The 144,179-nt window shown below is 36.5% G+C and overlaps 7 protein-coding genes and 1 long non-coding RNA gene across 18 annotated transcripts; 3 read left to right on the top strand and 5 right to left on the bottom strand.

Moving 5' to 3' along the window:
- The first annotated feature begins 4,527 nt into the window (after nucleotides 1-4,527).
- On the top strand, nucleotides 4,528-6,813 carry LOC114819765 (NAC domain-containing protein 1-like). Its single transcript, XM_029089385.2, has 3 exons — nucleotides 4,528-5,006; nucleotides 5,467-5,753; nucleotides 6,006-6,813. The coding sequence occupies exons 1-3, from the start codon at nucleotides 4,571-4,573 to the stop codon at nucleotides 6,534-6,536; spliced, it is 1,254 nt and encodes a 417-aa protein (XP_028945218.2). The 5' UTR covers nucleotides 4,528-4,570; the 3' UTR covers nucleotides 6,537-6,813.
- A 26,951-nt stretch (nucleotides 6,814-33,764) lies between these two features.
- LOC114819596 (probable carboxylesterase 18) lies at nucleotides 33,765-35,306 on the bottom strand. Its single transcript, XM_029088806.2, has one exon. The coding sequence runs from the start codon at nucleotides 35,225-35,227 to the stop codon at nucleotides 34,190-34,192; it is 1,038 nt and encodes a 345-aa protein (XP_028944639.1). The 5' UTR covers nucleotides 35,228-35,306; the 3' UTR covers nucleotides 33,765-34,189.
- A 12,745-nt stretch (nucleotides 35,307-48,051) lies between these two features.
- Nucleotides 48,052-55,819, top strand: LOC103430055 (isoeugenol synthase 1-like). Its single transcript, XM_029088807.2, has 5 exons — nucleotides 48,052-48,429; nucleotides 48,577-48,711; nucleotides 48,869-49,097; nucleotides 55,064-55,267; nucleotides 55,504-55,819. The coding sequence occupies exons 1-5, from the start codon at nucleotides 48,241-48,243 to the stop codon at nucleotides 55,695-55,697; spliced, it is 951 nt and encodes a 316-aa protein (XP_028944640.1). The 5' UTR covers nucleotides 48,052-48,240; the 3' UTR covers nucleotides 55,698-55,819.
- Nucleotides 55,820-67,632: 11,813 nt separating this feature from the next.
- LOC103448254 (probable carboxylesterase 18) lies at nucleotides 67,633-68,043 on the bottom strand. The gene has a single exon (XM_008387505.1). The coding sequence runs from the start codon at nucleotides 68,041-68,043 to the stop codon at nucleotides 67,633-67,635; it is 411 nt and encodes a 136-aa protein (XP_008385727.1).
- Nucleotides 68,044-68,662: 619 nt separating this feature from the next.
- LOC103413150 (uncharacterized) lies at nucleotides 68,663-71,432 on the bottom strand. 11 transcript variants are annotated; one of them, XR_011573113.1, is made up of 8 exons: nucleotides 71,207-71,432; nucleotides 71,052-71,140; nucleotides 70,816-70,959; nucleotides 70,540-70,690; nucleotides 70,255-70,353; nucleotides 69,664-69,720; nucleotides 69,131-69,321; nucleotides 68,663-69,046 (listed from the first exon to the last, which is right to left on the bottom strand). XR_011573113.1 is itself a non-coding variant. In XM_008351640.4 (7 exons), exons 2-6 carry the CDS (start codon nucleotides 71,120-71,122, stop codon nucleotides 69,148-69,150), a joined length of 522 nt encoding a protein of 173 aa, XP_008349862.2. In that variant the 5' UTR covers nucleotides 71,123-71,140; nucleotides 71,207-71,432; the 3' UTR covers nucleotides 68,663-69,046; nucleotides 69,131-69,147. The 11 variants fall into 11 exon arrangements, 6 of the variants coding, with proteins under 6 accessions (XP_008349862.2, XP_008349865.2, XP_008349864.2 ...); XR_011573112.1 differs by lacking the exon at nucleotides 71,207-71,432 and having other exon boundaries at nucleotides 71,052-71,191; XM_008351640.4 differs by lacking the exon at nucleotides 70,255-70,353 and having other exon boundaries at nucleotides 70,891-70,959.
- Nucleotides 71,433-98,904: 27,472 nt separating this feature from the next.
- LOC139189225 (uncharacterized) lies at nucleotides 98,905-101,313 on the bottom strand. The gene is made up of 3 exons (XM_070807741.1): nucleotides 101,135-101,313; nucleotides 99,311-99,411; nucleotides 98,905-99,229 (listed from the first exon to the last, which is right to left on the bottom strand). Exons 2-3 carry the CDS (start codon nucleotides 99,402-99,404, stop codon nucleotides 99,084-99,086), a joined length of 240 nt encoding a protein of 79 aa, XP_070663842.1. The 5' UTR covers nucleotides 99,405-99,411; nucleotides 101,135-101,313; the 3' UTR covers nucleotides 98,905-99,083.
- Nucleotides 101,314-112,784: 11,471 nt separating this feature from the next.
- On the top strand, nucleotides 112,785-117,260 carry LOC114819597 (uncharacterized). The gene is made up of 2 exons (XR_003766889.2): nucleotides 112,785-115,341; nucleotides 115,414-117,260. It is a non-coding gene; the product is annotated as an uncharacterized lncRNA (long non-coding RNA).
- A 754-nt stretch (nucleotides 117,261-118,014) lies between these two features.
- LOC103448251 (uncharacterized) lies at nucleotides 118,015-120,962 on the bottom strand. The gene is made up of 5 exons (XM_008387502.4): nucleotides 120,263-120,962; nucleotides 119,683-119,982; nucleotides 119,232-119,411; nucleotides 118,923-119,141; nucleotides 118,015-118,587 (listed from the first exon to the last, which is right to left on the bottom strand). Exons 1-5 carry the CDS (start codon nucleotides 120,737-120,739, stop codon nucleotides 118,183-118,185), a joined length of 1,581 nt encoding a protein of 526 aa, XP_008385724.2. The 5' UTR covers nucleotides 120,740-120,962; the 3' UTR covers nucleotides 118,015-118,182.
- Between the last annotated feature and the right edge of the window lie 23,217 nt (nucleotides 120,963-144,179).

The raw sequence follows: 144,179 nt of genomic DNA on the forward strand, positions 1-144,179 counted from the left end.
GGATCCTAGGTTCACTTCTAAGTTTTGGGTGGCATTTCATGAAGCTCTTGGTTCGAGATTGCATTATAGTACGGCGTATCATCCATAAACAGACGGGTAATCCAAGAGTACCATCCAGACATTAGAAGATATGTTAAAATCTTTAGTGCTACAGTTTGGAGACGTTTGGCATAAGCATTTAAATTTGATGGAGTTTTCCTACAATAACAGTTACCATTCTAGTATTGATATGTCACATTTCGAGGCACTTTATGGTAAATCACTCTTCTATGTTGGTCAGAAGTTGGTGAGAGGATGTTAGTGGGCCCAGAGATTGTTGATGAGACTACTCAGAATGTTCAGGTAATTAAAACTAACCTGAAAGTGGCACAGGATCGATAAAAGAGCCTTGCTGATAAACACACCACTGATAGGGTGTATAAAGTTGGAGATTGGGTATTTTTGAAGCTATCTCTGTAGAAAGGCTTTGTGCGGTTCGACAAGAAAGGTAAGTTAAGTCCTCGCTATATAGGACCGTACCGGATCATCGAACGAATCGGGTGAAGTTGCCTATAGACTTGAGTTACCTCTAGAATTATCATGGTGCATGATGTTTTTCATGTTTCTATGCTTCACCATTATGTCTCCGATCCATCACGCGTGATACCTCCTCAGCCACTAGAAATTAATCCAGACTTGACATATGATGAAGAAACAGTGACGATCTTAGATTGGAAGGATAAGGTTCCTAGGAATAAAATTGTGCACATGGTTAAAGTTTTGTGGAGAAACCATTTTGTAGAGAAGTCTACTTAGGAGACGGAAGATCGTATGCGACATTTATATCCACGTTTGTTTTATGGATATTGATATGTTGTATGCTAATGTACAGAAATTTCGGGGACGAAATTTATTAAGGGGGTAGGTTGTGATGACCTGTCTCGAATTAATATATATTTTATCCTCGAATGTGTGGAAATGACAATTATACACTCGAGTTGTAGTGACGTGGATGTACGTATATGGTTTTAAATTATTTTCCCGTTGACGTAATTAAAACATACTCGATGTCACGAGAGCGTCGACGCAAATTAGGATCAAATCGAGTTCGTAACGGAAATGTTACGAACAAATAGGTGTAGATGAATAAGTTTTGGTTTTGCTACTAAACCTACCAATTATTTTCTTCTCTTTTCCTACAACCTTGGACCAATTGTTAGGCCCTAATTCCATAGCCCAATCAAGGCCTTGTTTCTTTTATTTAGGCCCAATCTCGTAACACACACATACACTCACACGTGCAAACCTTCTGTTTCTCTCTTCTCTCTTCTTGATTCTTCTCCCTTGTCTGTACGATCCGAGCCTTTAACTCTTAAACACCATCCAAACTTCATCGATCGAGCTTGAGCTTTGCACCAACGTGTTCTTGGTGACTTCACGAACCCATCCGTACCATTGGATCAAAGAACGGATCACAGGAACCCGAGAACCTAGGAGTTCCAGAGTGGAGCTCTGTTGCTCCATCGTGATCGTGGTTATTTCACAGAGGTTTAAGGCTTAAGGGAGTCTTAAAACTACTCTTTAGAGACATGGGAACAAATTTTGGAAGGGTTTGGATGTCAGGATAGGCCAGTTCCTCGAGTTGCAGGTTGATTGGAATATTTAAGATATATTCTGACTATATTTCGTCAGTTTTAGGACCTTTGAGAGGTAAGATCATGTTCTACTCGTTCAGTTGATATAAAGTTTGTGAAATTTGGTTGAAAAATGAGGAAGATATTAAGGTTTAAATTTATTTCCAGAAACCGGCGACGCAGTGGCGACTGACGATGGAATTCGGCAACCCACTGGAGAAGAAAGGAGAATATTCAGTCAACTTTGACAGAATATACTAACGGCGTCAAGTATATTTAATGGAATATTCTATTATTTAATGGAATATTCTCTAACGGCGTTAAAGTTTCCATCCAATGTGTCTGCGCGTGGCCGGCGCATGGGTCATCGAAAAATTATTCTAAAAATATGGGGATGCTCGTGGTGTTGAGTAGGCCACAATGATATATTCAAACTCCCCAATTGAGTAATGTATGAGAAGTTATTATACGGTTTTTTATTATGTGCTTAAATTAACGTTAAATTAGTGGTTTCACATATAGGCAAGACGTTCCTGGAGGACGAGCGTAGCCAGGCAAGACTCGGGGGTTACGACCCAGCTACATACCAATGAGTGGGCTTTTGGTTATATATATACACACACACGTATATATGATTTACATTTTCCCAGAAATTGTTTTAAATGAAATTATGTTTTAAATGCCATGTCAATTGCATAACATTTTAGTATATGCATTAGTATAGATACACATATTATTACATGGTGTTGCGGACGCACAGGTAAGCTTCAGGTGAGTACATATTGATGATAGTGATTGCAGTGTGTATGATTATGCTGAGATACATTTAATGCTCATTATCCTGCACCCCGGTGTTAGTGCTCCGCCCTAGGCCAGGACCTAGTCTTCATGTGCTCGTTCACCTCCTGCACTACCCGCTCACTTTGGATCCAAGGCAGGTGCCAGCCTGTCGTACATACCACATTAGGTGGTTCCGACTCATAGGTGATTTGCTATACTTCGCGCAGCCTTCACATGATCGTAGCACTTGAGCGTATTTATTTACACCCAGTCTGTTGTACATACCACATAAGGTGGTTCCGCTCTTGTGCAGGAATTGGTTATGAGCTATAGATTCAGCCGTATAGGTCACGTTAGGTGACTCTGGCTGATATATCATTTTATTTTGGTTTACATCCCTTGGCTTACATATTTATCATTGAGATACTTGACATGGCACATACTTTGGTTTGATTACTTTCGAGCATGATTTCTATATACGTATGTATTATTATTTTCTGGAAAATTGTACGGGTTTTATGGTGAGGGGTTATTATTTTTGGAAAGAGAAATGATTTTTAAAAGCTTTTTTTTTGCCCACTCACGTTTTCTGTTTTGCGCCCCTCTAGGTTCTAATTAGAGGTTCGTGTTGGTGGCTCATGAGGACTCTACGGCAGTTCTGACAGGCATCCATCAATGTAGGGTTTTCTTTCATATCCTGTATAATTAGTATTTAGCCTGCTGGATTGCACCTTAGTACCTACGCTCTGATTATGTGTATCTACACTCTAACACTTCCACTTGTACTTATATACTAGTCTAGTGTAAGTTAGTTAGTTTGGTTTTTATTTACCCATATTTTCATATAACAGTCACTTCTACACTGCGCACATGGCTACGTCATCACCACGTGATAGCTAGCACGTCTCGATTTAGGTCGAGGTGTGTCCGTTTTTGGAGGAGCATACAACACTAGCAGGTGCTTTTTTTTTTTTCCTTTCAAAAAGCAGTGCAAGTGTTTTTTGTATACCACAAAAATATCTCTAACATTTTTTTTTTGGCCAAAAATTGGCCAAACCGCTTTTGATAATTTGAAAATGTAATTTTAAACACTAAAAAAATGTACAAGAGTGAGTAGTAATTACTTTATTTGTAAAGAAGAGATATCATGTGTACGTGTTATGAAAATACTAACTTTTGATCTCAACAACAATACTAGGATTAATAAAAAAAATTAGTACTATATTGAATACCAAGACTTGATTCTCAAAGGCTCAATTTATTTTTTTTAGTTGAAATTATAAAACGTTGATGCCATAATTTAATTTATTCTTTAATAATTAAATCATATGTTTGTTGATGCCATTCATAAAACACCCTTACCCAGAATGTTTACTTGGACTTTGAATCCAACTATGTTGGCTGATACCAAGAAGGTGACAAAGCCATAAAAAGTGGTGATGTGAAAAATACAAATAAATTTAAATCTAAAACTGACTAAATGCAAGTGTGCGCATGTGAGCGAGATTGAATCCATTTTATACGTGATGTCAAAACATAAGTAAAATATAGTAAAATGTGAATAAGAGTGCGCATGTGAATGAGATTGTATAAGTAAAGTATATTAAATGCAAGACTGCGCATCAAAGCATAAGTAAAGTATATTAAATGATTGCTTGAAAATATGTAAGAGTGCGCTTGTGAGCAGGATTGAACCCATTTTACCTATAAACGAAACCATTTATGTAAATATATAACGTACTAATGTAAATTTGCGTATTCGTATAAAGTACGGCTAATAAATGAACTATTTTAAAATTATCGGATTTCGAAAAAAGGAGGACGGATTCTGGTTCAAAATGTGGAAAAAAGGGCGATCTTGGATTCCTCCACACGCTGTATATTCTCCTGATAATTATCATCAAAATTCATTTTCGAAACTCGAAAGGATATTCTCCATTCACCAACCAATACTATTATACAGGTGATAATTATCATAAAAAAAAAAATTCAATTTCGAAAATATATCCTTTGACCAATCAGAGCTATAGCTAGGGTTTTATCTCAACATATCTAGTAAAAACAGGAGTTCGTTATTTAAATGTGTTCCAAAGTAGAACTCTTCCGCAAAAACACATTTTCTCAACGAGAGAAATTAAAAGAGAGAGAAGTAGTCAGTCATACTTACGTCTTTGTCAATGTCTTCTCCCTCAAAGAGTCCAAGTATGGAGCCTGTTGGGCAAAGTCATCCGCATCACAAGGCTTTTGTTGCTACTATTACTCAACAGGTGGCTTCTTATAGCCTTAGCCCTAAGAAGCGGTCACCTGCACAAGGTGATCAAGGTCAATTCACTCCGGCGAACGAGAGTGGTGCTTCTTTGACAGCCAACGTGTCCGCTGCCGCTGATGGTGCGGATCATGATCTTTCAGAAGACGAGGCAAACAGTTTCAATAACAACCTGAAAAAGGATCAAGATGAGTTTTTCAATTCCTTCCCACCTGGCTATAGGTTCAACCCATTTGATGGTGAACTTATTGTGCATTATCTCATGAAAAAGGTCTTGGATCAGCCCTTGCCGCCCAACCGGATCTTTGAAGTTAATCTATACCGCCACAATCCCGAAGTGCTTGCTGGTATTGTATATGTTCATAAATATATATGGTTCAATTATATTTTGAATTAATAATCTTTCAAATGGTGTACACATATAAGAGAGAGATTTTATGAACAAGTTTTGCTGGGGAAGCCAGATCGATGTTATTTAGTACTACTTTGTCATCCTTTACTTGTTTTAACAAAGGTTTGATATACGATTGCTATGCATTTAAACTTGAATGTTATAATTGATTACGGTCCTTATAGTACTACTTTAGTTAAAGTGTAATTACTTTCTTCATGTTAGTTTTGCTTAATTTGTTTCTTTTGTCATTCACTATTTGATTAACACATCAAAACTTTTCACTTTAATCTGAGATTAGATTAAACTTTAGTTTACTTAAAATTTTGTTTGCTATATTTATGTAATTGGTGAAACTTTTAGATTATCAGAATTGATTACCATATAATAAATCTGTACCGGTTTGTGTAAAACAGAAAAATATGAGAAATATGGGGAGAAAGAATGGTATTTTTTTACTCCAAGGGACCGGAAGTATCGCAATGGAAGTCGCCCAAAGAGGGCAGCTGGGGATGGATATTGGAAGGCGACTGGAGCTGACAAGGAAGTGAAGTCATCTGATGGAGCTGTTGTTGGATGGAGAAAGGCTCTGGTTTTCTATAGGGGCAAACCCCCAAAGGGTGACAAGACCAACTGGATCATGCACGAGTTTCGAGTCAAGGATTCTCCTGTTCGAAGCAGAAGGGGTGAGAATGACATGAGGGTACGTAAATTCTCATTTTTCTAATTTAATTGAGTTCACAATGTTTTGAATATATAAGCATCATACAATTTTGGACCTGCATTCCATATGTGTGTGTATATATATCTTCAAATGCATGTACGAAATATATAAGGGACTCGTATTAAAAGTTAGTATAATGAAAAAACATGGATTCCCTTGTACCCGGAAAAAAAAACAGTATCCTTATATAAGATTTTTGGTGCTTATAAAACTACATTTCATGTTTTGCAGTTGGATAATTGGGTACTCTGTAGAATTTACAAGAAAGACAAAAATGGCAAAAGATGTGATAGTCGAAATCATGCTGAAATAATTTCTCCATTTTCGCATAGAATGAATGACGAAATCATGGAGATTGAGATGAGGGGCGATATTGTTGATCCATTACCTGAGTATGATCCTGCACTGGAGTATGACCACAAATACTCAAATAAAGGATATTCCCATATGGCATCCCTGCCAAACATTTGCGGTGGGATCCCAGTTAACATGATTTGCAATAATCAAATTCAATCAGTTGATGCAGCCTCTATGAATGCTTGCTGCTATGCAAATATGGAGCACTCGCAACCACTATGTGTTAGACCTCCATCGATGTCTTCTGAGAGTGTTCTCGGGCCTTATAGATATATGGATCAATCAACTATACTTCCAGATGACATGATGTTCGACATGAAGGGGTTTGGACATAGCCCTTACAGTACAAATAATTATCCAGCGCAATTCTCATCTTTGGATCATGTTTTTCCTTATACGGAGTAACATCCTATCGTTGATCTATGGCACTTATCAACTTCTGTTGTTATTGTCTGCTTTTGCTATGAATTTTAGGGTTTAGGTCGGATTTAGCTAGTCAGTTAGTCTTTGGAATGAGTATATTATAAGTAGCTCTCAACCATCTAACGGAAGTATATTAAGGTTTATATATTATGCTACTTGGATTTATCTATGATGAAGGTACTTTATTTGTTTTTATATTACTATTTACCGCTTATTTGCTATGAATTATGAATTCCAAATGTAAAAACATTTTACAAAAGATGCCCAGCACAAAAGCGCAATACTATATGGGCAGAAATTATTCATAGGTGAATTTCACCATTGTGTATCATAGTAGTTGAAACATGAACGAAATTCACCTATGAATTTTCTGGCCATGTTCGGCACTTACACACCATCAAAGTTTAGCCTTCTTGACACCTCATGACAGCAGGGTTTATCCATCTTAGGTAAGATTTCTCCCTTCTAGGTATTTTGTCCCACTCAGTCTGTCTTTCTATGCCTCACAAGGCTTACAAAAATGTGCAGAGGAGACATCCCATATATGGCCGGTTTTTAGTTATTATTTTAGCTTCTGTTTGGTTGCTAAGGAAGCTCAGGTGTTTGGTTATTATTTCATTGTTTTGTTCTTTCAGCTTGTACTAGGCTCTATGGCCTAAAAAAGTTTAGGTATTTGGCTATTTTCTTTAAGCATCAGTGTCAGATTTAGGATTTGAATACTGGGGGGTCACAGTGTTAAAGGTCTAAATTTTTTAATAAAAATAGAACATGAAGCGTGCAAACAAATTTCAGTTATTCATTGAGACATTTCGTTGAACATATGGTGGACTTGTTGTCGTCAGGCAAACCATGGTATGCACCTGCCAACATATATCAACATATGTTGAAGCATATTGATGCGTGTATCCAGAGAATTTGTCAAGTGCTATCAGCGCAACCTGCCGAGTGCTGCTGAGATATGCCTAGCAGACATTAAATCAACACTTGGTGGGCACAAAAGAAACCCATACCAAACATTCGAAGGGTCTTCAGAAGACCTTCACATGTATATTTTTCAGACTCCAGGTGTACCTTGATCCCAATGTATATCTACCTGCATTTCATGTCTTCTAGCCTTCTACTTCTATTAGAGAGGTGGTAAAAATATAATATAAAAAATGTAGCAAGTTTATCATTACATAATTTTAACATATACTTGTGTTCGTAATATACATGACAAAAACTACCGTATGATGACAGATTGAGGCAATACAAGTAAGGTAAATCCATCCTAGCTATAGTTTATTTTCAAACTAGGAGTTCTATCCTTGCTCACTTGTATTAGAGAGATGATCATCAATGTGATCAACAATAATGATCGAAATAACTTATGTTATTCACTTATCTCATACTCATCCCACCCCACCCCACCCCACACTTCACTCCATCTGAATTGTGCGGAGAGGTCAATAAGCTTCACGTAGTATAAAAATAAGTTTGGTAAATTTTTTATTTGATAATGCTTGCATTCTCATTTGGGGATGCAAACATTTCTCCACTTGCAAATAACTTATTTTTACCGTATAAATTTCATAATCGTAACTATTTAGTCTCTCAATCTTCATTTGAAGATCAATTCTACAAAAAAAATCATTTGAATCTAACATGGTTTAGTCATCTAAATGCATCATAAAAATCAACGGTTCATTAGGAATATATTATTTGGTACCTACACTACAAGAAAAATGACATTTAATGACAAATTTTATGGCGTTTCAGAAAAAACATGTCATTAATGTATATAACACTGACGTGTTTAAAATCTGCATCATTAAATATATATACATATACATATACATATACATACATACATATATATATATATATATATATATAAAGGAATTTAATGACGTTCATAAGAGTATCTCCAATGCAAAGACTTGACGCAGTAGGCATCCACCATTTTTCTGCGAAGCATTGGAGTACATGAGGGAATTTCTCAAGAAGTATTCTGCTAATGACGTATACAGCCTTCCCAAAGAATGTCAAGAATCTATTGATTTGGCATTAACCAGTTGAGCCGCTAAGCAAATCATCCAAAAGGAATCTTATTCGGCCATGAAAGCCAGGTTCCAGTACATACGAGAGGCCAGGGTGTTGGGATTCAAGGTAGATCCATATGTTGACTTAGACCCCACAAAACTGCCTTTCTCTTTGGATGACTTGCAATATCTTCGAGGTTATTTTCAAGTATTCTCAACCGTCTCTTTGTTTGGCCTCACTACAGAGGAAACAACGTGAGTGGAACGTTTGCATACATATCTCGATGTTTGAAATGTTGGAATAACCTTAGTTATTAGCATGCATACTAGGTCACGATTTGAAATTAGATAAGAAAGACTTACCTAGTGCAGCCATGGTTACTGTTAACACACTCAAGAATTCTTCTAGTCACTCAAGACCTTATGTTCCAATGGTGATAGAACCCTAATTGCAGAACGTATTTCTCTGTGAGCAGGGAACTCTTGCACTTATAGGAGCAATGACAGCCAACTCCCATCTATCGTGGAGGGTTGGTTATTTTCCCATTGCTTCAAATCCCAATCGTGTAGAGGTGGTTGTGATTATTGCTTCCTTTCAAATGCATGATGAAAGTATACCCCTCATTATATGATGTAGCTTTCCACGTATCCAAACTCTTATTAATTTGTATTATCAACATATTATTTCTCCTTTATCTTTAACTAGTTGAGTCCACATAGGATTCTTACATTCTCCCACATGTTCTTTAACTAGTTATAGTCTGAAATAATGTCCATGACAAATTATTCCTTAGCGATCACCTTTGAGTTTATCGCAACTATCATCATATACACATCCATCAATATTCGTTTGAGACTTGAACCCTAGAAAGCAATGCATGTACTAATACTGCACGCACCCTAGAATCACAATCCTCAAAACCATATCATATGATGCAATTGATATATCTGTATATATACATTTCATACAAGTAATTTACTACTCATATCACAACCAAACCCTCCCCCCCCCCCCACATTTTAACCCAATATACCTTTATAATCCAAGTTTCAAGACTTCACTCTTAACCACTAGACATTAGCCTCTCAGATTCCTGCATAACAACTAAATCAATATGTTCTTTGGAACAATGATTAGTTATTTAATTGCATGTAACAAAATTAAACTAATATGACATTGTCAATTCTTAGCTTGCAGGAAAATTAACCAAAGTCTTGAAATAGAAGATGCAGCAAAACATGTAGTGGCTTCCTTTACTCCCACATTTCAGCAGAATCGAAATAGTCAAGAACTCCCATTTTCGACTTGCTATTTAAATATGACAAATAAAATGATGAATGCATCTTGTAACATGTATCTAATGCTACAATCATCTTCGGTCATTTATCAAACTTCAATGAGTTTGCCTAAATGCTTTCAATAAAGCCTCAATTCTGCCTTATGCAGATGAACTAGTTATTCACTAAATAATCATGACATGAAGTAGAAAATAAAGATGTACTTTATGTGTCTGCCAATATCTTCATCTTATGATCAATTTCCAACAAAATTGCTCAATGCGTCAAATGAAGCTGACCCTAGCTGTAAGTAATGCTAATAATCATACATACATGAGCACTCTCAAAATGCAACTAAATAAAGGCTTTAGTCTCACAAAATTGTTTCAAGAATCAAACACTCATGAATAAATATGAATGAAAAATCACAACAGTATCACAACTAATCTTTCATGCATAATATTTCTTTAACATTCATCTAAACATGTATGATGGATACACAAAACCATACCAAAGACAATCAAGTGGTACAAATCAATTAGACCATAGTCGGACCGATATTTAACATTAGTTCTTAATGCCCTCAAACTCTTTATAAAGACCAACATGTAACCCATCCAATGAAACCATATGCATGAGACAAGGGAAGATAGACAATGCACATATACATCATATCTACATTATATATATTCATGCAATGTAATCATGTTGTATATTAAAGATCGTGATTTAACTCAAAATCTTCAGCAACCAGTTTCAAAATATTATACATTTCATCAGAGAAGGAAAATTTAGCTTTAGTTCACTCTTTCAAGTTGATTGTGACAATACATGAACAACTCCCACAATCTTTTAGAGCTTAATATCTGTAGGAAAAGTAAATGAGCGTGAAGCCCAAAATTTCTTTTACTTATTCTCCCACATGGGCAAAACACTTATTAATTTATTATTTCACGAAAACTACGAATGATAGTTGTTTAAAATTTTAAACAACATAGATTAGAAGTCCAAAACTAAATTCCAGGAGTTAGTCCCAATTAGGATAGGATTTACCATAATTGGTTTTTCTTTTCTATACAAACAAACAAGAATTCTTGTGCAATTCAGAGTGCGGATGGGAGAAAGGAATCAACATCCTCATATAAAATACTTAAAAGAAATAGCCTTCAACTCTTTTCACAGGATAAGAAAAAACCATCGAATAAAAGCTATATAAGAAAAGAACGGTCAAACCAAAGGCAGATAGGTTTCAAGGAAACTAAGGGCTGGTTTGGTATTGCTGTACTTTGAAAAAAAAACTGTTGTGAGAATAAGCGGCTGTGCTGTGAGAATAAACGGCTGTGAAATAAATCAGCAGAGTGTTTGGTAAACTTTTTTGTAAAAGTGCTTTTGGAAAAAAAAAACAGTCTGATAGTGGGTCTTTTCATTAAAGGAGCACTGTAGCTCCGTGTGCTTTGAAAAAAAGCCAGTTTTCCAAAGCTACAAATAGCAACTTCAGCTTTTTCCTTTGATTTCAGCTTATTCTCACAGCAGCTTCCAAAATAAGCCCTTTTTTTTTTTTTTTTTTTTTTTTTCAGTTTACCAAACACCTAAAACCCTCACAGCTTTTTTTCATGGGTGCTTTTTTTTAAGCACCTCACTCCCAAACCACCCCTAAAACTAGTCATCAAGTTCCAATAACCGGAAAAAGCAACCAACACGGAGATAAATTTAACTTCTAGAGATGGGCAAAGGAAAATGCAGTTTATTGAAACAAATTATTCCAGCAAGTTCCGATTCACATACCAATTGAAAATTTTCAAACTAGTTTGACTAAGTATGAAAAGTAAGCACAACATCATCCAATAATTACTCGACCAAGAGTCCTGCCTATAAATATGGTTTCACACTTTGACCCGCCAATCTCTGTATTATTCAAGGCCAATACTAAAGTAAAAGTCAAGATTTGTTCTGCTAAAAACAATTATACTGCAGACACCCACTAGTACCCTATGTCATTGGACTAGAACATGAAGTTGTCTCATAATTTCATTAAATACCGTACGGTATATCACAGTTTGAACCATTTATTATGTCTTTGTTTGGAAAGATTAGTCTCATGTAATAAACTGTTGGTCACAATTTCATTTAAGAAACTCCTTGAACAAAATTTCCTAATAATTCCCATTTTGGTGAAAAATTATATAAACATTTGTTCAAGAATGATTTATCATTGTTATTGCTCCTACAAAAATTGTTAGTTTCACTAACCTTTGAGTTGAGTGATAGGAGCATATTTATGCGACTTAGTTGGCTTGTTCTTGTGCATTTATGTCGTGTTTCCTTAGTTATTTTAATGTTTAAAGTCATTTTCGTGTGTTTTTCAGATTTTATGGACAAAGTAGGCAAGAAGATGCATTTTGGAGCATTTTGGAGCAAAATGGAGCTTGGAATGCATGTCACATATTTGGGCCAAAGTGGATGGACGAATTTGAGAACTAAAGAGGCCGAGAATGTGAAGAATTATGGTCCAAAAGATGAAGAACTCAGCCCAAAAATTTGTCACCCCAACTTGCCTTCATTGCCATGCAAAACAACATAGAATTCCCTTTGGATTCCCATGCCATGCTTGATCACTCTTGTCCCCTACATAATTTCTGATTTCATGCTTCAATTCATTTAATTATTACACTTAATTTCTTGATACCTCTTGTTCCCTTCACCCACAAAATTTTATACAACTTTCACAACCATAACATGCACCAATTGATGCTCCATCATTCACATTTGGAATCCCATGCCTTGTGTACCACATGTTGCTGCACCTTTGACCCATTTATTGACACATTTTCACCTCCCTTTCCATCTCTATGCAATGTACACAATCATTCATGCCCCCTAGCTACAAGACCACTCCATTTTACCCTTCACACTTTGCATCATCACTTCATTTTCACCCTTGGACCATTGCACACCACATACACTCTTTGCCGTGCATTCTCCCTAGCCTAACCTGATTCTCTAAGGTTTTTGGGGCCCATATATACATGTTTACACCCCTTGGCAAAGGGTTCACACTCTCATATTCACCATTCATCACAGAAATTCGTCCATACTCACCCTAGATAGCAAAACACCCCAAAAACACCATTCTAGTGCCTAGAAAACATAACAGCCACTCCACCTTCTTCCACCCTCTTTGCCTAGCTCTCCACCACCCTCCAACCCTCCAACACTCCTCCACACTTACCCTAAACCTTTCCATACCATTCCCCATCCATTCTACATCATAAAACTACCCAAAAATCCGTCCACAAAGCAATCTGCCGCAAGCAAGCAAAGGAGAATTCTTGGATGCACTTGCTACCCAAGTTGGAGCATTTTAGGTGTTTTCTTTCCTTTAATTTTAATGTCTAATTTTATGTATCTTTGCTTTGTGAGTATAAGGAACTAAACCCCTCTTAGTTAGGGGGTGATTCGAAACCATGTTCATACTTGCAATATGATTTGATTACATCCAGTTGTGATTCATAAGTTGTGAATTCAATTTACTTATCCGATCGTATAAAAAATGATTTGTGTATGTTGGTTGAGAGTGCACGCTTAATTTTCATGCATGAATTTAACGCTAGAATATAAGGGAGTTCACCTAATCGTTATGAACTTATATTCACAAGTAGTGAAGGTTGCTAGTCACAATCACGTTAAGTAAATTCTTGGCATAAGTTTCATGCAAATCATAGTAACGAGTGCCTCGTCAATGCTTATGTTTTTCATAGAACTTAATGATTCTTGCTTGTATCTCTATTATGCAATTCATGTAGGGAACTTGTAGGGAATGTTTTGGGTTGTCGTATGCAATCATCCAATCCAATAACTTGTGGAAAAACTGAGGGTTAATTAGTGCAATTCACGATTAATTTGGGGCGTTGAGTATTCATAGCTTATCGAAAAGCAACTGGAAATCGTTTTGTATGCAAGTGTGACATGTGTGGAGAAGAACCTCCTAGCTAGCCTTCCATCCATAAGTTTCATTCAAATTCATTTTACAATCTGTTTTGATTCACTTAAATTTGTCTAAGAATTTGTTTACTTTGTTCTTGTCTTAATTTAATTATTTTCGTCCAAAATCAATCCCATCTTATTTCTTTGAGTCATATTAATTAGAACTTGTCTTAGATTATGTTTTTAAGTGTTTTAGTTCATTAGAAAACCAAAATTCGTCCAAGTTTGTGTTAAAGTCCCAAAACTGCCCAGATTGTGTGTTTAAGGTAGTTTTGAGTGTTTAGGGGCTGTTTTGAGTCTTTTGGTTTGTTTTAGTGTTTTAAAGTATAGTTTTGCATTCTTTGAGTCTAGTTAGTGTTTTAAACTTTGTTTTTACGTTTCCAAGTCAGTTTCCAAGTGATTTAGCAATCCCTCCTAATCCCCGGCCTAGAACGATCCCTACTTACATACTTTGCTACAATTGATAAAAAGAGGGTTTAATTTGTGTGCTTATATATTTTGCATCACTGAGTTATTTTTATCCTTATGCCTTTCAACCTGCGTCTGAGAAACTTTACACACATGAATAGTGATCAATATTCAAGACTACAAGTCCAGGATCAATTTAAGAAAACAACTTTATAAAGGGTACGATAATTCATTTAAGGAGACAACAGACTATCAATATCCGAAGAAATTCAAAGTTCATAAATGCATGTTCGTGTCACACCTTTGGGCAAGAAACACAAACTGCCATTTATTGTTTATGTATTCGTGTTTTCTTTCCCCACAACCAAAACTAATACTGAAAAGACAAAACCAAACTTTGAGGAAATCAGTTAGAAAAATTAAAACAAATTATGGCATAATTATCATACTTCAGCATTTATATCGAGCTTAGTAGAGTAAGCTTATAACCCAAGTAGGAGACCCTTTAGACATCACCCTGACTACATTCAGGGGACGAGTGCCTTCATATTAGTTGTGCCAATCCTGATTAAGGCCATCTAGATCATCGAGACTAGTTGATGCTTAGAACTTGAAAGGAGAAACCAAGCTATTTCTGGAACCTCGACTACAAATAATTGATAACTATCCTTACAGAGAACCATATGAAGTATTAATTGCCCCATGTATATAAAAATAGACTTTCCAAACCAATGGAACATAATGGCTTGCATTGTATAGCGGCATACCACCCAAACAATATTAGGAAGCTACCCGAGTCAGACCAGTGAAATCTTGCTCCTTGTGTCCATGTACCATGAAATTCAAATAAAGTAAGCATGTAAAGAGTTATCACAGGGGGCATTAAACTGATAAGAGAAACCCAATATTTCCCCTCACTCCAACTTATAAAGCTCAAGTGAAGTGGAAAGCGTGATGCTTACGGAAGGCTAAGTGAAACTAAAGTCCCAATCATCACATGTGATGGGACCTGCCTTCGCACCCAAAACACATACTATATTCTAAAAAACTGGACAATAGCCGGCCGCGATAAAACCCAATGAATAAAGAACAAAATACCCCTGAGAATAAAGAACAAAATGCCCCAAGATCAACTCTCAGATCATTGATATTGAAGGGATCAAAACAGCCAGTGCTCAATAGATTCTTCAAAGAAAGAAAAGGACACCCAATTCCATATACACTAGTATAAATCTTGAATGATTAGACTACTAAAGTAAATAGAAATCACCTAACCTATGTGATTAGTAAAGATTAAAAAAATGGGCAAAGCCAAAACTTGCTTGAATCTTGATTCGACCTAATCGAGCCAGTTATACCCAAAAGCACATACATTTCATTCCAGCTAAATATATAAACTTTGGTAATTGAAGAAGAAAACTAGAAAGCCTCACATTGCCTCAGGTGCATGCGTATGTTTGATGAAACCTTAATCTTTACCATGAACCTTAGATCACAATGATACAAATAGAGCTAGAAGACATACCTGACGAAGCCAAGCTAACATTGTCAGTGGTTGTAAATGCATGTTTATATCACACCTTTAAGCAAGAGATATAAACTGCCATTGTCCTTTGTTGTACAACCATCACTACAGGATCTTATCATGCAATTATATCATGTCTTTGGACAAGAATGTAGCCTAATCAATATGATGCTATACACTGATTAAAAACACCTAACAACTTATACATTCTCCTATTTGGAAAAGAATGTGAACATTTCATGGGTTTTTGAACCACAATGCATGTAAATAGGAAATTGGTTATTCCTTTTGAGTAAACCTTCATCTTTCTGAGCAACAAGCCATTGTACAATCCCAGCGGACCTTGCTCTCGCATGATCTCTCCCAATGTCAGGAATGATGGGTTGACCCAGAAGACAACGACTCGCCGTTCAGTTGGAGCATCGTCTTCGTTACGTCTACCAGAAATGTCGTCTCCGCCACCATGGCCAAGACCGAGGCCAGAAAGATCTTCCTAAGGCTTTGCGATCTTCGCTTGGTTTCATCGTCAACAAGAGTAAAAACCTTAGAAATTGAATCACTCCATGCATCCTTTCCCAGACCAAAATTTCCATAAAATCCCCAACTCGATCAACCAACACAAACACAGAGAAAAGAAATACATATTAGTGGAAGAGTTATAGTGCCCACGATAAAAAGAAATAAACTGCAGCAATCACCTTACAAATTTTATACATTCTTAAAGCATTAGGATTTCTTATTAATTCATCGGACCTAGGGTTTGCTAACTAGGCTCTGATACCAAATGTTGGAATAACCTTAGTTATTAGCATGTATACTAGGTCACGATTTGAAATTAGATAAGAAAGACTTACCTAGTGCAGCCATGGTTAATGTTAACACACTCAATAATTCTTCTACTCACTCAAGACCTTATGTTCCAATGGTGATAGAACCCTAATTGCAGAACGTATTTCTCTGTGAGCAGGGAACTCTTGCACTTATAGAAGCAATGACAGCCAACTCCCATCTATTGTGGAGGGTTGGTTATTTTCCCGTTGCTTCAAATCCCAATCGTGTAGAGGTGGTTATGATTATTGCTTCCTTTCAAATGCACAATGAAAGTATACCTCTCATTATATGATGTAGCTTTCCACGTATCCAAACTCTTATTAATTTGTATTATCAACATATTATTTCTCCTTTATCTTTAACTAGTTGAGTCCACTTAGGATTCTTACATGAAATGCCAAGATTGCTTTCCAACGACAACTTTATAAGGAAGCCCAAGCAGCAGCTGTCAAAACTAGCCAGAGGCTGATCGACAAGCAAGCCATTCTAGAGTCCGCCACTGACAATACCGGCAATATGCCTAAGGCCAGTTCTACATTTGTGTCTGGATTCCCAAACAATTCGGTCGTGCTAATAGTTACAGGGATTACGGTTGTCCCGGCCAATGATGGGGAGTCAGATGGAGACAAGGGGGCAGACACAATTTGGCTGATAAGGAAATTACCACAATGGGGCCTTCAGTCCTCGACAACATGGAAATCAACATGGTCCATGTTCTTTCCCCTGAGTTCTAACCAGCAGCACATCAGCCAAATTTCTTAGAAGGGGATGTGACAGTGGAAGAATAGACACAAGTTGACTAGCCATGAGGACAAACTTAAGGTTGCCCTAGTTGAACTCTTCTCGTGTAGCTCGGCCACCAACCTCTATCATCTAAAGTCTTCTTACATCACTACACATATCGAAGGTTGCCCGATTTCAAAGGTATTCGTCGATTGTGGGGCAACGATGAACATTATCCAGTATCAGTCATGAAGGCCCTTCGCCGCTCGAAAGACGAGCCCATTTGGTCTGGCATCACCATGATTAGCTTTGTAGGAGACAAGCCTCAAACCAAAGACGTTCTACCTTTAGAAGTCACAATTGTTGGCCGTCCTCACATGACATTATTTTTCGTTATTGATTCAAAGATCGAGTACAATGCCTTGCTTGGCCGTGACTGGATTCACTAGAATAGTTGTATTCCATTATCTCTTTACCAGGTCTTGATTTTTGGGGATAACAAGTCAGATGTGGTTCATCTAGCCGACAACTAGCTATTTGAAACTAATATGATTCACACCGGTTATTATGATGAACATGTAGTTACATTACCCTTCAAGGTTTCAATGATTCGGGATGGCCGACACATATCTCTGTTAAAAAAGCCATTGAAGTTGGCACCGAAATCATTTAACAGGATTTGACGAGACTTAAATTGGCTGATCTTTTTTTTTCCAATGAATAGTACAACCATTAGCAATCGTCGACAAGTCGCAGTTTTATGCCTTGTGGAACGTCTACTGGCCCATTAGTACACCATTTCAAAAGAACCCAACATTGGCATTAACTTAATTGAGTTTCTCACCTAAGAAGAAAACGGCGCGGCTCTTCTGCTCAAAAAGGTCAAAGCAGCTCCAGCCGAGCTCGAACTTACAAATTATGCTAGAGATCTCTGTTTTAATGCATGCATGCTCTTGGTGCATTTTTCCAGAATCCGGCAAGGGGCTTCGGCCAACTTCCTTTGAATCCAAGGTAGATTCAAGCTTCATTAGTCCAAATTTGGGTTTAGGGTAATTCCCTAGGCCTTAATTCATGTTTCAAGGTTGTTTTGGAGTGTGAAATCGTTGAAAACGAGCTCGGGGAAGCCCTTACAACATTCTGGTTCTTTTTGCAATTTATGGCAAGGTTCTAGTGCTGGCAAGCAGCGACAGACGGTGGTCGCCGCTTGGGTTAACGGTGACATGATCGTCTCCGTTAGATTTAACGAAATCTTATAATGGAAAAGGTATATTCTGTTAACTTTTAATTAAACCTCACCACAACGAGGCGTGGCTCCAGCGACGGCGAGTGTGACATCTACTCGCCGAATCATGGCGGCTAGTACAACGGAGCATTAGCCAACAACGGTGGCCCACGGCGGTGCGTGTTTCTCGGCGCGTGACACAACCGTGACAGTGCGTGGTTGGAGCACGACGGTGCGTGACAAACCTAAGACCTAATCCTAGGTTTTTTGGTGTTCTAAATCACGTGGTTCCCTCCATTTGTGTAAATTCTATATCTAAATGGTAGTTTTGGGCAATGTCCCGTAAATTGATGATTAAAGCTTGATATAACTTATATTGGCTATCATAGGGTTATTATAGGATCGAAAGGTTACAGGCAATGAGCCTCTTTGCGAGGGACGCTCTGCTTACCTGTGAGTGGACCCCTTCAAAAACCAAAATGTTTTTACGTTATATATATATACATATGTTTATATATGCTTAATAAGTGGATGCATATTAATATTTTGGTCTTTAATGAGACCTATGATGATATTTGACAACATGGTTAGATCTTTGGTGATTTTTTTCACCACATGGTCATCATGTGATATTTTGAATAGCTATCTTCGGCCGTGGATTACTTGCAAGTGATATTTTTCCTAGTAGATGCTAGGGTTGTTGATTATTACAGGTATTGAGTTTAGCTAGTTGACGCTAGTATTTCTTGCTTGCTATACTTATGCTAGTGGATGCTAGTATGATTGATTGAGTTTAGGTATGATTTTTGAACTTGGACTGAATGTTTTCGATTGTAGTGATTGATGAGCTTTTACTATTATGGTAGTAAATATTATTATATAGTTTTCGCTATATATTTATTCAAAATGGGGTTATTATGTTAAACGATGATTTTATAATTGTGATAAAATTGGTCCACTCATGTTTTGTTTAATCGACTATTTCAGGATGTAACAAGAGTAAGGATAACATCGATGGTGACTAGTGGGCTTGGCAGTGAAGCTTTCATCCTTTTGGGTGATGGTTCATTTACTGTAGTTTTATCTATGTTGTAATAATGGCATGATCGTACTTTTGATCCTGTATAGCATTGCACTTTTATGTGTTTACTGTTGTATGAAACTTCTGGTTGCTTTGATATGATGTGATAATAACGGGGTAAAACCTGAGATAATTTGTGACCCCAAGTGGGGAGGATGATAAGTGATTTGTAGCAGCTTTGATTAATTCTTAATGAACATTTTTTGTTCAAATTCTTACACATCATAAATATCTTGTTGTGGCTTCGTCATTAAGTTGGCTTGGGACATCGTCTCCGGATGGGGTCATATAGTCAATTTAGTGTCAGCCAGCACACCATGACCTCGTAACTTGTGTTATTGGGGTTAGAGTGTGTTAGTCGGTGCATAAGTCACTGATCATTGGAAAGTTTCTAAAAAGTACTATCCCATTACTCGGAAATGAGGGAATAAAATTCCATTGATGTCATTAAAGCATTACAAGATTGAGTGAAATCATTCCGGTCCACATTTCGGCACTAAAGCAACAAATTAATTATGGAGAGGAAGGCATAAATGCTTGCAGAGACGCCTTGACTTACAACTATTTCACCTCATTTGTGGTGATTTCAGCCTTCAATTTTTGGATACTCTTCACCTCCGCTGCATACTCCACCAGTCGAGGCTTATGAGCTTCATAGTCAGTCTCTAGTTGAGAAGTGATTGCAGTTCGGCATAGTTGAAGCTCAGCAATCTGATGGTCAATATCTGCCACATCCATTTTCTTTTCTTAATTTCTTCAACGATGGGCAAGACAACATTTTGACTAGCTACAACGTGTTCTAGTTCTTTCTTGGCTTGGAAAGCTTTCTTAAAAACAACAAAGTGTTGTCGAGTCTTTTTTAGCAAGGTTGAGAGGTAAAAGATGCTCTCATTATCAACAAGACCCTCAGCCGCGAGGTCATTCACGCTTTCGCCAAGGGAAATGAGGTTGTTAGTATCTAAAATCTCCAGTGCGGAGAGGTCCAAGAGCTATTGTAGCTTGGTCAGGGCGCTAGATTTGGCGGGAGTAGTAGATGAATTGACTTCTCCTGTTGTACTAGCTAGGAAGGAGGGCGTCAAGTTCGACCATCCAAGAGGGAAGAGGTTGCAGAAAGCCGTGGTGTTTAGACCAAGTAAAGATAAACGGAGAGAATCAAAGGAAAGATTTTTCAACAATCCGAGAAGAAACATCAGCCATGTTTTATGGTGTGGTGGTTGAACCTAGAAAACTTAATGGTTGAGCACAATATTTAAGGTGACTCCTTTGGTCAAACAGCTGGTGAATATTCGAGGGCCACTAAGGTGGCCAGGAAATATAAACAATGCCTTTCAGCCCGTGAAACTGTTGTTGTTGTGATCATCTTCGCTTGACATGCCCCGATCCTAATATCCTCCAAACACCAGGATGGGCACATGCTGGCTAACACCTGTGTGTGATGAAACCATTTTAACATGCATGCAAATTATGAAGAAAGAACGAACTAAATAAAATATGTAAATTTAAATATAATGAAATAAGCAAATGAGGGAACGTGTTCGGAGCATACAATTAATCAAGAATACTATGAAAGGAATATTATATAACAGTGAGATTACAAAGAAAAGGGGGTCCTAGACCAAGAGGACTTGAAGGTACTGATACATGAATGTATCAACGCCGGGATCATATGCCTTGATTCTACGTCCTTAAGGGGGCGCAAAACAAAAAGGTGAGTGGACAAAAGTTTATAATAATAATACTACGTAAAATCATTCTTCTTTTAAAACATATTAACCCCCTATTTTGAAACCACATATAGTACTACATAGTAGGTTTTCTGAAAACCCTAATATGCAATAAAACCATTGTAAACCGTGTATGTATAAAACAGTGCTCAGTAATGGTAGTCACCTGAAAGAAAATCCATAAAAGCTTTGTAAATCATATAACAATGTACTTAAATAGGGGTATCATAGTCACCTGAAGACATATCTATCACCCGAGGGTGAAGCTATACGACACTGGATTACACCAGTGAAGAAATATGGTAGGTCCCATCACCCAAAGGTGAAGCTGTACGACTTACGCCAGAGAAGAAAATATAAAATAACACACCGACACTAACCGTGGCTAGTGAAGCTGTCCGACACTGGTTTTGCTAGTGAAGCTGGGAGTATGTCATAAATATCTCACTACTCATCCACTGTGTCCTATGGCCATAAATGTCTACATACTCGTGTTGTGGGTGTGTTTTGTATGATTACCCACTAAGTATGGAAAACATAAATCACATCTTTCACATCAAATCATCAGAGCTAAAAAACTCAAGGCATCATATCATAAATCCATAGGAACATTCTAGCTCAAATCATCATATATCATAAAACATAAATCCAAGAAATCATAACGTTTCATAAAACGTAAATTCAATAAATCATAGATATATTTCATGAAACGTAAAATCAAGAAATCATGCCTTTTCATGAATGCAAGCCTAGTATTTAATAAAACTATGTAATTAAGAAGGGGTCCACTCACAGATTCTTGCGAGGTCGTAGCCATTCGAACTAGGAAAGTCGGAGTCTCCGATAGTATTCGCACCTAAGCATAATATTGGGATCTATTAGTAAAACTCAACCAAAATGATTAATTTGGTAAAACAGAGTCGGAATTTGAGTTAGGGTGTCGAAATATCCTGGGGGGGTCTCGGAAAAGTCAACCGAGCCGTCGAGGCGGTCAACTATGTTAAAACATTGGAATTTCACTAAATGGATGTTAAAAATAGACCCAGGGCGTTGAAATTAGCCTTAGAGAGTTCCCGAGAAAATTTCATAAAAGTTGATGCAAAGAAAATTCCAAAGAATATTACAGGAATATTTCAAAGAATATTCCAAATAATATTCTAAGAATATTTCAAAGAATATTCCGTCACCAATTGCCAGTCTCCAGAATTTGGGTAAACTCGTCGAATTTTCTGGGAAATTTTCCACTGGCCATATCTCTTTCATTTATTATCCAAATTGACCCATAATATATCAAAACGAAGCTAGAGAAGAGTAGAACAAGATTATACTTATTTGGAAGCCAAAAGGTGGTTGAAAAACACCTGCAAAAGTCACGGTTCTCATAGGAATGCAAGGGAGGTGATGGTGGTTGTCGTTGCTGTTGTTGTATCGAAATACCCCTAACTTTTCGAATTTTGTAAAATCTTCGTTCTAGCTCCAAATTCAATTCCGCTTATGCCCACTTGTTTGTAGTGACAAATATTACAAGGATACGGCAAGGAAATGAGCCTTACGTAACACGACAAGATGATCAACAAAAGTCAATTGAGGGGCATTTTGGTAAAATCACACCTTTAAAATTACAAAAATTGTAAAATTAGGGATTGGTTGTTACATTGCCTCTGACAGTTCGACTTAGTTTAGCTCTAGTTCAAAAGGAATAAGGAATCATGGGACTAGAATACATACAAAAGCTGAGGCAACTTCTTGCTTTAAAATCCCTATTTCTTGATCTTGGGGGTGACATCTTTCTTTACCCCTCTACAGGAGGAACCTCGAGATTAACTAAAAGAGGATCAGCTGGCTCCACCAAAGGAATGTTCACCACCGGAGTTTGGATGGCATCAGCTTTCTCTTTACCTTTGCTTTGAGGCAAGGGAGTTTCAACCTATTTTTCTCTTGGCGGAGAACGTCTCTCTTTCACCATAAGAGTAGAGTCTTCTTCACCCACCTATATTTGAGCAAAATTTAGAAGAAGTAGTGAGATATAAATGATTTCCTGATATAAAGGAAAATATACCTCTACGTCAAGAATGATTAGCCGAGATGCAGTAGTTTTTGGATTTAGGGATGGTGTTGACTTCTGGAATGTATGGCCGAAGTCAAAATAATAAACAGCAGTTGACGTACTTATCTTTGGCTTCATCCCAATAAAAAGGGGAATTGGGCAGCCCTGGTGGTACCTTAGCAAGCCAAGAATGGGAGACAGTGGATCAGCAAGAATGATCCCCAATTTAATCGGATCTTAGTATCCACCGTCACATCCTAATTTAATGATGGGAGTATGAGAGAAGCAGGGTATGACCTTTGGCGACAAACAAGAAATTCATCTTTGGTCAAACTAAGAAGTATTGGAATATATCAACCGTCAAATATTCTGGGGCCGCAAAAGGGCTACTTGAAAGCTCATTGCTTCATCATCCTTGAAGGCTGTGTAATCAGGCTTCAATGGCACGATGTATATTTGGAGCCATGATTGGAACAACTTAAGATGACCACTTTGACGAGGGTCCATCTTTCCAATTGTGATGTCATTGAGGCATTGAAAAAGATTGGTAAGAATGGTAGGACTAAGAGCTAGAAGTTGACAGCTCGCCAATGCCTTGGCCATTTGCATGTTTTCGGTCAAACATTTGTTCGACCAAGAGCAGGAAACAAACTTGTTGTACTAGTAAAATACGAAGGCTTCATGTTTACCTGGATTAATAAGGTGATAAGGGCGTAGTAATTCAAAATCTTCTTTACCTTTTTGGTGATATCATCTTTCGACCATTCCATCTCAATGTCTTGGTTTCCAAGAACTTTGATAACTATTTCCTAAAAAATGGTCTGTTTCATACTGGTAGGATGGAAGGGTGGCACTTACCGGGAAACTAGAAAGATAGGTGCCAAGAATTGTGCGTTCCATAGGACTGAGAGCAAGACTATTGTGTTGGTGGTCTAGCACCAATAGTCGATGGTTTCCATTAAAAGTTCATAGTCCATGCTGGTTTCGATGTTCAAGATTTTAATTGCATCAAACAAGCCTAGATGTTTCCAATCACAATTGAAGAATGGTTTCAACCAATCAACCCATCAGACCGAAGCAGTAGGGACTGAAGGTCAAGCCACTTCGGCTTGGTAATATCCCATTTAGCCCAGGCCCGCTTCAAGAAGAAAGGTGTGATGAGGGTTGTCTTCATTAGAGAAATGATTGAGTCTAGAACATCATCTTTGAAAAGTGGGCCAAGAACCTGGTGTTTTGCCTTTTCTTCATTAGGAAATTGGAAATGTTTAATGGTATGATGGTTTATGAAGTTTGAAACTTTCTTAAGTTCATCAGAGATCATTTGGCAGAAGTTGGCTGAAGACATTTTTGTAATAAAAATGGGCTTCCGAATTCGAGAGAAACTTGGAACTTGAGGATAAAATGGTAGAGTTTTTAGGATTTCTGGAAAGCGTGAAGAAAAATGAAGAAGGAATGGGTTTATGTAGACAAAAGAAGGGGGACAGTTCGAGATTTTAATATTTTTTAAGTGGTTCCCCTAATCATCATGAATTCTAGAAATTGGAAAAGTTTAAGCCGTCATTAAAACATCCTACTACACACGAGGGTGGCGTATCCCGATTTTCTAGGCACATCTATTGTGGAGCCAAAAATAATCAAGAAGAATATGTGACGACACATGAATTTTTAGGTAAATAAGACAAAATTACCCTCGAGGCACACCGGAACTTCCACACGTAAGAAGCGGACAATCACGACTCAATCAAGGTCAAGAGTGATCAAAATATGTATTTATTCAAAACATATTTCATCCATTTTTATCAAATCATCCCCACAAGGTAACCCTCAATTATTCATTCAAATTAGGATTAATTACTTAAATTAATTGATTAATTTCCTAATTAATTAATCAATTTCCTATTTGATTGCAAAATATTTTGACATAATATCTTGCAATTACACCCAAAAACCACCATAAGTGGCTGGATCAGGAAGAAGAAGGCAGAAATTTGCATCCACAAATTGGTGTTTTCATTGAGAGTCTTGATTTATACACTCGTAGAAAACTTTCACATTCAAGGTTTCTAATTTCTTGTTCATTTGTAGATTTTTCGTACATTCTTATTCTTGGAATTTTTGTTTATAAAAATTCTTTGATAAGACCTAAAAGAAAATTACAATGACTAGAAATTCGGAAACTACAATGAATGGAACTATACAATGACTAGAAATTCGGAAACTACAATGAATGGAACTTCCAACATTCAAGAATTTGGACCACGGCGATTTACGAGGCTCAAGAGAATAATGAGTGGAGCGGCACCACCCCTACGGGGCACCACCGTGACAACCACCATGGTAGCAACCACGACAGCAACTCTTGGCGAGCCCACTGCCCACGAGGAGTAGGCCACCTCGCAGCATCAGGCCCAAGTCCGTGCCACCGTGACAACCACCCCCATAGGAGAACATGTAAAGAAGATCAATTCAAAAGGAAAGCATGCTAGTTTTGCAAGGAAGACACTTTGGTATATCTCAAGTTCTAGTATTCCTTATCCATCCTTTCATAACCTCTACCATAAAAACCTTACATTACAACCTTATGAAAGACCTAGCTGATCTTTGAAGATGTATTCATGGATGTTAGTAAGTATGTTTGCTATCCTATTCTTAGTATTTGATTCCTTTCATAAGATCTGTCCAGAAAGTTCTTTTGTTTCTAATTGAATTATGTGTGAGAATATGTTGCTTTCCATTACATAACCTCACTCACATATACTTGTTGAGAGCAAGCCCTAGGAATCAAGTGAAAGAGTGAATCTGTGAGATTAGAATTGAGACGAATCTTATCTTTCTTGCTTGAGCTTGTACCTTAGTAATAGGTTGAATTTAAGCTAGAACACCTCGCTAACATGCAGATTTGATTGCTGGAAAGGTAAAGTCAAAGTTAGGAATGTAAGGCATAGTTGAGCTTTGATTCTTATTATCTTATTTCAAAAGTGCTCTAATCGTTATTTTGTAGGTTGTTTAGGACGTTTATGGGTACCATCATTGTTAAACCCTTAGGAGACACAACTCATCCTACTAGGGATGCCTAGAGGTTTAAAGGCTTGATGCATAAGCTGAAGGCATTCGTCTCACCAACGGAATTGGTCTTAGATTAACTTATGTTTGTCTTTTGTGTTGCTTTTGTTTCTTTTAGTTTTGGTTTGCTCGAGGACTAACAAAATCTAAGTTTGGGGGTATTTATTGAGTGCATAAAGTTATATTTTTATGCCCTCTTTTACTTAGGTTTTTTACTTAAAATCTCTATGCATCACAAGGTATTTTGTTGTTTGTATTGTATTTCAGAATGAAAGTAAGGGCTTGAAGAAATCATCTTATTTTGAATATTTTAAGAGCTTAGAATGGATAGTTTGAAGCCCAACTCACCCAAGACCGGATCATAGCCCACAAGTAGCCTAAGATCTGCCAGAAAAGGCCCTTGCAGAATAGCCAATTGCGAGCTTTGCCCTGAAGTGCTCAGAGCGAATTAGAAAATGGGCTATATATGGTTGGAAATCCCTGGAAGTCTTCTTTCTGATGGTCTTTACATATTGTAATTTGGAGGTTTCGACAAGAAGTTATGACAGAATAAAGAGGAGCTGTTCAGATACAAATTCTGATAACAGCTAGTTTTCAGTCACTCCTATACTAAAAGCTGATTGTAATGAGCTATAAATAAGAGTCAATTCAAGGATGTAAATGTGTCAGATGTTAGAAAAACTCCTAAGCCTTTTAATAGGAGAAACATACACAGAATCAGAAGGAGAAAGAAAAGGAGAAAAAAAAGAAAGAAAAAACACAGAATCTGGAGAAAGCAGGAATCTTTATCCTTAAGCAGTTTCTAGGTTCGAGCTTTCCTTTTATGTATTTTGTTATGTTTTTAATTTAGTTTATGGATACTTAGGGCTGCTTTGAAGCCCTAGATATGATTGAATTAATGTTATGATGCAGTTTTAGGTTATCAATTTCATTTGCAAGCTAGTATAAGTTTTCTGTCTCAATTATTTAAAGCACATATATTCAAGCTTAGCTACCTTGTTTATGTTTGCTTTCTATTAAGATGATAAGGATGACTGTCATATCTTCTTTCATTCCTTAGCAACATGTGGTTAGGTTCAGAACTAATCATGTAAATTGATTCCATGAAGTTCTAGGGTAAATGTCATGTTCTAGGGTTCATGTAATGTTCATAATCCTCTTCGTTCTTAATGAGTTTCTAGGTCTTAAATCTGAGTATATGCCATGCTAGGTTGCATCTACAAATATAAGTTGTATGTATATGCCATGCATCTAACATGCAAAGTAAGAGATGATTCATACAATCTAGTTATATGCCATGCTAGATATGTGAACATCTTAGTTGTGCATTTGAAATGGATAAGTTAAAAGATCATCTCATTGATTCATGAATGTTTAGGGTAGGGGAAGGCCTTAGCTCATTTTAAGTCAGATTTATGTCCTAAAAACGTTTCTAACTTATTTCATGCATTAGGTTTATTTTTAGATAGTTCTAATTTTTCACTTCTCTTTCTATCTTATTTCTTTTCCAAAATTACTCAAACCCCCCATTTTAAGTCATAGGAGTCATTAACTAATGCTAATTTGTAAGAGTCAAAGGTTTTACTAAGTTGTTTCTCAGTCCCTGTGGTTCGATACCCTTACTTGTGTCGTTGTACTATCCTTATATTTCCACTTGAAAGGAACTTCAACACAGCAGCATGCCCAAGCCTGTGCCATAAGGTAGCGAGCCCATATTCAAGCCCACGGTGCTACATTGGCAACAGAGGCCCAAGCAGCTGCAGCAATAGGAGTAGCCCAGCACTTGTGGGCCCAAGGCAAGGGCGAGCCCACACATTCCAAAGCTAAGCCCAAGCCGCACCGAGGAAAGCCCAACGCCATTACGCTCCAAAGGTCAGCTACGCCCACGGTCCGACTCGTGCCTACGATCCGACCCGTTCCTGCAGCCCAAGTAGAAATCCAGCCCACTCCTGTGGCTTCCCAAGCAATCCACACTGGTCCAAGACCGATTTAACCATCCCTGCTTCAAATTTCTGGACCGACAATTGAACCAGGGGCATTTTCACCAAATTTCTCCATAGATTTAACATTTCCCAACTCAAATATCAAGCTCGTCGTCCATTACACTTCCACTACTCAATAAGACATATACCATCTAAGCTTTTCCAACCCAAATGGCGAACCACACTTGTCTCGACAAGTCGTAAAGTTGACAAGCACCACACACATCAGACGACCTTGGTGAATTAGTTCTTGCAGCGTGCCAAGATGCAGTGTTCACAACACATTATCAGCACGAGAAACTCTCATGTCTGTGGAAAACACAATGCTATAAATACGGTAAAACATGTCGAACCCCGTTATGTTGGAATAAGGTAGGCGAATGAACCATTTTGGGTCCAGAACTGGTGGATGAAGTCACTGACAGATACAAGTAATGAAAGGGTATGGTGCGATTTGGGAAGCGGGGAAAGCTCAGTTCTCGACATATTGGTTCCTGGTATATCACTGATAGTGTAAGAAATGTAGCTTATTGTTTGGGCTTACCTCCAGAGTTGCCATGTGTTCATAAGTATTTCAAGTATCGACGCTTTGAGGGTATCTACCAGACAAATCTCATGTATTAGAATCGACACAAGTGGACCTACGAAAAGATCTGACCTATGAAGAAGAACCAGTAACTATACTAGATAGGAGAGAGAAAACACGTCAAAACAAGGTGATACTTATGCTGAAAGTTCTTTGGAGAAACCATAAGATCGAAGAAGCTACTTAGGAAACTAAAGAAAGTATAAGAGCGCAATATCCCTATATTTTCTACTAGTTATTTTAGAAATTTCGCAGATGATATTTTCTTAAGGGGGTAGACTGCTACAACCTAGACCTTAAAATATTGTATTTTATTCTTGAACCATTTGAAATGACCAAATTACCCCTAGTTGGGTGTCTTTCTAGCCTCGACTTGAATTTCAATTTCTCATATTTTAAAAAAAAAAAAAATGTACTCACAATTGTGTAGGCAAAGACGGAATTAGAATATGAGTTACGAGAGTTAAGTTACGAAACTAAATTGAAAGAAGGCATTTTAATAATTTTCACTTGGGAAATTATTAAGTGGGTTAAACCCCAACCGTTCCTCCTCCTTTCTCATTTCGGAAAACATTCACTGTCTCTGTAACTCTCGGCTCTCTCTCTCTCCGCACTCTCTCTGTCACCGAGAGGAAACCCTCACCACCACCCACGATATCGTCCAAATCCCGTCCCCAGACCACCAAAATCAGACTCTCTGTGGTCCAAGGATCATGGGGGTACCCTTGCATGTGGACCTCGGTCAATGTTAGTGGGTGAACATGTGCTCCGAGGCTCTCCAGTGAGTTTCACGGCGAAAACCTATGGAAACGCCGTCGATTGAGCTCGGGGATCCCTCCATTTTAACCAAGTATCATTCTCTTCCATTGCATGTGAGTTTTGTGTTGGAGTTCGAGGTTTTAACCTCTGTGGTACCTGTGTTCTTCGTTTCAAGTTCCTGGCAAGAGGAAACGGACGAATTCCAGCGAGATCGAGGCGCAATCTACCTCGAATCCCTCTGCATTTGATCTGGGTAAGTTCCTTGTGTTTATATTTGTGCTGTGGGGTGAAATGAGTTGAGATTTGAGGTTTTAACCCCATCATGTCGTGTTCTTCACATTTCCAGAAATCGACGAGGAGGTCCGACGAGTTTCTGCTGAGTCCGACATGGATTCAACATCCTTTGGTCCAAATCTGAGTTTAGGTAACTCCCTAGACTTAGCTTTGTGATTCTGGTTGGACTGAGAATATAAAACACGTTGAAATCGAGCTAATCCGACGGCGGCAGACCGTTAACTTTAATGGCGACTGTGGAGGATACGTTAACTTTAACGGCATCTACAAACGAGAAAGGTGTATTCCGTTAAACCTTTAGACATTTTTCGACGACCTACGTGGCACCAGCGACGGCGAATGGGACGTTTACTTGCCTAACTGCAACGGCGAGTAGAAACACAACAACAAGAAAAATGGAGAAATGCCGAACGAGAAGAGCCAGTTATGTTATCTCATTGTGAATAGTTTCGGAATGAGTTAACTCAATGAACACAGAAAGTAAAAACAGATATGTACAAGGGAAAGGGAAGTGATTAGAGGTTCTCCACTTCACTCATCACCCATAGCCTTTAACACACACAAGCACAAGGTCAGACGGAGTAGCATCACTTACAATTTTACAAATTTGAGTTAACATACTACCATAAATAGAGAAACATACTTATATAAAAAAATACTTTTGTGCTGGGATTTAGTAGAAGATGAGTAATAGGTGGGCTATTGGCTAACGGTGGGAAGGATGGTGAGATTTTCTTGTTTGAATTGGTTTGACGAAGGTTTTCAAAAAATTTATCTGGTTTTTTTTATGAAAATGGACAGAAAATATATCTGGGTTTAGTGTGGTGGTGGTGAGGCGGGTGGAGGTCATGGGGATGCTGGCGAAGGGCAATTTGCAGTTGTAGAGGAGATGGGTGAGGTTGGGGTGCCCGGAGACGGGCAAGAACGATGTCGTCGGGTAGAATGGGGAAGAAGGGTGATTTTATTTTAAATTGTAAGGGGTGGGTCCCACAATTTTTATAAAAATATTTAAATGATTTTATTTTTTATTTTTAATTAATTTTTTAATCCAGTTTGGTTAGGGAGTGGAACCCATTTCATGTCACGTTAGTTTTAACATGAGGTATAAAATTGTGGTTCAATTCATAGTTAAGGTAATTTTGTGTAATTTATTCTAAAAATATAATTCAAATTTTCAAGACGCGAAGAAATGCGTGAATCTCATTCAAGACACCCTAGAACCTAGTTTTCTTTCAACTGGATAGTGGAGGATGGGTTGAAACATTAAACCTAGTGTGAACTTGTCTCCATAAGATAATGGTGAAGAAAATAATCCAAGAGATCATTAGTCCCAGAAACATGCCTTCTGCTGGGGGTAGAGAGAGAGGGACCCGGCTTCTCTGCCCTTCTAGTTCCTATACACTATAATCCCTTCCTATTTTGTGCAGTCATGGTTAAGCTACGTCAACATTTTATATTGATTTTTTTATAGATATAATAAGACAAAAAGCAATAATGATATAAAATGTTGACGTGACTTAATCGTGACCGCACAAATAGGAGGGGATGAGAGTGTATGAAAACTGGAGGGCAGAGAGCCAGGTCCGAGAGAGAGATGGTGGGTGTGGTTATGGCAGCAGAGGGAAGGTAGGAAACCACAAATTCACAGCCAAGAGATTCACACACTCATGGATAAAACACTTGACGTGATTGCAACGCCATCCTTGGTCACGCTTTTGGCAAACGTCAACGAAAATCATTTAATGGCACTACAGCAATGCCATTCAATCACAACCAAGGAACAAAATGCCGATAATATCGGCGATATATCACCAATATTATCGATTTTTCGCCCGACCAATATTTTAATAGGTATCCAAAGGGTTTTCGTCAAAATATCGCGATATTATCGATATTATCGATATTATCGATAATATCACGATATTTCCGAAATTATCGCAATATTTTTGGAACTGGCTACTTGGAGAAGAACGTCGGAAATGGGTGTGCCGATTCCCGAGCCGATTTCGTCCCAAAAACCTTGCAAAAACACGATTAAGATCAAGATCTAAGCTACAGAGCGATTGAAAACACAACCACAATTCATATGCATGAATCAATCAAAGAGGTAAGAAGGTGAGGGACCGGGAGTTGACCTGACCACCGACGGCGATGGCGACGACGGTGATGGCGACGACGGCGACGACGAATGCGCTACCTTCGCCATAGTCCCCTAGAGCAGTACAAGCTCTTTGGATTTTGTTCACCAACGAGATCAGGTTCTCCATTCTTGGCTTAGGAAGTTGGTGGCGGCAGCGATGACTACGGCGTCAGAATCAGATTGCCTGGATCTGAGGCGAGCTCGAAACTTTGACGTTCAAAGACCTAGATCTACGGTGGAGACGATGACGAGAGGCGAGGGGCGAGGTCTCTGTGCATGTGTGTGGGAGAAGGGAGAAGAGAGATCGAGAGATCTCTGTGTGTGTGTGTGGGAGAATGGAGAAGGGAAAGAAGAGAGAATGATCGAGAGAGAAAGAGAGACCTCAGTCTCTGTCGGAGAGAAGAGAGAAGGATCGAGAGAGAGAGAGACCTCGTCTCTGTTTGCGTGTGTGATGTGTGTATGCATGTGTGATTTGTGTGTGCGTGTGTGTTGGGGTGTGAGAGTCTGTGTGTGTTTGTGGGTGGCGTGTAAGAAAAAAAAGCATCTAAATAATTCAACTTTTACAACTTTTACATGTACAATTTTTTATAGTCTGTGACTGTGTGTTTAAACTTCTTTCATTAATTACTACATATTTTCTACACTCATAATGTTTGCCAGCTCGCTATATAATCAACTTAAATCAGTTAAATCCATCATGGAATGCATTTCCTTCCAATTTTTTTGTGATAAACTAATAGATAATTGACTAAATAAACATTCTGCAAAGTTTCAATAAAAATTTCCAAATTTTTCTTACAATTTCCTTGGTTTCCATATTATTTTTATCAATATCAATAATATCCCGATATTTCCTTCGATATTTCCGTGTTTCTGGATTACCGATATTTCCGATATTACCGATATTTAATACCTTGATCACAACTATACGATGTTTAAAAAACATCGTGGGTCTCAATTTTCAGCCCAAATTTCTTCTCTTGGCGCCTCTTTAATTTCATTTCCATGATCATATAAAGATAGTATGATGTCCCTTTTTCAAGTGGCTGTACGACATTTACTATTTGTAAAATAAAAAACAAAGAAAGAATTTTGCTTGAGCTTATAGTGAACCTTCTTGTTGTACAATGTTCTGGATAGGTTCTTTTTTAAAATAAAATAATAATAATAATAAAAATTATTACTAAGCGGAGTGAGAGAGTTCTAAACTATTATAATAATCTAGCAGAGGGGGAATTTTGATCTCATAACGCATGAGTAGAAACTCAACACCCTATCCACTAGGTTCTTGTTAATTTGCTATTTCTCTAATTATAAGGATGATCTTCAAATGAAGATTAAGAGATAAAACGGTTCCAATTATGAAATTTGTACATGAAGATACGTTATTTGCAAGTTGAGGAATTAGCTCATCCCCAATGGGGGCATGCAAGTATTATCCCTTTTTATTATTATTATTATTATTGAGGGGAACTACTACATTACTTAGAGGAGGAGGAATTTTGAACTCAAAACGAATGACTAGAAACTCAACACTGTATCTACTAAAATATTCGGTATTGAAAGTCATTATTCTCGTGAGAAAAGAGTTGTGTTACAAAAATAAAAATAAAGAACATGAAAAAGGCGTACAGGGTGGAGAAAAGGTCTGATATCCCTTTTTTTTTTTAACATAGAAATGAAATTACAACGAGTAACTTCGAGAAACATGTCAAATTTTAACCGATACAACATTAAATTAAGAAGGAAAATTACTAAACCTAATACATGAATGATCATATAAATGACGAAAGGAAGCTAATAATATCACCGTTTTATACACTGATGATTGTGTGTGTGTGTGTGTGTGTGTATTCCAGTGATGTATAACAAACACAACCAAGGATTAAGATCTAGTTTGCTAAAAAATCAAGTATCTCAGAGAGAGAGAGAGAGAGAGAGAGAGAGAGAGAGAGAGAGGAACAACTTTATTGACAAGTAGATTGCTTGTCAATGAAATCCTTCACCTCCTTAATAAAAAAAGATGACTCTTTGAGCTCAGGAAACGCGTAAAATCCATGAAATGAATTCGGGTACTCGATCAAGTAAGCTTGTATCCTGTTCTTCATCAACCCCTGGTAGTATATCTTTTGCCAGTCCTTTAACGGATCAAAACCTCCCACGAAAACAATCGTCGCCGGAAACTTCACCCCCAAGACACAGCGTGATTCTGGTCCGAACACGTTCGCCACCGCGTGGTCCCTATCCGACCCCTCCGGCAAAAACGCCTTCCAATACCAGTCAGTCTGCTCCAAAGTAATCGCCAAGCCCTTTTTTGCAAGCCTTGTTTCCGATTCGGTCCTTTCTTTCCCGCCAAAAAATGGCTGTATCGCTATTAGTCCCATCACCCTCATCTGGCAAAACTCATGGTTACTCGCCTTGATTGCCACGTGGTGGGCCAGGTTGCCGCCAGCGCTGTCTCCGGCGAGGAAACACCTGGTGATGTCAACCTTGTTAAGATCAAGGCCTTCAATTCTTGTTGTGTCAATGAATTTGAGGACGTCGAAGCCGTCTTCGTATTGGGAGGGATACCGATGCTCCGGCGCATGGCGGTAGTTGACTGAGGTGACTACTGCGGGGAGTTCGGTGGCGAGGCGTTTGCAGAGGTCGTTGTAGGGTTGTGAGTTGGCAGAAAAGAACACGAATCCACCACCGTGGAAGTAGATAACGAGTGGTAGTTTGGCGGCAACGTCGGTGGTGGTAGGGATGTAGAGGCGGAACCAGAGGTTGCGAGAGGGGTCCACCATTACGTCGGAGGTTTTGACAGGGTCGTTGGGTTTGTTTGAATGCGAAGCTTTAAAGTCGAAGAGGCTGATAAGACGGCGGTTGACAGTGCCGTTGGAGCGGCGAGTGGCGTCGATGACTATGGTGAGGATGGAGAGTAAGAGACGGACCTTGCATGTAAGGTTGGGCGATGTGGGCGGGTTTTGGGCCATCTTGCTCTTTCCGTCGGTGTTTGCATGCATGTTTTCCCGTTGGTTCTAAGCTTTATTTATTTACGGATAACACCAAGCAGATTAAATTTATAGACCAAATTTACAAACTAAATAATGTATCACTGATAAGAAATAATCACGTTAATTAAAATTTAATTAATAATACAATCATCAACTTTCATATAATTTAATTACAAAATTTAGAGCATCTCCAAATGAGATGTCAAATTCAAAACATCTAATTTCAATTTGATGGCTGATTTGACAATTTGACATATTGTCAATATTTTCCTTATATTCGATATGCCAAATTTATTGTTTTGTTTATGTATTTTTTTAAACAAAAATAGGGTTGTTGTTGGTTTCAAAATAATAAAATAGTACTTAAATATGTTAGCATTTAAGGTATAAGACAGGTAGAATGCCTATGGAAATAGAAAAAAATCATATTTGAAGGTAGATTCAAATTTAACATCTATTTATCCATGTCAGCTTAGCCTTCTCTTTCATGTCAACTTTGACATCTCGGTTTGAGTAAATGGTACATCATTTGTTACTGTAATATGTTTATGTGACAGTTTTAACATCTCCTTTGGAGATGGCTTATATATTTAGTCTTCCTAGTTATATCCTTAATTAAAAAAATTGAGAATTAATTAGTAAATTATAATATTTTAGTTTTATCCTTATTCAAAAAATTTGAGAATTAATTAGTAAATTATAATATTTTTAAGTTGAACAGAACAATGATAGCTGTAGTAGAAACAAACGTGGCGGTTGTCTTGTTATATTAGCTGTTTTTGGCCGATGTAATCAAAGGTCTCTTGCGATGAAAACCTCACTTGTACCGTATTCAACCATTCATGACGTTGTGAATAATGTAATTTTCTGCATCTCTTCATATCGGTCAAAATGCAAGAAAAAAAACACTGATTTTTGGACCCAAAAAAAAAAAAAAAAAAACTACTTTTAGTTTTCTTAATACTATAATTTGGTGATATTCTTTTGCATACTATTAAGTGAGAAAACTTAAGTTCGAATCTCATAATCGGCAAGCTCACTCCTACCCTATTAATGTCAAATATATCATTAATAAAAATTTTAAAAAATAAAATAAAAAAAACTGTTATTTTTAGAGCACCTTCAACCAAGGTTCTAAAAAACGTTAGGCGCTAGTCGGGCGGGGGACTGGCGCCTAGCGGCTAGGCGGGTTCTAGGCGGGCGCCTAGGCGGGCTAGGCGAATTTAGGTAAATTTTTTATATATCTTGTAAATAAATGTATACTGATACTTACAAAAAATTATACTTATGTGAAATCTCTGAATAAGATAGTAAAAGAATAATAAAATGCGTATCTAACAAGTTCAAAAAATTCATAGCACTTGATGCTATGAACTGGTAACCTGACAATCAATGTTTTTTTAATGAGAAAAAAAATTAATTTTTTGTCAGGCTATTAATTTTTTTGTAGATGGCAGCTAGTCTGCCCTTTGTCCAGGAAGAGATGAGTGCTCCATCGCTATCTACAAAAAATCCATAACACTTGATGACACAAAAATTAATAGCCTGACAGCCTTTTTTCTTTAAGAAAAGTCAAGGCTAGCTGTCCACACTTGAATGGACAAAAAAAAAAGAAAAAAAAGTTTATAAGATCACGTGGGTGGGTGTGGAAAGAAGAGAGAGAAACTAATTCTCAAGTTCGAACACAGAAAAAATTGAAATTCCCAGACCGCCTAGGCCACCCAGTCGCCTGCCTAGGCCGCCGAAGGGTCGCTCAAGCTGCCTCAGTACCCGCCTAATCCTTGTCCTGATTTTTCTTCCGATTTTGCATTAATCCTGACGGTTGGCCACCGCCCAACGCCTAGGCGGCCGCCTAGACCAATTTTTAGAACACTGATCACTAATAGAAAATGAACACGTTAATCAATAATCATATTATTTAATTTACAAATTTGATCCCTCTTGCATTAAAAATAAATAGATCAAAAAATATGTCCAAAGAACCTTGCTTTATATTTTTTTTTTTTGGAAACTAAGAACCTTGCTTCATGTAACCCAAGAGCTGGGCACAAAGTTGCCCTCTGGTGAGCCATGGCTGCTTGCGAGCACCATCATGTGCCACCCACTAGTGTCGATTGCTGAGCTCCAGCATTAAACGTATGGGCATTGTCATTCTTTATTTTTTAAGATGTTGGAGCCATTATTTTAGGTCGTTGTGGTATTTAATGTGGGAATTAAATAAGGAAAGCGAGTGCATCTAACCTATGCCTATCCTATGTCCTACCAATATTCAATCCTAACACCGACTCCAAACCTTTAGTTTTCACTTGTTTTAGAAACTAAAAACTTATTAGGTAACTACTTTCAAATTTTAAAATATTAAAAGTAAAAATTAAATTAGTTTGTAATAATACACTTAATATTTAGTAAACTAATTTCAAAAGCAATATTTGATCATGTCAATTATTAAACAGCGTGAACTAGATAGATGAACATGAAAATTTTGTCGCGTCAAAGAGGGCTCGTTGCTTAGAATTTTAGGCGACGAATATCTGTCCGAAAAAGTTGGTCGCGCAAAAGTCGTGTCTCAAAGCTTTTTTTATTTTTTTTTATTTTTTTAACAAACAATATTATTTATACTAAAAGGAGGAGGATAGGCTTAGCCTCACAATGGGCTAACACTAATGTAGTTTAAATTCGCCTCTGGCGAGAAGCAAACATAAGACATCTCACTTACAAGTGAAGAGGAATATCACTAGACCATAATACTAAATGGCTCAAAGTTTTACACTATTAAAAATAGACATTTGTCAGGCGAACTCAATTGACACAACGAAACAAAGTTGTCATGTAAAGGAGCGTTGATCGACTTTACCCAACGAATTTATCTTGCACAACAGCATAGTTTTGTCACGTTTCTATTTAATACTCAATAAGATTTAGCCTGACGAAACATTCGTCGACCAACCTTTTTATTTTTTATTTTTTAAATGTGCAATATATGTTTCCTTGATGAAACTATTTGTCTGGCAAAGCCTTTAAATTTTTATTTTAATATTCATAATTAAATCAATATTTAATTTGACACATCCCGACCTGAAATGTCCACTTGGACTTCAAATCGAGTTATATTGGTCAACACTTAGAAGGTGACGAAACCATAAAGTGTAGTGATTGGAAAATGTGTATTCATTTAAAGTAAAATTAATGAAAATGACTTGAAAACTTTGAGTTTTAACAATAAGGACAAAATAAAGAGTAAAATGAACAGTACCATGATTGACTTTTTAGTGTAAAAATGTGATTTTTCGTTAAAGTGAACAGTACCGAGAATTTTTCTAAATATAAGAGTATGCTGGTGAGCGGGAATGAACTCATTTTACATGTAATGTCAGAGCATAAGTAAAGTATAGTAAAGGTAATAGAGGAATTATACCATCAGTAGTATTTTCATTACAACAGTTTGCCAGAAATCCTCGTCGACGTGATAGCTCAGCCACTAAAACCTAGAGGGATTAAAAACAAGGGTGAGTGGGCCTAAAAATAACGTTTTATAAAAACCTTTTTGAAAACATTATAACCCCTTGCTGTAAAACAAGTATAATTTCTAAAATATACATACTACGTATAGTGTGAAAATACTTACCGTAGCCTGTAATATCTCAAGAATTCAATATGGCTCAATATTTCATAAGTAAACACATGACTTTGTAATCAACATAATCTCGCATAAGCAAACATCTCATATCAAGTGCTCATCAACACATGCTTACACAAGAGTTCATGCAGAAGTATTCTGACATGAACAAGACTAGTTGTAACAATGATATACGCTTTGGTACTACAATCACGTGAAGACTGGTGCTATGAGCAACACATATGAGTCCTAATTGCCTATAGCAATCTAGGACAAGACTAGAATCTACAATGGATCCAAAGTGAGCGTATGGTGCGAAGTGCACGTACATGTGAAAGACTGGCCCTGGCTTGAGCGAGCACTAACACCGGTGCAGCAAATGATGAGCAGATAACACAAATATAATCATGCCAGAATGATTCGATAATTCTAGTCAACATAACATTATTCATAGTCGTAAGTTTAGCTAAGGCATCCCGTAGGGTTTATAATGATTTCCTAATTCTTATCATTAGGTCATTTTCTATAAATGTTAATTCAATTACGGCAGTCACATAAAAATTCATTTTTAGAATTATATATGGAAACTTAACATATATATATATATATGTATGTATGTATATATCAAATAAAAGACCCACTCATAGATACTTACGAAGTCATAGTCGTTCGGACAGGAGAAACTGGAGTCTCCAATAGTAATCGCACCTAAGCATAATATTGGGACCCATTAGTAAAACTCCACTAAGACAATTACATTTGGGAAAATGGAGTGCGGATTTGGAATCAGGGCATCGAAATATGCTAAGGAGGGTCCCCAACAAATTTTGTAAAAAGTCAACAATCAACCCTAAAAAGTCACCTAAGACGCCGAGTCAATCAATTCCGTTAAAGACTTTGGAATTTCATTAAATTGATGTCAAAAAACAGACTCGGGACGTTAAAATTAGCCTATGAGGGTTTCCGAGAAAATTTCGAAAAAGTCACACAAGGAATGTTCCAAATATTCTTGAATATTCCAGAATATATTTGGAATTAGGCTGGGCCGAAGCCGGACCAAGTTGGAGGGTCATGGATTGGGTCGGTTCTAGGTTTAAGTTTTGGGCCTCTTTTTTTCCTTTTCTTTTTTTTTTCTTCTCTTCTTCTTTTCCGACTGGTTGCCACTGCAACCGCCGAGATAGTCCCAGCTATGACTACCTAAAACCTTCATAAACCTAGCCTTCCAATATATCAAATCGAAGCTCAGAGGACAAGGAATCGGAATATACCTTTGGTTTCCCCGGCCATGGCCAGAGTTGGTTGGAAAACAGCTCAAAAGTCGTCGGATCTTTGTCGAAAAACTGGGTTTAATATTCTCAAGTTATTTCTACGTCCAAACAACATTAAAATGTCTCAAAAACATCACAATCTTAGTCCTAGGCATGATCTACAAAGATCTAGCAGGTTTTCTAACCTTACCTTCGTCGTGAACAACGAGAACTTGCCGGGTTCAATTTTTTGCACAATGATGGTACTGTGCAAAAAGGAAGTGATGGTAGGGTGAAACAACATCTCGAACAAAACTGACTTGTTTCCTAGCCAAGGGAAATGGAACTAGGACTATGGTCAAAGAATCGTTGGCAACTGTCAATAGAAATCGACAAGACCAATGATATTTCGTAATTCAAAACACTCGGGAGGATTTTCGATTTCCAACTGTCACAACCTTGGATTTGGTAAGAATGTCTTCTACTACGCTCACGTCTCCCAAGAAAGGTATAATCTAAGCAAGGTCAACATTTGAGGAATTTGGTAATAAGCTGACTGTGGATGTTTATTAAACTGAACTCGTGGTAGGTGTAGACAAGGACATTATCAGCAAGACAATAGCGGAGAACTTTCCTGAGGGCCCACACGAATTCCCTTTGTGGAATCCACAAACCCGAGGAAACTGATTCGGTCTACCCCACATATACTTGCTAACTTTGCCTACGATTGGCCACTTTCTTAATTTTCTCCTATATGAACCTCTGATGTTATGCATAATCTCCCAACAGGTATGCCTCTGCCCCTTATTTCGAAGGAGAGCATGTTGCAGTGGACCATCATCGCCTCTGATCTTCAATTGATCCCAACTAGACTTTATCAGACTAAGATTTCTCTATTTCACATCATTTCTATGCAAATTCGACTTTGCCCTCCATTCCTAGGGAACACATGTCGCAAAGTAGCGGTCTGATGTTGGAAGTCATTCATAACCTATTACGCCAAACTTGAGGCACAATCCTAACACAAATTTCTTATTCTTCAATATGATGTGACTATTCACGCAGAATGAGGATTATGTAACCGTGCTGAAATATGTCAACAAACGAAAGTCATGATATCCAAATGATATCAAGGCTGACACACTACTAGAGGAGGAGAAGATCCTAAGTATGCTCTGAACAAACTAGGCTTTAATACCAAACTGACACGCCCCAACCCCAATATCCCCACATACTAGGGTAAGCACGTGCTGGCTAACACCTGAAGGTAATGAAGCCATTTTAAACATGCACACAAATAGAAGATAGGCAATTAAAACGAAATATGCCATTGCAGGAACGTGTTCAAAGCATACAACTATAAAGAATAATATGGAAGAATTACTAAGAAAAGATACGAACAAGGAAATGATACCTATACTGAGAAGACTCGGGGATACCTATGATGTAGAGTCCTGACGCCGGGATCGTATGCCTCGACTCTAACCCCTAAGGTGGCGCAAAACGGAAAAGGTGAGTGGACCAAAGTTTATAATAATACTAATAATAAGAAAACCATTTTCTTTATGAACATACTAACCCCCTATTTTGAAAACAAATATAATACTCCATAATAGGTTTTTCAGAAAACCCTAGCATGCCATGAAATCATCATAAAACAAGTATGAGTAAAAACATGCTCAATAATGGTGCTATCGTCACCTGAAGGCAAGTCCATAAATCTCATCAAATATGTACTCTCTCTAGGGGTATCATAGTTGCTCGAAGGCAGTATGATAGGGATTTTACCACACAACAAACGGGTTAAAAATTCCTATATTACTTGCAAGAATGACAAGGATATTATAGTATAAACGGTTCTTGCAAGGTCGTTCTCCACAGAGATTATTAAATAAATCGAAGCAAACCAAATTTCAATTAATTATTGTAAAGCAAAAAGTTGAGATGATTGATTTTAGAACGTACTTAAATTAAAACGAATTTAACTAATAAAAGAAATTAATATGCAATATTAAAGTTGAAAGAAAAAGAAACAATTTTTAAAATACCAATTTATAAAAGCACTAGGGTTCCACCATCACCTAGCAATTCTATGCATTTTTACCAATTACTTATGATCTACACATGTCACTTTGATGGTTAGGTTTTTCTAATTTATATTCTACTTGGAACCTCTAACATAAAATGTATATCTAACATGCAACCTGTGCAGAAGTTCGGATCAAATATGAACATGAAAGATTCATTATGCTTTATGAAAACCCTTTGAAAAACCATGCAACCCTTAAAACATGGTGTTCATCCTAAGTGAAATTACAATTATTAATCACAAGAAGTTAGCGTCAATTTCAGAGAACCTTCCGACCAAAATTGCATCAAATTACTTTTCTAAAGATCCTAATGGTGATCAGGCATTACGATAATTAGATAGTTTAAAACAATGATTAATAATTCAAAGTATGCATGTAATCAATCATAAGCAAATCACATATTCATGATAAGGCTTAAGACTTCGTCCTAGCTAAAAGGAATTAGTTACGCATATTCATAATTGAAATCATAGAAAATATTATTAAGAATAAAAAGAATGAAAACACCTCGAATTAGAAAATCTGAAAGAACCCTAGCAATTACTCTCCGTCTCCAAAGTTGCATAAAAGAAGGCGTAGTAAAATAAATAAAATCATAATCATTAATGTACAAGTCTAAAAAATGTGAAAGCATATATAAACACTCATGATTTCATCCTCTATGATTAGATGATGGTTACATGGTCGTTTAGATGTTTAAAACCCTCCACATCTCATGAATAGTGTTTTTTATTTGAGTGCAAAATTAATAAATTTAATAATAATTATTGTAGGAGTGTGAAAAAAGTATACAATCACACGTAATGACAAGCTTTACAACTTTCGTGAAAGGGTCAACTTCGAAATCCGACACCATAATTCATAAACCTTAGATTTAAATTTAACCGTCGATTGTTGTTTATACTTTATTCTACTCGCCGAATTTCAAATTTCAAATTTTAGATTTTTATGTTTATTGATTTAAAATATATTTTCTTTAACGAGTAACGGGTCGGATCATATTATTTGATAATATTACAGGTCAATTTCGGGTTGGGTTATTTTACCTGTTTACTTTAACGGGTGTTACACAACACGACCCATTAACATATTAGATATGTCACGAAAACGAAATAGAAAATACGACACGAATGTGAGGTTAACTTTGTATGACTATTATTAGAAACCTACATTTGAGTGTCATAATAATGATGTGATATATTAGAAACCAACATATGTGACAATAAATATTAGAAACCAACATTTGAGTGCCATAATGATGATGTGACAATTAATTTTTGTAACCTCGTTTTTCATGATTTCATGGTTTTAAATGCTTGATTAAGTCAAACCAATGATGGAGCAGACTTTAGCTTGTATTATTCAAGTTAGAAACAAGAAGGTGAGTGTCGAGTTGTATTTCAGAAATTTGTGGCTATAAAGTAGACCTGGCAGTTTTTGACACAACACGGTGACACGACATGAAAACGACACGAAAATAACGGGTTTCGGGTCAACACGATAACTTATCGGGTCACTATCGGGTGACCCGTTAAGAACCCGTTAATAACGGGTTCTTAACAGGTATACACGCGGGTAACACGTGGGTAACCCGTTTCGACCCGTTAAGAAAAAAATTATTTTAATAATTTTAAAGTTTAATTACTAAAAGATTTATTATAAAATACAATAGTCATATTAATATATACAATATATTCTATATTAAATATATAGTTTTGTATTATTGTTCTATATAAATTATAAAAAAATAAAAAAAAGTTTTAGTCATTATTTATTTTTATTATGAGAGTTCCTTATTATCATTACTAGGATAAATTTTACATAACATATTCTTGTCCAAAATTAAAATATACTAGTATAGTATTTGTATATGCAAGAACTAAGAAGACATACATACAAGTATGAAAAATGTGAAAGAATATATAAACACTCGTGATTTATCATTATTCCTTCACGAATAGATAATTGTTACACTTATATTATCGTTTAGATTTTTAAAATCCTTCAAACCCTCATGAATAATGTTTTTTATTTGAGGGAAAAATTAATAAAATTAATAATAATTATTGTAGAAGTGTAAAAAATGTAAAAAATTATATATACAATCACTCATATATAAAAAATGTAAATACTTTAAATTAAAGATCAAATTTATTCATTACATTCTGATAGGGTCGAGGAGTGTATATGTACAAAATCATCAAAATCAGAGCTAAAATAACCGTTAAATTCTGATTTTTCGTTAATAACCGTCGAAAACTTTTGTTCCGTTACGTAATTTCTGAATGTTTGTTTTTTACAATTTTTTACGTTTGCAATCTCGGAATGTGTACAAATAAGTTTGACGGTTGGATCGTTGAAAAAAGTTTCGTAGAATGCATATTGCATCAAAACGGTAGATTAAACAAACACTTAGAGTTAATATTATACTTCTATTAAGTATAAAATAAGTTTTTGTGGTATCCACTAGTGTAAATACTTTAAATTAAAGATCAAATTTATTTATTACATTCTTATAGGGTCGAGGAGTGTATCTGTAAAGAATCATCAAAATCGGAGCTAAAATAACCGTTAAATTGTGATTTTTCGTTTATAACCGTTGATAACTTTTGTTCCGTTACGTAATCTCTGAATGTTTGTTTTTTACGATTTTTTATGTATGCAATCTTGGAATGCGTACAAATAAGTTTGACGGTTGGATCGTTAAAAAACGTTTTGTAGAATGCATATTGTGTCAAAATAGTAGATTAAACAAACACTTAAAGTTAATATTATACTTCTATTAAGTATAAAAAAAGATTTTGTGGTATCCACTAGTGTAAATACTTTAAATTAAAGATCAAATTTATTCATTACATTCTTATAGGGTCGAGGAGTGTATCTGTGAAAAATCATCAAAATCGGAGCTAAAATAACCGTTAAATTGTGATTTTTCGTTTATAATCGTCGAAAACTTTTGTTCCGTTACGTAATATCTGAATGTTTGTTTTTTAAAATTTTTTACGTATGCGATCTCGGAATGTGTACAAATAAGTTTGACAGTTGGATCGTTGAAAAAAGTTTCGTAAAATGCATATTGCGTCAAAACAGTAAATTAAACAAACACTTAGAGTTAATATTATACTTCTATCAAGTATAAAATAAGTTTTTGTGGTATCCACTAGTGTAAATAGTTTAAATTAAAGATCAAATTTATTCATTACATTCTTATAGGGTCGAGGAGTGTATCTGTAAAAAATCATCAAAATTGGAGCTAAAATAACCGTTAAATTGTGATTTTTCATTTATAACCGTCGAAAACTTTTGTTCCGTCACGTAATCTCTGAATCTTTATTTTTTATGATTTTTTACGTATGCAATCTCGGAATGTGTACAAATAATTTTGACGGTTGGATTGTTGAAAAACGTTTCGTAGAATGCTTTTTGCGTCAAAACGGTAGATTAAACAAACACTTAAGAGTTAATATTATACTTCTATTAAGTATAAAATAAGTTTTTGTGGTATCCACTAGTGTAAATACTTTAAATTAAAGATCAAATTTATTCATTACATTCATATAGGGTCGAGGAGTGTATCTGTAAAAAATCATCAAAATCGGAGCTAAAATAACCGTTAAATTGTGATTTTTTGTTTATAACTGTTGATAACTTTTGTTCTGTTACGTAATCTCTGAATGTTTGTTTTTTACGATTTTTTACGTATGAAATCTTGGAATGTGTACAAATAAGTTTGACGGTTGGATCGTTAAAAAAAGTTTCGTAGAATGCGTCAAAATAGTAGATTAAACAAACACTTAAAGTTAATATTATACTTCTATTAAGTATGAAAAAAGATTTTGTGGTATCCATTAGTGTAAATACTTTAAATTAAAGATCAAATTTATTCATTACATTCTTATAGGGTCGAGGAGTGTATCTGTAAAAAATCATCAAAATCGGAGCTAAAATAACCGTTAAATTGTGATTTTTCGTTTATAACCATCGAAAACTTTTGTTTCGTTACGTAATCTCTGAATGTTTGTTTTTTACGATTTTTTATGTATACGATCTCAGAATGTGTACAAATAAGTTTGACGGTTGGATTGTTGAAAAAAGTTTCGTAGAATGCATATTGCGTCAAAACAGTAAATTAAACAAACACTTAGAGTTAATATTATACTTCTATTAAGTATAAAATAAGTTTTTGTGGTATCTACTAGTGTAAATACTTTAAATTAAAGATCAAATTTATTCATTACATTCTTATAGGGTCGAGGAGTGTATATGTACAAAATCATCAAAATCGGAGCTAAAATAACCGTTAAATTGTGATTTTTCGTTTATAACCGTCGAAAACTTTTGTTCCGTTACGTAATCTCTGAATGTTTGTTTTTTACGATTTTTTATGTATGCGATCTCGGAATGTGTACAAATAAGTTTGACGGTTGGATCGTTGAAAAAAGTTTCGTGGAATGCATATTGCGTCAAAATAGTAGATTAAACAAACACTTAGAGTTAATATTATACTTCTATTAAGTATAAAAAAAGATTTTGTGGTATCTACTAGTGTAAATACTTTAAATTAAAGATCAAATTTATTCATTACATTCTTATAGGGTCGATGAGTGTATCTATAAAAAATCATCAAAATCGGAGCTAAAATAACCGTTAAATTGTGATTTTTCGTTTATAACCGTCGAAAACTTTTGTTCCGTTACGTAATCTCTGAATGTTTGTTTTTTACGATTTTTTATGTATGGGATCTCGGAATGTGTACAAATAAGTTTGATGGTTGGATCGTTGAAAAATGTTTCGTAGAATGCATATTGCGTCAAAACAATAGATTAAACAAACACTTAAAGTTAATATTATACTTCTATTAAGTATAAAATAAGTTTTTGTGGTATCTACTAGTGTAAATACTTTAAATTAAAGATCAAATTTATTCATTACATTCTTATAGGGTCGAAGAGTGTATCTGTAAAAAAATCATCAAAATCGGAGCTAAAATAACAGCTAAATTGTGATTTTTCGTTTATAACCGTCGATAACTTTTGTTCTGTTACGTAATATTTGAATGTTTGTTTTTTTTACAATTTTTTACGTATGCAATCTTGGAATGTGTACAAATAAGTTTGACGGTTGGATCGTTGAAAAAAGCTTGTCATTACGAGTGTTTATATATTTTTTCTATATTTTTTACACTTCTACATTAATTAAAAAACTATTAAAGACTTTAGGTAAGCGAAAATATACTTAAAACAAAATTGCGTTTTTATGTTTTGGATGTGATAATATGGAATGTATATACTTATTTAGTATTATGTTTTTCATTTGATTATTTATTGGTTTAAAATATATTTTCCTTAACGGGTAACGGGTCGGGTCATATTACCTGTTAATATTATCGGGTCGGGTCATATTACCTGTTAATATTATCGGGTCGATTTCGGGTCGGGTCATTTTACCCGTTTATTTTAACGGGTGTTACACGACACGACCCGTTAAGATATCGGGTATGACACGAAAACGACACGAACACGGAAAACACGACACGAATGCCAGGTCTACTATAAAGAGTGCAACTTTTAATTTTTGGTTGTAATGAGTGCACCACGTGGAGTATCCCGCACTAGCATGTGCAGTAGTGAAAGTCAGGGACTAAATTGATCGATTTTGAAACTCAAGGACGCAAATGAGGAGTTGAATCAATTTCGAAGACCATTTGGGAGAAAGACCCTTATTTTGTGTAATCCACGTGTCACAATTTTAGAGTTCTCACGTGCTGCGTTTTTCAGGGACATGTATGTGCAAAGATGTGAAAGTTCACCCACTTTCATCTTCAAGATTTTTTATGGTCCTTAGAATATCGAATACTCCGAGTCTTTTAACCATTTGATCTTTGATAAAAAAAATTTAAAAAAATAAAAAAATAAAAGACAAAAATCAAGATGCAACAGTTCAAATGTGCAAAATTTCCTATACTCTGGAGCACCATATAATTTGTGTTCTATCTTCATCATGCACTCCTTTTCCCTATATTAAACACAATAGCCCTTGCTTAGAAGAACAATATCTTTGAAGAAGGCCATGGCTTGTGAGAAGAGCAAGATACTGATAATTGGAGCCACAGGGTATCTAGGCAAGTACATGGTGAAAGCAAGCGTTTCTTTGGGCCATCCAACCTATGCCTACACCCGACCAATCAAACCCAACACTGACCCTTCCAAGCTGGAGCTGCACAAAGAATATGAAGCCATGGGACTCACCATCTTCCAAGTAATTAATTATATATATACTAACGCTAATTAACCTCTCATTTCTTAGTTGGCTAAATCCTACTAGTTAACTGATCATGTTTTATATATAGTTACTCTATTCAATACTTAGGATTAGAACCAATTTGATATGGTGTGAACTGAACAGGGTGAACTCGATGAGCACGAAAAGCTAGTCGCAGCGCTTGGACAAGTTGATGTTGTAGTATCTACGCTGCCTGTGCCTCAGCATCTTCAACAGTTAAAAATTATCAACGCCATCAAAGATGCTGGCAATATAAAGGTGAAAATATATGTGAGAAATGTTCTTTCGCGTTGACTGTGAATTTGAATCACTGATTATGTGGATATTCTTTGCTAGACTACTCTGTCAAGCTCATTTACATATATGTTCATGTCTAACTACGTTCAATATATACATGTTGGGACTGTGAAATCAGAGATTTATTCCGTCAGAGTTTGGAGATGATCCAGAAAGAGCAAGCGCATTGCCGCCTTTCGAGGCTCTACATGAGAATAGAAGGGTGATTAGAAGGGCGGCGGAAGCAGCAGGAATTCCGTACACTTGTGTGTGTGCAAACTCATGTGCTGCATATTTTGTTGATTATCTGCTTCATCCTCGTGAAGAACGTGAGGAAGTCGTTGTTCATGGCACTAGTGAAGCCAAGGGTAAGCTTGCAAGTGTTGTATTTCACTTCTGGACCACAAATATTAATGCACTTGTCCTCACATAAGGGTAAGATAGTGGACTTTATCTAGGTTGAAGACTCGTAGATAATAACAGTAGCTGAAGAAGATCTCAAGAGAGAGAAAGCTCAAACAAGAACCAGAAATGGAAACCTTATATAATATTCTTTTACTGAAATTTACCAAATTAGTTACAAATGAATATTCCCTTTGCTATACATACCACATACAGAGCTTACAGACTAAGCAACCTTACAACTACCCAACTCACAAGATTATGACACATGTACAACATCAAGATATGCCACATATCTCTATCAGAACCTTACATCACTCAATATCCCCCCTCAATCTCAACTGGGAAATCCCAGTTTGAGATTGGAACAATGACCAACAAAAGCTAGACCATGAACACCTTTGGTCAAAACATCGGCAACCTGATCTGCAGTAGCAATATATTCAACCTGAAGATCTCCCTTTTTAACCGTTTCACGAACAACAAATGTGCATCAGTAGGATGAGCCATAAACTGACAGGCAAAATTCACAACAAATGCAATGTTTGGATGGGTAAACAAAATACTGACTTACAAGGAGTAGACCCATTAGACTATGTACGTGGCTAACAAGGAGCAGGACATGACTTGCAGGATTCCATATATGCCTTTTTGAGCAATTCTTTAACATATTTTGGCTGAGAAATAAAAAGATCCCCATTAGACTTATAGGTGACCTGAAGACCAAGAAAGAAGGTTAAAGGACCCATATCCTTCATATCAAATACTTCACCCAAACTGTCAATAACTTGCTAGACAAGAAGAGAGTCTGAGCCTGTATTGAATATGTCATCGACATATAGAAGAAGAACAACCACATGTATATTGGAAGCTTTGAGAAACAAACTTGGGTCTGAATCTGAAACAACAAAGCCTAAAATAGGCAATAGGTAGTAAACTTGGAGTTCCATGCTCTAGAGGCTTGTTTAAGTCCATAAAGAGAGTTAACAAGCTTACAAACATAATGAGAACGAACTGGATCCTGAAAACCCTGTGGCTGTTTCATAAAGACTTCCTCTAGTAAATCACCATGGAGGAAGGCATTTTTGACATCTAACTACCTTAAAAGTCCATTTTTATGCAGCAGCCAAAGCAAGAACAATCCTAATAGTACTATGCTTGACCACATGATTGAAAGTATCATCATAATTCAACCCCTGCTCTTGACTATACCCTTGAGCCACTAAATGGGCTTTATACCTGGAAATAGCTCTATTTTGATCCTTCTTAATCTTATCAACCCACTTACTGCCAATAATATTCCTATTGGATGGGGCAGGAACCAATTCCCAAGTTCCTTGCTTCTGTAACGCTTGAAACTCGTCAGTCATAGCTGCTCTCCAATGAAACTGAGAGACAGTAGCCTTAAATGAAGTAGGTTCACATGAATCCACAATGCTCAATACTGCAGTATAACCTTTAAAAGCAACTTCATCTGGAATACTAAGATTAGAAGCTGACTCATTAGCAAAACCAACCAAGATATCAGATTCTCTTTGAGAACCAACAGTGAACTAAGAAGAATCAGACTCAGAGACAGCCATAGAACCATCTCTTTTTCTAAAAATCACACCTGTTTTAAGTCTAGTTTGCATAGGATGGGAAGAAGATACTAATGTTCGAGGAGAAGAAGAAATAGAATCACTGGAATAGGTAAAAAGGAGAATTACCTCAAGTTGAGCATCATGATGGACAGGCAACAAGGGTTCTGTAGAATGCTGGAGATGAGTAGTGTAAACTTGAGAATGAGAGGTTTATGAAGAAGAGTCAGTCCCAATACCCTGAACCATAATATCAGGTACAACCTGTGTAGACTCATTCAAAGATCTGAACTAGAAACATCACTGAGAGACAAAGGAACCATTACAATCTGGGCAAAATTATCAACATCTTTAGTAGTGTCAACAGAAAAAGTATTTTCAACAAATAGAGGAATAACATAAGGAACAATCACTAGATGTCTTGATAGAGACTGTAGTTTCATTCTAAGAACTGGGAACAATTGAATTTGTATGAAAAGGAAATACTTGTTCATCATGAACAACATACAACATGCCTGACAATGAAAAACTTTTGTTTCCCTCTGTGATAACATATAACACCCTTGTACCCTAAGGCATAACTCAAGAATACACATTTCTCTGATCTAGGCTCTAGTTTGGTAGAAATATAGGGCCTAACATAGGGATAAACTATTGTACCAAATATTTTCAAAGAACTCAACACAGGATGAGAACCAAAAAGCTTAAAATATGGAGATTGCATATCTAAAGACTTGCAGGGCATTCTATTTATGAGACAAATGGCATGAGAACAAGCATGAAACCAAAAATTGTGAGGTAACTTAGCAGTAGTTACCAAAGTAATTGTAGTCTCCACAATATGTCTATGTTCTTCTCAGCAATCCCATTTTGTTGAGGGGTATAAGGACAGGAAACCATATGTATAATCCCATTAGATTCTAACAACTTCTTGAAAGCATTGCTCATGTACTCACCACCACCATCAGATTGAAAGAATTTCACAGAGGCTTGAAAATGATTCTTAATGAAAGCATAAAACTTCTCAAATACATAATACACTTAAGATTTATAAGCAATAGGAATAATCCAAGTGAATTGAGTAAAATCATCAATGAAACTGACATGGTATTTATAGCCTTTAGTATATACAACTGGTGATGGTCCCCAAACATCACTACTAATTCTCTCAAAAGGTTTTACAGAAGTATGAGAACTAGAGGAAAATACTTGTCTAGACATCTTGCCACACATACAAAATTCACAGACATGCTTATTTACATCAGCTTGGTAAAGAACCTTAGAGTAAGATAACATACTATTCAAGACCTCATTACTTGGATGACCTAGTCTATGATGCCAGAGAGAAGCTTTCACCATTCATCCTAGAAAAGCAATCGGCTGTAGTAGCTTATTGTAGTTGAAAAGACTTTTGGTAATGTAGTACAGGTCTCCCTTACTCCTTCCTCTCATTAGAACCTTCTTTGTTGCCTTGTCTTGCACCCAAAAGCCACTCATCAAGAATAACAAAACAATTATTATCCTTACGAAGAGTATAAACAGATAATAAACTGCCAGCAAGTGCAGGAACATGTAAAATTGTAATAAGATTCAGTGGTTTTGAAAGAGTTTTAATAGAGGTTGAACCAGTGCTCTTGATTGGAAGACACTCTCCATTGCCAACTGCAATCTTTTGATATCCCTCAAAAGGTGAAACCAAATTCAAATCTGCCATCTCTCCAATCATATGATGTGTGGCACCAGTGTCCATTATCCAAGCATGATTGAGCTTAAAACCAGCGGAAGAACTAGCTGTCATAGCAGTGAGAGAAGGAGGTCGTTGAGCACCTTGAAATGTATAGTTATTCATGTGAAAACAGTTCAATGCTGTATGACCGCATTTGCCACAGAGTTGACACTTAGGGACTGTGCCAGCAGAAGTAGAAGATTAATCATTCTAGTAGAAGCAATTGGGAGCAGTGTGCCCTCTTTTGCTACAAATTTGATACTCAAGGATGATGGTTGATTTTTTTACCACTGTTACCATTCCAAAAATTCCAAGAAGATCCCTTTCGAATTATTAGCAGCCTGATTAGAATAGCCACCAGAAGTTCTGTTGTTAAACCTGCCATTATCTCCTCCATTAAACCTCTGTCTAGAACCATTGAAACCACCCATGCTTCTGTTAGATTTGAAATTGGAGCTGGTGTTGTTTTGAGAAAACCCTCTATTATTTCCATTACCATTTCCATTGTTCCTTGGATATTGTCCCATAAAACACGTACCACCATTGAAATTGTTATACTTTTGAGTGGATGATTCTCCAGGATAAAACTTCCTTTGAGAACCAAAATTACAGGACTCTCGTGGATAAAATTGTCTCTGTGCACCTATTGCAGATGATTCTCCTTGTGAAAGCATGCCAGCCATAGGAAATGTAGCTGGAGTTTGCAACTATTCAGCTGTCTCACAGCACCCGAAATTCTTTTGGGGTGATTGGTGATTCACTAGCCTCTATTACTGTCTTAAGGCAGCTACAATCAAATCATTCTTAGATAAACTCTCTCCTGCAGCCAAGACTTGATCTTTCAAATGCCTAATTTGAAGAAGATACTTCTCAACAGAATCAGCCCCCTTTCTGATTGTATGAAGTTCAGTCTTTAGGTGATTAACCCTAGCTCAAGACACAATAGTATATCGATCAGTTAAAATGAGCTGTTTTGCTTCCAACTACTTACTCAATTGCTTCATCACCCAGTGTAGCAATAAATAGACTAAGTAAAGCTTTACCAACTTTTATCCGCTCACGATATGCCTCTGTAATTTCTTTTGTAACTCCTTTCTCCAAACAAATAACATGCTTGGGAGGCCAAACATTAGATCCATCAAAGTAATCAAAGAGATCATAACCTTCAAGAACTGATCTAAATTGAAAGACCACTTTGCAAAGTTGTTATCATTCAATCGAATGGTAAGCATACCAAGTAATCCATCAATTTTCAATGGTTGAGAAGTCATAGAAACAATTCATAGTCAAAATTAAAAAATTGATAGAAAGACTAGAACTAAATCACCAAATGAACACAGTATACAAACAGTAACAAACACAGAGCTTCGTGCTCACAGATTTCAACTTCAATTTATAGAGCTTTGTTCTCTCAAACTCCATACTTCTCCAAGAATAAGCAACAAACACTGAGGTTCGTGCTCGCAGAGTCCAAACTTGTTCAAGAAAAATTGAGGCTTCGTGTCCTAGACAACTTAATTTCTTCAATTTTCTCAAACAATTTAGGCTTCGTGCCCTAACACAACTCTTCAAGCTCAATTTTCACATAATTCATATCAACAATTACCAAATTCATATCAAGAATCATCACAATTCAGATCTATAACAAACAGTCAAACAGATATGGCTTCGTGCCTCATCATCAATAAAAGATTCAATATCAAAGAATCATAAGCTACAAATCAAAGATTCAATCAGAAAATTGCAACCACCGCCATAGTCGAAGAACACCGATCAACAACACCAGAATCTTGAAATTACAAACACGAAGTACACAACTCAGCTCAGATTATCACTGAAACTCATGTCCGATGAAAAAGCTAAGCTCATGATACCATAATAACAGTAGCAGAAGAAGATCTCAAGAGAGAGAAACCTCGAACAAGAACCAGAAATGGAAGCCTTATATAATATCTTTTACTGAATTTACCAGATTAGTTACAGATGAATATTCCCTTTACGATATATACTACATACAAAGCTTACAGACCAAGCAACCTTATAACTACGCCTGGCATTTTGGACCTAACCCGTTAACCCGATCCGACCCAACCCGTTAATATTTGTATTTGGGTGGATGCTTAACAGGTTGGATCGCTAACGGGTGAACCCGTTAACAACCCGTTAAATAACGTGTCACTTTGGGTCAACCCGTTAGACCCGTTAGGATCCGTTAACACCCGTTAGCACCCGTTAGTTGAAGATATTTTAGTAATTTTAATAAAGTCTTAATAACAAAAAATAAACTTTATGCAAAAAAAAAATAATAATAATTGTTAACGGGTGAAACGGATGACCCGTTAGCTTAACGGGTTGGGTTCGGGTGATCCGTTAACTTAACGGGTCAGGTTGAACCCGACTCAAACCCAATAAACTCGACCCGTTTACAGGTCTACTTATAACTACTCAACTCACGAGATTATGACACATGTACAACATGAAGATATGCCACATGTCTCTATCAGGATCTTACATAACTCAATACTAAACACATTTTAGTCGATTGGGGATTTATATCATTGTTTCGATAGAAAAAAAAGTTAAATTGTTTTGTTCTCTTTTTCAATTCCTTTTTGGATGCCTATAGCTGTGCTGAATTATGAGGAAGACATAGCCACATACACAATAAAAGCAGCAACAGATCCAAGGGCAGCCAATCGCGTCCTCACTTGTAGACCACAAGGAAACATTATATCTCAGCTGGATTTGATTTCTTGTTGGGAGAAGAAGACCGGACGGACTCTTAGAAGGATTCATATCCCAGAACACGAAATCCTCAAGCATTCTGAGAGTAAGTACCTACAACTGCATATAACAAAGTAAAGATGGCGAAGGGCTTACCATTTTTGCTATTACCGCATTGTCCCTCACCATTTTAGCTAGCCCGAAGGGCTTACCATCTAATTTAACTGGATAATCAAATCATTTTTACAGTCATAAACAACACAATGCATGTCACTATTCGCTAAACAAATGGATGGTGATGATCTCATTTTTTTATAAGCATTTTGCTTCAATTTCTTGTAGCCCTTCCTCACCCAGACAATGTACGTGCCGCAATCATTTACAGCTTATTCATCAAAGGTCAGATGAGGATTGAACTCACAGCAAACGACTTAGAGGCCTCAGAATTATATCCTGATTACAAGTACACTCCCATTGATAAGTTCCTTGATATTTGCTTGGTTGATCCTCCCAAGCCAAAATTAGCAACATTCTAATTAGCTTCCTTGATATTTGCTTGTTTAAAGTAGTATTGTAATTTCTTTTTATTTAATAAAGTTATGTGATACGCTACGGTATAATATAATATAATATAATATAATTACGGATTTATATCCTATAACATTGTGCTTATATAGTCATGATTTCATCACGCAGTTTTATCATCAAAACTACCTCCAAGGGTTCCCACAATAGATCATACAATGTACTTTGCTGCCATTTTCCAACTGCAATAATAAAGAACACAACAATAAGGAAAATGAAGAAATGCCGAACGAGAAGAGCCATTTTCTTACTACACTTCATTCATCACCTATAGCCTTTTAACACACAAAAGCACTAGGTTAGACGGAAGCATCACTTACCATTTTACACTTTTTAAGAAGTTATGAATCTAGCTACGATCATTGTTCAAACCAAGCTTCTGAGAATACTACCATAAATAAAGAAAAATACTGATGGCTAAAAGACTAAAAATTTGAGTTAAGAAAACATTTTTGACAAGTCCTAATTCCAACTTACGCACATGAACTTCAATGGGCTAAAATCAGCTAAAACACTCTTCACAAATAAAATTATAATTCAAATTTTCAAGAGGCGAAGAAATGTGTGAATCTCATTCAAGACACCCTAGAACCTAGTTTTCTTTCAACTGGATAGTGGAGGATGGATTGAAACATTAAACCTAGTGTGAACTTGTCTCCATAAGATAATGGTGAAGAAAATAATCCAAGAGATCGATCATTAGTCCCACAAACATGCCTTCTGCTGGGGGTAGAGAGATAGAGGTGGTGGCTAGGGTGGGTGTGGTAATGGCAGCGGAGGGAAGGTAGGAAACCACAATTTCACAGCCAAGAGATTCAATTCACACGTTCATGGACAAAACACTAGCAGTTGAATGACGTGATTGCAACGCCATCCAATCACAATCATATGACGTTTAAGAAACATCGTGGGTCTAAATTTTCAGCCCAAATTTCTTCTCTTGGCGCCTCTTCATTTTCATTTCCATGATCATATACAGATAGTATGTATGTCCCCTTCTCAAGTGGTTGTATGACATTTACTATGTGTAAAATAAAAAACGAAGGAAGAATGTTGCTTGAGCTTATAATGAATCCTTCTTGCTGTACAATTTTCTGGATAGGTTCTTTAAAAAAAAAAAAAATTGTTATTACTAAGTAAAGCGAGAGAGTTTGAAACTGTTATAATAATTTAGCAGAGGGGGAATTTCGATCTCAAAACGTATGGATAGAAATTCAACACCCTATCCACTAAGTTCTTGTTAATTTGCTATTTCTCTAATTATAGGGATGATGTTCAAATAAAGATGAAGAGATAAAACGGTTCCAATGATGAAATTTGTACATGAAGATACGTTATTTATACGTTGAAGAATTAGCTCATCCCCAATGGGGGAATGCAAGTATTATCCTTTTTTATTATTATTATTATTGAGGGGAGAAGGAGGATTTGAAACTACTACATTACTTAGAGGAGGAGGAATTTTGAACTCGAAACAAATGGCTAAAAACTCAACACCGTATCTACTAAAATATTGAACCATATGCTGGTATTGAAAGTCATTAATCTCATGAGAAAAGAGTGGTGTTACAAAAATAAAAATAAAAAACATGAAAAAGGCGTACAAGGTGGAGAAAAGGTCTGATATCCCCATTTTCTTTTTAACACAGAAATGAAATTACAACGAGTAACTTCGAGAGATTGTAGTTCCAAACAGATCAAATTTTAACCTATACAACATTAAATTAAGAAGGAAAATTACTAAACCAAATACATGAATGATCATATATAAATGACCAAAGGAAGCTAACGTAATATCCCCGTTTTAGACACTGATGATTGTGTGGTATTCCAGTGATGTGTAACAAACACAACCAAGGATTAAGATCTAGTTTGCTAAAAAATAAAACATCTCAGAGAGAGAGAGAGAGAGAGAGAGAGAGGGAGAGAGAGAGGAACAACTTTATTGACAAGTAGATTGCTTGTCAATGAAATCCTTCATCTCCTTAAAAAATAAAAAGATGACTCCTTTACACTAGTACGTTTTACTATTTGCGTGACGAACTAAAGTTGGTTGCGCAAAGTGTATTTTCATCGCACGAACTTCAACGTGACGGAAACTTCGTCGCACAAAGATCATGAAGAAGGACTTTGCGCGACGAACAATATTATTGGTCGCAACAACACGGCGCGACGGTTTAGCCTTCATCGCACAAAATTTTTAGGAACAAATGTGTTTGTCGCACAAAATACCAAGATATAAACTTGGAACGACTAATATTCGTCTGTCTAAACTTTGCGCGATGACAATTTATTCATGCACAACAAAACCTTGTTAGTCGCTAGAGTTTTGCGAGACGAAGGTATTTGTCGCGTAAAAATAATTTTTTAAAAAATAATTTTTTTGTTATGTTTTTTTAATTTTGTAATAAAATTAAATTGCAATAAAAAAACTGAAAATATAACTTTAACCCTTGAAACTCAAGTTTCTTTACATAAAACCCGGCATAGTCTTTTTACCTGAATAATACCCAATGACTAGGCTCCACATAAGCAAATTCATTAATTATGTTTGCCTTTACACATTTTGCATTTTTTAGATGCCTAAAACACCCCTAATTACGGTTTTAATGTATACATTTAATTCTATGCATATTTGCAAGGAGGGATTAATGACAAAATGCATTAATGTTTAAAATCATTGCATATTAATATATCACAACAAATTGTATATTAATGCTTTTGGCAAAAAAAAAAAAAAGCACTAATGTTATACTTTCCTTAAGATTTTGTAATTGTTTTTCAAATTTGCATATTGGATTCAAAATAAATTTATCTATATTTTATACAATAATATAGGTGAATCATTGCACACATATATATTAGTAATAAAATGTGCCCAATATATATGTAATAATGCATGCAAATAATTCACCTATAAATAAAGGAAATTTGGTTTAAAATAATATATCTACTACTTTCAATTTTCCTTTTTTTTTACAAACATAATGTAATTACAACATAATTTACCTATTGTTTAATCTTATATATATATATATATATATATATATAATTTGTCTTGGTTTAGTTTTTACTATATAATTTGGGCACTATTTTACTATATAATTTGGGCACTGTTTACGTATATTTTACATATAAATTTAGATAAATTATTTTTAACACGCATATATAATAACAAATAAAAAATGTCTAATGTATGTAAAATAATTTACCTACAACATAAAATATTAATTGTTTGTTATTTTATCGAACAATATTATTTGATGCAAAATAACTGATTGTACAAAGGATTTTCCTTTTTCATACGAAAAATGTACCCATAATTGTTTATGAATATTGATAAATTAATATTATATATATGTTACTAATATTTATGATACAAGAAGGATAAAATTTCCATATGGGGTTAATTGCTAATGATAATTAGGGTGTGTGATCATATTTATTGACATAATCAGGGTTTTGTGGCATAAGTTGTACATATGCTGTAATAATTGGTTATATATTTGTCTACATGGTAGTCTATTTGAATTTTGGGTTTTATTTGAATGTTTAATATTATGTGGGTTTTTGTTTGGAAAATAGGAGTTTCAAGGACCTTTCTCTAAAGAACCCATAAAAAATGTAATGAAGAGAAAAATAATTTATTTAAATTAATATAAATGTGTGTACAAGAAAAATGTTTAAAAAGTAAGGCAGTAAAAAACTAAGAAAATAATGTGGCGTAATCTACGGGGTCATCATTCAGAGGCGGCTGGAAGGTCTCGAGATTGTGGATGGGCTGAGAGGTCAAAGGGGCAGAGTTGTGGGCATGCTCAGGTTGGAGGGGCTTGGATATTGACGAGGGACGAAGTTCCGGGAGACGAATGCCAGACTGATTGAGGGCTTGTACAATTTGTGACATTTGGCTCCTATATGAGGTGAGCTTAGTCCTAAGGTTAGCCACCTCTGCTGTCAAAGTTGTCAGCTGACTCTTTGACTGCGATGATGAAGGAGTTCTAGGTACCCACCGCCGCGCATTCCTCATCGCCCTACAATACGTGCCCGGCCTCCGCCCGAGGGTTTAATCCAAGGTCTCTGTAAGGATCTGAAACCCCGCATCTTCTGGGGGATCCACAGACTCAAGCGGAGTCTCGGGAGGAAACTAGGAGGCGGACTCGAGAAGAACCAACTGCCTCTTGTCCATCATCGTCGCATGACATCAAATATTAATTATAACATTCAAATAATAACCATAAAACTTGTATGTGTAAGATAGTAATTACAATTGAAGAATACTTACATGAAGGGACTCAACCAACTCATCCCCGGGTTGAACATAAACGTCGCTAAAGACATCAATCTCCCAAAATTTTGAACTCCCTGAATAGAACAAGAGAAGAAAAATGTTAGTACAAAAAAAAATATTAATGACATTAAAAATTGAATATGAAAAACTTTATTATTACCCGCCGCCGCACCTCCATCCTATATGAGAAGGGCCTCGAACCGGAATGGTGGAGAAGAGTCTTCTTTTCCCGATTGCTCTTGTTGGCTTTCGCCTTCTTCTGTTATACAAAAACTAAACGTATTAGTTCAAATTTAAATGAAATATAAAAAAATCAATAAACATTAGTAAGAAACGTGTAATACTTTTAAACTTAATATAAAAAAGGTACCATATAGCCTGACTCCTGAAAATGACTGCAGAGCCACGCCTAATTATCTTCCCGGTCCTCAAACTCCTTCAGGCAACCCTCCTTAAGAGCAACCTGCGGATCATCAAATATCTCAAAATATTGGTGCAGGTCGCTCTTCCTCTGCTTGTACCGTTCAGCGAAGAGCTTGTCGACGTACGCCAACATATCCTCGTTGATGTCGACGAAATTATAATTCATATGCAATGTAGCAAATTAATTACATACATTAAGTAATACAAATATATAAAATTTAAAGGAAAAACAATTAAAAGGTAGCATACTTAACGACAATTGTGCGCGCACCTTCGTCTTCACCTCGTTTGGCATCGCCTTCCAAGACTTCTATTGCATAGGGCAATAGGTCCGAACGACGTGACCAATGTCGTGGGCCAATGCGCTATGCTGCTCCACTGTTGGTGCAACCCGATGCCAGTCGTCATATTTGATTGTGATACGTCTGTTGGTCACCCGGGTGATCTTTGCCGTCTTCAACTGGCGACAAGGTCCCCAGGTGTTTTTCTTGGCTGCAAAGAAATATAAAATTAACGTTAACCCAAAACTAATAACAAAGCCTTCTAAAATTTTGGCATAACCCCCTTATAATTAAAACATTTCCCAAAACCCCGAAAATAACATAAATAATATATGTATCCAACACAATGATCACAACTGTTTAATAATAGGTTCGGAACGATGACAACAATAAATAATATATATATATATATATATATATATATATATAATAACTTTTTAATGCTTAAATGACATAACTTAACAAATTGAACCTAAAATAACAAAACTAAGTTAACCGAAATTTCTTTCTACTTTAATTACCAACGGTGGAGGCACATCACAACTATTAGACTCTAAAAACATATAACAAAACAAGAACATATTCAACAGTAGTGATGAAAAGGACAGACCAGACATTAAGGATAAAGGTGAAACACTGCAAAAATAACCATACTAACAGACCCATTATATTGCATAAGAACTCAAACATTTAGTTTTTTCAACATTGTCTTCCTGCTACTCTATCATGCACAAGTTGAAATACGAACACAAATTATACCTGATGAAACGGCATGAGAAAAACATAACCGAGAAATGTTCCAAACAAACCATAAAGAACCGATGATAGCCACCACTCATTTTATGTCCTGAAACATGTCTCTCGCTTATTGCTAAACCAAAAGGGCTCAATCACATAGTCAACCGCCAAATAATACTTCTAAAATCATAACAATACCTTAACCAAATACTTTTCAAACTAAGGAATTGCGGATAATATCTTGGCGCAGCCGCCTTAAAACTAATAACTGTCACTAGGCAATTCTTTACTAATTTGCAATGTCATTCAGCAACCAAATTCTTCTCATATTTCATATTTGGTATTCCTTATAAGGTTTCTACTTTGCCAACATCGTATGCAGTGTTACAAATGTAAATACAATCCAACTCCGCGATTTGCATAAGTAAACAAAAATTACTTTCAAGTCATGCAAGCATATGCATTTTAACAGCACAATGATACGTCCACTTTACACATTTTCTTTCTACTTACCTAACTAACTAAAGATCAAACTTAGAGCAGCTGCAACTCAAATTTTGAACAAAATTGAACTAGTAAAACTCAGAATTAAGTAGAAAAATTGAACAAACATTTTCAAAGACACGTTGTTCCCTACAAAGAACTAATGACCACCCTCCTAGCATCATTAGGCAATCCAATATCACGTAGAATAATGTATATGGAGAAATCTCCAAAGCACTATAGAGAAAAAAAAATGTTATCAATGTGTGGGGCATTATTAAACTTTACCTTGTTGTGACCCCAATGCATCAGTAGTGGATGCCAATGGCATGTCTGGCATGCGTGGGCGGTAGTGACCATGCTTAGCGCTAACAGGTAGCATCACTGATGAGGCTAATGAGGCCAGCGCCTAGGAGGCCTCGAGACCAACCAGATCAACCGGTATATGGTCCATTTTTAAGCAGTGGCAGCTGACGGTTGAGCCAGTAGAGGCGAATGAGGTGCAGTTGTCACAACCTTATGACTTCTAATAAGGTTTGACATCTGCACAATTATGTGGCATATCACTCACACCAACCCCACACATAACTAAATCAAGCATTTTAACCATATATATACCGTTAAACATAAAATCGACAATCAAACCATAAAAGCATGTTGACCTATATGCATTTCCTCATTCAGTTAAACAACAAGAAAACAAAAATATACGGTACTTAGAGCTAATTGGCTTGGGCAGCAGTTGTCTTATGTAGGCCTCGAAATATAAACATAAACATATCCTTCACTACCTTTTCTCAAATTCATATGAGTTCCCTTCCTTTCAACTGAGATTACAAATAATATTAAAAAAAATAAAAACCAGAAACTGTCTCTGTTTCTCATAGGTGGAGAAACTGCTTCTTAAAACCGGATCTCATGGTTTAAGTGGAAGTGTCCAAATGAAGCAGCAAAATATTCAAAAAACACACTTCAAGGCCCTAGGGACCAAACACAAAGCTAAATTCTAAATCCCTAGTCCTAAAACCCAACATTACACCCTAGAATAACAAATTATGTCATTACATGGAAATGATGATAAACAAACCTAAAGAAAGCCTAGTTCAAAAGGGTTGGAATCCCACAATGCGAGACCCCTTTAGAGGAACTATCAAGATGTATTATACATGACATATTTATCTCTAATCACACATAAACATGTAACAATGGGCAGGGTATCCTACTATTTCGAGTAATTTAGGGCTTACTTAATGACCTCACAAGGCATCAAATCTACCCAACCGTGGGTGCAGAGACTAGAATGCCTTTGTCCACTCAACTTAATACCATACTCAGTTGCAACCCCCGCTACAAGACTTGACGACTCTTCTTTGTTTGAATTGCTGCTTACAAATAGCATTAGTCAAGTGTAGAACCACAGTCGTATGATATATTTTCTCATACGAATAGCACTAAAAAGTTTGGAAATTAAGAGAATAAAATGATTAGCAATTTAGAAAGGGAAAGTGATTTTCAAAGACCTTTTATAGAATCACACTCCGACTCTTGATTTATCGTCATCAGATTGAATAAATAAAATCAATGGCTTGATTAAATAGAAGTGTATAAGAAGCTAAAAATGTGTCGACATCAATTACCTTTTGGAAATATATAAAGGGTGTGGGAAAGAACCTATGGTAGGTTCCTTTTCACCCTTCAAAACGAAGAACAAGGTAAAATCGATACCAAGTTCAACACCAACGAAGCGACAAAACATGGCAACTTTTAAGAACCAAATTTGTTGCTCGAGAACAATATGCAGCCAGGGAAGAAGGAAAACAAAGATTTGACACATAAAGCAGGACCACTATTACATGTTCAAACAAAACTTAAAGCTTGTTAAGACAATTTAGTTTAGAACGATTCTGTAACAAAATCTCATAACAAAAATCAGGCCTATGATGCTAGTAATACTCGAAATAGTATGAGGTCATTAAGCACGCCCTAAATTATTCAAAATAGTATGCACTGTTACAAAATATTTCGCCAAAAGACCTGAAACTGTAAACACCCAAATGATTACATATATACGGATCTATCTATAACTAAGAACACGCATAAAAAAACTGCCATGCCATACATACATTCAATTATACACAGAGGTTTAATCATATACAATTATTCTGTGTATCTTTCTAAACATTAGAACCCTAATTGTAGAACCCTAAAGTAGATTAGAACCCTAGTTCCAGAACCCTAATTCAAAGCAATTATCAAATCAAAGAAATTATTCAAAACATTAGAACCCTAATTGTAGAACCCTAATTCCTAATTTGACTAGAGTTAAGTAAATTGAAATTTACCTCAGAGGGAGAGCGTTGTCGGAGGAGGAAGAGATAGGGTTGTCGGAGGAAGAGAGAGGGAGGTACCGGAAGAGGAAGAGAGAGGGCTGCCAGAGGAGGAAGAGAGAGTCTGAGGGAGAGTTGAGGGAGATGGCTGTCGGAGGGAGAGTTTACAGAGATGAGAGGTGAGGGGAAAATGGGAAAGTGTTTGCGATTTTAGTTTAATCCTAAGGTTATTGCGCGACGAACAGAAGATGTTTGTCGCGCAATAAATTCAAATTTTTATGAAATTATTTTCGTGCGTGCCCAATTTTTAGCTCATTGTGCGACGAAACGTAATTAATTTTCATGCAATTTCCATTTGCGATACGAATAATATTTTGTTCGTCGCGCAATGAGCTGAAAATTTATTTACCCGAGTAAATTTTTTAAAATTTCTATTTATTCAAATAAAACCAATTTCTTTATAACATAAGATAATTAAATTACAAACAATTTCATTTACTATGTTTTACATGGCAAGTCACAAATAAATTGCATTATTCATCATCCAAACTATAATTACTTTCGCTATCGTCGCTATCATCACTTTCGGTCTCACAATCCTCCTCCTCGATAACTACGTCACCATCGTCGTTCGGGCCCACTGCAACATCGTAGCACGAAATATCACCAAGGTCAATTGTAATTGATTGAATCGGTATTTCGATTGAAAACACTCCTTGTATCTGAAGTGGTTCTTGGATAAGATTTGTATCTCGAAGTGTTTCCGCATTATTTTCCATTGAAGATTCTAAACGTTGGTTAGTGATGTTGTTGACGTTGTTGTCTTGTTTTGGTATAGCATACACGTTCCTCTAATCCATCTTCTAAACAACTTTTCAACCTCTCCCGGCTTTAGGATCATCTAGATACACAATCGGTTTTGCCATGTTTGCCAAAATGTAAGGGTCGTCATCATACCAAGTTTTGCTAATGTTCACAGATAGTAAGCCATGGTCGATTTTAACACTTCCCTGCCTATTTGGGTTTGTATCAAACCATCAACACTTAAACATGATCACTTGGTATTGGTCTTTGTAAATCAATTGCACGACAGTTGTTAGTTTGCCATAGAAATCAATGTCCGTACTTTCGCCCCCACCTGGGACATAGACATCGCTATTTTGCGTACACAATTTGTCATCTCGTGCAGTTCCCAAAAAATTGACGCCTTTAACATGGCAACCCAAGAACAATTCAGCATGAATTTGGCTGAACGCCAAGTTATACAACTCTTCACTGTAAGTGGGGGAATTTAATGCTTTCAATTTATTAACCTAACATTATACAAAAACCTACACATGTTAGTTTGAGAAAATTAAATACTATAGTATATATCACAAATACAAAACACTTATAACTTACATATTCGAGAAACCAGTGTGGAAACAATTCTCGGTGTTTCTTGGCATGCAATTTGATGGATGTTCTCGCTTCACCGTATATTCATGCTCATCTAAGTATGCCATTATCTCGTCACAATTGTTCAGTACGAACCAATGTACTACCTCCATGTCATTTTTGGAAAACGACTTGCCTCATACAGGATCTCTAAAGGATCGTGCGCTTTGGGTAAAAACATAAAGTTTCTCCTTTCTCACACCCCTGTCATTATTGCGCTAAGGATGATTGAAAGTAGTATCCACATCTTTTAAATACATTCCACAAAAGTAAGCGACTCATATTGAATGGAAGCCTCTATAATTAATCCTTCGGGCTTCACCCTGTTGTGTACACTTTTTTTCAAATCCCCAAGAAGCCTTCCAAAATAAAACGATATGATACAAATTAGTAAGCGTGGGTTAATGGTGAATAAACAGATGATGAAGATTATATACCTTTCTATTTGATACATCTAGCGATAGTTGACAGGACCAGCAAGTAATGCCTCTTCGGGCAAGTGAACCATCACATGAATCATACTTGTGAAAAAAGCTGGAGGGAATATCATCTCAAACTTGCATAGGACTTGGAGAATGTCATGGTGCAACTGATTAACATCTGTCTTTCGCAACGTTTTTGCAGTCAGTTGGGAAAAAAATCTGGACAACAACATGATTGGCTTCACAACATCTTCCAGCAATAAGTACGTCATGTACAAATTTAACAACATAATATAAATATAATTTCACAACACAATATAAACATAATTTCACAACACAATATAAACATAACAACATAAGTTCAACATAATTTAATTAATTTAATATTTTAAAAAAAATATAACGGAGAAAATACCTTCTCAATCGTTCTCCACCAATCGCTAATCAAACACAATATCCCTATAGACAACGAAATTCATGGCTTTAGTATGAATTTACATTAATACTTTTACCCTAACAAAAAAAAAAACGCTTACCAGACACACTGAGATAACTCGATCAACCTAGAAAAGAAGATGAAGGGAGTATTAGATGATGAAATTGAGTGAAAATGGAAATGATGGATGTTGGATTGAGCAAAACTGAAGGGGATAAGTGTAGATACAAAATCTGCAATTTTTGTGCAGCAGATTATAAAGTTTACTTTTGGACGAATGATTTTGCGCGACGAACAAGGTCTTCGTCGCACAAATGTCCTTTGCATGATTAACATAGTCTTCGTCAAGCAAACAACATTCGCGCGAAAAAAAAAGTATTCATTACGCAAGTTTACCGTTTTTATTTTATTTCCTTTACTTTATAATTTATTCTTTTCAACAAATTGCGCAACAAAAACATGTATCGTCGTGCAATGCATATTTTTTTTTTTTTATGTTTTTCCGTTTTATTTGCATGTAATGTAAATTTTTATTTTATTATAAATAAAAAACTCAAATCTAATTAAACATTAAATTAATTAACAAAACTAATTTACTATCTCAAATACAAATTATAATTAATATAAATATTAATACTCATCCACATAACATAAATTAATTAATTAAATTAAATATAAAGTCCACAAAATCTTATTTCAAAAAAAAAAATTACAATTCAACTTCAATCCTCTCCCACCTGCAACACATCAAACTTCTACCACTGGAAACTCTCCTTGAAAAGTCCATCCACATAAATCTGACAGGAACTTGCGCGACGAAACCTTTGTCGTGCAAGGTCCCCTTTTTGGTCGCGCAAGGTTTTCGCGTCAAAATAAATTACCTCACGTTTTCTTGATGACTTTGCTCGACGACAACTGTTATTAGTTGCATGTAGTATTCTTGCTTGACAAGGTTTTCGTCGCACAAATTTATTTTTTTTCCTTTCCTATCTTTTTTGCGCAAAGACAATATTTTTTTCCATCACGCAAGTACCTCTTGTGCGACGAAATATCATTCGTAGCACAAAATCTCGTTGCACAAGCTGTTTTTTTCTAGTAGTATTAGCTCAGGAAACGCATAAAATGCATGAAATGAATTCAGGTACTCGATCAAGTAAGCTTGTATCCTGTTCTTCTTCAACCCCTGGTAGCATATCTTTTGCCAGTCTTGTAACGGATCAAAACTTCCAACGAAAACAATCGTTGTTGGAAACCTCACCCCCAAGACACAGTGTGATTCTGGTCCGAACACGTTTGCCACCGCGTGGTCCCTATCCGACCCTTCCAGCAAAAACGCCTTCCAATACCAGTTAGTTTGCTCCAAAGTAATCGCCAAGCCCTTTTTTGGAAGCCATGTTTCCAGTTCGGTCTTTTCTTTCCCGCCCAAAGATGGTTGTATCGCTATTAGTCTTATCACCCTCATCTGGCAAAACTCATGGTTACTCGCCTTGATTGGCACATGGTGGGCCAGATGTTAGAATATGAGTATGAAAATCAATATTATAGCCGGTTGTAGTGTTTCGATTGACATAGAAAAGCATTGCTAGAAAACTTAAAATTATCCTAATTCTTGTAGGATTGTAATTAAAATATGATTTGAATTCATAGTTGGTATCCTATGGTGATTCTAATAGGAGAATAAATTAGGATTGATCTATTACTAGTAAAAAAAACACTTTGCACGACGTACGTACATTCGTCGTGCAAAGTGAAAAATCGTTGCGCAAGGGTTTGTGAGATGCAACATTCGTCGCACGCTAACCGTCGCACCAAGCTCGTGACGCTAGGGTTTGCGCAACGAAGAAATAACATGCGTCGCGCAAAGACACTTTGTGCGACGCACGACCTATGTCGTGCAAAGTCACTTTGCGCGACGCACGTCGTACGTTGTGCAAAGATACTTTGCGTGACGCACATCCTAGGGCGTGCGTCGCGCAAACCCTTTTTTTTTTTATTTAGTGAAAAATAATTTTTTTTGTTTTAGTGAATTTTGTTTTTTAATTTTTGATAAATATTGTAATTAAATTCTAAAGAATAATTAATTAACCAAGCAAAAGTATTTAATTATAAAATATATGAAAATGTACATACAAGATGTCCAAACAAAAAAGAAAAAACTACAAGTGAACTAGGTTTAATACATCAGGCTATTGGGTATTGGCAAGGCGAGATGGCTCTGAGGTCGAAGGTGAAGCAAGATGAGGTGCTGGTAGCAAGATTTGGAGGCCGGACATCTGTATAGCTTGTACAAGTTCTTGCACCCTCTCGACACATATCTTCATCTCCTCATCCTGGGCCCTCAGCTGCGCCTTCATCTGCTCGCCCTCGACCCTCAGGTGCGTCACTTCCGCCTTCAATGCATCGACCTCTGTTGTGTTCGACATCCATGGTTCTTCAACATCTATGGTTCTTCAATGCATCGACCTCTGCTGTGCAAACAAAAAAGAAATAACATGAATATAAAAATAATAATAAAACTGCAAGAGAGAACAACATTTAGAATTTAGTGCCTGGGGAAAGTAAACAGCTATAGCTCTTCAACATCTATGGTTAGATGGAATCCTTTGATTGCACACATTTTAAGCAAAAACCGGAGATTCTCGGCGAGGCCACAAGTTCCGTCATGCCCCACAGGATGAAGCAGACATGTTACATTGTGTTCAACAATCTCTTTTGTGCCTCTGGCTTCGGTTCTAAGCACCTGATCAAAGCAAATACATAAGAATTATATTTAATCAAACGATCGAGATCAGTATTAGTAATGCCATTTTGCTTCAAAAGAGGCTTTAACTTTTATAACTGTTTCTGTTGTTTTCGAGGAGAAACCGGAACATGGCATACAACGCTAAAAAACACCATTTTGTTTTCACGATGCAAAAAAGAACGGCAATACTATCCCTAGCCGAAAAAGAAAGATTATGCCATAAAGCAGTCATATAGTAGCATGCCTTCGCATATTTGAGGTTCGATTAGGGAGACTAAATGTTAGCGACAGTATAAAAAAAACTATCATCCAAGTGGGATGAGGAATAAAATGTCATACCGGAAGACCGAATGCCATGGCTTCAATTGTCACTCTCCCAAAAGTTTCTCCCAGTCCCTGTGCACCATTTGACAAACTGTGTTAATTCTAAATGATATAGAATAATTGATCAAATGCATACAAGCATAAATCAAGATTATATATTCAACTGAAATGAGAAATGGGTTACAAACGCAATAAATTGGAACCGCTACATACATATTGAACAGAACAGTAACATTTGGTGGTATGCCTAGTTCATACATCACCAATGGAATTCATGAATACATATTTGACTATTTGACATGACTATCATCAGACACTTCTTACGATACTGTAAAGCATCCAGCTTCAGCCACAATCCTCTTTTCATAAACTTCATATAAAAAAGAAAAACCATGTGCTATTCTTATAAGCATGAATGCAGCAAAGTTCTTAAACCCACAAGGTTTTTTAACTTAATCAGATTGAACTTCTTAACCATAAAGTGAAACCTATTGTGTTTAGTAACTGCCATTTTGAAATGGAAGTAAGATAATCCAAAACTGATTAATCTCAAAGGTAAGAGATCATGGAGATAAGGAAAAATGAAAAGTGACGAAACTATGTTACCTAAAACAGAAACAGGATGACTCAACTGTTTCTCTTCCCTCTTCTTCCGCTATAGCACCACTATTTTCTTACTTTAATGATACTCAAGCAGCAACTCAACTACATAAAATATTAAGCTAAATTAGCAGAATATAATCATCCGCATTTGGGCATTTTGCTTTAAGCCATACAGTAGAAAAAATTATGCTAAAAGTACAAAACAATGAACCACCAGGTAAATCAGAAAGCAATAAACCCACATCCGAAAGAATGATAGAAAGAAGGAGAAGGGGTATTTATATGTACTTGTCGTTGTTGCAATCCATTTTTTGAGCAGCAGCAGTAGCAGTAGCAGCAGCAACTCAATCGTCGCTGCCCAAATGTCAGACCCTCTTTGCTTTCTCTCTTTACACACAAACTCTCTGTCTTGGGTGGAGAATTAAATCGAGAAACCCATCTGCCAAATTAAAGGAGGTGAGAGCAAGGAATTGACTCTTTGGATTTGACTACATATATACCGAGAAAACTTTGAAAGATAGAGAGATAAACCAAAAAATCAAACATGAGAATCAAATGGCTTACCAACTGGGTAGGTTTTTAATTTCTTATGCAGTTATATGAGTAATCAATATCTGAGTTGTGCATTCAATTGCTCACCTCCACACGCATTCTTGTCCACCTTTTTTATGCAATTGAACATCAGCGCCGCTAACGACGCAAATATGCCTGCAAAACAAAAATCCCATTTCGCATACACAAATATAAAACCCTAGAAATCTAAAAACATGCAGAAACAGAATTTGGGGTTCGGGTCGGACCTTGAAATATCCAAGAACGATGTGAACTGGCTGAAAACAATTCCCTTTGCAGATCCATCCTTTTCAACCATAGATCTGATTTCTTCTCTCTACAGCACAATAAATTACACAATCATTAAATTAAATATACAAATAATGAGATTGAATGTGCGAACCTGAAGAGGACATCGAAATTGACGGCGGCGAGAGCTTGGCCGAGATGGAGGTGTATGAAATTTTTTTGGATGAAGGCAAAAATAGAGAGAAATGGAGAGATGGTGTTGGGAATGAGAGACAGAGAGTTTGAGAGAGTGATTGAAGACCGAGAGAGAGAGGAGGCTCAAGGCTCAGGGCTCAGGCTACTACACGAGATGTGAGAGACCGAGTGAGACCAAATTTGGGAAAATATAAAAAAAGCGCCTAATTTTTACAAAACTACCGCCAAATTTTTAACTCATTGCGCGCATGTATACCTTATGTCGTCGCGCAAAGTGATTTTGCGCAACGATCCCATTTAAGCGTCGCGCAAGTTATATATATATATATATATATTTTTTTTTTTAAATTATTATAAAATTCTACAAAACTAATTTCAACGATCCAACCATCAAACTTATTTGTATATGTTTCAAGATTGCATACACTAAAAATCGCAAAAAAAAAAAAAACATTCAGAGCTCAAGTAACGGGACAAAACATTTCGACGATTATAAACGAAAAATCACGATTTAATGATTATTTTAACTCCGAATTTGATGATTTTTTACATTTACACTCCTTAACCCTATGTGAATACAGTGAATGAACTCAGTCGTCAATTTAAAATATTTACACTAGTGGATACCACAAAATCTTATGTTATGCTTAATGAAAGTATAAATAAACTTTTAAGTGTTAGTAAATCTATTGTTTTGATGAGGTACGCATTCTACAAAACTAATTTCAACGATCCAATTGTCAAACTTATTTGTATATGCTTCGAGATCACATACGCCAAAAATCGTAAAAAACAAACATTCAGATATGAAGTAACGAGGCAAACATTTTCAACAATTATAAACGAAAAATCACGATTTAACGGTTATTTTAACTCCGATAATGATAATTTTTATAGCTACACTCCTTGATCCTATATGAATACAATAAACAAATTCGATCGTCAATTCAAAACATTTACACAAGTGGATACCACAAAATCTTATGTTATACTTAATGAAAGTATAAATAAACTCAAAGTGTTAATCAAACTAATGTTTTGGTGGCATACACATTGTACGAAACTAGTTTCAACGATCCAACCGTCAAACTTATTTGTATATGCTTCGAGATCACATACGCCAAAAATCTCAAAAAACAAACATTCAGAGATCAAGTAACGGGACAAACCTTTTCAACGGCTATAAACGAAAAATCACGATTTAACAGTTATTTTAACTCCAATTTTATTGATTTTTTACAGTTACGTCTTTAACCTCATATGAATACAATGAATCAATTCGATCGTCAATTTAAAACATTTATACAAGTGAATACCACAAAATCTTATGTTATACTTAATGAAAGTATAAATAAACTCCAAGTGTTAGTCAATATAATGTTTTGATGGCATACACATTGTACGAAACTAGTTTCAACGATCCACCATCAAACTTATTTGTAAATGCTTCAAGATCGCATACGCCAAAAATCGCAAAAAACAAACATTTAGAGATCAAGTAACGGGACAAAACTTTTCGACGGTTATAAACAAACATAACGATTTAAAAGTTATATTAACTTCGATTTTGATGATTTTTTACAACTATCCTCCTTGACCCTATATGAATACAACGAACTGATTCAATCCTCAATTTAAAATATTTACACAAGTGGATACCACAAAATCTTATGTTATAGTTGATGAAAGTATTAATAAATTCCAAGTGTTAGTGAATATATTGTTTTGAACGCATTGTACTAAACTAATTTCAACGATCCAACCGTCACACTTGTTTGTAAATGCTTCGAGATCGTATACGCCAAAAATCGCAAAAAAAAAACATTCAGAAATCAAGTAACGGGACAAAACTTTTTTACGGTTATAAACAAAAAAATCACGATTTAACGGTTATTGTAATTTCGATTTTGATTATTTTTTACAGTTACGCTCTTTAACCCTATATGAATACAATGAATCAATTCGATCGTCAATTTAAAACATTTACACAAGTGGATACCACAAAATCCTATGTTATACTTAATGAAAGTATAAATAAACTCCAAGTGTTAGTCAATCTAATGTTTTGATGGGATACACATTGTATGAAACTAGTTTCAATGATCCAACTGTCAAACTTGTTTGTATATACTTCGAGATCACATACGCCAAAAATCTCAAAAAACAAACATTCAGAGATCAAGTAACCTTTTTGACAGCTATAAAAGAAGAATCACGATTTAACGGTTATATTAACTCCAATTTTGATGACTTTTTATAGCTACACTCCTTGACCCTATATGAATACAACAAACTAATTCGATCCTCAATTTAAAATATTTACACAAGTGGATACCACAAAATCTTATGTTATAGTTGATGAAAGTATTAATAAATTTCAAGTGTTAGTGAATCTATTGTTTTGATGGGAAATGCATTGTACGAAACTAGTTTCAACGATCCAACAATCAAACTTGTTTGTAAATGCTTTGAGATCGTATACGCCAAAAATCGCAAAAAATAAACATTCAGAGATCAAGTAATGGGACAAAACTTTTCGACGGTGATAAACAAAAAATCACGATTTAACGGTTATTTTAACTCCGATTTTAATGATTTTTTATAGCTACACTCTTTAACCCTATAAATATACAATGAACCAATTCGATCATCAATTTAAAACATTTACACAAGTGTATACCACAAAAAAAGGCAATGTAAGAACCCACAAAAAAAAAAGCCTTTGCGCTACCTAGGTACCACATCGTCGCGCAAAATGTTTTTGCGCGACGCAGTTGTACGTACGTCACACAAAGGCTTTTTTTTTTTTTTGTTATTTTTTTTGGGCCCTTTTGCTTATAAGTACAAAATAAATAAATGAAAATGTACTTAGTAAATACATATACCATTGATTTTGATGGGAAACGCATTGTATGAAACTAGTTTGAATGATCCAACCGTCAGACTTGTTTGTATATGCTTCGAGATCGCATACGCCAAAAATCGCAAAAAAAAAAAATTCAGAGATCAATTAACAGGACAAAACTTTTCGACGGTTATAAAAAAAAATCACGATTTAACGATTATTTTAACTCCGATTTTGATGATTTTTTACAGCTACACTCTTAACCCTATATGAATACAATGAACCAATTCGATCATCAATTTAAAACTTTACACAAGTGTATACCACAAAAAAAAAAGCAATGCAAGAACCCAAAAAAATAAAAAATAAAAAGCCTTTGCGCGACGTAGGTACCGATGCATCGTGCAAAACCTTTTTGCGCGACGCAGGTGTACCTACGTAGCACAAAGTCTTTTTTTTTTTGGGCCCTTTGCTTATAAGTACAAAATAAATAAATGAAAATGTACTTAGTAAATACATATACCGTTGATTTTGATGCGAAACGCATTGTATGAAACTAGTTTGAACGATCCAACCGTCAAACTTGTTTGTATATACTTCGAGATCGCATACGCCGAAAATCTCAAAAAGCAAACAATCAAAGATCAAGATGTTTTGCGCGACGCCAAATAAATAATTTCACTTTCATACCTCATGTACTATTTTATTTCAAAATAATACGTCCGTTAGATTTTCCATCCATTGGTCTATTAAATGCTGATGTGACTGCCACATTTGTGCTGATGTGGCTGCCATGTGGCGAAAAAATAATTTTTTATATATTAAAAATATTATCATATTAACCCTCCTAAAAAAATACAGAAAAACCCGAACCTATATCCCCTTCATTCCCCCGAACCTCTCTGCAACTCCCATTTACACAATCCATCGGCCCGCGGTTCGTCCCCATTGAAGCACTTCCATACCTAATCCTACCCACCAACCAACCCATTTACAAAATCCCCAGTCTGAAACCCTATTAACCTAACTCGTAAACCCGTAGAGAGTCATGCCCAAGCTGTCGAAAAAGTCAGATTCAACGGAGAGGCTCTGGAGGTGGGTAGTGGTGGTTGTGGAGCCGGAGGAAGCGATGGGCTTAGGAGTGGAGGAGAAGAGGTTGGGTTGTTGGCCCCCCGAGGAGTCATCGGACAGTACACCCCCTGCCTGTTCTTCTGCCGCCATCCCTAACCATTGATGCCCTAATTGGAGCTAGCCATCCTCTCTGTTGTTGATGGTTGGCAAAGGCATAGGATTTTTCAAGTTTTTAGCCATGATTTTCTGGAACATCAATCCCTCCCTCCTTCATCTGATTTGACAACAATGCCGCCGTCATCGCAACCTCTTCTCTTTCTTTCTCTTTTGTTATGCCTCCATCTCAGCCTCCCCAAGCAACTCGGTCGCGGTGTTGCTGCAGGCCATGACAAACTGTTCGACTAAAAAATCCATCCAGTTCGAGCGAGAATCGAAGAACTAGGACTTTGTAGTTTTGGATGTGCCTTGCTGGATTAGTCATGGTTTCCAGCGAAAACGAGCACCAAAAATCTTCTAAATTGAAGCAACCCATCGCCTCGCTGCCGCCGCATTTGGTATCAGATCTTTGACTTGGTTCCTCATTGACAAAATTGAACAACACAGATCGACGATAGTGTTTATTTGTGTCGAAGGGTTTAAAATTAGGGGAAGGGCGGCTGAGCCATGTGAAATTCGGTTAGATGAGACAGAGTGGGGAGAGATGATGGATTTTAGGTTGCTTTTGGGTGGAGTCGGTGCCAAAGAGGTTTGGATTGGATTTAGATTTGGCGGCAGAGGGTGATGGGTTTGGGTTTTTCTTGTTTTTTCCCTTTTTTTAATAAGGTTAATATTATAATATTTTTAATGTATAAAAATTATTTTTTTCTCCATGTGGTAGCAACATCAACACAAATATGGTAGCCACGTCAGCATTTAACAGACCAATGGATGGAAAATCTAATGGATGTATTATTTTGAAATAAAATAGTACGTGAGGTATGAAAGTGAAATGTTTTAAAGATGTTGTATAGGGTTGTAATAGACCTCAAACCTGAGGGATTACTATGTAATTTACCCAGAAAAATATTTGATACAAATGACAAAATAAAAAAAAAAGCAAATTAATGAATAAAAAAATAATTTTAATTTATAATATAAATAAAAATGTACGTACAAATACAAAGTTTTAAAAGAAAGCGGGAACAAAACTATGAAAAAAAAAAGCAGAATAATCTATAGGAAAGTCATTTTGAGGTACTTGGTGTTGGGGACAGGGTCGGAGGTCGACGGGCCTAATTGTTGAGCATGCTCGATGTGGAAGGGCTCTGAGGGCGATGGTGTAGAAAAATCAGGGAGACGTATTCCAAAGGAACTGAGGGCTTGTACAAGCATTAACATTTGAGACTTGTACGATGCTAGCTTACTTCTCAAGCCAGCGACTTCCTGCATCATAGCCGTAACCTGGCCCTTTGACTACGAGGATGACGAGGCTGCACTCTCTCACCACCTGGCATTTCCCATCCCCGACAATATGTCCTTGGCCTCCGACCGAAAATCTGGTCCAATATCTTTGTCAGGATGTGAAACCCTGAATAATTAAGGGGATCCACATACCCAATCGACTTGTCCGAGGGAAGCTAAGAGGCGAACTCCCAAAGATGACTGCAAAGCCAAACCCAACTATCTTGTCAGTCCTCGAACTCTTTCAGGCAACCCTCATTTAGAGTGACCTGCGGATCATCAAACTGCTCGAAATATTGGTCCAGGTCACTCTTCCACTACTTGTACCATTCAGAGAAGAGCAAATTGAGGTACACCTACATGTCCTTGTTCATGTCCTCCAAATTGTAGTTTGTTTACAATGTAACAAATATTATGAAAATGTTAGTAATAAAAGACAGTAATAAATATAAATATATAAATTTTACATGAAAAGCATTAAAAATGCGACGCTATTTTCCGACAAATGATTGCGCACCATGTTCTTCATCTCTTCCGGCATTGATGTCCAAGACTCCCACTACATAGGGCAAAAGGTTAGCAAGGCGTGCCCGATGTTGTGGGCCAATGCACTATGCTTCTCTGCTATTGGTGTTGCCCGATGTCACTCATTGTATCTGATTGTGATACGACCGTTGGTCACTCGGGTGACCTTTGCCGTCTTCAATTGTCGACAAGGTCCCCGGGTGTTTTTCTTTGCTGCAAACAAATGGAAATATCAAATATTAACCCAAAACTAATAACAAATCCTACTAAAATTTCGACATAACCTCCCCTATAATTAAAACATTTACCAAAACCCTGATAATAGCATAAACAATATACGTATCCAACACAATGATCACAACAATTTAATAAAAGGTTCGGAACAATGACAACTTTTTAATCCTTACATGACATAACTTAACAAATTGAACCTAAAATAACAAAACTCAGTTAACATGGGAATGAGGGAGTAAATTAGGATTGTATACTTGGCCGTGTACCCAAGGCATCAGTTTTAGATCCCAATGGCGACATCTGGTATGGAGTGCGGGGCGTCGGTGAGCACGTCGGGCGCTAACAAGTAGCGCCACCAAAGAAATCAACGATGTCGGCATCTATGGGACTGGATGACCAACTGGGTCTACCGAATTCACCAGCCTGTGGTTCATCTCTGCCGAAGCAGTGGTGGTAGTAGTAGGTGTAGTCATTAGACTAGGTGTAGAAGTCATCGCCTTCCGGGTTCTAATGAGCTAAGACATGTACAAAATTAGAAATAAATTTGTTTCATACACAAAGATTTAACTTACCATACTCATGCATAATAATTTCAACTTAAATTTAAAACGAAATTTAAAAACCCTAATTCTAAACCCAATTCAAGTTTGGCAGAAACAAAACTTAAAACTGATCTACTATACACAAACTAATCAATTCAAATAGGATATAGACCCAACAATTATAACTTATAAGAAAAAACTAGCATAAAGGAGTAGTTAGAGGCAAAATCATAGTCTATGAGTGTATGCGTCTGTATGTATGTATATGCTCTGTGTGTGTGGGTGTGTGGGGTGTGTATGTACTCTATCTATGTGTGTGTGTGTGTGTGTGTGTGTGTGTTGATGTGTGCTAATTTTCCATGTACTCTGTGTGTGTGTGTGCACGCACGCACGCACGCATGTTGATGTATGCAAGTTGTGTGTGTGTGTTGATGTGTGCTAATTTTCCATGTACTCTGTGTGTGTGTGTGCACGCACGCACGCGTGTTGATGTATGCAAGTTGTGTGTGTGTACTACGTGTGTATGTACTAAGCAACATCAATACAAACAGTTTCCACCATAATTACTTAAGAGTTTCATAGGTAGTAGTAATTTCACAGGTAGTAATAAGAAAAGGGACCATATAAAGTGATTCTCAGTCTCTTTAAACATCCACATTACATATAGAAATCGTATGACTATTGGATATAAATAGAGCTTGCTAACTGGAATAATTAACAATGCAATATATTTAGAAAATAGTGAGTAGCAGCAAATAACACTTTCTATCAATTTAGGAATCAAGACTTTCGAGAGAGAAGCATTAGTATCTTTGTTCGATTGTATGACTAACTAATTAAAAAACATTACCAATACAGATTTTTTACTGCCAGAATAATCAGTAAAAACAAATTACCCTATTTTTTATTTACATTCAATCAAGAGCGAGACAAGGCCCTAAATCTAAACCCCACGGCCTTAATTCGAACCCTTTACTTGAAATTAAAAAACCCCTAATTTTAGAACCCTAATCTAACCCCCAGTGAAGCACCCTAAGTCTAACTCTCAATTTAAGAAAACCTAATCTAACCTCATTGCCCAAAATCGTTCCCCAAATTTAAGACCTAAATCTAACCCTAATTAAGAACCCTAAAAACTCTAATTAGGGGTGGGCATAAAAATCATCAAACCGCAAAACCGTATCGAACTGTATAAAGAAAAACCGAAAAGAACCGTGTTGACCGCAAAACCGCCACACTTACCTTACCCTCACCTCACTCACACTGCCTCACCCCTCACAACCCCATTCCCCCCCCCCATTTCGCACATCTGAGTATCCAACCTTCACCATGGCGGCATGGCCTCTCATCCAAAAATATCAGTGATTCCTCAGGCAGCCCACAACCTCAGCTCTTTGCAACGACCCTCATCATCCTTCCTCTACAACAGCTCACGACTCTTCGTCTTCTGTCCTCCCTTTTTGGTATTTTCGCTATCCCCTTCATTTAGGGCCATTTGTTGAGCTTGAGTACTGCAAAAATGATTTTCTTTGCTTGGTTTTTGGTGTGGGGTAGACTATAGAGCCTTCACCTTTGAAATTTCAGGAATTAGAGGTCTTCTTAGGTAAAGATTTTGTATTTTAAAAAAAAAAATTGCTAGGAATCAGTTGTGTATATGAAGAGAAAGAAACAGTAGACATTTTTAGAATATGATCCCAATTGGGGTCCTTTGAGCACTCCAACCTACACAGAACAATTGTTAAAGTCTCCATTGAAGTAAAATTCTGTTCGTGATTTTTTATTTTTTTTTTGGGAAAAAAAACAGTTGTCTTGGTTATCAAAAAGGGGAGAGAAAGAATAAGTTGAAACTGGGATTTGTTATTTTAGCTGTTAAATGAGTTTAAATGCTTTATGGCCTAGAACTTAGTTAAAGAGAAAAAATCTTCAACCGTACACCCCTTTGCTGGGGAAAAATAAAGTGCTAAACTATGTTGAAATTAGTACGTTCATAGCATGTTTACCCCTTCTAACACGATTTGAAGGTTAATTAACATTTTGTTTTTTGTTTTGTGGTTGCTCTGCAGTGGCACAACTGACGACAAAAATCAAGAGTTTCTAATTTAAGAACCTAAACGTAACCCCCAATTTACGAACCCTAAATCTAACCCCACCGCCCCCAATTTGATAGAAGAAAAAAACCCTAATTCTAACCCCCAGTCAATAAACAAAATTGAAAAATAAAAATTGAAGAGGAAATTACCTCTCGGAGACAAAGAGGCGACAACCAGAGAGAGGGACGAAGAGATGAGGTAAGTGAAGGAGAGACGGACGGAGATACAGAGGAAGGAAAGAGAGGGTATCACACGGGGGGAAAATGAAGAAAAGGGAAGTGAGGGATGAACGACACACATGGGGTCAAAAATAGAGAATCTTGCGCGACGGAGGCTTTGCCAGAATTTACAAACACTTGCGCGACGAATACATATGTTTCATCGCGCAAATATGCTTTGCGTGATGAAATATATGTATTCATCGTGCATGTGTCTGAAAATTTGATCTGCCCGTGTAAAATTAAAACGCTTGTGTGACCAAAAGTTGTTGTGCGTCGCGCAATTATGTTTTAAAATGGTTTTTTTACTTTTTTTTATTTTGATTACAATTTATTATAAAATAAAATAAAACAAATTTATTTACAAAGTAATTCACATATAAAATGGGAATCATTCATACCATTTTTTACATCACTCTATATAATGCATTAACCATTTGATGTGTTTTACAAAGAAAGTTACAAATAAATTGTCTTAATCTTCATCCGAACTATAATAGCTTTCACTTTCATCGCTATCATCATTTTCAGTGTCCCATTCCTCATCATCGATAGGTACGTCACCATCGTCGTTTGTGCGCATTGGACCATCGTATCATGGAAGATTACCGAGGTCAATTGTGATTGACTGAATTAGTATTTCGAATGAAGACACTTCTTATATTTGAAATAGTTCTTAGATAAGATTAGTATCTCGAAGCCTTTCCACACCACTTTCCATCGAAGATTTTAGACATTAGTTAGCAACATTATCGATATCGTCGTCAGTAGGGTCTTGTTCTGGTATAGCATACACGTTCTTATGATCCATCTTCTGAATAACTTTCCAACCCCTCCCGGCTTTAGGGTCATTTAGATACCCAATTTGTTTTTCCATGGTTGCTAAGACGTAAAGGTCGTCATCGTACCAAGTTTTGGTAGTGTTCACTAATAGTAATCTATGATCTCTTTTCTCACACTTCTCTACCTATTTGGGTTTGTATCAAACCATCGACACTTAAATAGGATCACAGCAATTGCATGACACTTGTTAGTTTGCATAGAATTCAATGTCTGTACTTTCGCCTCCCCCTAAGACATGAACATCGTTGTTTTGCGTACACAACTTGTCATCTCGTGCACCCACTAAGAACTTAATGTCATTGACATGGCAATCCGAGTAGAATTCAACGTAAATCGGTCTGAACGCCAAGTTATAGAACTCTTCATTGTGCACTAGGGAATTCGATGCTTTCAATTGATTCACCTAATATTAGACAAACATTTAAATTTGTTAGTTCGAGCAAATTAATTGGTACAATATATACGTCCAATACAAAACACTTCAAACTTACTGATGTGAGAATTACTTGACACACAAATTAAACCCTCTTTTTGACAATTGTAGTAAAGTATGTAAGTAGGGTATCGTTCTAGGCCGGGGATTAGGAGGGATTGCTAATCTATTCTAAATTAATTTAAAAATATTAAACAAGACTCAAGGACACAAAACTAGGCTAAAAACTCTAATAACTCGAAACACACTTAGAATGACTCAACATAATGAAAACAATCAATTTAGACACTAGGAACTGAAATGGACGGAAATTGAATTAAAAGACTAACAACAATGAAAACTAACTAAATAATATAATTTAATAATGGGGGGGGGTTTGGTTTTGACGAGAAGTAAATTAAACTTAAATAAATTACAGAATTAACAAAAGCATGAAATTAAGGTGAAAGGATAGGTGACAGATTAGCTAGAGGGTTCTTCTCCACACATGACACATATGCAACCTAAATTGATTTTCAGTTGTTCTTTTAATAAATTGTAACTCTCAATACTTCAGATTAACCGTGAACGGCACTTTTTTAATCTTCAAGTTTTCCTTAAGTTATTGAATTGGACGGAAAAACGCATACAACAATTCAAAACATTCTTCAAAAGTCCCCTACGTGAAAAGCACAATAGAGATACAATCAAAGATCATTAAACTTTGTGAAAACTATAAGCATTGACGAGGCATTCGTTACTATGATTTGCATGAAACTTATGCCAAGAATTTACTTAACGTGATTGTGACTAGCAACCTTCACTACTTGTGAATATAAGTTCATAACGATTAGGTGAAACTCCCTTATATTCTAGCGTCAAATTCATGCATGTAAATTAAGTATGCATTCTTAATCGACATACAAAAATAAGCTATCAATCAAGCAGTTAAGCAAATTAAATCACAACTCAGAAATCACAACTGAAGGTAATCAATTCATATTACAAATATATTCATGGCTTTGAATTAACCTCTAGCCAAAATAAATTTAGTTACACATAATTCTCAAATTAAACCAAAAGTAAAACATGGGTTTGAGAAGATAAAACCAAGAAGAGAAGATCTGCCGTGCTTATGTGCTTCTGCCCTCTGTCTTCCTTAATTCCGTTTTTCCTTTTCACTGCGCCCGTCAGTCTCTCTTCTCAGCACAGTTTTCTGTGCTTCTATCTGCTCTCTCTGTGCTCTATTCTTTTCTGCTCTCCCGCTTCTCCCCCCTCTGACGCCCCACTTTCCATTAAGTTTCTGCTCCTCCTTTTTTTATTCTTCCATATCCATCTATCTGCCTCATCCTTCTTCTTTTATTATTTTTCTTCTTGCTGTTGTCCGCACTGTCCTCCACTCTTGCGCACTGCCCTCATTTCTATTATTTCCGTTTGCCTTTCTTTCCACTCCCTGTTTTTTTCTCCATTGTTTTCTCTTCAGTGTCTCTCCCACTGCCCTTTTATTATTCTTATTCCTTCCACCATTCTGTGTATTATCTTCTCCCTTCAAAACATGAATCATGATGATGTTTCAAACATCATCATGACTTATCATTATTATTTTTTTTAATTTAATTTAAAAGCTGATCTACACAGACAGTTTTGACGAATTTATTACATAAAATTTCACTTGTTCTATTTTTATTTTCTTTGCATAACAAATCCTATAAACACAAAAATAACGTAAATAGCTAAAAAATATAAGGAACTAACTAAGAAAAGACGAGTGAATTCGAAGTAAAAATATATATAAATATGATCCGATCAAATACCCCCACACTTAACTTTTGCTAGTCCTCGAGCAAAACAAAGAAAACAAGAACAAGAAGTAACAAGAAAAACATTAGCTTCCCCCTATGTGACCCTCATAGAATTTCATTCGAGAACACAAATCAACAAGAACCATAGCTGGCACCAAACAAGCTAATCCAAGTTCATCTTCCTTATTCAAATATTAGCAGTAATCTTTGAATCATCCTTGAAGTGTAGTGTGTGAGATAGGCATGCTAATGCAAATTTTTTTTATATTTTTAAAATCATCATATGCAAACTAGCAACCTTCTCACGGGATATACACTCAATCACACATGTGTTTAGTTTAAATGTGTTTTGCTCAAAGAATCAAATGTGAAAGTTCTACCATAAGCTTGCATAAAGATCACTTCTCCACAGTCATAATTGCAAAACTTAAATCAAGAGGACTTTTATTGGATGTAATGAGGTTTAGGGATAGGGTTATTGAAACGAAAGAATAGGAAAACACAAGTTCCAAGCTACATTGCAAGCAATTCTTTTCTTTAGATTTATAAGAACTCAAGCTTTCTAGCAATTCTTCTAGCACCTCCAACCACACCCTTAAACTGAAACTTTAAAAACTTTTTATTTTCTTTGTATACAATCTTTCTTTTTCTTTTTCTTTTCTTCTCTTTTCTCTTTTTTTTTTTTTTTAAATACAAACATGAAATACCCCCACACTTATTCTTTTGCCAAACACCTTCAAAGTACTTCATAAACGTTTCTCATAAGACAATCTCGCATTGCTCGCTTGGAAAGGGTAAGGAAAAATGTTTCAGGTATAAGGGTAGACATATCTGGTGATAAGAAATAAAAAGGCTCAACATACACGGCTCAAATTGGCAATCTAATGATATCATTTTTCTTTGGGAAACATGGTTATTTGGGCCATAGTGATAAACCTAATGCCTCTATCATTTCCAAGTTCATGCAATCAAAGACAAACATTTCGAAAGATCGTTACGCAAGTTCTAGAGATGTATCTCACATAAGTTCATCACACATAAAAAAAAAAGGAGTGTATGAAAAATGCACACACTTTCAATAGGCTCAAAAACTCACATAGGATGTATATGGTCACTAAATTCACATATGAAGCTTTAAGTCATGCTTTAGTTTCACATCAATAAGGCTATGTGCATTTGGTTTTTCAAAGATGATCAAACATGTACAAAACTAACAAGAGAATTAGGAATTTCACAAAACACATGTTAACTAAGTTCTTGATAATCATGATTCAAATTTGATCCAATTATATCATTGGGTCGGGAAACTAACAAAAATCTAATTCAAAACAATAAAGGAAACAAGACAATATTTTTGGATTTTTAAATTTTCCGATTTTTTTTTTAAAATTTTTTTTTTCTTTTAAGGAAAACAAAACTAATTAAGAAAACAAAAAGCAACAACATGGAAACAAATGAAACTCGTTCGTAGTTGAAGGTACAAAAAAATTTCAATTTGGTCATTTTTATACTCTTTACCCCCAAACTTAAACTGGACATTGTCCCCAATGTCAGAAAACACTATAATGCAAATAAAAATAAAATAAATAAATAATAAGAAACAAAATAAAGCAATTGGACTGAAAACTTCCCTAGTTTGCAGTAAAACCAAGCGATGACCCCCCCAAGCTAAAATTCTGCAATCAACTTCAAGGGTGGAAATAACCAAAAATTCCTGCAAAGAAAAGAAATAATTCAGTTAAGTAACGCAAGAAAATGTAAAAAAAAATTGCAAACGAAAAATTGAAAATCACGATAAAAGACAATGAATAGAACTAATAAGTGATCATTGGTCGTGCTTGTTGACTTTCCACAGCTTTCCTCTTGAACGGGGTGACACTTAGCTTTTTACTTGCAAGTGATGATTTGATGATATTGTACGGCGAGGCTTTGCTCTTTGGCGATGTTGTTGAAGCTTCTTGAGTTCTTCAACTCAGATTCCTTCTGCTCTCGAGTTGATTGTGCAGGCTCAATTCCTTATTTGTTCTCCAAGCAGATGTGGCAGATTCTCTAGTTCTTCATCTCAGACTCCTTCCGCTGGGATGATTGTGCAAGCTGCATTCTTCTCTGCTTGTTTCTTCTGCACGACGGGCAGGCACGAGGGAGAGGTGTTGGTCTGTTTCTTTCTTCAATCTTTCCAAGTGCCCACCTCTTGCTCTCTTTCTCCTTGTCCTTAGTTGAGGATGAATCAGCACGTTGTCTCCACATGCTTCGAGGTATCATCTTCACTTCCCTTATAAGTGAGAAACAAAGCGAAAGCATAAGATGATGAGTACTCGAGAGCAAGGGCTGGCTGGAGAAAGGACAGGGAGAAAGCATGATATGAGATACTCTTGCTTTCAACCTTCATGATATGAAATACTTTTGCTTTGGATGAGTTGTTTGCAGAGGTACCCCAAGGAATAAGGAACACTGAGTGACTCGAGAGGGTGTGTTGGAAATACATTCTCGAAGATGAAGAAGTGCTGAGAGGGTGTGCCTTTGCTGTGGAAGGCGAAGGTAGATACTTATAGGACTTTTCTTCACAACCGGAACTATTCCCTCGCTCATTGTCGGCAGCCGGTGGATGGATGAATAGTATAAATTACGCGCTTTCTGACAAAGCTGCCTGTAATTTCCGCAAAGCTGCCAGTTGCATGTGACGAGTGACGACACGTCTGGACAAATTGATCTTTTGAAATCCGGGGTTCGGCTCGTGGTTTCTGAGCAAGCCCAGCCTTTTGAGAAATGAAACGCCTTTTTTGAGAAAAGAATCCGGCTTTTGAGAAAGGAGCCCCGACTCTTCGATTTGCGAGAGGACGCCTCATTTTCTGAGAAGCGCCTCTTTGATTTCTTCTTTTTATAGAGGCGTTAATTTTGTTCCACAACACACTTGAGCTCCCTCCTGTAAACACTCCCTTCTTGCACTTCCAAAATCTTAATCTGTCCGATCTTTTCTTTCTTTAACACCTCTGAAAAATGTCTGGCCCTTCCGACCGTCGTTTTGACTTGAACATTGGTGAAGAGGCAGCTCCGCCTTCACCAGACAACATATGGCGCCCATCATTCATATCCCCAACCGGTCCTCTTACCGTTGGGGATTCGGTGATGAAAAATGACATGACCGCTGCGGTGGTGGCCCGGAACCTTGTCACCCCCAGAGATAACAGACTGCTCGCTAGACGGTCTGATGAATTGGCGGTTAAGGAGTCTCTGGCTCTTAGCGTGCAGTGTGCGGGCTCTGTGTCCAACATGGCCCAACGCCTATTTGCTTGAACCCGTCACGTTGAATCGTTGGTGGCTGAAATACAGAGTCTCAAAGAGGAGATTAGAGGACTCAAGCATGAAAATAAACAATTGCACAAGCTTGCACACAATTATGCCACAAACATGAAGAGGAAAATTGACCAGCTGCAGGAAACTGATGGTCAGATTTTACTTGATCATCGGAGGTTTGTGGGTTTGTTCCAACCGCATCTGCCTTCGTCTTCTGGGGCGGCACCGCGTAGTGAAGCTCCAACTGATCAACCTCCGATACCTCCTCCTTTCGTGGCCCCGTCGACTGCTGAAGCTCCGCCGACTACTGAAGCACCACCTGACCAATGAATGCTATTAGTTTACACATCATTGTAAAATATTTTTACTTTTATGTTTTTTTTTTTCTAGGTGTGTTTTGTTTTGTTTTTTTTTTTAAATCAATGTAAAATATGTAAATCAATGTAAAAAGACTTTGTTTAACCTTCCCCCACACTTAAACTAAATAACACAAACTCACAGAAATCAACCAAATAACACAACTAACTAAACAAAACAAAATGAAAGCAGTAAAGATAAGGGTGTAAGAATGCAAATCTGATTTGGTTAGCGATTCCAAAGTCTCCCTTCGTTGAATGCTTAGGTTGCCTCCCAAGAAGCGCTTGATTTAACGTCTTTAGCCGGACGAATCTTTCCTTTAAACTCCACTCGGCTCCAAAGCATGGAATTTATCTTTTAATAGGAGGTGATACTTGAAATGATTCGGCAATGGTTTAAATTCAAGAATGGGTGCCTGAATCATCAAAATCAGAAACATGTTAGTATAAATTAAAATTAAAATTGGAGAAGATGACTTACTTTCTTTTTCCGACACAAACTCAATGACAAACACCACATCTTTGAACATTTCCGGGACTTTGAATTTGGCCAGGTTTACTATGATGGTTGTGGCTTGTCCCGTGTCATCAAACTCAACTGCTTTGGGCTTGATTGTCTCATGCACAGCCTCTTGGATGTATTCTTGATATGCTTTAACCACTTCATTTTCTTGAATCCCTTTTCTTGGTGTGCAAGGTTCTTTGAACGTTTCAATACCATCGGGAACTTGTTTTGGTGCACCAAGAATTGGGATATCACTTTGCACCTTTGGAAGAGCTTCCACAATGTCTTTTTCACTCTCTTTGATATTTGGAATCAAAAACCTGCAAGGACAAAGGACATTCGGTGGAATAATGTTAGAATGAAGTGAATTTAGAACTTCCTCACCTGAGTTGGATGACATAGGGATTTGAGGAGCTTGCAACAAGAATTCTTCTAAACTGCCCAGGTCGTCCTCATCCTCTTCTGCTTGCAGCAGCAATTCATCCATGTTCGGGCTGTGTTTGGATGGTTCTGGGACAACTTCATCCTTCATATCACCTTCCAAAGTGATGGCTTCATCGATTTCACTTTCTGCCTTTGAATTTGCAATGTTTGAGTTGGAAAGTTCACTTTGATCTCGAATCTGTGCCATGAATTCCACAATCTGCCCAACTTGCATATCCAATTCGTCCATTCTTTTGACTCGGTCTTGCATCTCCTGGTTTTGATTTTCTACTCCCTGATTCAAAGAGGTGAGTAACTTATTAAGTGTATCATTATCCAAGGACGTACCTGAATTGATTTGGGTTGATTGTTGTGGTGGCTGTGACGGTTCATATGGCCACTGATAGAACTCTTCTGATGGCGGCAATTGTTCTTCTTTTTGTGAACCCTGCGTCAAAGAAATTAGTCCTTCAAGAATTTCATTATAATTCACGGGCATACTTTGATTTGATTGGAATTGTTGTGGGGGATGTTGTGGTGGCTGCATAGGTCTTGAATAGAACTCGTCTTGCTGCCAATATCCACCTTGTTGAAATTGTTGAGGTTCATCCCACATATAATCTGAATTACCTCTCCAATCTGAATTGTAAGCGTTGGAAAACATGTTGCCCCTTGATTGGTTATGGCTTTGATATCCCCAAACATCTTCATTTGTAGAAAATTGAGGACTTTGATATCCTTGCCCATAGGGCACATCAAGTGTAGGGACACTTGGCATTGTGGTCCGTTCGGCATTATGAGTCAATTGAGCAGTGAGTTGTGCCAATTGAGCTTGAATGGTCGCAAGTGCCATGTCTTGCTCCATTTGTACCTAAAATCAAAGAAAGAAAAATAAATCAAATATCAAAAGTAAAATACACAAACACCAATATAAACATAAACAAAAACAAAAATAAAAGGATTAGCAAAGTTGCTAATCCACGGCAACGGCGCCAAAATTTGATGTGAGAATTACTTGACACACAAATTAAATCATCTTTTTGACAATTGTAGTAAAGTATGTAAGTAGGGTATCGTTCTAGGCCGGGGATTAGGAGGGATTGCTAATCTATTCTAAATTAATTTAAAAATATTAAACAAGACTCAAGGACACAAAACTAGGCTAAAAACTCTAATAACTCGAAACACACTTAGAATGACTCAACATAATGAAAACAATCAATTTAGACACTAGGAACTGAAATGGACGGAAATTGAATTAAAAGACTAACAACAATGAAAACTAACTAAATAATATAATTTAATAATGGGGGGGGTTTGGTTTTGACGAGAAGTAAATTAAACTTAAATAAATTACAGAATTGACAAAAGCATGAAATTAAGGTGAAAGGATAGGTGACAGATTAGCTAGAGGGTTCTTCTCCACACATGACACATATGCAACCTAAATTGATTTTCAGTTGTTCTTTTAATAAATTGTAACTCTCAATACTTCAGATTAACCGTGAACAGCACTTTTTTAATCTTCAAGTTTTCCTTAAGTTATTGAATTGGACGGAAAAACGCATACAACAATTCAAAACATTCTTCAAAAGTCCCCTACGTGAAAAGCACAATAGAGATACAATCAAAGATCATTAAACTTTGTGAAAACTATAAGCATTGACGAGGCATTCGTTACTATGATTTGCATGAAACTTATGCCAAGAATTTACTTAACGTGATTGTGACTAGCAACCTTCACTACTTGTGAATATAAGTTCATAACGATTAGGTGAAACTCCCTTATATTCTAGCGTCAAATTCATGCATGTAAATTAAGTATGCATTCTTAATCGACATACAAAAATAAGCTATCAATCAAGCAGTTAAGCAAATTAAATCACAACTCAGAAATCACAACTGAAGGTAATCAATTCATATTACAAATATATTCATGGCTTTGAATTAACCTCTAGCCAAAATAAATTTAGTTACACATAATTCTCAAATTAAACCAAAAGTAAAACATGGGTTTGAGAAGATAAAACCAAGAAGAGAAGATCTGCCGTGCTTATGTGCTTCTGCCCTCTGTCTTCCTTAATTCCGTTTTTCCTTTTCACTGCGCCCGTCAGTCTCTCTTCTCAGCACAGTTTTCTGTGCTTCTATCTGCTCTCTCTGTGCTTTATTCTTTTCTGCTCTCCCGCTTCTCCCCCCTCTGACGCCCCACTTTCCATTAAGTTTCTGCTCCTCCTTTTTTTATTCTTCCATATCCATCTGTCTGCCTCATCCTTCTTCTTTTATTATTTTTCTTCTTGCTGTTGTCCGCACTGTCCTCCACTCTTGCGCACTGCCCTCATTTCTATTATTTCCGTTTGCCTTTCTTTCCACTCCCTGTTTTTTTCTCCATTGTTTTCTCTTCAGTGTCTCTCCCACTGCCCTTTTATTATTCTTATTCCTTCCACCATTCCGTGTATTATCATGATGATGTTTCAAACATCATCATGACTTATCATTATTATTTTTTTTAATTTAATTTAAAAGCTGATCTACACAGACAGTTTTGACGAATTTATTACATAAAATTTCACTTGTTCTATTTTTATTTTCTTTGCATAACAAATCCTATAAACACAAAAATAACGTAAATAGCTCAAAAATATAAGGAACTAACTAAGAAAAGACGAGTGAATTCGAAGTAAAAATATATATAAATATGATCCGATCACTTACATATTCGAGAAACCACTGTAGAAACAATTCACGGTGTTTCTTGGCATACAAATGTGAAGAATGTGCCTACTTCATCATATTTTCATGCTCATCTAGGTATGACAGTGTCTCATCACAATTGTTGAGTATGAACCAATGTGCTACCTCCATGTCCTTCTTGGAAAATGACTCGCCTCGTATCGAATCTCCAAATGGTTGAGCGATTTGGGAAAAAACTGAAAGTTTCTCCTTTCTCACACCCTCGTCATTATTGCGAGAAGGATGATTGAAAGTTGTCTCCACATCTTTTAAATACATACTACAAAATATAAGTGCCTTATATGCCACCCAAGCTTGTATAATTGATCTTTCTCTTGCCACTTGTGGTCCTATAGCAACCATCTCCGATGGCAAAGGTAACAAACTTTTCCGGTGTGCCAACTAGATGTTACGTCTTCCTTGCATACAGGGCATGCCATATAACCCCTAGTGCTCTACCTGGAAATCATTGCATATGCGGGGAAATCATTCTCAGTCCACATCACTGCAGCCCGCAAAGTGAACATCTTGCCAGTACACTTATCGTATGTGCGCACACCATGTGTCCATAAATCTTTTAGCTCATCCACCAACCGCCGTAAGTATACATCGATTGCCCCACCAGGATCGTAGTTATCAATAGAGTCATCATCATGTATTCTTTTTTCATACATTTCTATGGCAGCAAATTATATGAAAATACGAAAATCGGCCAAGTATTGTGGTGTTGGTTTAAAACCCTAAACGGATTAAATCTATCAGTGGCAAGTCTCAATGTAACGTTGCGAGAATCAGTAGCAAAATCAGGGAACGTTCAATCAAACTCTTTCCATGCCTCTCCATCTGCAGGATGCCTCAGGACATCGTCATCAACCCACTTTTCCTTATCTCATCTTATGTCCGTGGCAATATGCGTTGACATATACAATCGTTGTAACCTAGGCTTCAAAGGAAAATAACGCATGACTTTTCATGGGATCTTCGTCGATCTATTCTAAGATGTCATTTTGAACCTTGACTCATTGCATACATGACATTTATCCAACGCTTCATTCTCCTTATAGAGCAATACACAATTGTTTTTGCAGGCGTGATTTTTTTTCATAACCCAATCTGAGACCATTCAACACCTTTTAAGCGTTTCTATGGTCTTTCAACAAACAATTGTCCTTTGGTAGCATTCTCTTGCAAACCCCCAAAAAATAATCAAAACATTGGTTCGACATACGATACTTTATTTTCCCGTGCATCAGTTCCACAATAGTAAGAATGGAAAATCCATCACACCCCAAGTATAACTCTTGGTCGGCACGTCATACGATACTTTTTTTAATAATTTTTCATATTTTTTGAATTCTCCTTATCCTTTGGTGTTGGCACATCATCTTCCACTTCTTGATTGGTATTTGTCAATGCAAATGGAAAAACATCATTTAAGATTTCCATGACTTGTTCATTAGGATCCATATTTGGTTCAACATTGCCCACTGTTGTCACGTTTGAAGACCAAGCATTGTCTAATTGTTCCCCGTTATGGTTCCAAATATTATAGGTCTCTACCATTCCATTCCTTACTAAATGAAATCAAACCTTTCAAAAATTTCCTTAACATGTTGTTACACCTCCTACAAGGACATCGGATTCTAGTTGCATCCTAGTTGTGTGTACGTGCAAAGTCAATAAAATCCTCGATTTCATTCAAGTATTCGTTGGCGCATCTATTCGGGTTATGCATCCACGTTCTGTCCATCATTCTTACAACCACAATAACAGTACAATAATCACAACAACTTCTACATGATCTTCTCACCTTATGCCTCCGGTAAGGGCCCTATCTCATTCGGGAATCCAAAATTATGTCACGTAATTTACGTCTACTTCGGATTAGATTTTGATGTGGAGAAATTTCGGCAGCATCTCTGTACAGTTCTTCAAGTGCATAACATGGATATGAAATACATGTGTGCCACCCGAAGAACGTACGATGATGACACCGAAATTCCCACGACCGAAACCTAATCCTTTAATTGTAAACTACGCGGCATAACTTTGCATTCCCAAACTATCCAAATAATGGGACAATTCAAGAATCAATTGGGACGCAGTCATGCTTTCACATCCATGCGTGACATCCAATTAATCCTCAAACAGGAAACTTAGTTTTACTAAAAAAAACCAAGTACGAAGTTAATTTCAATTAACTCCATACATCACGACACATATTTGTACATCACGTACAAATTTGTACATATACAGTTCAACATTATCCATAATTATAACATCAAAATTAAAATCATTTAACAACTTAAAATAAACAAATTTAACAACATAATTTCAATATACTTTAACTAATTCATATTTTTTTTAAATAAAACGAAAAAATACCTTCCAAATCGTTATCCACCGAGCGCTAGTCACACACAATATACCTATACACAACAAATTTTACGGTGTTAGTATGAATTGATATTGATAATTTTAAATGAAAATAATAAAAACCCTTACCAAACACAACGAAATACCTCGATCAACCTAGAGATTTAGATGAATGAAGTTTTAAAGGAAGAAATTGAGAGAAAATTGGACCGACGGATCCTGAATTGAAAAAAAACAGATGGAAAACTTTACAGGGGAGAAAACTACAGTTTTCTCCCTATACAACTTATAACGTCAGGTTATAAAGATCACTTTTGGGACAACCACTTTGCGCGACGGACATATAATTTGTCACGCAGTTCCCTTAGCGCGATGAAAATTTTATGTTTGCTGCGCAAGTATCTTTTTTTTTCATTATTTTATTTTTTGTTTTATTTATACTTTAATAATGTAATTCATTTGCACGACGAATACTAGGTTCATTGTCCAAGTTGCATTATTTATTTATTTTTCATTTTTTCCGTTTTATTTCTTATTAATGTAAATTTTTTTATATCCAATTCAAATTATCAAACCAACTTATATATTACCAAATTATTTATTAAAACTAATTTATTAACTAAAATATGTTGTAGCCTATTTTATCTGACAAAGGTGAAAGGACCCGCGGTAAGGAAAAGAGAGAGTGAGAGATGTGTTTGCAGAATTGTAGGGGAATGTGTGTGTTATCCCTCCTCCATAGTGCCTTTATTTATAGTAGTAAAAGAAGAGAAGAAATTCCTTCATCCCCAAGGAATACAATATGTAATAGGAAAGGAAACTAGAATCCAATCTAATCTAGGATTTACACAATCACACTTAAATTAGGAAAGTTTACAACACTTCCCCTTGAGTGTGTAAATACTCAAGGTAGATTTAGCATCATGCAGAAGTTGAGGAAGTCAACTTGTTGGCATTGATTCTAAAGAACAACGCTTATTCTCAATAAGGTAAGAACTTGTACAATTAAATGAGTCTCACTAAAAAACCCTAAGGCTATGGCAAAAGCCTGAGTTGGGACAAAATCCGTAGTCTAAGGAAAAATGTGTGAGAACTGCAAAGTCAAAAGAAACGTCTACGGGACGTCATCAGGGATATGACTAGCGCAAGGTGGGTGCCTCGTAAAACCTAGTTAGGTAGCAAAAACCCAGTGGGAAAAATGCTCCCAATCGTAGGGAAAAATAGTACATTAAGATCAAGCAAGTATCTTCAGAATACTCCCTATGAGTTTGACACAATTCCAAAAAGAAATAGCAATGTTACAACTCAGAAAGTTTACGCATACCAATTCCATGAACAAGCTTCTAAAACGTCATCTTCGGCAGTGATTTGGTGAAAAGGTCGGCCAGATTGTCTTGTGAACGAATTTGCGTGACTTCAATCTTCTGATGCTCTTATTGTTAATGTGTAAAGAAAAACTTCGGCGCAATGTGCTTAGTGTTGTCTCCTTTGATGTAACCCTTCTTGAGCTATTCGATGCATGATGTGTTGTCTTCAAAGATCATCGTCGAGACATCAACGGCGGGATAAATATCGCAGGAGCTTCGAATATAGCCCACTACTGCTCTCAACCAAAAGCATTCCCGAGTTGCTTCATGTAAGGCGAGAATTTCAGCTTGCATCTAGCGATCGAACGACCATAAGAGTACTCGAAGGCTTTGCTTTATCCTCATTAAAGCGGTGCAACACCTTTTGGGTGTAGTTCGATTGATGTACTAGAATTCCATCTGAATAATACTCTATCTTGAGACTAAGACAGTATCGAATCTTACCTACATCTTTTTATCTCAACTTCCAGCTTCAGGTGTGCGGCAGTTCTTGCGAGCTCTTCAAAAGTTCCGATAAGGTTCATGTCATCGACATATACTGCAACAATTGCAAATCCGGAATGTGACTTCTTAATGAACACACAAGGGTATAGTTCATTGTTCACATATCCCTGACTAGTCAAATACTCACTCAGATGGTTATACCACATTTTTCCAGATTTTTTTAAACCGTAGAGTGAACGCCTCAGCCGAATTGAAAGTGTGTTCCAGGGTTTTGAAATATTTGAACCAGTCAATGTAAGTCCTTCAGGAACTTTCATATAAATTTTCGTATCAAGATCCCCATAGAGATACATAGTTACTACGTCTATCAATTGCATTCTCAGTTTTTCTGAAACTACCAAACTGATAAGGTAGCGAAAAATAATCACTTCCATAATGGGTGAATAAGTTTCATCATAGTCAATCCTAAGGCATTGTGAGAAGCCTTGTGCAACAAGATAAGCTTTGTAACGCACAATTTCGTTCTTCTAATTATGCTTCCGAGCAAAAACCCACTTGTAGCCAACGAGCTTCACATGTAGAGGGGTAAGAGCTACAGGTCCAAACATCTTACGTTTCACAAGCAAATCGAGTTCGACTTAGATTGCTTATTTCCAGTTTGACCAATCAGTTCTACGTCGACATTCATCAACGGAACGTGGTTCAATGTCATCGTTCAACATTATCTCAGTAGCTACTGCATATGCTAATGCATCATCGACGATCATCTCATTTCTACGCCACACATCATCTAACCTAGCATAATAGACCGAAATCTCACGATTCTCGACGGAGGATTCGTCTCTTCAAGGACGCTTCCATAACCTAAAATTTTCTCATGAATTGGATAGAATGAGTAAGCGATAGTCGGATTCACGATAGGCTCTTCGGGACCTTGTGTCGTGGATTTCCTCTTCCAGGGGTGTGAATCCTTTGAACCAAAAGGTTTGCCACGCTTTTGTATAGAGGTAGATGATTTGCTAGACGCAAAGGTACGTGGATCACCAAGATTGGTGTCCTGGGCTTCTAGGAGGGAAGTTCGTCATACATTTGGTACATTCATCTTTGTAGGCATATTCACAACTGGAATATGTGATCTTGTCACGCACGCTAGATCAGTGAAAGCATCTGGTAAGCTATGCTCTAGAGATCTAATATGCGTTGCACTTCAGATTCAGACTGAACGGTGTAGAGATCTAAATGAGACAAAGTAGGGGTCGTCCACCATAATTCGTATCGTTCTTCAGGAACGTTGACATTCTTATCTCCCCCTAACGACGGGAAGATTGTCTTGTAGAAGTGACAATCTGCAAAACGAGCAGTAAACAGATAGCCTATCAAAGGTTCTAAGTAACGAATAATCGAAGGAGAATCATATTCGACATAGATTCTCATCCTTCACTGAGGCCCCATTTTTGTACGTAAGGGCAGCGAGATCGGCACATATACCGCACAACCAAAAACGCGTAGGTGTAGTTCTAAAAAAGAATGGTGTAAACCATCCTTGACGAATAGTCTATGGTGGGGCGTTAAGAAGATTAGTTCTCCATGAATGTGTTTACGTGTAGACGGCGGCATACGAGCCTCTGTTAGGCTAGAGAGAATACGTGGAATATAGCTTCGACTATCTTCGTACATAAAAATAAATAGTTGGCTTTGCTTTGATACAGCAATCTTGGGCACTTACCAAACATCAAATAACTAATAATTAATTTTAGTTTGTGCATAAATTGATGGGAGACAATGTTGGTCCAAATATATATGGGTAAACGCCTAATTTTTCAAAAGAGTCTAGGTTACCGGTTAGGCAGTTGCACCACAAACCTAATGTACCAAGGAAGACGAGAAAGATGCAAGAACTTGCTACATGAACACTTCGAATTTGACAATATCTAGAAATTATAAGTAATTGACAATTAATGAGAAATCTCCGTTCATTAATTCGTCATTACCGTGGATTAGTAAAAAAGAAATTTTATTTGAACCCATTTAACATTTCTCTACACCCAACTTAAACTTTAAATATGAAATGTCTTTATTATCCTATTGCATAATTACCATCATGTACACGATGAAATTAATTATAAAAGTAAAATTTATCAATATACCCCCTGCCACCCCAAAAATAATCAAACACTAACCATCACTAATCTTTCTTCGACGTTCTATTGTGACAAAAATCCTAAGACGCATTCATAGAAATAAAAACCGATTTTTTTTTACGTATGAACGGTGATTTTGAAGTTTTGGATCCTCCAACTTTTTTATCGTCATCATGACTACCAACACCACCACCATATCTCCAACACTAACCTACTTCTACTTCTACTTCTACTGCTGCCAAAACAATAAGCAACAGCTTATCAAGGTCAACGACAAGAAAAGGTGGAGGAGGAGGATAAGAGAGTTGGCATATGCTTTCACTAGTACTGCTACCTCTTATATATGAGATCAAAACCCTACTTATTGTAAGAGTAGGGTTTCTTTGACAAAAGGTTGGCTCAAGGGGAATCAAGTGAGTCGATCTGATAATTCGGTATTATTCCCAATACTACAATCCGGCCTACAAAATCTGCATGCATTTGTTAAACTAGTTAGGGTTTAGTTAATTTAGTTTGACTCTCATAGGCTCATGGCACTGTGTTTAATTAGATTAATAGATTTAATTAACATGGATATTCATGAGACTGATCTGGGTAGCTTCTAATGTAAAAATAATGAGTGTAAAGATAAATTTGCATATTGAATTGGGTTTGCGAGGGTAGTTTAGGTAATAAATTTGGGTTTAAAGAGATATTGATAGTTTACTTAAAAATGATATGGGTGTAGAGAGGAAGTTGGATGTAGAGATAGGTTGTCAGGGTTCAAATAAAATTTCCCTTAGCACAATGAGCTAGACCACGTTAAATGTTTCTATAACCAACTTTTCATCAAATTTTCCGTCATTTGAGAGGTATGTAACTCACTTTTGAGGACATACGGTCTTCACTAAAATTATGCTCCTTGTAGTTTGCCTCTTTAACTCTTCACAATAGTCTCAAAAAATACACATACTGCTTTTCAATGTTTCATTATTTAGATATGGAAAAACGGTTTAGCCCTCAAACGCGAGTCACGACTCACAATACACCCATTGATTAAAAAGTAAATGAGATTAGTTCAAATATAACGTTAGGGGCTTAAATTGGATATTTCCTGCTCGTTTACGGGATAAATTAGAAAGAAAATTCGTCTAAAGGTTAAATTGACACTAGGGAATGGGAGAATAAATTCAATTCCAACCTTTCATCCACAATATTTGTATCTAAAATCTCTCGGTTACTAGTATAAATGAATAATATTAGACCGGTATACTATACTAAGTGGCATAAATGAGAATTCAAGATTTGTATTGATATTCAAATTCATCGAAGCCTACCGAATGAGTTGAACACAACCTTTTGAGGCGGAAGATCCAAAAGGAAGAGTAGCAGCCCAATTGAAAAGGAGGCGTTAGGTTTTTTTTTATTTTTTATTTTTTTTTGTCAAACAATAGATTTTGTTAGATTAATCATCGATGGAATTTGAACCCATAACGTCATGCAAAAGCTCAACTTCTTTGCACCACTATGATAAAAGGTCACTTGTAAATAAAATAAAATTAAAAATTAAAAAAAAAAAAAAAAAAAAAAAGCAGGGGAGGGTTGATATGTGGCGTTAGGTTGATGAAATGAAACCAAACTAGTGGGATACGGATCCAGTCATAAGCATTGACCACATGTTTGATATGGGGCTATGTTACTATAACTTGGTATCAAATTTGTTTCTCCGTCTCGTCTTTTAAAGATAACATAAACCAACCATAATAACTTGATATCGAAATTGTTACCCCTAAGTCAAACCTAAGATTGTCCAATCCCAAGTGACAAGGAATGCCACTAGCTCAAATCCGTAACGCCTATTTGTTTATGTGGAAGAAATATTGAGTACCTAAAGAGGACTATCCTCCCAGCTAACTCATCCCTACTGGAATAAACAGATGTAACTATGGCCTGAACTTCCAAATCAGCAATAACTTCAATTCACGCAATCTGTACATAAAAACTGCCCCAAAGAGCAAGATCTCGCAATCGGTATATATACTTCATTTCGAATAAGTGCGCAATTCTTATTTCAAATGCAAAAGAACCAGTAACTGAAAGGAATTCCGTGAATAAAAACGCCTGCAGAAGTTTAATTCATCTTCCACCAAACCAGAAACAATAACAGCTCAAGTTCTGAGTCAAAGACAAAACATTTCACTACCCTGAGGCTGATTTGACAATGAAATTCTGGCGACTAATGGGGTTCATCACAACCGGAGGTCCTGCGGTACGTGGCCAAGCCTGGAACTTCTTGTCAGTTTCTTCCCACCATTTTTTGTTTGAAACGGTACCGGGAGTACTACCTGGTTATAATTTAATTGTTAAATTGCACAGAAGTTTATTACAGTAAATGATTTCATCAAGCAGTTTTACATCAGAAGTACCTCCAAATATCTTTTTGTCAGATATAGTAGTGTCGAAAACATAAGCAAGCCCAAAGGTTCCCACAATAGATCCTACAATGAACTTTGCTGCCATTTTTCAACTGCAATAGTAAAGAACATAACAATAAGGAAAATGGAGAAATGCCGAACGAGAAGTGCCAGTTATCTGATTAGGAACAGTTTCAGAATGAGTAAACTCAATAAAACAGATGTGTACAAGAAAAAAGGAAGCGATTAGAGGTTCTACACTTCACTTGTCGCCTATAGCCTTTAACATACACAAGCACAACATCATGAGTAGCATCACTTACAATTTTACAATTTTTAAGAAGTTATGAATCTGCGATCATCATTCAAACCAAGCTTCTTAGAATATTACCATAAATAAGAAAAATACTGATGACTAAAAGATTACAATTTTGAGTTAAGATAACAGTTTTGACAAGTCCTAATTTGAAATTACGCACATGAACTTCAATGGGTTCAAATCAGCTAAAGCACTCTTCATAAATAAACCTATAGTTCAAATTTTCAAGAGACGAAGAAATGTGTGAATCTCATTCAAGACACCCTAGAACCTAGTTTGAACATGTCTCCATAAGATAAGGGTGATTTACAAGAAAATAATCCAAGAGATCATTAGTCCTACAAACATGCCTTCTGCTTGGGGGAGAGGGAGAGAGTTGTGGTGGCTAGGGTGGGTGTGGTTATGGCAGCGGAGGGCAGGGAGGAAACCACAAACTCACAGCAAAGAGATTCACACATTCATGGCCAAGACCCATGCAGATCCAAGTTGTTCAACCCCAAATTCGAAACTGACCCCAAAAGTAATCCAAATACGAGACCTGTTTTTTCGAAAAGATATTTACATTTAATCATTGAATTTATTATTTTATTGCACACATGGCACCCACATGGCATATATTTCAGAAAAACAGTGGTTCGTTCATGCCACATCACCAGCTTTGACAGATTAGTTGACATGAAAGTAGGGGAAAATATGGGTCAATGTGACTTCCGCGGGGGAGGGAGTGGGACTTGACCCTAGTTTCAGAGGGGCACTAGAGTAATTAATCCTAAAACCTATAAGTTATAACTCTAGAGTCCCCATCATCCTCACCACAACAGGAAGATCGACACGGAACAGAGCAAATTGACAACCAAATAGAAATTACAGTTGAAAAATATTGATACGGAAAAACAGGGGCATGTTTGTACAGTGCATATAGACCACCTAAATAAAAGATTATTCAAAAATTTTGAACCAAATATATAGCAACTCAGTGTTCGTGATTAGTATCGATCAACATAAACATGAGAGCATTGTTCAAAGTCAAACCTAATACGCAAACTCGGCGAGGCTACAAAGCACCTAGACCAAGTCACGATGAGACGAAAAATAGCCAGTGATTGAACAAAAGCGCGACCATATGAAAGAGCGAAAAAAGTGGCGGATACTCGCATAACCAATTCTTTAAACAGTTAGACAGGGTTGTTTGTAATCATCCTATGCAAAACCTAACATCTTTCAATGTATAAAGTTTCTAATTTACTCAATCAATATATGAAAATCTGCTAAAACTAAATACAGCAACATCAAACTAGCATCCAATATTTCAGTCTATGATCCCATGTTTTTCTCAGAATTCGAACATAATAGAAACATAAAATAATTAAAAATTATTCATCTGGAAAACTATAAATTTACGAATCTGAGAAAATCCAAAGGAAAATAAAGGAAACCCTAGATCTATCAGCAGATATATAATTAAGAGCTAGACGTTGATCTATTCGGAATCGAAAGTGATGAAACGGAGAACTCACGGATGAACTGGAACGTGAGCGAGGTTAGACGACGACGACGAGGAGCTTCAGCGTTGACGGCGATGCAAATGGGGGGCGGATCCGTAATGGAGGCACAAATTCTGCCGCACAATTAATGGTCTGCTGATATTACGAAATGGACTAGACGGGTCGTGCTCTGGACTGACCCATGGCTAACGGGCCGGCCTGATGTAAACCCATATCTCTTCTCACCCATTTTATTTGGGAAGTGTTTTTATAACTTTATCAAATGTTTTATATTACACGATTTAGTTGCATTTCTCTTCACGTGAAAAGTTTTATTTTCAAAATTCTAAAATGACCTTCTATATTGGTTTATTGGTTTAGTGGTGTTTTTCCGTTCCCCTATTAATTGTTTGAGAGTTTTTATGTCTCAAATGATCTTTTATGATTTTTTTTTTCAAATATAAAAGAAGTCAATTCATATTCTTCCTTTAATTGTAATCTTACGCCCTTTTTATAGATGAAACTAGCTACGTGCTCACGCTCGTGAAGAAAGTATTTTATGAATCATGGCGTGATACGTGCGATTTACAAGTTTAAAATGTATTTATATACGTAAATTGACAAAAGGAAAATCCAATATTTGAAGTTAAAGCAACTGAATTCACGTAATAAAATCGGTCTCTATAGAATTTACATTAAGAATAGAGAAAATAATATTTAATAAATAACTGATTGAATCACATTATTGCTAGCCCATTATGAGGCTAAGCTCACCTCCTCCTCCTTAGTGTAGATAATATCGTTTGTTAAAAAAACAATCATTTGAGAACTAATTTAATCATATTATTATCCGCGTGTGAAAAATCTTTTTTTATAACCAGTATTACGTGCCTCTTAAGATGTTTTGAACGTGTTTAAAAATGGAGTAAATAATATTTAATGAACAACTAATTGAATCACATTATTGCTAGCATATTGTAACGTACTAATTAAAAAACATCTATATAAAAAAATTAATTATTAAAAAACACCATTAAAGTGACAAAAATACCCCTGCATTATTTGATGTATTATATTAGGCTGCTTTTGAAGTTTTTTTGTTAAGGGGCATTTTTGTCCAAATATTTTTGTTGAAACTTGTGACACCAAAACACTATTCATTTAGTATTGGCTTTATATATAGATGTGTTCCTTTATCTTTATAGAGAGGCACAAGATTAATTCAAATATATATATATGGGTTAGGATCTGGGGACATAGGTTTTTTACTTACTTTTTTGTGATGCACACTCTATAAAGTATTTCACAGATCAAACCGTTTATATTTTATGTCTTACCTCAAGGATATGCCTACCATTACCAAAGATTACCAAAATCAGAAAATTATATGACTACTGGATTAAATTTATTGTTTCTTTGTAGAACCATATTCGTCCACTTCGCTACAAATGAAAGTCTTAATGGTTTTGGATTTGTCTAATTTTTTGCGAGGATGATAAATGAATGATGTACAAAAATATAAACAATTGGATCATTGAAATACAGAGTGGATCCACAAAAATGTGTGTCAAATTGTGTGTCAAAATCATGTGTCACTGGATCCTAACGATCTTCATTCTTCTGGAATTTCATTTTCTTCTCGTTTTTGTAATTTTTCATAGTACTCAGCTTTACGACTACCACAACACTTAACTATGGCTTGTTTGGAAGCACTTTTAAAATGATTGAAAACGCTTTTAGAGAAAATATTTTGGGTTCTAAAAGCACTTCAAGTGCTTTTTCAGAATTCACTTGCATATTTACTTAAGAATTTGTTCCAAAAACAGCTTCACTGGAAAGTATTTTCAACAATTTTACAAACACTTCCAAACAAACCATTATTTTTCATGAAAATGAGATTCCTATAAAAGGAATCTAGATTCTCTCTGGATCCTCTTTGTGAGGATCTCGAGAATATGTTAATTATGTCCGTTCATCGTACATCATGCAATTAGAAATTATTTTAAATTAAACATAAACAGTACTTGACAAAAACTGACCACACGATATTCACGGATCCTTGAAATCGCCACAAAGAGAATCCAACTCACAAAGAGAATCCGGAGAATCTTGTTGGGTATAAAAGCACCTACCAAGGGACAATGTGACTTGAAATTTGTTTGGGGGAGCATTTTCTAGAGGCTTTTGCCCCTGTTTCTCAAAGCTCATAAATTTTGACCCTTTAAAATGTGAAAATATTTAAATGATCTTTTTTGTTTAACAAACGGTACTACTACACTAAGATAGAAAATATACTTTTGTTCCGTACTTTTTTTTTATTCTAATTAATTGAATTTGTTGAATTGTTGTTCAGTTCATATTATAATGAATTGAAATTGATAAGGAGTTGGTCAATGATGCTTGATAGGGATTTTACCACCTGCAAAAGTAGGGATAAAAACACTTAAAAATACTTGCAAGAGTACAAAGTTATCATAGTATAACAGGTTAAGCAAGGTCGTTATCCACAAGGATTGAATGAATAATTCATGTAAATACCAAATCTTAATTAATTATTTGAAAATATACTTTGGAAAAAGTTGATTTTATGACCTGGAATATTAAAAACGAATTTTAAATTCAAACAATTAAAGAAACCAATTTAAAAGGAAACAATCTTAGAATATAATGATAAATGGACACTAGGGTTCCGCCATCCCCTTAACAATCCTACGTAGTTCTTCCAATTACTTATGAATTACCCATACATATTTTGAAGGTTAGGTTTTCCTAAAGTATGCCCTACTTGGAACTTTCAACATAGAACATATATCTAATATGCAACCTGTTTATGGCGTCCAGATTGAATGTGAACATGCGAGACTCATTAAGTTTTGTGAAAAACTTTTGAAAAACCATATAACCCTTAAAACGTGTCATCCATCCTAAGAAATTACATATATTAACCACAAGAAGTCAGCGCCAATTTCAGGGACAACCCTTTGCCAAAATTACATTAAATTACTTTTCTAAATATCCTAATGGTGGCCAATCATCAAGACAATTAGATAGTTTAAACCAATGATTCATAATTCGAACCCCGCATGCATAATATTATAAGTAAATTGAAAAGAAACTTCATATTCTTGCTAAGGCTCGTGGCCTCGTCCTAGCAAACGAAAATAGTTACGAACAATCATAAAACAAAATATCATTAAAATCATGGATAGAAAACACCTTGGAAATAAACTAGAATCCAAAAGCTGTGCGTTCTTCTCTTTTCTCTCCTCATGTCCTAATGGCTAAATATCTTTATTTATACTACTACAAAATAAAACCCTAAAAGGTCTTAGAATAAAACTAGGAAACATAATAAAATAAAAAATAGAAAATAAAAGGTTTCCTATTTAAATTGAAATTCAAACTTATCAGAAAATCAGACTTTTGACTGACCAAATCAACTCTGATTTGGTCCCAAAATGTCTCTTTTTAAATTTCGAGACATCCTTAACAAATCTACAGAAGGAATCTTCCTCAAAATATGTCACAACCCGTCCCGAGATTTTATTTATCGAGGTTGTGAAATGACGAAATTATCCTTGACAGGTGCTAAGGTATGTGTGTGACATATTATTGAATAATGCATATTTCCCTAAGTTTTGGAAAATTTGAATTAGATTAAAGGATATATGTATTTTTGTGTGGTTAGGGACTTAAAAGGACTTTGAATTTTGGTTTGATTTGTTGGACCACACATGGGATACACGTACACACACCTACCTGTGCACTCTCTCTCTCTCCTCTTCTCGGTTTTCTCTTTCTCTCCCTTCGAATTGTACAGACAAAGAAAAAAACCCTCGAATCATCACGGATCGACGCCAATAAGGTGAGGTTCTTCATCCTTTCAACCTCCTGATTCGAATGGTGCAATTTTTAGAGCTTAGAACCCTATCACGTTGAAAACTTGAGGTCCGATTTGAGTACTGTTCATGCACACGTAAAATATTGTGTTTCAAGGAATTTCAAGCTCACAGTGAGCTTAAGGAAGTCCTCACGAGCTTCGGGGTACGTCGTTGGTAGGATTTGGACGTCGAAGGACTGAGAACGGAACTTTTCAATTTTGGCCAGAACTTTCGAAGCTTTTTCCGGTGAATCCCTGGCGAGTTAAGGGTCGAGGCAGGTATGGATGTGTTCATCTTGTCAAGATCTTCATTTTGATATAAAGAGCGTTGAAAATAGTGAAGAAATGAGGAAGTTATGGTGATTTAAAAATTCCCCAGAAATCGGCGACTTTTCCGTCGTTGGCGAAACCAGTCCAGCGACTGGAGGAAGAAGGTGACGTGCGTGGGGGTGCGTGGGTCCGTGCCCCTCCCGGAGCGTGCAGCCTCAAAATTTTTTTCTAAAAATACCTCGACGTCCGTGACGTCGAGTAGGTCACTGTGGTATATTCATATATTCAAATTGAGCATCGTATGAGAAGTTATTTTGAATTGTCGGTTATGTGCCTTAATTAACATTTTTATAGTTGTTTCGCATATAGGTGATACCTATCTCGAGGACGAGCGCATCGAGTGACGTCACGGGGGTTACGACCCTTCGACTTATCAGTGAGTGGGCAGTTATTTTCTGGTATTACCTATATACTACTGAATTTCCCAAAAATTGAATTTAAATAAAAGTATGTTTTTAAAATGCCATGCATGCATATTATGAATTATATGAATTAGTAATTGATGCATATATATGTGAAATGGTGCTGTGGACGCACAGGTGAGTATCGGGTGAGTTTAGATTGTTCATATGATTTATTGTAATGTGAATTGTGTTGAGAACTCATAACTTGCACCCCTGGTGTTAGTGCTTATAATATTCACCGCACCACACGCTCACCTTGGATCCAAGTAGGTGCATGTCGTACAGACCATGAAAGGGTTCCGACATGCTAGTCGTACAAATAACTAGAGGTGGTTTTGACCAGTAGGTGACCTTAGATTATGTGCACAGATGATTGATGAGTGAAGCACTAGAGCGTATTGTTACACCATTCTTGTCGTACAGACTACTTCAGGTAGTTCCGACTTATGTGCAGAGTAGTGCCGTACAGGTCACCGTGGTGACTCCGGTTGGTTTGGATATTGAGCTATGGAATTAACCGTACAGGACCAACTGCAGGGTCACCGGTTGATTCATTATGTCACATGTTATATTGATGCATTCTTAATCTGTTATTGACATTTATGGCATGACATATTTTCTGGGTTTTGATAAAGATTGGTGATTTGAAATATTTGAAGAAGTATATGCATATTATGTTATTTTATGGGAAAGTATACAGGTTTTATAGTGAGGGGTTAGAAATGTTTTAAATGAAATGTTTTTGAAACACTTTGGTTTTACTGACCCACTCAATTTTGTTTTGCCCCCCTCCAGGTTCTAGTTAGCAGTGTTGGTGGCTCACGAGGATTCCCACGGCATTCTGACAGACTACTCATGTAGGACTCACCTTCGGGTGTTGTAATTTAGTAATGTACCTACTTGACTGCACTTTGTACTTAGGCTCTGAATATATGTGTTTCACACTTTAACTTACTCTAGCACGTTACTTGGTTATTATTGCTAGAATTTGGTTTTTGTTTATTCGTGTTTCTCTTATCTATTGCTTCCGCGACATACTTTTGGTTACGTCACGCCCACGTGACGGCCAACACGCCTTGATTCTAGGATCGGGGTGTGTCAAAATATGTCATCTTGACCTTCAAAATACCCAAAATGTTCAGAAACGTCAATATGAGAAAGGGGCGTGCTGGGTCTTTATTTCATTACCACGGTCAAATGGCTTGGTAGGAAATTTTGAAACTTTGATACAATTATCTTGAAAGACTCACGAACATCCTCCAATTGGAATTTGATCACCTTTTGCTCCAGATGAATTCGCATGTCCTACATTGGAAATATATAACAAAGTATCAACATTCTACCAAAATAACCAATAAATTAATACTAAGAATAGGGTAAAATATATAGTGTAATATCGTCTCATCAAATACCCCCAAACTTAGCTTTATGCTTGTCCTCAAGCAAAACAAAACTCAAAAACAAATTAAAAACTAACAAACTTAAAATCTTTATTAAAACTCAACTAAGACAAAATTTTCACATTCAAATTGCAATCCATAGAAAACATCTTTTCAAAAGTTCCAACTAATCCCACCACAGACTCTAAGCCATTTAGAATCAATTAGAAAAGAATTCATGAACTTTCTTTGGTGTAAAGTGAACCAACATAGTTAAAGAGACTTAATTAAAACTCTTACCACTCGTCCTCTTTATTTAACATTTCACACATAATAGCTTTATATATATATATATTTTCGCTCTTTTTTTTTCTCTTTTTTTTTTCTAGTAATAGTAGTGGTCGTGCAATGCCACTTCCCTTAAGCTTTCGATCTAACCCATGTAATGAGCTTTAGGTCGTTGACTCCCAAACCACTAAGGCTTTAGGGCATTAGGTGTAGAACACCCCTAAGGACTTATTAACTTGAGCTGAAAAAGGCTATGAAACCAACTAACCACCTTGCCCCATATCAAGACTCTACTGTTTGAAGTGAGAATCATTGTTGATCAGGTAGGACTGGCCTGATTACTAAGCAAAGCCTCGGGTGGAACAATTATTACTTTATAAACTAAAAGTAAGTGTTTTAATCTCACTCCCCACAAACCACGTTGATGTGAATGTGCAAATTTTCAAAGTATAACTCATGAATTAGTGTCTAAGCAACGATAAATAGAAAAGACTTCAATGTAGGATTAACCTTCACCATGTCCATTTGTTCTAACGTTTTAAATAATCTATGGATATTAACTTAAAAATAATGAAAATTTTTAACCGACACAAAAATTAAAAAATCTAAAATTTCTTATTTCTCACCCCCCCCCCCGAACTTAAATCACACATTGTCCTCAAGGTGTGAAAAATAGAAGGAAAAAGCAAAAATAAACTTAAAACAACAAAAGGAAAAATAAACAATGACCCTATTTTACGAAAAAGAAAAGAAAAACAAAAATGAAAACTAGAAAATAAAGGAAAAAATAAAATAAAGGAGAGGGAATTGGACAAACCTGGGGTTCGAAGACAGGGCCTGGAGCTAGGGGAAAAAGGGCTGGAAACAAAATAGAAAAATATGGCACAAATTTGCCAAGCGCTGGGATCGAACTCATGACCTGGGAGCATGAACCAGAGGCATTGGGCTTTGCACGTGCAGGAGCACTTGTGTGAAAACCCTTGGACTTTCATCTAGATAACAGGACTTAAGAGCAACTCCACGAGAGGCTATAGCCTTATGGACAGGCAACCCAAAAAACCCAATAGCCTCCCTCATTCGCTCCAACCCATGCGGGTCATTAGGCTCGGGGGAGGCCCGGTGGACAGGCCAGGCGAGAATCCACAGTCCGAGAGTCCGAGGGAAAAATTCGAAAAAATATTAAAAATTAAAAAAAAATGATTTATTTTTTCTATAAATATGTTATCATTATCTTCCAACTTACACCACAATTTTATATTTTCTCAAATACTTTGGGTTGTAATTTCTTATTTAATGACACGTGGTACAATCAGACTGATTAAAAATCCTATCCGAAATTAAAAATAAAATTATTTTTTATTATTTTATAAAATAAAAAATAATAATATTTTATTACCTATTGCCATGACTATTCAGTTTAGGGATAAAGATGTAAAAGGCAGTTACTGTTCATTAAAGATAGATAATGTTCACTGGGGGGGATTCAATAGTAAGTTGACCTAGAGGGCCTTTGATATGCTGGAGTTGCTCAAACAACTTCATATCTAACCCAACCCTTAGCTGTTAAGAGCTCATGACCTCGAGCCCAACGTCCCTCCACTCATTTCTCATTTTCTCGAACACTCACCTTGCATTTATCTCGATTCTCTCATCCATAACACAAACAAACACCCTCGAGCTCATCTAGGAGTCCCATCTTCTTTATCTGTTCATTGCTCTCAAGGCAAAGGTGGAGATCCACCCCCAAACTTCCAATCTTAGTGTCGACACACTCAGACGTAAAAATTCTCATTCTCTAAATTCAATTTCAAGTCCAAAGCTTAGATTAAGGGAAATTAGAGGACGAGTGTCTGATGTATGTGTGCTCCAGTTTAGGAGCTGCAGAATGCCGATCCATCATAGCAAACAACGGTAAATGTTTGGAGCCTTTCTCATCTAGAACGGAAAGGTATACATATGTATCCCTTCCTCTTATTTGTGCGTCATGTATGAATATGATTTTTGCTTCCTCACAATTGTCCTCTGTGTTTGTGCATGTCTCCGTTGATGTATGTTGTGCAAAAATATATGCATATGGATGGTCCTGATGACTCTTCTTCTTTGTCCTGCTTGGATCCCCACCCCCAAACTTCAATGTAATTATATTTTGAATCATGTGTGAGAGAGTGAAAGGGGTCCATTAGCATAGAGGTCTTCTCCCCATCCCCACTGTGAGTATCCCTGGACCTCATCCTATGCTCCTTCTGTATCTTGTCCTTGCATTTAAGTTGAATTTGACTCCCATGAATATTCTTATGAATGTGATGATGAATTTTGTTGTGATGAATGGATGGATGCATGAATCCACGAGTAGTTAAGATTATACCGAATTAGTTTTAAATGCAGCCTGCAATCACAAATCAAAAATCTAATTAGATAAGTAAAGAAAAATAACAAGAATTAAAAATTGCAATTTTTTTCTTTCAATTTTCTGATTTTTTTTTTCTGTGATTTTTGTAATTAGGAATAAAAACAGGAAAATAAAATAAACGAAATAAAAAGAAAAGAGTTAAAAAAATTAGGTTGCCTCCCAATTAGTGCTTTAGTTAATGTCTATAGCTAGACGGATTTGAAAGAAACTGGTGATCACGTCACTTGTTCTTGTAGAGTCAACCAATCTTTAACAACATCATCGAGCAATATTAGGTAATGAGTGACTTGATGTTTATTGACCGAGTATTTAAATGTTATGGTTGAGTCCTTAATGTTTACTCTTCTATGTGAATGAATTCTTGAAATCAAAGAGAGTCCCTTCAAGCGAGGCTTGCGTCTGTATTGAACTAACTTAAACCTTATATTTAACACCCATCATTTTTACGCTGGACAAATTTCTTGATGAAGAATAGGGCTGCCATTAAACTTTTTCTTCATTCCCATGTAGAAGTTATCCTATTGGTAGGACTTATCTTGAATTTCTTTGAATTTGATTGGTTGTGCAGGTGCAATGTCTGTTACAGCAGCAAAAATTATTTTATCTTTAGTTATTTGCCCTGTATCAAAATCTGGTAGATTTGTCGAGTGCTGGTCATGTGTTGGATTAGATTTTGAATTTGTATGAATAACCTCTTCAAACATGTCAGCTTCAATGCCTTAATGCAACTTTGTTGGTTGCTTTGCAGCCTCGGAATATTGTATGTGTGGCGTATTGACTTGGGTAGGATTAAGTTCAGTGTAAATTTCTGGATCAACATGTGCTATTTCCTTTTTTGGGTGAGAGTTATTGAATTGGGGTTCTTCCATCCTAGTATCGTAAGTTTTTCCACATTTCAATGCTTGATCTGCACAGCACTCTTCTGAACCTTGTTGGTTGGCAATTGGTTGAGTAGAAAAATTTGAATTGGAATCATTGTCTTGTTCTGCCAATTGATATGCAAGCTGCCCAATTTGCCGCTCCATATTTTTTAGTGTTTCCTAAATATTTTGAATTCCTTGACTGATTTGATCAAACCTTGTTTGGAAACTATCTTCTAAATTTTCAAGGGAAATTTCCAGAGAGGAATTTGCTGGTGCAGCAGGTTGCTCAAAATGATGCAGTAATTTGTCAACTGCAATCTCCCAATCCACTTTTGCTGATGCATGAGGCTGTTCAAAAGGCTGATGGCTACCCACCCACATATGATTTTGATGCTCTTGCCATGATGTATTGTAAATATTTGAGTAGGAATCGTACCTAGGTCTCTGAAAATTGTTCCTCATATTAATATGGTGTTGCACAAACTCTGGAAAATACTGCCTCTAAAGACAATACATAATATCATGGGTTTTTAAATTGCAAAGAGTACAAATTGTTGGTGCAAATCCAAAGTATCCCATTGCTGCTAATGAAATTGTTGCATTGCTTTCAAAACCAACAAATTGTAACCCAAAACAAAAAATAAATAAAATCAAGTAAATAAAGAGACATATACAAAAATAATTAACTAAGAGTTGATAAACACAAGTCATTTAAAACAATCCCCGGGAACGGCCTCAATTTCTTGATAAGGATTTTACCACCTAAAAAGTAGGGATAAAAACACTTGCAAGAGTACAAGGTTATCGTAGTATAGCAGTTCAAGCAAGGTCGTTCTTCATATGGATTGAATGAATAATTTATGTAAATACTAAATCTTAATTAATTATTTGAAAATAAAGTTTGGAAAAAGTTGATTTTATGACCTAGAATATTAAAAACGAATTTTAAATTAAAACAATTAAAGAAACCAATTTGAAAGGAAACAATCTTAGAAAATAATGCTAAATGGACACTAGGGTTCCGCCGTCCCCTTAACAATCCTATGTAGATCTTCCAATTACTTATGAATTACCCATGCATATTTTGAAGGTTAGGTTTTCCTAAAGTATGCCCTACTTGGAACCTCCAACATTGAACGTATATCTAACATTCAACCCGTCCGTGATGTTCATATCGAATGTGAACATACAAGACTCATTAAGTTTTGTGAAAACCTTTTGAAAAATCATATAACCTTTAAGACGTGTCGTCCATCCTAAGAAGTTACACATATTAACCGCAAGAAGCCAGCGCCAATTTCAGGGACAACCCTCCACCAAAATTGCATCAAATTACTTTTCTAAATATCCTAATGGTGGCCAATCATCAAGACAATTATATAGTTTAAACCGGTGATTAATAATTCAAAACCCACATACATAATATTATAAGCAAATTGAAAAGAAACTACATATTCTTGCTACCCTAGCAAATGAAACTAGTTACGAACAATCATAAAACAAAATATCATTAAAAGCCTGGATAGAAAACACCTTGAAAATAAAATTAAATCCAAAAGTTGTGCGTTCTTCTCTTTTCTCTCCTCATGTCCTAATGGGTAAATATCTTTATTTATACTACTACAAAATAAAACCCTAAAAGGTCTTAGAATAAAACTAGAAAACATAATAAAATAATAAAATACAAAATAAAAGGTTTCCTATTTAAACTAAAATTCAGACTTATCAGAAAATCAGACTTTTGACCGATCAAATCAACTTTGATTTGATTCTAAAAGGTCTCTTTTTAAAGCTTGAGATGTTCTTAACAAATCTACAGAAGGAATCTTGCTCAAAATATGCCATCTTGACTTTTAAAATACCCAAAATGTTCAAAAACGTCAATTTGGGAAAGCTGCGCGCTGGGTCTTTATTTCATTGCCACAGTCAAACGGCTTGGTAGAAAAATATGAAACTTTGATACAATCATCTTGAAAGATGTTGATATGTGGCTCAATATAAATCTTGGTCAATTACTTTGTATTGGTTATCCTTGTTTTTCTCTCCATCACAAACTTGTTTATGACTTTACGTATTAGAAGGCAAACCATTTGTTTTGTAATAAAAGGAGCTCACATACAAATAATTTGTGTGAGCCAATTTGTGAGATTCTTCTTTGTACATTTGTTATCTCATTTAGTTAATAAATTGAGAGTTATTTCTTTCATTTTATTTGTTCCATTTGGTGCTTAAGCACAACAATTGGTATCAGAGCCATTAGGCTCATCCGTATCAAAGTTTTTATTTGAAACCTGCTTGACGAAGATGGGTGATCAATCAGAATTGGGAGGTGCGCATCCTTTGCTGAAATCACACGCTTCGCATTTGGCAAAAACGACAGCTCAAAATGCAAAGTTTGAAGTTGAAAAGTTCGATGGAGCAAATAACTTTGGTATGTGGCAATGTGAGGTTAAAGATGTGTTGGCTCAACAAGATTTGGATTTGACATTAGAAGACAAGCTGGAGGATATGGAAGAAGTTGAGTGGAACAAGTTAAATCGAATGACTTGCTCAACAATTTGCTTATGTCTTGCAAAACCTTAAAAGTATTTTGTCATGCGAGAAACGTCAGCTAAGTCGCTATGGCAAAAATTGGAGGACAAGTACATGACAAAGAGCATCGAAAATCGCCTCCATTTGAAAAAAGCAGTTATACCGATTCCAATACAAAGAAGGTACGGAAATGATTACACACCTTGATTTATTTAACAAATTAATCGCTGATTTGTTAAATTTAGATGAAGATGTCAAGGACGAAGATAAAGCCTTGATTTTGTTAAATTTATTACCTGAGGCGTATGATCATTTAGCTATTACTTTAATTTATGGTAAAGACACCATAAATTTTAAAGATGTGTCTAATGCATTGATGAACCATGAAGTTGGATATAATGATAAGTAAGTCCAGAATACAGCATTAGATGCTTTGTTTGTTAGAGGCAAAATGAATGAAAGACGAAGATTCGATAACAGAAGAAAATCTTAGTCTCGACCACGAGGTAATTCACAAAATAGAAAAAATATTAGACAAAAATGAATGTGCATTTTGTCATACAAAGGGACATTGGATAAAAGATTGCCCTAAGTTGCAGAAGAATAACAGAAACATCAATGCTAATGTTGCACTAAGTGATGAGGAATCTGATTATGCTTTGGTTGTTACTTCTGCTTGTGATTATGAGGTATGAATTTTGGATTTTGGTTGTTCTCATCATATGTGTCCAAATCGAGATTGGTTTACTAATCTAGAAGTTGTAAAGGTGGGAACTGTTTTATTGGGTAATGATTATGCATGTGATAAAAAAGGAGTAGGAACAATTAAGTTGAAACACCATGATGGCATCGTTAGAAAGTTGTCTAATGTGTGGTATGTTCCTGCTTTGAAGAAAAATTTAATTTCTTTAGGTGCCTGGGAAAGCAATGGGTTTAATGTAAATATGTCAGATAGTGTTCTGAAAGTTATTAAAGGTGCTTTGGGTACGATGAAGGGAATTCGAAAGCAGAATATATATTTCCTGCAGGGGAAAACAGTTTTAGGTGGTGCAACCACAATTTCTGAAAAACCAAATACTGACAGCACCAAGTTATGGCATATGAGACTTGGACATGCTGGTGAAAAAACTCTTCAAGCTCTTGTGAAACAGAGACTGCTGAAAGGAGCCAATACTTGCAAGCTCAACTTCTGTGAGCATTGTTTCTTGGGTAAGCAAACCAGAGTTAAATTTGGTATTGTTGTGCATCAAACTAAAGAAATCCTAGATTATGTGCATTCAGGTGTTTGGAGTCCTACCAAGTATCATTGAGTGGTAAGTACTGGTTTGTAACTTTTGTTGATGACTACTCTAGAAGAGCTTGGGTTTATACAATGAAACACAAAGATGAGGTGTTAAATATTTTCTTAAACTGGAAGAAAATGGTTGAAAATAAACTGGTAAGAAAATTAAAGTTTTGAGGTCAGATAATGGTGGTGAATACACCTCTGATCCATCTTTTAAAGTTTGTAGAGAAGAAGGTATAATAAGGCATTTCACTGTTCGTGGTACTTCCCAACAAAATGGAGTTGCTGAAAGGTTGAACATAACGTTACTTGAAAAGGTTAGATGTATGTTGGCTTAATTTGGTTTAAGGCATTTTAGGTAGAGGCAATTACATATGCTTGTCACATTATCAATTGTTTACCTTCATTTGCAATTGAAGGTAAAACACCTATTGAGAAGTGGATTGGAAAACGAGCTTTTGATTATGATTTTCTTTATATATTTGGTTGTCCTGTTTATTTCCATGTGACTCAAAGTAACCTTGATTCAAGAGCCAAGAAGGCTATTTTTGTGGGCTTTAACAACGATGTCAAAGGTTACCATTTGTAGTGTCCAGATTTGAAGAAACTTGTAATCAGCAAAGATGTGACTTTTGACGAAACTTATATATTACAAAGCAACTCAAAGACAAGTGTTAATACAACTCAAGTTCCTAAGAGAAGTTTTTAGGAGGTGGAGTTTGAAAAGATTGCTACCACTACTCCACTGCCTGTTTTGATTGAACAAGAAGTAAATGAAGGTCAAGAAGATGAAGATGTCTCTTCCTAGGATAAAGAAGAGGCTCATACCCATCAGCCTCCAGTTATAGAGTGCATTACTACAAGCAAATGTAAGAGAAACACAAACAGACCAGCAAGATATAGTGATTATGTTGCTTATGCTTTTCATATTATTAATGCAGAAATCCTAGAAAGTTATAAGGAAGCTATGAACAGCTTTGCAAATACAGAGTGGGGTAAGGCTATGGATGAAGAAATGAATTCTCTTGTGAAGAACAACACTTGAGAGTTAGTTCAAAGGCCTCCCAGAAAGAGAGTTATTGGCTGCAAGTAGGTATATACTAAAAAACAAGGTCGTCCAAGAGAAGACAATGTAAGATTCAAAGCATAAGTGGTAGCAAAAGGATATGCACATAAGGAAGGTATTGATTATAATGAAGTATTTTCTCCTATTGTGAAGTATTCATCTATTCGTATTATGTTAGCCTTTGTTGCACAATTTGATCTTGAACTAGTGAAACTTGATATTAAGACGGCTTTCTTACATGGAGATCTTGATGAAGAAATTTACATGTCTCAGCCTGATGGGTATCATGTAACTGGAAAAGAGAAATGAGTTTGTAAATTGAATAAGTCTTTGTAAGGATTAAAGCAATTTCCAAGACAGTGGTATTTGAAGTTTGACGAATTCATGAGAGGTCAATACTATTTAAAAAGTCAATATGATCTTTGCGTTTATTTCAAAAAGTTGTAAATGGGTATTTCATTTATTTATTATTGTATGTTGATGATATGTTAATTGCATCGAAGAATGTTTAGGAGATTGAAAAGTTGAAAGCACAGATGAACAAGTTTGAGATGAAAGATCTTGATGAAGCGAAAAAGGTATTCGATATGGAAATTACTCGTAACTGAGAAAAAGGCTTGGTGTATCTTACACAAAAGCAATATTTGTGTAAATTGCTTCAATGTTTTGGTATTAATTAATGATGCCACCAAACCTGTAACTACTCCAATGGCTTTTCACTTTAAGTTGAGTGCTTTGTTATCTCCAAAAAACAATGAAGAGAAGCTGCAGATGAAGAATATTCCATATTCTAGTTTGGTTGGTGGCTTGATGTATATTATGGTATGTTCTCGACCAGATATTGCTCATGTCGTTGGTTTGGTTAGTCGCTATATACACAATCCAGGAAAAGAACATTGGCAAGCAGCTGAGTGGATTCTAAGATACCTACATAGGACTAGAGATGTTGGCTTATGTTTTCAGCAAAGTGATAGTAGTTTTGAGAATTTTGTGGTTGGATATGTTGATTCTAACTATGCTGGTGATTTGGATAAAAGAAGATCGACTACTGGCTACTTATTTACCATGGCTAAAGGGTCATTTAGTTGAAGGTCCACACTACAATCCACAGTCACTTTGTCAACAACGGAGGTCAAATATATGGCTATTGCAGAAGCTGTAAAGGAGGCCATTTTGATACATGGACTGATAAAGAATCTAGGAATTTATCAAAAGCAGGTGAATCTACATTGTGATAGTCAAAGTGCTATTCACTTGTCAAAATACCAAGTTTGTCATTCGAGGACAAAGCATATCGATGTTCGATTTCATTTTATTTGTGAGATTTTGTCCAAAAGAAAGATTATTCTTCAAAAAGTTCCAATTGCGGACAACCCAGTTGATATGTTAACTAAAGCGCTCGGACCTGCCAAGTTTGAGCATTGTTTGAACATAGCTCATATACTATGTGCCTAAATATGTTTGTGATTATGAATCTCGCCAAGGTGGAGATTGTTGACATGTGGCTCGATATAAATCTTGGTCAATTACTTTGTATTGGTTATCATTGTTTTTCTCTCCATCACAAACTTGTTTATGGCATTACGTATTAGAAGGCAAACCATTTATTTTGTAATAAAAGGAGCTCACATAGAAATAATTTGTGTGAGCCAATTTGTGAGATTCTTCTTTGTATACATTTGTTATCTCATTCAGTTAATAAATTGAGAGTTATTTCTTTCATTTTATTTGTTCCATTTGGTGCTCAAGCACAACAAAAAACTCACGAACATCCTCCAATTGGAATCACTCCAAAATTCATTCGGTTTGATCACTTTTTGCTTCAGATGAAGTTGCATGTCCTACATTGGAAATATATAACAAAGTATCAACATTCTACCAAAATAACTAATAGATTAATACTAAAAATAGGGTAAAAGATATAGTATAATGTCGCCTCATCAAATACCCCCATACTTAGCTTTATGCTTGTCCTCAAGCAAAACAAAACTCAAAAACAAATTAAAAACTAACAAACTTAAAAACTTTATTAAAACTCAACTAAGACAAAATTTTCACCTTCAAGTTGCAATCCATAGAAAACATAAAAAATCAGAACATCTTTTCAAAAGTTTCAACTAATCCCAACACAGAGTCTAAGCCATTTAGAATCAATTAGAAAAGAATTCATGAACTTTCTTTGGTGTAAAGTGAACCAACATGGTTAAAGAGACTCGATTAAAACTCTTACCACTCGTCCTCTTTATTTAACATTTCACACATAATAACTTGATATATTTTTGGAAGGTGGGGCAGCTAAGCCTTTCAATGAGTTAAAAAAAATGTGATTTAAACTCGTCTTTCGCGAGAATTGAACCTAATGACCTTATATTTTTAATTTCATTAAAACTCTTTGTTTATCTAGTCTCATTGCCCGAGACTCTCGAGAAAACAACTCGAGCCCATCTCGACATCCTTCAAGTAATATGAGAGCAAGTAATACAAGTGACCATATTTGTTGGCATGTAATTGATGCAATGAGTCAAAATCCACGACAAAGACCTTCCAATGTGCCGTACAGTTAACATGGTTAGAAAAGAGGAAGATTTTCCTACAGAAGATGAAGATTCCCAAGCTGATCCATGTACTGAATCTCAAAACTTTTCTATGTTTTGGAAGGTAGATGACAATGCAGAGGGAAGACTGCTTTGGGGTTCTGCCTGGCAACAAATGAGGTGTTTCCCATGTCTCGAAACGGTGATCTCTTCGGCACAATAGTTGTTCTGTTTGTGCGTGTGTCTGGTTTATTTCTTCCATCTGTTAAACCCACCATTTGCTTGCGGCTGTCTTCTTTGGCACGCTGATTTTCCTTCAAATGACATATCAGTACCCGCTTTTCCATTACATTCTGTGGATTTCGGGGAATGAGTGGCGAGCTGTTGGCCCTCATTACTCTTGTGCTTTCTTCATTCCTCAACCTGTCAAGCTCTCCGTGGAGCGTTGACAGTTGTGCTTGTAACTCCCTTGTTTTGCTCACGGCTGAAACAGCTTTCTGTCTCCATTCTTGCACCTGCAGAAGAAATACGACTTTTTTAGAGTGCATTCAAGAAGATATTCAAAAGGAATTATTTAAACTAAGTTCCAGGCCTTCTAACTTCGAAGCATCATAAGAATCCTGTCAATCCTTTTTCAAAATAATGCAGAAATGAAGGCTATTCCAAATATATTGCTTTTCGATCGATAACAGATTCTACCAAAACATTGAAGAGAGCAATGTGGCTATTCATATAGCGCCAGCCAAAAAGAGCTAAAATGAATGCTTCTTCCAGTGGCAGCTTGATCTAGATACATGTACAGTTGCGAACTAAAACTAAACATATAACAATCTAGTATGGAATATCTTACAGCGGAGCATAAGGATTGGATCTGATAATCAGAATCTAGAGCCCTATCTTCCCAAAAGTCCCGAGAAGTCTGCAATTCTTCCATCTCCTCCCTCACCTGCCCCAGTATCTCCTGCATCTGAGACCATTGCTCTGTCTCTACTCGTACTTGCTCTACAATTCTTCGAACTATTGCCTTGCAACGTCCTGAGCACACATCCTCTTCACGAGACTCTTTCTCCTGCAGAGCAAATTGTCCAAACTTTAAATTCCGTCTACTAACAATGTTTTCTTTATTCAATAAATAAGTCAATCTCTTGCAAGGATTTACCCTATGAAATTGTTGTACCAAGGGAGAGGACAAATTTGCGGATTCAATTCTCTGGGAAGAAGAGGCAGAACTGGCAACTGAACTATTGGCTGTAGACAGCATTGAACCATACTCTTCCTCCATCTTCTCTAATAACATCCCTTTCGACAATCCCTCCATTTTCCTTCTCAGAATCTCCACCTGCGTTGTATTTTTTATGGAACTGATTAGGCACATAAAATTATGCAAATCATGAAGCAAAACAATGCATGCCTGGCTATCGAGAATCTCCTCACTCTATCAATTTTAAAGTAAAAACTAACTTGATCCAGTTGACAATTGACACACACATTATAACAATATAAATCATAAGATTCAAAGTCATGCCGTGTCTTTAATTCTCTCCTACAAAATATGGAGATAAGAAATTGAAGTATCAAAGCAAGATCAATGAAAGACAGACAATGCTCACATTGCATTTGCCACTTGAAACCGAGTTCTCATATACTCGAGAGCTTGTTTTGATCGACAGGCTTGCTTCTGCCATCTCTTGGATCTCCTTCACACATATCTCATCTGATGTCCTCCTAAACTTCTGAAGCTGTCTTTGGAGAAGATAGGCTTGTTTATCAAAATTACTAGAGTTCTTCCGAACCTCCGAATCCTTAACACCTAAATTTCTTTGCAACTTCTCTAGTTTCTCTGCCAAGTGTTGAATCTCTTCCTCCAATACCATACTAATATTCTTTCCGTCACAAATCTTCTTTCGCCCCTGAAAACCCGTCTCAAATTCAAAATTTGTCACTCATTCTTAAAGAAAAAACTTGCAGGATTATAATAAGAATACAACAAAGAATGCAGAAGAAGCACGGCTTAAGATTTGAATTTTTTCCTTGCTTTTAATTCCGTATAATTTCTGAGCAACCAAACAGAAAAACCCTGTTGGGTTTTCCTTCTCTTTCTAGCATTTTCTCATCAGCCAAACAGACAATTCAAAACCAACGTAAATAAAAACAAAACAAGACAAAACGAGAGAGATAGAGGGGACTTACAGAAACAAGAGTGTGCACAGCAGATTTAAGAGTCCTCTCCATCTTAACCTTGGTCCTCTCCATTTTCTTAACAGCAATCTCCTTCTCCATCCTCAACAAATTACACTCCGCCCTCAACATCTCAGCCTGAAACCTCCACCTCTCCTCCTCCACCACGCCAACACCACCATCATCATCCTCCCCCTCTCTAACCCTCTCTCTCCTCCTCTCTCTCTCCTCCCCATCCCCACACTCAAGAAGCACAACCGGCAAATGGGTTCTCGAAAACGCTCTCTCTTGATCGAACAGAGCCTGCAGCTTTCCCTTGTGGTCCTTCTTGGCCTCCCCTGAATTGGGTTTTCCACCACGGACGCTCTTGGGAGCTCTCCGGCGTGGCCTCCGCGGGAGGTGGAGGATTCTTGGGGTTGGTTGGGGTGGTGGATACTGCCATTTTAGCCTTCTTGTTGCTGTTAATGCAGTTGCAGAGGAGGATGACATTGCAGTCGATTAGAAAAGACAGAAACTTTGTGTTCCTTCTGGGTTTGAAAATGAAAGGAACGAAGAAAACTAGACGTTAGGCTTCATTTTGTTTGTTGGTATACTGTAGGCTGTAGCTTAACATCTGGGGGTTAGAGAGAGAGAGAGAGAGAGGGAGAGGAGAGGTGTGAGAGAGAGCGTGCAACCTCGTTCAGTGCAAGAAACAGGGATTTCAAATGAAAGCTGCTGTTGATTTTGTTTGGGCAAATTTATTGGTATCGTCCATGGTCCCTTTGTCTTTTATTTTATGGTTTTATTGGAATTTGAATACGGTTTCATGGTCCTTATTTTAATGATATTTTTGTGTGTTAGATCATATATTAACGTTTGCTCCTTATGTTTTGACATTTTAGTCTTCTAGTATCTGTCTAGAATTTACAGAAATGATCAAAAGAAAATCACTTTCGACACAAAAAACTTACAATTCTTTCATTTTTTTTTTGTACAAACGATATTATCTATACTAAGAGGGTGGGAGAGTGGCTAAGCCTCACAATATACTAATAATAACGTGGTTTAAATTCACCTTCGGCGAGAATTAAACATAAGACATCTCACTTACAAGTGAAGAGAAATATCACTAAACCGTAGTACTGAGTGACAATACTTCATTTTTTTTAGCTTAGTTTTTTTTTTTTCATACAATAATAATTGAACTTCATCAATCTTCCACTTTATATCCTACCCTTACCCATTTGAGCTTTAAGTTTAGTTGGAAACAAGAAAAGATAATTTTATTAGTAAATTTGAAAGAAAAAAAAAGCACCCTTATAACAAAACACTTAGGCCCCTAGAAAATGGAAATTAGATTGAATTTGATAATACACTATTTTTTTAACTATGTTGAAGGAATGAATGAAAAAATTGTGACCAATTTGGTAGGAGATGAGTTACTCACGAAGAAAATTTATCATTACAAACCTTCACAAAATGGTTGGATTACAAAAGAGAAGTTCCCTTCATTCATGTATAATCCTCATCTAATCCTTCTACTTTTAATATGCATGAAATTAGAGAGTTATGCATTTCAATCTAATCCTCTCTACTAAATGAGGCCTTAAAAAAGTACAGCTGGATGAGAAAATCCATCAGCTAGCCACTCATCACTTTCTAATTTAACTTATTTATTCAACAAGATTTTGCTCTAAAATATTAATCTTGAAAGGCTTGTTTAATGACATATATATATTTGGTTTATATGTTTATTGACATCACAATTTCATTGACCATTGAAAGATCAATTTGAATAACTAATTAGTACTAAGTTTTAATAGTATTTCTCTTCATTTTGCAAATAAAAATGTTTCAGATTCGACTCATATAAATGACAAAAACGTATTATATTTGTGTATAGTTCAATACTTATTTATTTTATGGTTCAGCTCAATCCCCTCGTTCCTTTAGAGTAGAATATTATCTCCCCATCAAGTAGAAGATTATTGTATAAAATAAAATCAATTTGAATAGTATAACGGCCTCATAGAGAGAGAGAGAGAGAGAGAGAGAGAGAGAGAGGTGTCGAAGGTTTGAGTGAGGTGTGGATGAAGTTGTAGTTGGTAACTTGGTTACTTGGTATAGGCTTATGGTAGGTGTGTAGACGTCCAAATCATGCTTAAATCTTGAAAATGTCCAACCCACTGTTGTAGTTTATTTTATATTAAAGGAAATCGTAGGTGTTGCGAGTCTGGCCCCATCCTCCTCCTTATAAATGAGTTTAACCAAAATTTGGAATGATTAATTGAGAAGTAGATTAGGAACCAAGGTAAAGTATATGAATAAATTTTTTATATTTTATATGTCTAGATTCCAATCGAGATTTTTTTTAGAGAAACAAGTTGCATTAAAAATAATAAAAAAGCATACATACGACAGACATATTAATATGTTTCTTAGAACAATTTAAGAGACTACACATGTCAAAATAACACTAAATCCTACAATTATGAAAGCAAAAAAATTTCAATCATGAAAGACCCTTAGTTCTAAACTCTAAAACCCTAATCACGAGGACTAAATATTGCAAGCCTGATAACTATCATAGAGGCTTCACGAGGTAAAGACTGCACCAATTTTTTTGCAATCATTGGCAAAGAAGCTCTGCTATGAGTCATCTCCAACAAACGTCTAGTTTCCTTCTCATAGTTCTTTGTTGTGCGTACAAACCACAAACACCACCACCTCAGATTTGAACAACAATTATGACTCTAGAATATGAGATTATACACAGCACGACCATTACCACAACCACGAAAGTTCTCTTTCACAAGGCAAGAGAGCCACTACAACTTCAAATTGAAGCCTCTCCTCAACATAATGAGAGAGACTACAACCAGAAACAAAAGGGGGAAAAGGAATAGATCAAGAAAGTTTGTCGCGGATCCCAACAAATACTACTCAGCTTACTCTCCTAGTAAGGTGTCAAAACTACGTAACAAATACTACTTAGCTCACTCTACTAGTAAAGTTTTTAATCAAACTTCTATAGTAGAAAACTTTGATTTTAATGTTTCTCATTTGAATCAATCTGCGACTGTCGCTCACAAAACTTTTAACTTACTTTTGATGAATATATAAAGACTAAATGTCATTTGATGAAATGATGATGTACCTAATTTGATGTCATTAATTAAATCATGTTGCTCATAGTTTAACTCCATGCTGCGATGCTAATTCAAATTATAAGTAGACGTTGGATTGGAGTCGCACGTACCAAGGTAGGTTGTCACACATACACACAATATCTCTATCAGTGTCTGAAAAATAAATGATTAGTAAATGAAGTGGTCAGTGGTCCGTGCCGTTGAAGTTGTTATATATGGGTTTAACAAATGTTGTAATAAATCACCAAAGTTAATGGAAAATGGCTACTTTTGTCCTCTGGGTATTTTTCAACGCTGCTGCTGAGACACACTGACAACCTCATTCCTAAGCCTTCTTTCTCTGCAGTGAAGACTCTGTACACTCAACAGTCAGAAACTGTATTGATTCTCTCGGTCTTAACGTACCCTTTTCCGGCACTACATTTAATTAATTCAATTAGATAATTAGATTTCGAACGAAAATCCAGAACACACCGACAGAAGCTTTGTTGGAACTCTTTTATTAATGCATTGGCCACCGGAGAGAAACATGTGTGGATGCAAATTTTCTCCTCCTCGATCTTGGACGATTTTGCACTTACAAAACAACTAGTACCTTAGGTTAAGGCCAAAAGCCTCACGCGCCCACGATGAATGGGGGGACTTTGGCCGAAGAACCTCCGATGCCAAAGTTAGAATTTTTTAGAGAGAAATAGTGTTTTAGAGTATTTGGGATTTTTTTTTGGAATGAGTGTTTGGTAAATATGGGTGACTATTTATAGGACTAAGTTGGTCCACCTTTTCAACAAAGTGGCCGGCCCCTTTATGTGTTTTTTGGTGAATTTTGTGGTTCAATTAGCCACTTTATTGGCTAATAAAATACAATAGAAATAAATGGGAAGTTACCAAATTGAATGGTTATCATTATTTGGCTAATGAAGTGGAGGAAATCTGAAAAGGTAAGGAAAAAGAGAGGGAATGTGGCCGGCTCCTAGGTGGGAGTTTTGGGTTTTATTTTTGGTTTAATTAGCCAATTAATTGGCTAATTAAATATGAAAGGAGATGTTTTAGTATTTATGGTATTGATTGGCTAATTTAAAAGGGAAGGAAAGGTGGAAAAGGTAGAAAAAATGTGATGGAATAGGCTTTGAATGAGGTAGCCGGCCCTATACCATTTTTTAGGTTTGAGTGGATGTTTCAAATTGATAATTAAGGGATGATTTTAGGAGATATGGGAAGAATATATTATTTAGATAATTAATTAACTAAATAATATATTAGGGAAATTAAGTTTTGGAAATAATTACCTAAAATAAGATAATTTGGAATTGGTTACCTCTTCTGGAGCATTTTTGAATTGGTTGAGGATGATTACCCACTACTTGCGCGTAGGAATCCCGGTATGCCTCAAGGGTATTTTTGTCTTCTTTCGTTCAAAAGTCCACGTGTCGCCTGGTGAATATTTTTGGCTCCACAACATGCACCGCGTTCAAATCAAACAATGCCGTTGCCAGCTCCACTTGCCCAAATTGGAAGTTGTTATTGTTTGTTTGTTTGTTTTGGTTTTGAATTCCACCTACTACAATATATTTTGGAAACCGATCTAGTACATCAAAACAGTCCAACAGTACTCATCTCAAACGATTAGTAACAATATCTGATTATCGTTAATTTAGATGAAATATTATGAGTTGCAATAATTCGACATAAGGATATTGATGAAGAAAGAACTTTTCTGTTTCTTGGTAGCTTGGATTCCCTAGTAAAAAAAAAAAAAAGCTTGCGCAACGAACAAGATTTCGTCACATAAGTGTAACTTGTGCGACGGAAACACATTTAGGTCGCGCAAACATCGGAAGAATTCAGAAGAAAAAAAACTTTGCACGACGAACGTTTTCGTCTCGTAAGAAAAGGCGGGTAAATAAAATTTGGCGCCAAAAGTTTGCGCAACGAATTTTTCTACATATTCGTCGCGCAAAGTGTTGATGAAAACGGTCAGTCATGCATTAAACACAGTTTTAGAACCCTATTTTACAAAAGTTTTGTTTCAAACGATGGCCAATTTGGTTTCAGATTCAACGAAAAGTTGCGAGGGAGAAGGCTCTCGTGAAGGGAACGGTAAAAAAAAATTATTGTTGAATTAGTTGTTTTACATTTGATCTGGTTGAAATTATTGTTTTAATAGGCTATTACGTTTTAAATTCTTGTGGTAGGAAAAAAATGAGGAAAGTTGTGTTGATAATAGAGAGGTACCGACATAATCGATTGCCCTCGTTTGATGACAAAAGTTCGGCTAAAGAGTCCCCCGAACTTAGGTTCGATATATGGGGATTGGTGCGGAAGTAGTGTTCTACCGAGTTTAAGTCTTGGAAAATGGTGCATGTGGACTTGAAGAACTCCATGGTGCATGAGTTATCAGTAAGTTTGTATTAAAGAATGTGTAATTGTTTTTGTTTAAAAATAATATTTTTGTGATAACTAGTTTATTTTTATTGCCATTACAAGTTGTTTGGGATGTTGATGAAACAGATGAGAACCAGCGGAATTATGTGGACGACCTTTTCAAGATGCAGTTCCGGCAGTGGAAATCGATGTACAGCGGTCTGCAGAGCACGCATGAATCAACGATGCCGTTGCCAATGCCCCTGCTGATGACCCAGAGGAAGAGTGAACTTAATTTGGTTTTTTGTTTTTTTTGTTTGTTTATGAAATAGGATTTATTTGAACATTATGTTGGACTTTATTTTTAAAATTTATGTTACATGGACGGCTAAAGTTTACATTAGTTATAATATATATATATATATATATATATATTTGTTAACAAATTAGTTTTAATAAATATTTTGATAATATATAATTTGGTTTGATAATTTTAATTGGATAAATTTTTTTTTTTACATTAGTTAGAAAGAAAACGGAAAAAAATAATGCAACTTGCGCGACGAATATAGTGTTCGTCGTGCAAATAGTTTACATTATTAAATTATAAAGAAAATGAAAAAGAGAATTTTACAAAAAAAAAAAAAAAATATTGACATTTACGCGATGAAGTTAGTTTTCGTCGCGAATTGTCGCGCAAAAATAACTTGCACAACGAATTCTATATTCATCCTACAAAGTGATTCTTCCAAAAGTTATCTTTATAACATGATTTTAGCTGCAGAGGCAGAAAACTGTAGAAAAACTGCAGATTTCCCATCTGCACCTCCTTTCTCTTTGTTTTTCTTCAATTTGGGATCCGTCGTTCCCATTCTCTTTCAATTTCTTCCTCTAATGCTTTGTCCATCTAAATCTCTATCTTCTCTAGGTTGATCAAGCTATTTTGGTGTGTTTGGTAAGGGTTTTTGCTATTTTCATTTAAAAGTATCAATGTCAATTCATATTAACACTGTAAAATTCGTTGTGTATAGGGATATTGTGTGTGACTAGTGCTTGGTGGATAACGATTTGGACGGTATTTTCTTCGTTTTATTTTTTAACAATATAAATTAGTTAGATGTCAAACATGTATGCAAAAGCATGACTGTGGTCCAATTGATTCTTGAATTGTCTCATTATTTGGACAGTTTGGGAATGCAAAGTTATGAAACATAGTTTACGGTTAAAGGATTAGGTTTCGATCGTGGGTATTTCGGTGTCATCTCTGTACGTTCTTTGGGTAGCATGTAGGTATTTCATATCTATGTCATACATTTGAAGAACTGTACAGAGATGCTGTCAAAATCTAATTTGAAGTAACGTAAATGACGTGACATAATTTTGCATTCCCGAATGGGATAGGGCCCTTACCAAAGGCATAAGGTGACAAGATCATGTTGAAGTTGTTGTGATTATTGTACTGTTATTGTGGTTGCATGAATGATGGATAGAACATGGATGCAGAACCCGAACAGATGCGCCAACAAATACTTGAACAGAATTGAGGATTTTACCAACTTTGCACGTACACACAACCCGGGTGCAACTATAATCTGGTGTCCTTGTAGGAGGTGTAATAACACGTTAAGGGAAACTATTGAAAATGTTCAATTTCATTTTGTAAGGAATGGAATGGTAAAAACCTATAATATTTGGAACCATCACGGGGAACAATTAGACAATGCTTCGTCTTCAAACGTGACAAGAGTGGGCAATGTTAGACCTAATATGTATCCTAATGAACAAGTCATGGAAATCTTAAATGATGTTTTTCCATTTGTGTCAACAAATACCAATCAGGAAGTGGAAGATGACATGCCTACACCAATGGATAGTGGAGAATTCGAACAATATGAAAAACTATTAAAATGCCAACCAAGAGTTATACCCGGGGTGTGAGGACTTTTCGGTTCTCACAGCTATTGTGGAACTAATGCACAGCAAAATAAAGTATCGTATGTCGAACCAGTATTTTGATTACTTTTTGGGGGTTTTCAAGAGAATGCTATCAAAGGACAATTGTTTGCTGAAAGACCATAGAAACGCTCAAAAGGTGTTGAATGGTCTTGGATTGGGTTTTGAAAAATTCACGCTTGCAAAAACAATTGTATATTGTTATATAAGAAGAATAAAGTGTTGGATAAATTCCCTGTATGCATTGAGTCGAGATTCAAAATGATATCTCTGAATAGATCGACGAAGATCCCACAAAAAGTCATGCATTATTTGCCTTTGAAGCCTAGGTTGTAGTAATTGTATATGTCAACGCATACTGCCACTGGCATGAGATGGCATAAGGAAAAACAAGTAGATGACGATGTGATGAGGCATCCTGCAGATGGGGAGGCATGGAAATAGTTCAATCGAACGTTCCCTGATTTTGTTGATGATCCTCGAAACGTTAGATTGGGATTTTCCATTAACGGATTCAATCCATTCAGGGTTCTAAACCAACACCACAGCACTTGGTCGATTTTCGTATTTTTGTATAATTTGCCGCCATGGAAATGTATGAAAAAAAATACATGATGATGATTCTATTAATAACTAAGGATCTTGGTAGGTCAATCGATGTATACTTATGACTATTGGTGGATAAGCTAAAGGATTTATGGACACACGGTGTGCTCACATACAATAAGTGTACTAGCAAGATGTTCACTTTGCGGGCAATAGTGATGTGGACTATGAACGATTTCCCTGCATATGCAATGGTTTTTGGGTGGAGCACTAAGGGTGGCATGCCATGTATGCAAGGAAGATGTAACATCTAGTTGGCACGCAAAAAAAGTTTGTTACCTTGGTCATTAGAGATGAATGGTCCGGTGATCGAATTTTTGAACAGCTTAACCGTTGGATTTTGCTCCGTTTAGGAAAATTGTAAGTAGGACCAGACCTTCTACACATATGAACTGGACGCACAAGTCTATGTTTTTTGAGCTCCCATATTGGTCGAAACTAAAATTCAGACACAACCTCGATATTATGCATGTTGAGAAAAATGCATTTGACACATTGGTCGGAACAATTATAGATATCAAGGGCAAGACAAAGGACACGATCAAAGCTCGTATTGATTTGGAACGAATGGGAATACGATGGGGTTTATGGATGAATAAGGATAGTGATAAAGCCATAAGAGATCTTGCATTTTTTTTTCCATGAAACTGAATGACAAAAAATAATTTTTAAAGTTTTTATCGTCTATAAAGTATCTTGATGGGTACGCTTCAAATATCACGTGTTGCGTGAACGTTGACTAGTGTAAATTAGCTGGACTAAAAAGTCATGACTACTATGTGGTTCTGCAACGCCTACTTCATGTTGGTATTTGACATCTCTTGCCAGTCGATGTAGTGAAATCAATCATGTTGTTGTCCTGTTTTTTTTTGCAATTAACGTCAAGATCGTTGCGAAACACGAACATTAATCAGTTACGCCATGACCTTGTGCAAGTTCTATGCAAGTTTGAGATGATATTTCCTCTAGCTTTCTTCACAAGTATGATCCACGTGATGGTTCACTTACCGGAAGAGGCATTGCTTGCTGGACCAGTCAACTTTCAATGGATGTATCCAATAGAAAGGTATATAATCCTCGTCATTTTTATTCATCGATATCTTACGAATAGTAAAATTTGTATCGTATCATTTTATTTTGGTAGACTTCTCAGAGAATTGAAGAAAAGTGTACGAAACAAAGCTAAGCTCGAATGATCAATTATACAAGCTTGGTTGGCATATAAGGCACTTACATTTTGTGGTATGTATTTAAAGGATGTGGAGACAACTTTTGATAGGAGCATATTTATGCGACTTAGTTAGCTTGTTTCTTGGCATTTATGTTGTTAGTTCGTAGTTATTTTAGTATTTTAAGCTATTTTCGTGTGTTTGTAGGTCCAAAGGGTTAATGTGGCAAATAAGTGCATTTTGGAGCATTTTGGAGCATTTTTGGGCATGCAATGGATAACATATGCTTGGAGCAAAAGGAATGGACGAAATTTGAAGTTTGTGCATCATCCTCTCCCTATAAAAAACCATTTTAGCACACTCATTTCACCCAACACATCCACTCATTACAACCACCCAACACATTCACCTACCACTACATCCACTCATTTCACCCAACACATCCACTCATTTCAACCACCCAACACATTCACCTACCACTACATCCACTCATTACCACCACCCACTACATCCTCTCCCTAGCCTATAAATATATCCATCCAAAGACACATTTAGGGGGACAGTTTAGGGAGAAGGGAGTAAGACACATTTTGCCACAAGGCAGAGTCTTTTCTTCTTAACTATTCTACACATTCCCACAACAAAAACACAATTCCATGCACCTTCATTTCCCTTTCCTTGCCGTGACCTCCATCCAACCTAAACACATTCAGCCATTCCTCCATACAAACAAACCTTCAAACACTCACCAACACCTTGTGCCTAGCAAAGGAAGGGAAGTAAAGTGCTTGGACGTGCTTGCTATCGAACTTGGATCGTTGGAGCGTTTAGGTGTTTTCTTTCTTTTGTTTCTAATGTTTAAATTCATTTCCTTTCGTTTTGTTGTAAATATGAGTGGCTAAACCCCTCTTGGCAAGGGGTGATTTCAAAGCCATGATTATGTGTGCAATATAATTTGATAAATTCCAGTTATGAACTCTTGAATCGTGAATGCAATTGGCTTAACTATTTGATTGATAACTTATTTGTATTTGTTAATTAAGGGTCGACACTTAATTGGCATGCATAAATCCGTTGCTAGAATATAAGGAAGTTTCACATAATAATTACAAACTTATATTCACATGTAGTGAAGGTCGCTTATAAACGATCGCGTTAAGTTCAATTCCTAGCATGAGTGACATAATGTCATAGTTGCAAGTGCTTTGTCAATGCTTATGATTTTCATTAAACGTAATGATCTTTGATTGTATCTCTATGATGATGTCATGTAGGGAACTTTAGAAGAATGTTTTGGGTTGTCGAATGATGTCATCCAATCCAATAAACCAAGGAAAATCTGAGAGTTGTCGTTCATAATTCAATGAAGTAGTAACTGGAAATCGAGTTGTTTGCATACATGTCATGTGTGGAGAAAAAAGCCTCTAGCTATCCCATCCATCATCTTATTTCTCAAATTTGTTTTACAATCTGTCTAGTTTTTCATACTTGTTTGTGTGTTTCAACTTTGTCCAAAACTCAATCCCCCTTTACTTTAGTGTGTCTAATTAGTTAGAATCTGTTTTAATTTGTGTTTTTAAATGTTTTGATTCAAGTAAAAGTCAATTTTCATCCAAAGTCATTCCTAGTGTCTAGTTTAAGTTTATTTAGTTGTTTTAAATTGTTTTGAATATTTTAAGTTTGCTTTGAGTCTTGTGAGTCTTGTTAAGTATTTTTAAGTTTAGTTTTATGTTTTTAAGTCAGTTTAGAGGTTATTAGCAAGCCCTCCTAATCCCCGGTCCAGAACGATCCTTACTTATACTTATACTACAGTTGTCAAAAGAGGGTTAAATTTGTGTTAAGTTCATTTTCGCATCAACTTTCAATCATCCTCCTCGCAATAATGACGAGGGTGTGAGAAAGGAGAAACTTTCAGTTTTTGCCCAAATCGCTCGACCCTTCAGAGATCCAATACGAGGCGAGTCATTTTCAAAAAGGACATAGAGGTAGCACATTGGTTCGTACTCAACAATTGTGACGACACAATGTCATACCTAGACGAGAATGAAGATATGATGAAGCAGGCACATCTTTCACATTTGTATGCCAAGAAACACCATGAATTGTTTCCGCGGTGGTTTTTTGAATATGTAAGTTTGAAGTGTTTTGTATTGGACATATATATTGTACCAATTATTTTACTCGAACTAACAAATTTAAGTGTTTATGTAATATTAGGTCAATCAATTGAAAGCATCAAATTCCCCAGCGTACAATGAAGAGTTATAAAACTTGGTGTTCGAACCGATTCACATTGAATTGTTCTCGGGTTGCCATGTTAACGGTGTCAAATTCTTAGGGGATGCACGAGATGACAAGTTATGTATGCAAAACAGCGGTGTTCATATCCCAGGTGGAGGCAAAAGTTCAAACATTGAATTATATGGCAAACTAACAAGTGTCGTGCAATTGATTTACAAAGACCGATGCCAAGTGATCTTATTTAAGTGCCGATGGTTTGATACAAACCCAAATAGGTAGGGAAGTGTTAAAAGAGATCATGGATTATTATCATTGCACACTACCAAAACTTGGTACGATGACGACCCTTACATCTTAGCAAACATGGCAAAACAAATTTTGTATCTAGAAGACCTTAAAGCTAGGAGGGGTTGGAAAGTTGTTCAGAAGATGGATCATAGGAACGTGTATACTATACCTAAACAAGATCCAATTGACGACAACATCGACAATGTCGCTGATCAATGGCTAGATTCTTCGATGGAAATTGGTGCGGACTAATCTTATAAGAACCATTTCAGATAGAAGGAGTATCTTCAATTGAAATACCTATTCAATCAATCACAACTGACCTCGGTAATCTTCCGCGCTACGATGGTCCAGTAAGCACAAACGATGATGGTGATGTACCTAGCGATGATGATGAGGTATGGGACATTGAAAATGATGATAGCGACAAGGGGTGTGCTATCCACACACCCCAAATTACTTCTCACACACCCCTTGTTAATTTATGTCCGTTGGTCTTCTTCAATTCATCTGATCCAACGCCCAAAAATTAGAAGGGTGTGTGAGAAGTAAAATGGGCTGTGTGGATATTACATCCCTAGCGACAAAAGTGAAAGTTATTATAGTTTGGATGAAGATTAATGCAATTTATTTGTAATTTTTGTTGTAAAATACATTAAATGGTTAATGCATTTTATATGTGAATTACGTTGTAAATACATTTGTTTTATTAGTATTTTATAATAAATTGTAATCAAAATTCTACAAAAAAAAAAATATTCCATTTATAAACATAATTGCGCGACGCATAACACTTTTACGTCGCCCAAGCATTATAATTTTACGAGGGGATTTAATTTTTAGACACTTGCTATGGATGTAAATATTTGGATTAGATTATAAATAAAGTCTATCTCGTCGCGCAAATGTATGAAAATAAAGATGCCTGTTTTTTGTGGAAATTTTTAAAAAATCCCGACGAAGCATAGAAGTTTGTGTGACAAAGCCTTAGTTGGGCTAAGAACACAATTGATATGTGCCCTTTGCATTTTCATTGAGCACACATATATATTGGTGCTCTTAGATGTCAATGGACACAAAACTATCACAAATGTGCTTTCTGAACAAAAAGGCACATTAGTTAGTGTCTAAACAAAAATGTATCTGTGCCTATTAAAATTTGAACACAAAAGTTTGTGTCACTATTTATGGATATCCGTAATACTAATTTTTTATTAATTTACAAAAACACAAAAAACATTTTTGTGCCCTCTAATTTAATATATTTAAATCATTTGATTTTATAGGCACAATGTTCGTGTCTTCCTCCATCAGTCTAGACACCAATCATATTTTAGTATTAGTTTTTATTGATCAAGGTGCCGCACACACACACGTTTCATCACCATCACCTAGTAGATCCACTGTTTGGATCAAGTGGATGTTTTCTAAATTTATTTTTCTATTCGATACTTCTGCTGTCAAATTACAAGGCTTTACCAATTGGATCAGTTCTTGAAAAAATTTCGGAGTCTAAATTTATTTGAATAAGAGTCAACAAACCAATAAAAATTTGTTTGTCAGCTTTTTTTGTCTTTACATTTAGCACACACAAAAAATTAGATTATAAAATAAATTATAAAATTGTGGTAAATAATGGTATGGAGCTATTTAATGTTGTGCAGTGTTCTAGTCTCAAAATAAACTAGCAATAATGTAGTTCAAATTCGTATTTGGCAAGAATCAAACCTAAAACCCCTTACTTACAAGTGAAGAGAAATACCACTAGATTGTAGTACTAAGTGACATGTTTTAGATTTACGTTGAATCTACAATGAATGCTTGTTAGATTCTTATATTTTTCAGTTGCTTTTTACATTCTAATCTTCTTGCAGGTTGGTTTTTGATACTTGATGATATGATTTTTGTCTTTATCGTAAGTGTTTATATTTTTTAATTGTATTAGAAGTCTTTCATGCAGTGACACATAACAAAAAATTATGTCTATAAGGTCATCTATCTAATTAACCGTACAAAGGTGTAGTGGGTCTTCAGATAGACAAATGACACAATTTGAAAATAAATGCCCATTGAATATTAATAATTATAAATTTCCTTTTTGTGACACAAATTTTAAAAATTGTGTCCAGAAAATAGTTGTTTATACCATACTTAGGGCCTCCATATTTAGACCTCGTATAAATACTCGGGGGACTCAAATGTTATTATGTAATAAATAGAGGGGCAAATATGTAATAAGAGAGGAGCCCTTATTCTATAAAAGGGACTCCTCACCCTCACAATGAGGGGAGGCCATTTCTTAGGTTCACCCTCATCCTCTCAAGGTCTCTCATATTCAGAGAAGATCCTCACACTCTCTCCCTTACAATCCTCTCAGAAATACAATATCAGTGTGGACGTAGCCCAAACCTTGGGGTGAACCATGATACATCTTATGTTATTTACATTTCTTGCATGATTTACGGTCGGATTTACGTTGTTCTAAGACCTCGGATTTTGTGCATCAACAATAATAACAAATTATAAATCATTCCACTTCTCATACTGCAAAAGAATATGTTGGCACAATTATGGATTTGTGCATTTGAATTATTTTAATATTGTTTATGTTTGAGTGGTGTGCCGTGGGAACCAGCCACGTGTGAGTCCATCTTCCTCGTGCAAACCCCCTCATTTTCCCCTCACTCTCTTTCTGCCATCCCCATTCCCCGTACTCAAACTCTGCATCTCTTATGTTGGCACAATTATGGATTTGTGCATTTGAATTATTTTAATATTGTTTATGTTTGAGTAGTGTGCCGTGGGACCTACCCATGTGTGAGTCTCTCTTCTTCGTGCAAAACCCCTTATTCTCCCCTCACTTTTTTTTGTCATCCCCACTCCTGTCTCTTTTCTCCCTCGGCTCCTCTTCTCTCTTCTCCCTCTGTCCCTCATCCTTCTATTCTCTTTCTTGGCTCACTTCTCCCCGAGCAACACAGCCACCATGTTCTCCGACGACTTCAAACACCAAATCACCACCATCCTCGTCCCAACCTCACACCAAACATGGAACTAGAACCCAAAGTCCCAGAACTTAGACTCGAACCTCAAATCGGAGAACCATAGCTCCGTCTCGAATTCGAGAGAGTTCCAGCGAGTTCATTGCTTTCTCTACCGAGGTAAGGTCCAGAGTCGCTCTTCAGTTATTTCTCTCATATTTAAGGCCCTTCCCTCATTTCTTCCAAGCAAATCCCAGCCCTGCCATTAGAATTAGTAGAGCCACAACCCAAAATCACTTTCATCGTCGCAGATCCGCTTCATCCTCCTACAATTTTTTTTTGTAACGCTGCAACCCAAAACTCATAAATTGTAAATCTGACGCAACCATGGAGTCTTGGAAATTCCTTGAGCTTAGTACCACCTCAGTACTGCAATCGACACCCAAAAGGTAAGCCCTATAAATCTCCTTGTACATTTCTTGTCCTTTAACCTTCCTTGTTCAGTCTGATCCGTGAAATCCTCATGCATGTGGTTGCTTCTCTGTGTATGACTTTCTCTCCTTCATCTTCACTACAAATCCCAACGCAAATCCGTCTATACAAGAAGTGTCTCATAGATCCTCACGCCCTCAAAGGTAAAATTCTTCCTTGCAATTATTTGAGCTTGAACTTGGCTGATCTGTAAATGTGCTGCTTGTGCATGCCTAAAATATGAATTAGGTTCTGTCTCGCATAAATTTGTGAAAGCAGTCCTTTCTGATTTTAGCGCGTTTAGGCATCAGTGGTTTTAGTCTACTGTCTGCAAGCTCATGAATGTGTTATGTAAATAGCATGTCTCCATTGATGAACGCATGAGGTCAATTTGTGTGTAATTTGAGATGGAATGTGGAAGTGGTTTGAATTTATGGTGTATTTATTCTGGTGTCTGACGACTATACTTAAATCACATGACTGTAGATTTAACATTCTACCTACTGATATCATGAATACAATTGTTAAGAATGAGTTTTCAAAATTGCAGGTGATATTGTGAACTTATTCAAATCATTTTAGAGAAAATACATCTACTTTGATATTCATGTATTTTCCTTTCATTTTCGTTGTTCTTGTAAGTTGTGTGGTTTCTTTATCTTGGAGGTTTTTATTCATAACCTTAGCAGGAAGAGGCCCAAATTCTATATAGACAGGCTGATTAATTTATTTGTGGAACAAGATGGGATGAAGTAAAAGCTTTCTGGGAAAGATTCAAGTGTTCAGAAATGCTTGTTTTCATTATTCGTATGAATTGATTGTTTGTAGAACTAAATTGTAAAAGCATTTTTGTAATATTTGAATTTTGTTTTTAATATTTTACCTATTGGGCACAAAAACAAAATTGTGCTAACATGGCTTGGAAAAAGTTAGTGTTGTCAGAACTGTCAGAACTGAGACACAAAAGAACCCCTATTTGTGCTAAGCTTTTTGGGCATCAAAGACTGTATTGTGCCCAATGGTCAAAGGTGATGTCCATAGAGCGCACATACACAAAGATAGTAACTGCACTGTTGCTATTGGTCTATGGGCACATGTGTTGGTGCTCTTTGGCCTCAAAAGGCACATATAATTTATCGTGTGCAGTGGCCATTTTTGTTGTAGTGTATATACTTATATCGATCTTCTTCCTCCCCTCACTTCTCTCTTCTTCCTCTGATACCCTTTCTCTCCCTTCTCTTTCTCTTCCAACGCCATTGCACCCCTTCTCTCCTTCACTCACCTCGCCTCGCCTACAATTGCTCTCCGGTCGTCGTGTCTTCATCTCCAAGAGGTAATTTCATCTTAATTTGCATTCCCTTTTCTTTGAATTTTAGGTTTTGCTTGCTTCCAATTTTAAATTAGGGTTAGATTAGGGTTCTTGATTTTAAATTAGGGGTTAGAATTAGTGCAGTGGGTTGCAATTAGGGTTCTTAAATTAGGGTTGTTGATTTTAAATTAGGGGTTAGAATTACGGCAGTGGGTTTCGATTAGGGTCCTTAAATTAGGGGTTCAAATTAGGGTTCTTAAATTTGGGGGTTTTTTAATTTTAAGTTAGGGGTTAGAATTAGGGTAGTGGGGGTTAGATTTAGGGTGCTTATGGAACTTTGGATTGAGTGAAATCAAGGGAAAAGACAAATAGATGCTGCAACTTCAAAATTTTCATGGACATATTTATACTGTTTTCTTTAATAATATTAATCCCACATATTATGACAATATTGCTATTATTACATGCTTCCATAATTCACTATGATAATGTTGTGTGCCATGATTTGTGTTTTCAGTTGGCCGGACGCAGTTATTTCGTTAGTAATTCAACATTGAACTGCTTGTTTGTGCTGGACTATGGATCTTTTATTTATTCACTTTAGATGTAAATCTTTCTAGCAGTATATTTTTATACTAATTACCTTAATTTTGAATATAAGTGGTATTTTGTATTACCCTGTTAAAAGACAATGATAAAGACTGATTAAACAGATCCTACATCCTAGTGAACAAAAAGGCCAAAATACAATGAAAATTATCGCATTGATCTCACGTATGGTAATATTTTAAATGGTGCAAAATAAAGAAAACTAAATTCTACTAATGGATGTGGTTATATCATATATTAGCAAATATGTCAAGTTTTTTGCATATCTCACACTCAACACTCTCGGATAAGAATAAGATTAGCGAATTTAACATTGATTTAAACATCTGCCTATATGGATTATTAATATCTTTGGAATTGGATTAACCTTTTTACCTAATAAAGTAAATTCTTTATCAATTGAAAAATGATGTAAAGACAAAATTTTGGATGTCTCACAAATTTTAAAACAACTTCTTGTCGTAACCGACCCAAATCCTACCCATCGCATTTCCAGTACTTGTGGGACAAATAAACCAGCAAACAAGCACCGTATTTTTCTGCTATGTAGTAATTATTGGATTTCTCTCTTACAAGTAACGCACTTATTAAATCATATGAGAAAAATATAAGAGAATGAGAAGAAATAAAAATGTACATGATATGTAAGTTTCTCTTCAAAACACATTGCATTATGTTTTTCCTTTCGCGTTTCATCATTCTTGCATCATGAAAACTTAAAAACTAAAGATACAAAAGCAAGAAAGGCACTAATCGTCTTCTTCTCTTTCTCTTCAATCTCGCGGATACGTAATAGGAATACATGAAGCATTTGGTTTACATAAAACATTTAGATTTCATTGTTTGTCGAAGGGGGCACACACAGTGCCGCATATTTTGTACATAATGTTAGACCGAGTATAAGTGTAGGTGTATTTTGGTCGGATGTTTGAGTTCAAATTAGACCCAGCAAAACTCACCATCACGGAAGTTACAGGATCATTTGTGTTAAGAACATGTGCTGAATCAAGATTTCCGTCCCGCTCTTGGTACCCCAGATCCATATATTATAAAAAATTTGAAGTTAATATTATAATTTAGGATTAAAATTTGTCCAAATTATAAATATTATAATACATTAGCCATAACAGTATAGTTCATATTAACTATATTATAAATTAATTTATGTTTTCATAAACCTGAGCAAACAGTAAGTCATGGCTTAAAAAAAAAAAAATATATATTGGGCAATTATTTTCTCTGTATATTGATGTGAGTATAGTACAGGGGCTTATATCTACAACGAAGAGCAAAAACAACTCCTATAATAGGTAAGTCAATTTCTTCCTTGATTTTTGGATATCTAATAACCCCACTTTGATAGTAAATCGTTGACTATCGTAACATTCCCTCTTAAATTTGGGGGTTTATTAATTTTAAGTAAAGGGTTAGAATTAGGGCAGTGGGGTTAGATTTAGGGTGCTTAATTTACAGGGTGAGATTTAGGGTTCTTAAGTTAGGGGTTACTTGATTTTGAATTAGGGTTCTTAAATTTGGGTTTTGAATTTGGACAGTGAGTTAGATTTCGGATTGTAATGGTTTATTTCCAATTTTGTAGATGTCATAGCTCATTAGAAGCCGGAAGGCGATGACAACTACACCTCCTACTACTGCTGCCACTGCTCTGGCAGAGATGGACCATAGGCCAGTGAATCCGGTTGACCCAGTTGGTCCTCCAATCCCACAGGCGCAGGCATCTTCGACTTCTTCGGTGGTGCTACCTGTTAGCACCTGACGTGCTCATCGGTGCCCCCGCACTCCGGAGCAAATGTCGCCATCGGGATCCACAACCGATGCCTCGGGTCCACAACCGATGCCTCGGGTCCACAACCGATGCCTCGGGTCCACAACCAGGTATACTATCCTAATTAACTCCCTCATTCCCATGTTAACTTGGTTTTGTTATTTTAGGTTCAATTTGTTAAGTTATGTCATTTAAGGATTAAAAAGTTATATATATATATATGTGTATATATATATATATATATATATATATATATATATATTGTTTGTACCATACTTGACCAATCCCGAAACTACTGAGCATCGGTCAACGTAATATCGTCAAGAACCCAGAAGAGTTTCCCTCCAACCAGGAGGCCAATCACAGCGACACGTGTCGACATCAAAAGCCAATCATAGCGCGACATGTGTCAACATCAGAAGCCAATCACAACACGACACGTGTCAATGTCAGAATGAAACTAGAAACTCTCTTCTATAAATAAAGATCATTCTCTCACAATATTTCCTAATGTCATTTGTACTAAATCATTCACTAGTATTCATAAAAGGAGAGCTTGAACCTATGTACTTGTGTAAACCCTTCACAATTAATGAGAACTCCTCTACTCCGTGGACGTAGCCAATCTGGGTGAACAACGTACATCTTGTGTTTGCTTCCTTGTCTCTATCCATTTACATACTTATCCACACTAGTGATTGGAGCAATCTAGCGAAGGTCACAAACTTAACACTTTCTATTGTATCAAAGTCCTTACTGATTTTGTGCATCAACATTTGGCGCCGTCTGTAGGAACGACACTTATTCCTACTCCCTTCAGCTTTGTTAAGCTGGTTTCCACCATTCGTACACTCTCTTTTGACCAGGCATTCCTCTCCAACATGGGGAGCGAAGGAAGCCACATTACGCAGAATGACACCCCTCTTGCACTTGGTGTGAGGCAACGAAAGAAGGAAGGAAAGAGGGTTGCTCTTCAAGCTAAAGTTGATGAACTAGAAGCTCAGAACAACAAAATAGCAATGAAGAATGAGGTCCTCCAGGAGAAGTATGAGAAGCTCTTTGAGACGCTCCACGAAACTAGGCGTACTCAAACACGTGAGCTCGTTACCCCTGTGGACATCAACCATCATCTGGGTGCCCCCCAACACGGAGGGTTACCTTCCTTCGACATGGGTATCCTTGATGAGGAGCGAGTTAATCATCAAAACATTGATCAACATGAGATTTCTCTCAACCTAGATGCTTCGACCCGAAGTAAGAGAAGTGGAGGAAGACACATCCTTACAGAAGGAGTGGAAGGATCGAAAGTCATCTTTTGCGACTGTCGAGATTTCCTAAAGCAACATCAAGACAATCCCATCCATGTAAGCTCGAAGATCAATGACCCAAGGGTCTCTGAAAGACTCGGTCCCCTCCCATGTCCCAGGCCGACTACCAATTTAGGGAAGGGGCAACAAGTCCTAGAGAAACACGAAGGTATAGGGGACTTAGAAATGTTTCGACAAACATACCTTGGAAGTCAGTACGGCGAGTCTAGGGAAAAATCACATGCTCTTGATCAAACCTTCATACTTCCAAGAGGATATGGAGATTTACGAAAGAAAGCTCCAGTGGTACATGACTTCACTCAGGACCCTCTTGTCCTACAGCTTCTTAAGGAAGTAAACAAGTTGAAGGTCGAACGACAAGCTAAGATACATGATTGGAACTAACATAGGCCTGACCCTCTTACAAGGAGGATCCTCGACACCCCCTTTTAAGCAAAGACAAAACAAAAGCTTGGTTTACAACTCTATACTGGAAGGGAGGACCCAATTCTTAACCTCTTTGAGTCTACCATGGCATATCAGATGCACACCGACGAAGAGCGATGTCTTCTCTTCCCCTCCACCCTCTCTAGCGGAGCTCTAAACTGGTATTGCTGTCTTCCACCTGAGACAGTAGACTGATTTGAGGAACTGAGGAAACTATTTGTCTCTCAACACATCTTCCAGACCGATCACTTGCATTCTGCATACGACTTGTACATTATTCGCCCGAAGCCGGACGAATCACTACGAGAGTATGCCAATCGTTTCAGCCATGAGTATTCTCGCTACGCTGAGGCATATGACAAGACCGCCCTCAAGGCTTTCACGGCATGCCTACGTGATTGTTTCTTCAAGTACATGATCAATGCCAACACTTGGAAGACTTACTCTGAGGTGATGGCACATACTTACAACTATGCCCCCGCCGAGGCAAGGACATATCAAAGGAAACCCCCCTACAACCACCCCTTATCAGCAAGTATGGAGTGGAAGCCAGATCTAACCAAATGAGAAGACCTCGACCTTCAAAACGGCAACGGTGCCTCCCCCTACCTTACTTAATACTTTGCCAAGTCAACAGACATATCAATCTCAGGGCAAAAGGAAAGATTTCCATCCTCACTAGTCTCATTTTAGTCAAAGGAGTAAGGGACACTACCGCGATAACCAAAGGTATCGCCATGATAATCCCCGACCCCAGGCAGTCAACACAGTGGGTCAAGCACGTGTCAGGACAGCCCTTACCCCGAGGTATGAGACATACACACCTTTGAACGCCACATGTGTGGCCATTGACCCCAGCATAACACACCTGATACTAAAGCCAAAGCCGAGGCACCCGGATTACAAGCCCACGAAGAACATGGGCATGTTTTGCTGCTACCACGAGCATAACGGCCATGACAGCGAGAAGTGTATCACCTTTCGTGATCATATTGAAGCTTTGGCACGTGAAGGAAAAATTGATCAATTCCTCATTCACCTTCCAAGGGGTAACCGTAACCAACGCCAGGTGAATGTGATATATTCCATAAGTGGTGGCACACCCATATCTAAATCTTCCAACAGGGCTATGAAAAATAGTGAACGAGCTTTAAGGTTTGACCACCAAGTGTTTCACGTGGAAGACGTCAGGGGAGGTAAGTATCAAAAGCTTAACTGGCATCCAATATGTTTCTACCCTGAGGAAGAAAGAGGTATCATCTACCCTCACAACGACCCACTGATTGTGGAAGTTCACATAGCCAACTTTGAAGTACGACTAATCCTGGTAGACACGAGGGCTTCTGTCAATATCATGTTTGCTGAAGCTTTCAGGGCACTTAATGTAGCTGAACACTTTCTTGATCGCTCGATTTCCCCTCTGATAAGCTTTTTCGGTGATATAATGCAACCTTTGGGGAGCATACACTTACCTTTCACCATTGGTACAAACCCTTACACAGCTACCATTACCACTAACTTCCTGGTGGTTGATTGCCCAAAGGCATACAATGTCATCTTTGGATGCACAGCACCTACATGTGCCCAAGGAAACCCTTTCTATACATGACCAAGTCATAAAGACCAGCCCAGACGAAGCCAACTTGGATCTTCACGGTGGCAACAGTCAACTCGACGATCCTCGAGATGACTCTTTCACCCAGCAAGCACAACATGCTGAAGAGTTAGAGAAGGTCTCTATCTCAAAAGATTATTCGGATCGCATAGTGAAGATTGGCACCACCTTGTTACCACCCATTCAGTTGGCATTGATCTCTTTTTTGCAAGAGAACACTGAGGTATTCGCTTGGTCATACGAGGACATGCCAAGCATTTCTCCCGATATCATCTGTCATCACTTAAGTATTGACCCCAAGACCAAGCCAGTGAAACAGAAGCGAAGATCTTATGACGTTGAATGGTACGAGGCAATGAAGGCAGAAGTTGAAAAACTCAAAGGCATAGGCTTCGTCCACAAAGTCAACTATCCAACGTGGATAGCAAATGTTGTCCTTGTTAAGAAGAATCCGACCAAGGAAAGTCTCCTGCTCTAAAAGGTCTTGTGGAGAATGCGTGTCGATTATTCCGACCTAAACAAAGGATGCCCAAATGATAGCTTTCCTCTTCCTCTCATAGACAGACTTATAGACTTTACGGTAGGGTGTGAACTTTTCAGCTTCATGGATGCTTACTCAGGATACAACTAAATCCTCGTGAACCCTCCAGACCAAGAACACACAGCTTTCACTACTGACAGGGACTATATTGCTATAAAGTCATGCCCTTCGACCTAAAGAATGCAGGAGCAACTTTTCAGAGACTGGTCAATTCAATGTTCGCCGAACAGATAGGGAAGAGCATAGAAGTTCACGTTGATGATATGCTAGTCAAGAGCAAACATGCTGACCAACACATCACCAACCTATTTGAAACTTTCACCATTCTGAAGAGGTATCGAATGAGGTTGAACCCCAACAAATGTGTTTTCGGCGTACGCTCTGGCAAATTCTTAGGCTTCATGATAAGCCAACAAGGCATTGAGTCTAATCCCGAGAAGATCAAAGCAATCCTCAACATGAAGGAACCAGTAACTTCAAAAGACATCCAAAACCTTACTGGCAAGGTGGCAGCCTTAACTAGGTTCATCTCTAAGGCCACAGACAGATGTGCTCTTTTCTTCAAAGCACTTAAGGGAAGTAAGAAGTACATTACATGGACTGATGAATGTGCTGAGGCATTCAAGAACCTCAAAGACTACATGAGTAAAGCCCCTCTACTCTCCAAACCTGAGGTTGGTGACACTATCATTATCTATCTGTCGGTATCGGCTTCAACAGTAAGTTCCGTTCTCATTCGAAATGATGGTAATGTCGAACGACCTGTCTACTATGCTAGCAAGGCCTTACAAGATGCAGAGACACGATACTCCAACATTGAGAAATTGGCTCTAGCATTGGTCATCTCTGCTCGAAAACTTCGCCCTTACTTCCAAGCACACTCCATCATCGTGCTTACCAATCATCCTCTTCGACAGATACTCTAAAGTCCTAACACTTCAGGGCGAATGATCAAATGGGCGATAGCATTGGGTGAGTTTGACATCTCTTACCAACCAAAGCCAGCTGAAAAGGGCCAAGCAGTGGCAGACTTCATCGCCGACTTCACATACCCTGTTGACATTGTTTCTATACCTAAAGAAGTGGTTTCATTTCCTTCGGAAGCTCAGAAAATATAACCAAC

This window comes from Malus domestica, chromosome 11, assembly GCF_042453785.1.
Source record: "Malus domestica chromosome 11, GDT2T_hap1".
NCBI lineage: Eukaryota > Viridiplantae > Streptophyta > Magnoliopsida > Rosales > Rosaceae > Malus > Malus domestica.

Bases quoted from the DNA above. Each gene is read 5' to 3' on its own strand.
- LOC114819765 (XM_029089385.2), top strand. From the start codon at position 4,571: ATGTCTTCTCCCTCAAAGAGTCCAAGTATGGAGCCTGTTGGGCAAAGT. The intron at 5,007-5,466 runs GTATTGTATATG...TGTGTAAAACAG, and splicing joins CAATCCCGAAGTGCTTGCTG to AAAAATATGAGAAATATGGG. The intron at 5,754-6,005 runs GTACGTAAATTC...CATGTTTTGCAG, and splicing joins GGGGTGAGAATGACATGAGG to TTGGATAATTGGGTACTCTG.
- LOC114819596 (XM_029088806.2), bottom strand. From the start codon at position 35,227: ATGCATGCAAACACCGACGGAAAGAGCAAGATGGCCCAAAACCCGCCC.
- LOC103430055 (XM_029088807.2), top strand. From the start codon at position 48,241: ATGGCTTGTGAGAAGAGCAAGATACTGATAATTGGAGCCACAGGGTAT. The intron at 49,098-55,063 runs GTAAGCTTGCAA...GGATGCCTATAG, and splicing joins TGGCACTAGTGAAGCCAAGG to CTGTGCTGAATTATGAGGAA. The intron at 55,268-55,503 runs GTAAGTACCTAC...AATTTCTTGTAG, and splicing joins AATCCTCAAGCATTCTGAGA to CCCTTCCTCACCCAGACAAT.
- LOC103448254 (XM_008387505.1), bottom strand. From the start codon at position 68,043: ATGAGGGTGATAAGACTAATAGCGATACAACCATCTTTGGGCGGGAAA.
- LOC103413150 (XM_008351640.4), bottom strand. From the start codon at position 71,122: ATGGTTGAAAAGGATGGATCTGCAAAGGGAATTGTTTTCAGCCAGTTC. The intron at 69,721-70,539 runs GTACATATAAAT...AATGGTGCACAG, and splicing joins ATGGATTGCAACAACGACAA to GGACTGGGAGAAACTTTTGG. The intron at 69,322-69,663 runs GTATGACATTTT...TGCTTTGATCAG, and splicing joins CCATGGCATTCGGTCTTCCG to GTGCTTAGAACCGAAGCCAG.
- LOC139189225 (XM_070807741.1), bottom strand. From the start codon at position 99,404: ATGGCAGCAAAGTTCATTGTAGGATCTATTGTGGGAACCTTTGGGCTT. The intron at 99,230-99,310 runs GTACTTCTGATG...AATTATAACCAG, and splicing joins TGACAAAAAGATATTTGGAG to GTAGTACTCCCGGTACCGTT.
- LOC103448251 (XM_008387502.4), bottom strand. From the start codon at position 120,739: ATGTCATCCTCCTCTGCAACTGCATTAACAGCAACAAGAAGGCTAAAA. The intron at 119,983-120,262 runs GTAAGTCCCCTC...ACGGGTTTTCAG, and splicing joins CTGTGCACACTCTTGTTTCT to GGGCGAAAGAAGATTTGTGA. The intron at 119,412-119,682 runs GTGAGCATTGTC...AATACAACGCAG, and splicing joins TTTCAAGTGGCAAATGCAAT to GTGGAGATTCTGAGAAGGAA.